Source organism: Phascolarctos cinereus, unplaced genomic scaffold (genome assembly GCF_003287225.1).
Source record: "Phascolarctos cinereus isolate Bilbo 61053 unplaced genomic scaffold, phaCin_HiC Scaffold_4;HRSCAF=312, whole genome shotgun sequence".
Classification (NCBI taxonomy): Eukaryota; Metazoa; Chordata; class Mammalia; order Diprotodontia; family Phascolarctidae; genus Phascolarctos; species Phascolarctos cinereus.
Genome location: NW_027555847.1, coordinates 328,251,932 through 328,383,548, shown reverse-complemented (window position 1 = coordinate 328,383,548; position 131,617 = coordinate 328,251,932). Strand labels below are relative to the sequence as shown.

The 131,617-nt window shown below is 36.9% G+C and overlaps 1 protein-coding gene and 1 pseudogene across 3 annotated transcripts; one reads left to right on the top strand and one right to left on the bottom strand.

Annotated features, from left to right (window-relative positions):
- Positions 1–11,392: 11,392 nt before the first annotated feature.
- Positions 11,393–88,080, bottom strand: LOC110222359 (snake venom 5'-nucleotidase-like). Its single transcript, XM_021007297.2, has 8 exons — positions 87,807–88,080; positions 77,662–77,813; positions 56,671–57,251; positions 46,930–47,077; positions 45,463–45,628; positions 22,147–22,294; positions 21,313–21,496; positions 11,393–11,844 (listed from the first exon to the last, which is right to left on the bottom strand). Exons 1-8 carry the CDS (start codon positions 87,989–87,991, stop codon positions 11,660–11,662), a joined length of 1,749 nt encoding a protein of 582 aa, XP_020862956.1. The 5' UTR covers positions 87,992–88,080; the 3' UTR covers positions 11,393–11,659.
- An 82-nt stretch (positions 88,081–88,162) lies between these two features.
- Positions 88,163–115,757, top strand: LOC110222358 (large ribosomal subunit protein P2 pseudogene; annotated as a pseudogene). 2 transcript variants are annotated; one of them, XR_013485689.1, is made up of 2 exons: positions 88,163–88,551; positions 115,066–115,757. The product of XR_013485689.1 is annotated as a large ribosomal subunit protein P2 pseudogene, transcript variant X1 (transcript). The 2 variants fall into 2 exon arrangements; XR_013485690.1 differs by lacking the exon at positions 115,066–115,757 and adding an exon at positions 93,898–94,234.
- The last annotated feature ends 15,860 nt before the right edge of the window (positions 115,758–131,617 follow it).

Below are 131,617 nucleotides of genomic sequence, written 5' to 3'. Positions count from 1 at the left end.
GTGCTTCCCCCTAAGATAAGCTGATCACCTGAAATCTCATGGCCAGGAAGAATGACTCAAGTTTTGATACTCTACACTTTCTGAACTCACCCGCTGAATGGAGGGCTGGAGAGTGACTAAACTGCTCCGAAAGCCTAGCTTTTTAGAGGGCTCACAACCTACCTACTAACTCCATTTTCTTTTTTTTTTCTTTTTAAAATTTATTTATTTTTAGTTTTCAACATTTACTTCCACAAGATTTTGAGTAACAAATTTTCACCCCAACTCGCTCCTCCCCCACCCCAAGATGGCATGCATTCTGAATATCCCTTCCCTTAGTCTGCCTTCCCTTCTATCTCTCCCCCTCCTTCTCTTATCCCCTTCCCCTTCTATTTTCCTGTAGGGCAGGATAAATTTCTGTACCCCATTTCCTGTATTTCTTATTTCCCAGTTGCATGTGAAAACTTTTTTTTTAATGAGTTTTTAAAACTTTGGGTTCCAAATTCTCTCTCCCTTCCTCCCTCCCCACCCACCCTCATTGAAAAGGCAAGCAACTCAATATAGGTTATACCTGTGCAGTTATGCAAAACACTTCAATAGTAGTCATATTGTGAAAAACCAACTCTATTTCCCTTAATCCTATCCAACCCCCCATTTATTCTGTTCTTTCTTTTGATCCTGTTCCTCCTCAGAAGTGTTTGCTTCTGATTACCCCCTTGCCCTGCTCTCTTGTTCCTTTCACCCCCTATTTTCCTGTAGGGTAAGAGAGATTTCCATACCCAATTGAGTGTGTATGTTATTGCCTCCTTAAGCCAAATCCTATGAGAATAAGATTCACTCATTCCTTCTCACCTTCCCCTGTTTCCCCTCCACTGTAAGAGCCTTTTCTTTTCTGTTTTTTTTGTAAGATAATTTACCCCATTCTACCTCTCCTTTCTCCTTCTCCCAGTATAATCCTCTCTCACTCCTTAATTTTATTCTCCAGATATGACCCCTTCATCTTCAACTCATCCTGTGCCCTCTATCTATATCTGTATCTATATCTATATCTATATCTACATCTATATCTATACCTATACCTATATCTACATACATACATATAATTTTTTCCCTCCAACTACCCTTATACTGACAAAGGTCTCATGAGTTATAAAGGTTATTTTTCCATGCAGGAATGTAAACAGTTCAACCTTAATAAGTCTCTTATGATTTCTCTTTCCTGTTTACTTCTTCATGTTCCACTTGAGTCTTGTATTTGAAAGTCAAATTTTCTATTCAGCTCTGATCTTTTCATCAAGAATTCTTGAAAGACCTCTATTTCACTGAATGACCATTTTTTCCCCTGAAGGATTATACTCAGTTTCCTGGGTAGGTAATTCTTGGTTGTAATCCTAACTCCTTTGCCCTCTGGAATATTATATTACATGCCCTCTGGTCCCTTAATGTGGAAGCTGCTGAATCTTGTGTTATCCTGATTGTGTTTCCATAATACTTGAATTGTTTTTTTTTCTGGCAGCTTGTAATATTTTCTCCTTGACCTGGGAACTCTGGAATTTGGCTACAATATTCCTAGGAGTTTTGCTTTGGGGATCTCTTTCAGGAGGTGATCGATGGAAATCTTTCAATTTCTATTTTGCCCTCTGGTTCTAAAATATCAGGGCAGTTTTCCTTGATAATTTCTTGAAAGATGATGTCTAGGCTCTTTTTTTGATCATGGCTTTCAGATAGCCCAATAATTTTTAAATTATCTCTCCTAGACCTAATTTCCAGGTCTGCTGTTTTTCCAATGAGATATTTCACATTGTTTTCTAATTTTTCATTCTTTTGGATTTATTTTACAGAGTCTCAATTTCTCATAAAGTCACTAGCTTTCAATTGCTCTATTCTAATTTTTAAGGAACTTGCTTCAGTATGCTTTTGGACTTCCTTTTCCATTTGGCCAATTTTGCTTTTTAGGGCATTCTTTTCCTCATTAGCTTTTTGGACCTCTTTTGTCACTTGGGTTAGGCTACTTTTTAAGGTGTTATTTTCTTCAGTATTTTTTTGGGTTTCCTTTAGCAAGCTGTTGACTTGTTTTTCATGATTTTCTTGCATCACTTTCATTTCTCTTCCCAGTTTTTCCTCTACTTCTCTTACTTGCTTCTCAAAATCCTTTTTGAGCTCTTCCAAGGCCTGGGACTGATTCATATTTTTCTTGGAGGCTTTGGATGTAGTACCTTTGACTTTGTTGTCTTCTGGTTGTATGTTTTGATCTTCTTTGTTACCAAAAAAAGATTCTATGGTCTGACACTTCTTTCGAGGTTTGCCCATGATCCCAGCCAATTACTTGAGTTATAAACTCTTTATTAAGGTAGGGGTCTGCTTCCAGTGTGGAGAATGTACTGTCTCAAGCTTTGGGGGGTTTGTATAGGTGTTTTCAGAGATACTTGTAGGGACCTGTAAATTTTCAGTTCTTCCAAGGTGGTATGATAAGGGGAGAGGTGTTTACTCCTTTCCTGGCCTGTTCTCTGGTCTATATGTGTCGACAAGCTGTCTTTTCTGTCTTGGAACTGTGAGGAGGATTTCCTCTCCACAGCCATTACAAGTTCCACCACACCAGTGCTCCTCCTCACCCAGGACCGCCTCTCGGAACTGTGACCCAGATCCAAGTACAGGCAAAGCCAGAGATTCCTGCCTCAGCACTAACAAAGACATCCCTGAAATCCCCCTCTGATCAGCCATTTGATTCCCCCTCAGTCTGTGGGCTGGAAGCTCAGGAGGCAGCCGCTGCCCTGGGGGCTGAGCTGTGCTCTGCTCTCAGGAACTAGGGCTGAGACCTAGCTCCTCTCTCACCACAGAAAGAGACTTTTCCCACTGACCTTCTAAGTAGTCTTTGGTGTCCGTGGGTTGAGAGGACTGGAAACCACCACAGCTGCCTTCGATTCAGTCCTCTGAGGGCTGTTCCAGGATCACTGCAGCCTGCACCCCCATGCCACACTGTGCTCCTCTCCCAGCTCAGTGAGATATACCTTTCTGATCAACCATACAGGTTGTCTTGGGCTGGAAATTTGTTTCACTCTGTCTTTTTGTGGGTTCTCCTGCTTTAGAATTTGTTTACAGCCATTTTCTGTAGGTATTTGTAGGGGTTTGGGAAACAGCTCAAGGAAGTCACTGCCTTCACTCCACTATCTTGGCTCTGCCACCTCCTAACTCCATTTTCCATTAGCAACTCTACTTGACTTTGACTCCAAGGAACAACATGCCCCTACATCAAGTATGTCAGGTACCCTTGGTGACGCATCTTTTCAGCTTCCTTCTATGTGGTCTTCCCCATTAGACTGTAAGCTCCTTGAGGACAGGAACTATCTCTTTTTCTTATTTGTTTCCCCAGTGCTTAGCACAGTGCCTGGCACATAGCAGACTCTTAATAAAATGTTTATTGAATTGAAATTGAAGCACAGAGTTCAAGTTGAAGAAGGATTCCCTAGAGATGGTGAGGTCCTAAAGATGATGTTTACATATGCTGATTGCCAACAGCCCTGGAATACTGAAGAGCTACCTGAGTGTGATCCTTATCCACTAGGAAGTTTGTAAGAAGATAGTAATTATAATGAAGAATTACAGGTAATTATCCATGCATTGAAAGTGAGGTCCTTAGATATTAATATCTTTTCATTTTTAAAAGCCTACATTCAGTTCAGTATCCACATCAGATCCAACCAATTTGGAATCTACCTAATTAAATATTACTATTCAGTCCATATCTTTCCATTTTATTCCCTTGGAATCCATATCCAGGTTTTTCTGATTCCAGGCTGGTTCTTCTACCACTGTGCAGCCTAGCTAAGTAATAGTTATTTCTCTTAAAATATGTTTAGCAAAAAAGAAATTATTATGGATTAAGAAGATACAAACTTTGTCATAAATTCATCTAAATATGTATTTTTCTGCCATTGATTCATACCTGTATATAGTATTCTTGAGAGCCCTATAAACACTGACACGTCAGCAACTGCAGAAAGTTCATGAAATTACTGCCATCTCATTTCAAGCAATGGTAACAGAATGGGGGGGGGCTGCCATAATTTTGTATAGCTATAATATAAAAATTATAACTTTAAACATGATTTGGTCAGTGTTCCCCAAAATAGCCCCCTAAATATCACATCAGGTTGCTATTAAAGTTCTTTCCCTCACCCTATTTTTATTGATAACTTTTAACATCACCTAGAATTCCTCTTTATCCCTTCCCCTGCTCCCTCCCAGAGAGCTATCCCATATAACAAAGAATATTTTTTTAAAAGGGGAACCAAAAATTCAACAAAACTGATTGATACATTGAAAAAACTCTGACATTTTATGCAATGTTTGTGGACCTCTCCATCCCCCTGCCTCTGCAAAGCGAAAAGAAGTGTCTTCTGATATCTCTTCTTTGGGGCTACACTATTTTAAATTTTGAAACATTTGCTTTTGATTGTTCTGTTATTTTTATCCTTTCCATTTACATTGCTGTAATCGTTGTGCATACTGTTTTCTTGTCTCTGCATACTTCACTTTGTATCATTTTATATCTCTATGTGCTTCATTAATCATATTTACCATTTCTACAGTATAGTAATATTCCATTATATTCATGAAGCACAATGTTTAACATTTTCCAATCATTGGGTATCTACTTTATTTCCAGTTGTTTGTTACCAAAAAAAAGTGCTGCTATAAATATTTTGATATATGAAGAGTTTTCTTTTTGTCAATGATTTTATTGGGGCATATACCTAATAGCTGAATCCTGGGTCAAAGTCTGTCAATCAATAAACATTTACTAAGCTCCTATTAAGTGCTAGTTACTTGTGCTAAACATATAGCATGGAGATATGAAGAAAGACAAAAAATAATCCCTGCTCTCAATGAATTTACAGTCTAATAAGGAAGGAAACATACAAACAACTATGTACAACTAAACTATAATTTGAAATAATCAACAGAGGGAAAGAACTGGAATTAAGGGGAGTTGGGATTCCTATAGAAGCTGGCATTTTAGCTGGGACTTGAGGGAAGCCAGGAGGGAGAGGTTTGGAGGGAGAGCATTTCAAGCAGGGGGGGACAGGCAGTAAAAATGCCAAGAGTTAGGAGATGGAGTTTCTTGTTCAAAGAGCAGCAAGAAGGTTAGTGTCACTAGATTGTAAAGCATGCAGGGGTAGCAGTGTAAGATGTAAGGAAACTGGAAAATGATGGAGGTCATAAAGGGCTTGGAATGCCGGAAGACTTCATATTTGATCCTGGAGGTGACAGGAGCCACTAGAGTTTATTAAGTATAAGGGAATATGATCAGACCTGTGCTTTAGAATGATCACCTTGACAGCTGAGTAGAGAATGGACTGGAATGGAGAGAGCCTTGTACCAATGAGATCAACCAACAGGGTATTTCAATAGTCCAGGCATCAGGTAAGGAGGGCCTGCATCAGGGTGATGGGATTGACTGAGAGAAGGGAATGTAAAAGATTTTACAAAGGTAAGATTGACAAGCCTCAGCAACAGATTGATCATAGGGGTTGATTGTGAGGAGTAGAGAATGACACCTAGATTGTGAGCTAGGTGATTGGGAAGATGATGGTACCCTTAACAGTAATAGGGAAATTAAAGAGACTAGAGGGTTTATGGGGAAAGAGTTCTGTTTTGGACATACTGAGTTTAAGATATCTATAGAACTTCTAATTCAAGATGTCTAATAGGCAGCTGGAGATGCAAGCCTGGACATAAGTAGAGAGGTTAAGGCTGGATAAGTAGATTTAGAATCATCAGGATAATTGAGTCCATGAATCCATGAGAGTTCATGAGATCACCAAGTGAAATTGGATAGAGGAGGAAAGGGGCCCAGGACAGACCATTGTGGGACACTTAGGATGTTAACCAGCATGACCTAATCCTAGATGAACATCTAGCAAAGGACATTAAGGAGTAGTAGAGGCAAGAAAGCCTAAAGAGAATGATCAACAGTGTTAAAGGCTGCATAGATTCAGATGGGGTTTGAGGAAAAGCCACGATATACGGCAATCAAAAGATCATTAACTTCGTTGAGAGCAATTTTGGTTGAATAATGAAACTGGAAGCCAGATTATGAAGAGTTAAAAAAGAGAGTAAAGGAAAGAGAATGGATTGTATATTTCTAAACTGCTTTTGAAAATGGTTATTCTAATTAACGGCTCCAGAAACAATGGTTTAATGTGCACATCTTTCTGCCACCCCTCCAAAGTCATTCCCATGTTTTATCATCTCTGCCCATTTGCTGGGCATGAGGTTAGTAACTTGTTAGTTCTCCACATCTTCCTAAAAAAAAAAAAAGGAATTTGTCTCCAACAGATGTTTATAAACACATTTAAATAAATTCTTAACCTTGGAAAATATTTTATATGCATCAATTTTCAAATAAATTTTTCTTCAAATGTAAATGTTTATTGGGTTTTTTTATATCACTGCCCCTAACAATGACACCCTCTCCCTCCACCCCAATAACGAAGAATTCTATTTAAACAAATCAACAAAATTGCTATGTCTGGCAGTGTTTGATTCATTTGCTACCTATAGTATAATACCTTTTTCTAGGAAGAGGGAGTGAGTGTCAAATTCAGTGCTGTGAAGATGCTGGTCTGGTTTCTGCCACTTTCTGCCACTTTCAAGGGGTTTTTTTGGCAATTATTGTTAAACATGAAGTTCTTATTGTAGTAATTTGTGTTCTTAGACTTACCAAACAAGAAGCTCCTAGGTTTAATTAGTTCTGGATATCAGATACCCAATATCTTCCACTAACCAAGCTCCTATTTTAAATCAAATACCAAATATTTTGATGATTATTTGTTGTTCTCAATAGTTTATTCCTCTGATTGAACTGAAATTTGTCAAGTTCTATGAAATAACTCTTTGGTAGTCAGATTGATATGACATTCAACCTCTAAATCAATTTAGGTAATAAAGTACTTTTTTATATTGGCACAATACAATTATGGGTTGTACCAATTATTTCTTTTATTTCTATAGCATTTTGTAGTTTTGTTCATATAAATCCTGAGTATGTTTTGGTAGGTAAACTCCCATGTGTTTTATGCATTTTGCAGTTATTTTGAATGGAATTTTTAAAAAATCTTCTCCCAAAGGTTTTTGTTAATGATATAATGGAAAAACTGGTATTTTATAAGTTTATTTCATAAGCTGAAACTTTACTGAGGTTAACATTTTTTTTTCATAGCTGTGATTCTCTCAATAAACTATCATATTGCCTCTAAATTGGTATAATTTTATCTCCTGCCTAAACTTAATCCCTCAATTGCTTTTTCTTGTATAATTACTACAATTAGCATTTTTAGAACTACATAAAAAATAGCAGTGACAACGGGCCTGATTTTATTCAAATATTCCTAGTGTTCCTCTACTATAAATATCACTAGTTCTTAGTTTCAGCTATATAAATTCAGTTTATCTTATTAAGAATTCATTTATTCCAATGACTTAGTGTTTTCAATAGAAATCAACATCATATTTTGTTAAGGGCATTTTCTGCATCTACTGACAGCTGATTGGTGGCCCTGGAACTTCCCTCAGTGTCCAGGGCCTTCTCATGTTGGAACGTTCCTCTACCACGTTGGCCTCCTCTTAGTGAATTTCTTCCAGGACCTCCACTAGACCTACCATGCTTCATTCCCCTCCTGGCTGTGCTTCTGACTCTCCAACCCTAGTCACTATGACTCAGCTAACTTCTCACCATGCAACTTCCCTCAGTGCTTGGGGCCTTGTCATTCTGGAAAGTATCTCCAACTATGTCAGCTCCATTTTCTCCCTTAATTCCTCTCCTGGGGCAGAATCTTCCTGCAACAGCTTAGCCCTATGGCATGCCCATATCCTGAAATATACTGCCAAACCCATTCCTCTCCCCCACTGGCGAGTTCCTTCTAGAACCTCCACTTTAAGGACAGTCCCAGGTTGGCATTCTTTCATTCTCTTCCTAACCCTATTCCAGATTTTCTGGGCTTCTACCTTCATCTCTCCCCTCTCCTGCCCCACCCCTTTTGAGTTGTTTTTCCCTGTTAGAAGGTAAGCACCTTGAAGAGAGAGATTGTCTTTCTTTTTGCTTATGTTTGGATCTCCAACGTCTAGCAGTGTCTGGCACATAATAAAGAGCTTAATAAATGTTTCATTCCTTGGCCTTTCCAGTGATATAATCATGTGATTATTGTTTTGTAATTATTACGAACTTTCATGTTTGTAATCTTTCTAACATCAAACCATCCCTGCATTCCTAGTACAAATTCAACCTGGTCATAGTAAATAATCTCTCGAATATATTGCTGTAGACTCTTTGTTCATATTTTATTAAATATTTTTGCATTAGTATTTATTAGTGATTTTGGTCTACTGGTTTCTTTTTCTTCTTTACTTCCCTGGCTTGGGTATATTTGTCTCATAGAAAGGTGCCTTCTAGCTCTATTTTGCAAACAATTTATGTATGGAAGTAGAAAACCAGTGGCATCCACACAAAACTCTGACTTGGTCTGTAGTAGGATAGGTGACAAGCCTAATTAATAGCAATTTCTAGCTGTCCCCTTTTAAACACTCCTGGATGGGACAAGTCATGGCTTCTGAGAGTCACCTCCCTAGTTAAAGCAGGTGCTTGGGCTGGGGTAGGTGTCAGGCTGGGAAAGCATGGATGCTCAGAAGTATTATCACAATGGAGTGAATGCTGAATCGAGTCAATGTAAACAACAATGGGCAGTCTAGAAAATATTTAGATCGAAGGAAATACTTAAATTAGATCTTAAATTGGAGACAACACACAGAGAAGTTGAAAGATAAAAAAAAACTTTGACAAAAAAAAAAGAAAATCAACACTTAGTAAACTATGAGCCTGCTGATTATGATTGCCAAGGGACCCCTCTCAGACTCAACTGGCATCAAACTTACCTTTTCCCTCAGAATTGGCTGTAAGAGGAGTTGAAGTGATAACAGACCAATAGCCTCGTCCTTTGTATTTTGTTTGTTCGTCTTTCCTTTTCAGTTTTTTTTTTAATTGTACTTGAGGTGGTTTTAGAGGGAGATGGAGCATTTCATATAACTATCTTTACTGGAAGTCCCCTCCCTGAAAACAATTTTCTTTACATCATCTCAAAAGATTTGACAGAAATGTGTTATCTTAACTCCTGGACTGATGTGTATAATATGTAGCCAAGAGAAAATCCATTCCAGTTTATTTGTTGCTAAGAGAAATTATTATGACATTATTATATTAAGAACCAATTATTAAATTGGAATCCAGGCTTTTCTTTTTATTATTTCCTCATTAAGGTCCAGTTCTTGTTGAAGTCACTCTCTGAAGGACTTGAATGATTGATGAGACTACTCTTATCCCTTGGTGCTCTTCAATCTTGGGCAGGACCCCACCCAACTAGGAGACCTGACTTCTATTTAAAGTATAAATAGAAGCCATTCTGAGCCAATTCTTACCCTGATGAAAAGAACCCCTGTCCTTGTATCCCTCCATTAAGAGTTTAGGGTGACCCAGCTCATGAAAGAGAAAACCAACCACAGAGGCCTGAATGAAGATGGACTCCTCTGTCCAAATTGCTAGAGGCTTCTGAGTCTCAAAATCAAGCCACATTTTCAGCAGAAGCTGAAGACTTCTAGCCCACCTCCTCATTAAATGTCTACCAATCAGGGTTGATTTTCACTTGTAGGTGGCATTCCCTTTCAGAAAGGTATTTAAGGCTCTCAGGGTCTACATTAGGGATCTTTGGTTACCAAGAGAAACCACTGACCATCAATTTATTTATTGCTGGTTAGGCTAATTAGTAAAATTATCATTAATTACCAAGAAACTCTGTCTCTCAGGTTTTTCATTTGTTTCATTACCTTGTTCCTGTTCCAAAATTTTTTTTTCTGTTGTCTTTAAACTTTGGGTGTTATCTCCAACCTAGATTTGATAGGATTTTCTGCATTCATTATAATTTCCAGGCAACCAGTACTTTGTTCTGCTCTTATCAAGGGCTCAACAAATCCTTAATTGACTCCCCCAACCTACCACAAATTTTGGTCACAATCCAAACCCCATTTAGGCTCCAGACTTTCATATGTCACATGTACTCAGGTCTTTATTATGAAGTCCTTTTAAAGACTTCTCCTCTAAGTTTAGAGGTGTTCAAATATTCTTATTTTAAGATGCGTCGAAGAAAGGTACTGGAATGAGACCTGAAACTTTCTCAGAAGTCAAGTTAACCACTTCTGTCTGCTTCCGATCATCATGGATTCATCAGAAGGCCTTGGCAAACTAGTATATCAGTTTCTACTTCAAGGTTCTATGACCATTACTGGTTTCAAAGTGGAGGGAAAATAAAGCCCAACTGTACCACTGGAGCTCTTCTCTCTATTAGATGAATCTCGACTTTTAATAATTCTGTTAAGAAAGTCTAATCATTGCTGCTGCTTATTAATTTCATGTAAAATGTGTATGGATCGGTCCATCTTCTGAGAACTAGGGGAATGCTTTCTGGGATAGAAAGTATTAATGGAATATATTACAATTAACTCCCTAGGTTAAAAGGGGCCCTTTCCCCTAATTAAGCTTCAATCTATGGAAAATGCTAACGTCTGGTTTTCTGACATCTACCTCAAATTTTTATTTTAACATTTATTCAAAATATTCTAAAACTAATGTCCTTTATCACTTCCCTATAGCCTCAAGGAAAACACCCAACCCCTATGCTTAGCTAGATGCTGGGAAGAAAGCAATCTGATTAAACTGATTCACATGTGTAGGTGATAAGCCCTTAACTCTACTAGAGTTATCTGTACTTAAAAACTTAAAAAGACATCTGTTTACTCAAGTGATTCTCAAAATCATGGAGTTTCTAGCAATGTAACAATGAAGTGAAAATTTTCACATATTACATGGAAAAACATTAGGGGCACACTCAGTACTGCTTGGGAGTATGCCAAGTCAGTTTCGTTATGTTCTTTCTGCTTTTCACATATTCTTTATCATCTGAACACACAGAATTTTTAAATTCACCCAAATTTTTCACAATAGCCCTCAGTTTTCATAGCAGTAGTGATGAGGGCTTTGATGAGAGGGAGTTAAAAAGAGTAATGGTTTGCAAGTAGGGGCATGTCTGTACTGGGACAATTAAGAGTGTTTATTAATGTCACAAACTTATTTTTCTCTATTTGTCATCACGGAGCTGATAAGCCTATGGCCCAGTCTGAAAAGTTAATGGTGCTTTTTGAAACCAGTGATAGCAGGAAAAGTACAATTACAAAGAAATAAAGCATAAGATGAAGATATATTAAAAGAAATACTTATAAGTAGGATAAAAACAAAATAATTAAGATAGGATTAGATATATAAATCGTTACATGAAATGTGGGCATAAGAATCATTTAATATGAAAAATAACAGTATGAAATTCATTCATTTAAATACAACAGAATAATATGCACAAGATATATACATTTCCCCCAAATAACACACCTAAGAAACAACGGTTTACATGTCTTGATAAGCTATAATATGAACAGAAACAAAAACTAAAAATCAAAATGCATTAAACATGCTATTATTAAACCTGAATATACAAATATTGCATATTAAATAAAATATATTCTGGCATTAATTGGCAAAATTTTCTGTAATCAGGCTCCAAATATTAACTACAGTATTTCAGTCAGAATCAGAATTTTCACATGTATTGTCATTAATTGTGGGATATGTTCTTAATCCTTCTTTTCTTGCAATTCTAAGTTGCCGTAAATGTTCTTTCATCTCCTGAGAAATATGGCAAATCCTTCCTTCTATACCAGGTACTGCCATTACTGTTGTTCTTTTATCTGATTTTTCTTCAAAGACTGTGATGAAGGTAAGTTTATTAAACTTAATATGCGGTATTGGTTCAACAAATACTTATTAAGCAGTTATGCACAATAATAGTGTCCATATAACTAGGATATTTTTTGTTACTTAAAAGTTTACTCATATATCAGAATTACATATATATTTTTTACTATAAATACATTTTCTGACTAGGATTTCTCTGATGATCCATCCTCCCTAAATCAAACTACAAGGCCATATATAAATTTTAACATGTAAACATTATGTGTCCTAATATATGTGTCCATTCACTTTTCTTAATTCAAACTACAATCTAGCATTCTTTCAAGAAACTTTAGAGCTTGGCTCTTTAATTTCAGAAATGAATAAGAGAATAGAGGAGGCTACCTTCATGTCTTCCACATGTTCACAAAAAAATAAATCTGAAGCCATGGTAAGTTAGTATTCAATAATATTTCATAAATTAATAGAATTTCAAAATCGTATTTAAAATATTTATTAAACACCTTTTCTTAAACATTTATAAGTTGCTATGCTAGGTTACTGTGGCATATTAAAAAGCATATGAAAGTATGAAATGAGGAAAACACTGTTCTCAAAACAGCAAATATATCCATTTCAAGACTCTGTACAACCTGTCCTAGTGTACTATATTAAAAAGAAATACTTATTCTACTTATAGGATATTACTACTATATTAAAAGAAATACTAATTATATTATAGAACTACTGGTGTAACTTTTTTCCCCTACTATTCCTCAATATTCTCTACAAAGTCCTATCCCAATGTCTCATCATGGCATGGAGGTGAACACTGTGTTGTCAAAGACAATGCCTGAGGAGCATAAGACCTTGTAGGTCTTACAATCGGAATAGTTTTCAGTACAGGTCTGGCAATAAACTGAATCAGCCTTCTGAGTACTAGTCCACCTATGTATGCAAAGGCTCATCACCAATGCCGCTGTGACGTATCTTTTGGCCAGGACAATCCATGAAACAAAGAAAAATATAAAAACCTCTAAATTCTTTGTGGCCCTATGTTACTTATGCAATGATGGTGGTACAGTGATGGGAAAGGGAATAGAGTATATTAAAAGTCACAGTTATTAGCGTGTCTCTATAAACTTCAGTTTTACTACTGATACACTAAATCAGAAATCCCTGTCCAATGATTAAAGAATGGAAAGGATTTAATATTAGAAGAGATGAATTATACCAATCTTAACATTCTATAAACAAAACCAAGAATAAGGACATTGCAGTTTAATGGAAAGATAAGTTCTTCCATTTATGTAAGTTTTACATAAAAAATATAAAATAAAAAGTTGTATTTTAGTAAATAGGAAAAGATGTGGGACTTGATTCTGAATCAGACCATCAAGTTTGCGAAATCTTACAAATAAAGATGAAAGACATTTATGAGCAGTATCATCTTGATAAAGCATAAAAAGTAGTGTAGGGTAAAACCAGTTTAAGAAAAGCATGGCAAAAGATCCAACTAAAGTCACCCCAAAGCCATTTATGAATGAAAATGAAAGGACAAGAAAGAGAAGGAAAATTAAAAAGACCTCCAAAGATAATTATAACTATTTTCACTATCAAGGGCAGTAGAACTACCACACCTGGACCCTACAGCACAGTTCCAAATGTGGTAACAGAGGAAGTATAAACGGCATAAAAGAGAACAAAGATGAGTAAAACCATTGGATTGGACCAAGTATCTATAGAAGAAATCAGTGCTGAAAGAGACAACTGAGGGGGTTTGAGGGACTAATAGTCAAGGTATCTGAAGGAAAAGTATATACCAAGTTTTTGGGGAAAAAACTTATTTTTATTAATATCAAAAAAGGCAACCAGGAAAACATCAATTACAAATACACACACACACACACACACACACACATATATTTATTCACCAATACAAAATCTTTGCAGGACTCATCTATTTACAAATTGAGGGCATTTCCAATAAGGGCACAGATAGAAAATAAACAGGTTTACACACGTGACATTTAACAACAGACCCCATCTTTACCATTTTACAACTGACTGAAAGATGTGTAGAGTACAAGATTTCATTGCGCTTGTTGTTGATTATGAAAAAGCATTTGATTCAGTAATGTAATATGCTACCTTAAAAGCTCTTTTTACAATAAGGAGTCTTACAAATACATAAAATTATTAAATATTCCTTGAAATACTTCACAACAGAGTCATATGAAATGGGATATACTATTTTGCTTGTGTCTTTAATTTTTTCTGTACCTCTTTCTACTAAAGGATTTCTTTGTTCTTATTCTCTTCCTTGTCTAAATTTTTATTATTTCATTCATGTTCATTACATTTATTTATTCCTTCTTTAGTGGCTTGGTGTTTCTCATGGAATTAAAGCATCTGAAGTAACAAGTTTGAGTTTCCTCTTCTAAACAATTTTCACATTGTTGTCTCAAAGATCTTGTCTCCTCAATCTCCCCTTCCTCTTCTCTTTTAGTTGTTGCTGTGCCTAATTCTTAAAAGTATCAGTTTCTATCATGAATAGTAGGAATGGAAGTATTGCCCCATGTAGAAATTTCCCTGTCCCTCTTCTTGATCATTATCTTTTCCATTTGCCATGGAACCTCGTCTCTGGGTCCATGTGCCCCCACCCTTCTCAAGACTAGTTGTGACCAGTAGCTCAGTTATGCCTTCTCCTGAGTCAATATTGTCAATAGAGGACCAACACGCATTCAGAGGAGAGGGTCTAAGTACCAAACCCCTGCAGACTGTGCATACTGCAAGGTTCCTCATTTCCCATTATAGAATCTCTCTCCCCTAATGGGACCTCCTCTCACTCCTGATTCAAGATCTCCCTCTTTCCCCCATTTCAATCATTCCCTTGCCACTTCACCCATTTTCCTATAACCCCTCTTCTTGATGAGATAATATGGGAGTTACTTTCCCTTCATTATTTGCCATTAATTTTATCAAGGTACATTATACATTCCCCTGTATCTCTTCTCTTCCTTTTAAGGCACCTTCAAATTCTGCAGTTTATTCCCACAAAATATACTGAATTACTTGTAAAAGAGGGGAGGGCATAAATTGCGAGGTTTAGTCTACAATATTTCAGGCCTCTTCCTCCACTGCTTCATCTCTTATCTCCTTAAATTTCACTTTTCTCTTTATTCCTTTGCATATTTTTTTAATAAAGAAAACTCTGAATGGTTCCTCTTTTTGCTCCCTTAACATAGGAGTCTCTTTCTAGGATTTTCCTTTTAATAGTGTCTTAAGATGAGGTGTTTTTTTGTTACTTTTTTCTTTCCTTGGTAGTTGTACTTATTTACCTTATTTTTTTATTTGAATGGTATTTGCAAGTCAAACAACCTATGTCTTTTTTTCCCCCAAAGGAATACTTCAAAAGTTTCTCTTCTATTTAATGGCCATCTTTTTTTCATTAATGATTAGGTTCAAATTAGTTGAATGTATCATTTTGGGCTGCATCTTGAACTACTTTGATTTTTGGAATATATTGTTCTATTCCTTTTTGCAGTTTCTGGTAGATAACAAAATATTTTCATACTATTTAAATTTTCCTTCCTTTATATTTGTAAGGTTTCTTCCTGGTCACATAAAGAACTTTGTGTCATTGGGATCATTAAATTTATCACAATGAGTCTTGCAGTTTGCAGCACAGGGTTTTCTTTTTTTTTTTCCTTGAGGACATCTGCAGATTTTTAAAAAAATCAGCCCTTTCTTTCTTTTTTGTATTCAGTTCTTAAAAGTTCTCTTGTATTACTTCTTGCATTATTGTGTCCATTTTTTTACCTATTACATTCTTTTGAGAGATTTATGATCCTTAAGATGTCTTCACATACCATCTTTGAGATTGATCTCAATTTTTTTGCTTATGTAAATATCAAAGTATTCTTTTATTATTACTTTTTGTTTCTTTTCTCTTTCATATTGTTCTTTGCTTCAGGATATTTGTATGTCCAATCAGTTGTTCTATTTTTCACATTTTTGGAGAGACTCACCACTGTGGAGTCGCTTTTCTATTTTACTAATATTTTTTTCTGTTACACAGGCCACAACTTCTACCATTTGTTATCTCTTAATTTATTTCAAGATTCTTATTTCTCTCTCGAACTATTTAGGAAGATTTTGCTGTGATTCTATGCTCTCTTGAGAATCCACAGGGTTCTTTTTCATCAGATGTTGCTTCAATTTCCCTGGTCTTGTAATGTTTGTTTAGAGACATTCACCACTGTTTTGATACCTTAGTAGTAGTGATCTTTCTTTCAAAACAGAAAGGAATAGGGGAAGCTAGGTGGCGCAGTGGAGAGAGCTCCGGACTTGGAGTCAGGAGGACCTGAGTTCAAATCTGGCCTCAAACACTTGACTAGCTGTGTGACCCTGGGCAAGTCACTTAACCCCATTGCCTAGCCAAAAAAAAGAAAAAAAGAAAGAAAGGAATATCTTCCAACATTGATTCATTTGCTTTGCTGTAGGTTTGTTTTGGTTTGGTTTTTTGGGCAACTGGGGTTAAGTGACTTGCCCGGGGTCACACAGCTAGTAAGTGTCAAGTGTTTGGTCTGAGGCCAACTCAGGTCCTCCTGATTTCAGGGCCAGTGCTCTATCCACTGCACCACCTAGATGCCTCCTGCTCTAGGTTTTTAACTGAGTTTTCTTCCACCTGAAATCACTGGTGGTTTCAGTCGTTTTTCCTTATGTTTATTCTCTATTTGTCACTTTCTGCCTCCTTCCCTTTTGAAGGCAGATCCCCTGAGCGATATACCTCAAATTCATTTCAGCTTCTTTTTACATTGGGGAATTCATTTTACATTGGCCTCAGTCCTTTTCTCAAGTGACTCCTTGGGGGACAGAACTGGTTTATGCTAGTTCCCTTTCCTCCAGGCCTGGTATAGACTCACATGTACATTGGTACCCTTCCCTAGTTCCCTCTGTTTTTTAGTCCTGTGTCAAAATACTCTCCCACCCTCCCTTACATCCTCTTCTGCATACAGGAAGACAGAGCTGAGGTATATTCTTGCTGTCATAAAATGATGAGGTGAGGGGAGAGGTAGTGTGTGTTAGCATAAACTGCAACACCAGCAAGAAATTGTGAATCCTGGAGCTGGTAGATAGGTTGTGCACCCTAACAGAGTGTGGAAGCTGGTAAGGATGGGAAGCAGCATGGGCAGGGAGCGGGGTAGAGTGTTAGGAATTTGTGTTGTCAACTGTTAATTCGTAAGGCTGTTACCTTGTTAGGTTTCTTGGCATCAGCCTGTGAAGAAAGCTGTAATTGCTCTATCTCTAACACATAATTGTTCTTTTGAGGAATTTTTGAGAGGTGGTGGGGACAGAAGGAAATAATCCTCTTTTTTTTTTGTCACATAAACTGGAAGGCCTGATTTTAAATTACTTCCCTCTCTTCTTCATATTAAAGTCATATCAGACCTTCAGGAAGCTTCGGCTCAAATCTTACCATTGGCATAATGTTTTCCCTGATCACCTAAGCCTAAAGTTCCTCTTAAATTTTAGAGTAAATTATTGTTTGTTTACTGACTCAACTTAGCAATTAATTTTCTATTGTCTTATGATGCATTCTATTATTGCCATAAACTGTTCTTTAAATATTTTACTGTTATTTAACTTTTCCCATATTTGTGACTTGATGCCCAAGTAAAAAGTTGCTTGAAGGCAAGGACCAAACTTCTTCAAATATCCCCTTAAAACAGAGGTTTTTCCATATAATAGGTGCTTGATAAATACCTAACAATTTAATTTCATTTAAAATTGAGGCAACAGGAATTTACTGAACATTTTTAAGCAAAAATATAAACTGATAAAAATAGTACATGGTACTCCAAGGCCTTAAGAGCCTTAACCAGAATGGCAATAATAATAATAATAATAATGATAATGATAATGGCATTTACATTATGCTTTAAGTACTTTACATATATTATTTTATTTGATCCTCACAACAACACTGTTAAATAGGTACTATTATTACCCCCATTTTACAGATGAGGAAACTGAGTTTAAGTGACTTGCCCAAGGTAACACAGAAAGTAAATATCTAAGGCAGAATTTGAAATCAGATCCTCCTGAATCCAAGTCCGACACCCTATATCCTCTGTGCCAATCAGCTACCCCCTGTAGGTGAAATGCAAAGGAAAGGGTTAAATCAATAAATTGTGGAAACAGAAGTGATAGGCTAATATATATGGGAGGAAAAAAAAACTAGAAAGGAGTTAAAGATTCCTCCAAGATTCCCAGGCTAGGTAACTAGCAGAATGACAGCACTGCTAAAAGACCAGACCTGAATCAGGCTTGGCCAGTGGTTCAAGTTCAGGACTATTAAAAAAAAGAGACACTTATAGTCCATCTGATACTTAACAAAAAGAATGTTACTGAACCATCGCATGGAAAGGATGTTCAGCAAGGATACAGCACTGATTCATTTGGGTACAGCTTTCCTGCCTCTACATTTGTCATGGTGGCATGCTGAGTGTCAAGCTTGAGGAAGGCACTTTTGACTCCTTGGGAACTGTTTTAAGTCTCAAGGACTGTTTCAATAATTTTTAAAGAAAACTATCTCTCTCCTGAAGTATAGTCACCCCTCTCCAAATGCTTCTTGAAAATACCAAGTTGAGGGGCAGCTAGGTGGCGCAGTGGAGAGAGCTCTGAACTTGGAGTCGGGAGGACCTGAGTTCAAATCCAACCTCAGACACATAACACTCACTAACTGTGTGGCCCTGGGCAAGTCACTTAATCCCACTGCCCCATTAAAAAAAATACAACAACAACAACAACAACAACAAAATACAACAAAAAGAAATATCAAGTTGGATATCTTGTAGGCATCTCAAACTCAACATATATAAAACAGAACTCATTATCTTTATCTTTCTGAACTTCTCTATTACTGTCAAGGTCACTTCCATCTTCTGGTTACCCTCACTCAGTATCACAACCTTAGCATCATCCTCAATTCTTCATTCTCACTAACTCTAATCCACTTAGAAATCTTGTCATTTCTATCTTCACGTCTCTCATCTCTGTCTCTTTCTGTCTCTCTCTCTATATATATAATATATATGTTACATATAATATATATGCACATACATATATACACACATACACACATATAGTTACAATCCTACTTCAGGCTCTCATCCCTTGCCTGGAGAGCTGCAGTAGCTTTCTAACATGTCTGTGTGTTTCAAGTTTCCCTCCATTGTAAATCTTCCTCCTCTCTTCTGCCAAGGTGATTTTTCTAAAAGGTATAAGTGATCATATCATCTCCCTGCTCAGTAAGCTCTAGTAACTCCTTCTTACCATCAAAATCAAATAAAGACTTTTGTTTTGAATCTCAAGCTCATTATAACCTGTGGACAAGTTGTTGATGACTATAGAGGTAAGCTTTTTGGATAGATTGAATGGTGTCAAATGCTACAGTGATCAAGAGGAATGAGAACTGAGGAAAGACCATTAGATTTGGGGAGTAGGAGATTAGAGTCCTTATAGGAGTGGAGAGGGTAGAAGCTAGATGTAGTGGGTTAGTAGGAAAATTCATGAGGTGAAGAAACAGAAGCAACACTTTATACATTATTAACTTATGATCAAATGTTGGCCAAAAAAGGAGAGAAACAGATAACTCTTTAAGGGGGCAAAAGGTTCAAGTGAGGTGTTTTTCTCCCCATTGTTAAAATAAGGTAGTCCTGACCACTGCTGTAGAATAAAAGACCCTAAAGAATTTAAGATTGATGGAATAAGGACCTAGAAGGAAAGGAGGTGGACAGATGGAATCACAGACACAAACTGAGGGACTAGCCATAAAAAGGAACTTCTTTTATTCTCATACAGAAAAAAAAAAACTTAGTGTGAGATTAGAGAGATTTTCCAGTTCAATTTAGAGGTGAATTCAGACCAACCAACTCCACAAAAAAATCTAAAGTCTCACTGTCAATTGCAAGTTATAAACAAACAAACAAACAAACAAATGTAATGGAAGCTTGCCCAGATCACTGAACATGGGCCCTCTCTACTTTTCTGTGTTCCCCTACCTTATGGGAGAGAGTAGCAAGCGTCCTTTGATTTGCTAGGTAGCCAGAAGAGGCTGCATTTTTAAAACTGGTAGACCAGAACAGTCTCACTCTCTTTCCTGCTCCAACCATAGGGTGAAGATCATACACAGTTCACCCACAGCATGGGTGTCATGAACTGAAGCAGAAAGGTGTTATACTTCTCTCTCCCCTCTCCTTTAGGTCCTGTGGCTTGAGATGTTTACATTTTCTTTCTATTTCATTTGTTTTTCTCAGGTTTGTATAATCCCGACAAGACCCAGGAGTTCCAGCCATAATGACCTTGGAGCCAGGATTCTAGGTGGGACTGTTGCAGCCAACTAACTCATCAGGGAACCCTTGAGAAGCAGGGTGCCTGGGACTCAAGCTCAAGAGGAATTATGAACTAGGAACTGGGACTGTGCTATACAGGTACCGAGCTAAACTATGAATCTAATCCCTTCCCCTCTCCAAAGAGAGAGGTGATGTGGGGAGAAGTCTGGGGGAGAGGGGAGGCGAGGGGAGCAGGGTAGGACTTATGCCTCCCATGTGTTATAGAGTGTTTGTATATTTGTTATTACACTTCTGAAGTCAATATTCCTTTGTAAAAACTAATCTGACTGTTAATGGTTAAATGGAACTGGGGTATGGGGAACCACCCTTACAATTAGAGAAATATCATCGATGGGGGTGGAGCCAATGGTAGAACCTAGACACTCCAAACCCTTTTATGAATACCAGAGAGCCCTTAGGTAATGGTGGCCTTCCTGGCCTTCAGGCAGTGGAGGTCAGGGTGGTCAAGTGTTTACATAAAGAAAATAAACAAGCTTCTAGAAAACAGAAATTCCAAAAATGACAGTTTAATATTGGCACTCTTGAAAACTTTATGCATTACTTTTTGTATGGAATAGAGCCTAAACCCATACTTCAACAGAAGTTATGGTGTTCATTTGGAAATTATACTTTCCATTTCTCTACTATATTCTCAAAAGATTGTACATTCCTAGATTTCCTTAAAGTAAATAATAATATGCAGAACCTTTCTTATGTAGAACCTTTCTATGATTTACATGACAATGAAAAACTCTGAAGAAGGCCAAAAGTGCACAATTCGTCTGGTTAAAAGGGATTCAGTAGATCCCATAGCAAGAAAAATGGATAACAAATGCATCACTTTTTCATAAATTGGAAGCCATAGGACCACAAATGGACAACAGGAGGTCCAAAACTAAGTAGCATGATTAAATGGCTCAGTTAGTTGACCAAAAATTGAAACAGCACAGATAAGTATCCATTTTTGACACGGGCATATCTCCAATCTTATTATATCAAGTGATGATCGATATAAAAATGAATGTGAATCAATACTGAGTGAATGCTACCTATTAAAATGTCATCAGTAAGTTATTTTCCGTAAAATAAAATTCCAATTACCTGTAAATGATGCCGTTTTAGACATAGTAATTAAGTTCATTCGATGGCCTGAAAGGCACTGTTTCCTACCCTGCACAATTTTGACTGATTCAAAGTGATTCAGAACCACTGTAGAAAGCGTCTGTGCAGTTTCTGTATCAAACATTCGAGGACAACTTTTAAGCATTATATAACCATCCTTCCCCTGAAAATCAAAAAAGATTTCAATTATCCATTTCAGGTAATACAACACAAAGGATAATTTAAAATTTTTATATTTGCCTTTGAAATAATGGTACACATTCACTAATATGTAATCAAAGATGGACATTTCTACACATGTGCACTAATAAACTCACAATCTCCCTTCCCACTCCCTGTGCTTAGTCCTGATCCCTCTGACTCTATTTTCAAGCAGCTTGGGGCCTGTCTGGGCAGGAAGTTCTTGCAAATGAGACACAGCAGGCCTAAGTTTGTGCATAATCAAAATCAAAAGTTACTATAATTAATAAAATGCGTTTAAACAAATTAGAAACATTTATAAAATAAAAATACAGAAACCCATTCTTTCTAGTAAACATAGCTAAGAATGTTGACAACTGATTTTTTAAAAATTTCAAAAATAAGACATACAAATGTGTTACTGTATTTTTAATATCTGGACATACAAAAAGTACAATGATTATAATGGGAGAGATCCAAATAATGAAAAAAAAGGAATTAAAAATGTAGGAAGCAACTTAAAATTTACTGATATTTACTGAAATCAATGATAAAATGAAACCATCAAAGAACAAAATCTTTACAAAAGACCTTCCAAGGTAATGATTTAATTTCAAAAGAACAAAATCTCACATTGGCAATGTACTCCTTAATAGCAAGAAGATAAACTTTTTTTTTCCTTAAGTACTGTCCTTGAATTTTTACAGTATCTCGTATAATTCTGTGTCCCGGCTCTTCATCTGGATCAAATCCAAATTCCATTCCTGCAACCTGAGGAAATCTGAAATTTAAAAAAGGAATGCTCTTACAGAATTGCTATCTCTATCAAAAGATATATAAATGTGAAAGAAAGATTTTTGAAAACTATAAATGAATTTTTATGTTATATAATCAGAACTAATTATCTTCAAGAATCACAAACCATAGGAAAAACTCTTTTAACTGGTAATACTCAAAAGGCCTTAGGAAGCATTGCTAACAATCCTAGTGGAGGAGTTGGAATTCCAGCTGAGCCATTTAAAACCCTAAAAGATGATGCTGTTAAACTGCTGCTCTCAATATGCCAGCAAATTTGGAAAACAACAGTGGCCACTGGTTTGGAAAAAATCAGTTTACATCCCAATCCTAAAGAAAGGCAAGGCCAAGGAGTGTTCAAATTACCAAACACTTGTGCTCATTTCACACACCAGCAACGTTATGCTTAAGACTTCTGCAAGCTAGGCTTTAACAGTATGTGTACTGAGAATTATCAGAAGAACAGACTAGTTTTCAAAGAGTCAGAGGAACTAGAGACCAAATTGCCAACAATCACTGGATTATGGAGAAAGCAAGGGAGTTCCAGAAAAACATCCACTTCTGCTTCATTGACTACATTAAAATCTCCGACTGTGTGGATCATAACAAAATGTGGCAAGTCCTCAAAGAGATGAGAATACCAGATCATCTTGTCTCTTGAAGGACCTGTATGCAGTGAAAGAAGCAAGTTAGAACTGAACATGTAACAACTGACTGGCTTCAGACTGGAAAAGGAGTACGACAAGGCTGAAAATTGTCACTTTATTTATTTAACTTGTGTATAGAGCACATCACGCGAAATGCTCAGCTGGATGAATCAAAAGCTAGAATTAAGGTTGCCAGGAGAAATAGCAACAATCTCAGATATGCAGACAATACCACTCTGAAGGCAGAAAGTACACAGGAATTAAGAAGCCTCTTGATGAAGAGTGAAAGAGGAGAGTAAAAGCTGACTTGAAGATTAACATTAAAAAAACTGAGATCTTGGCAACTGGTCTCATCACTTCCTGTCAAACAGAGGGAAAAGAAATGGAAGCAGTGTCAGATTTTAGATTCTTGGGGTCAAAGAGCACTGTAGATGGCAACTGAAGCCATGAAATTAAAAGACACTTGCTCTGTGTCTTTTAGGAAGGAAAGCAATGGCAAATCTGGACAGCATACTAAAAAAGCAGAGACATCATAAAGGTCCATACAGTCAAAGCCAGGGTTTTTCCAATAGCAATGTAGGTTGTGAGAGTTGGATTATAAGGAAAGATGAGTCCACAGAATCAACGTTTCTGAATTGTGGTACTGGAGAAGACTTCTGAGAGTCCCTTAGACAGCAAAGAAGTTAAATCAGTCAATACTTAAAGAAATTAACTAAGGCTATTCACTGGAAGGTCAAATACTAAAGCTGAAGCTTAAATATTTTGGCCACATAAGAGGATGGGACTCATTGGAAAAGACCTTGATGTTGGGAAAGACTGAAGGAAAAGGGGATAGCAGAGGATGAGATAGAAGCATAATATCATGGAAACAACAAACATAAACTTGAACAGACTTTGAGAGATAGTGGAAGATAAAAGGACTTGGTGTACTATGGTCCATGGGGTCATGAAGAGTTGGACTTGACTGACTGACTCAACAACAACAACACACACCCTCTCTCTCATACACACACACACATACACATACACACACACACATACATACATATGCATGTGTGCACAGGTATATTCCCTTTAAAGATATTCTAAAATATCAGAGGAAAAGAATCAGTGTTGGGAAATGCAAGACTGGAAATATATAAGAGCAACAGCAGTTTCCCAATACATAAGATAAAGAATATTAACAGGTAGTTTTCAAATGCAGAAATGCAAACTATCAACCACCATATGAAAAAGGGCTCCAAATCACTAATAAGAGAGATACAAATTAGAACAACTTTAAGGTTTCACCTCACTCCCACAAGACTACCAAAGGTAATATAATGAACAAAATGCTATCAGGGAGTTATGGGAGAACAAGAATCATCATGCCATGTTGGCAGAAGTACGAATTGGTATAACCACTTGGGAAAGTAGTTTGGAACTAAACCCAAAACCTGTGGCTTTCTAGACTATCAATATTACTACCAGATACATACCACAAAGAGATCAAAAATAGAGGGAAGGGATCTATATTGACCCAGCAATATCACTACTAGGTCTACTTCCAAGGATGATTATGGAAAAAGGAAAAGAATATGTTCTAAAATATTTATAGTGGCTCTCTTTGTGGTGGCAAAGAAGTGGAAATTGCAGGGATGCCCATCAATTGGGGAAGGGCTGAACAAGTTATAGTATATGATCATGATGGAATACTATTGTCCTATAAGAAATAATGAGCTCATTGATTTTAGAAAAACATAGATAGACTTGCATGAAATAATGAACAGTGAAATAAACAGAATCAAGAGAGCACTGTATACAGTAACAGCAATATTGTTTTTAGAAACAACTTTGAGCAACTAAGTCTTTTTGACTATTATAAATATCAAAATTAACTACAAGGAACATATGAAGGAAGATACTGTCTGCATCCAGAGAAAGAACTGATAAATAGATGTATAAAAAGATTTTTACATATGTGTGTGTGTGTATACACATATATACATACACACACACACACACACAAATTTGTGTCTAATGGTAGCCATCTCTAGGGTAAGGGAGTGGGGAAGGAAGGAAAAAGGGGGAAAAAAGAAAGTTACATGATAACTTTATTATGTATTTAAAAGGAATAGCAAATTGTACATATAATAGATTTGCAGTTTCATATGCAATCACCTTTTTTTTATTCAACTGTGTTATGGAAATGTTTGTTTTATTTCATAAATTTAAAATAAAATAAAAATTTAAACAAAAAATATTTATAGCAATACCTTTTGTTGTATCAAAGAACTAGAAACAAAGTAGGTGCTCATTAGCTGGGAAATGATCTGTATTTGGGAGGATGGAGAGCTGTTAGACCTCTTAGCCACAGAAGCTGGTCCCCAATATTATGGCTTTAGAGGAGCCAAAATGAAAAGCAAGATGGGTTGCCAAGTGATACTCTTTTAAGAGCTTTATGGTACAGGATACTTGGTTGTTTTCATCAGGGTGTCAGGGGAAGGGTGGCAGTGGTTTGGTCTGCCCGGCACATACAGCTTCCTGTTTCTCAGGATTTCTTGCAGTAGGCTTGCTTATTCCATTGGTAGCATTAGGTCAGGAACTGGTGGTGGAGATCGAGATGTTGAGTCACTTTTTCACAGGGGTTATTTTCTTGTATGATAGCTGTGGGGACCATGCTGGATGTAATGCTGTAGGGGGGTAAAGGGGGTTACTGCTGTTCCCAGGGTCCTGACAAACATGGATTTAGAGAACTGTGTGGAGATTTATATGAGCTAGTACAGAATAAAATGATTAGAATCAGGAAAACAATTTACACAATGAAAAGGAAAACAATTTTGAAAAACTACAAAATTCTGATCAATGAAGTAAACAATGAGGACTTAAAAAGTCTGAGGAGGAAGAATGCTACTGACTTCTTGGCAGAGAGGAAATGGAGTAGAGGTACAGAATAAGGCACACATTTTCAAAGATGACTGATATGTTGATTTGTTTCATGTGACCATACTTATATTAGAAATGAGTGTTAGCATATAGTGATAACTGATAAAAACAAGGAAGGAAGGAAGGGAGGGAAGGGGGAAGAAGGAAGAGAAGGATGGGTGGAGGGAAAGAAAAGGAAGGGAAGAAGGGAGAGAGGAAAGGAGGAAAAGAGGAGAAAAAAGAATAGAGAAAGAGGGGGAAGGAGAGAAGGAAGATAAATAAAACATTAAAAAATACACTAGAAAAAAAGAAGAGGTTCAAATCAAAAGTGGGTATAAACAGGAGATTTTGTTATTATTAAATAAATATATACTTAAAAAACTACATCATTTAAGTTCAGTTTCATATGCAGTCCTCTTTTTTGACCTTCTCTGTATACTAACTATTCATTTTTGTTGATAATTAAAGTGCATAATAAAAAATAAATTTTAAAAACTTACAAAAAAGAAAAATAAATAGAAATAGATAGCTTAAGCCTCCTACAAAATACTTGTATTTTAAAACTAAATAAGCAAAAAAAAATTAAACTAAAGCTATAAAAATAAAAATACATTTCTGATCAATATCACAACCACCAACAAAAAGTATAAAATATTTTAACAAGCACACATTTCCACATAGCTCTATGCAAGGTGATGTGCCAACTTTAAAAAAACTGATAATATGAGCACTGGATGGCAAATAAAAGGGAAGAAAATACAGATAAATTGTACATTGAGCAATTAAGACAATTTACATCATGTGTAAACTGTGTCAGAAAAACAGCATCTAAAATTGATTGAACAGTATGCTCAGACAGAAGAAATCACTTTTCTTTTAGTCACTTCATGAAGGATGTGGAAAGTGGGATTTCAAGAGTTCTTAAATAATGAAGGGAAGGAGCTTGATGACCTTGGTTTGAGAAAATGTTCTGAGCACAGTGTACCTCACAAAGAGGAGCAAGACTGGAACAAAGGGAGCAAAATAAAGAGATTTGCCTAGTGGAGAAGAATGTTTCCATAAGGATGAAACAAGAATAGTAAACAGAGTCCAAAACAGCTGTTGGAAAACCTTAACACTGAGGGTAAATTATACTCATCCTGATGAGTAAACAACTTTTGCTGCAGTATTCAGGATGGATTGTAGAAGGGTTGCATTAGAGGCAGGGAATGAAGTTACAATACAGTTACAGAATTTTAGAGATGGAAGAAACAATAACTATTTTTGTAACCTCCTCATCTTATAGTGAGGAAACTCAGACTTACAGAAGTTAAAGGCTTGCCCAATGTCACACAGCTTAGTAATAGCCATAATCACTGATTTCTAAACCACTACTCATAGTTTAGGTTCAAGATCACCTTTTGTCAATAATGTTAGAAATATATTAAATGGGAGTCACGCCACTATATGGCTTACATAGGACATACCCCTACAGTAAATATTCTTATCAAAGAGACTTTTTGGTTCAGTTTGGTCTTAAATAATATTTCTAAAAAGAAATTCATCAATAGTGTTTCCAAACACATCATGAAAATTATTTGTTATTATTCACAAATGCTCTGAAACTTTCTCATCTTGTAATTATTTTAAATATTGCTACACAGCTGCGCCTTACATTTGATGGGGCTTTTGAAAACATTTTCACATCTATTATTTATTTCATCATCAAAACAGCCTATTTTATCCTATGAGGCTAGTAGTAAAGGTATTATTATTCCTGTCAGAGATGAGGAAACTAAGGTACAGAGATGAAAGGATACAAATATTGACAAACAATGAGCAGTTACGCTGAGTCCACATCTCTTAACTCTCAGTCCCAGGCTTTTTTGACTAAACTTACAATATACAATTTTAAATTATTTTAAATTATAGAAACATAATTTTTAATTTAATAAACTCACCCCTGTTTATTAAAGTCAATTTCAAAATGGTTTTTAGTTCACTAACACAAGCTATGTTGTAGAACAGGATTAATCTTAACTGAGAATGAGTTCAACAGGAATTATTCATTTAGAACCTGAAGACATAATCATAAGGAAAACTCGCCTGTCAGTTTTGCTTCCTTTGACTGATATTCCTACATGTTTTTCCTCTACCATCTCCTTTATCTAGTACTATATTTGAATAAATGAGTACCATTCTTCCCTTGGATGTGTAATTTTGTGGTTAGGCCAAATATAATAACTCCAAGCTAAGGGAGTAGAATTTCTTAGAGAATATCAATACAAAATGTACCATAGTATCCATTCCATCATGACAAGCCAACCTAACAGAAAATTATATCTACTTTTTCCCAACTCTCATCAGGCCAACCTTATGTCCTTGCAAAGTTAGGCTGTTAGAGATATAGAGAAATATCGCTGCCCTTCCCTGTAGTCTTCACCTAATGCAGAGATAGAAAGTCTCTTGCTAAGTCCATTTGTTTATACTCCCATCACTACTAGAAGTTAGGAAGAGCAAGTAAATAAAGTGGATAAAATCTCTTTTCAGCTCTTCTGGTAATAGCAGATTACCTAAGATGTGCTACTGAGAAGATACACAAACACACACACACACACACACACACACACACACGTACACACATACAAATATACCATACATACATATACACACACACATACACTTTTTTTTTTAGCTAGGCAATGAGGTTAAGTGACTTGCCCAGGGTCACATAGTATTACGCGTCTGAGGACGGATTTGAACTCAGGTCCTCCTGAATCCAAGGCTGGTGCTCCATCCACTGCACCACGTAGCTGCCCCTATACATATACTCTCACAAAAGGAAAGGGACAGGCTTCACCTCTGATCCTTCTGACCTATTTCTTGCACTAACATGAAAGTTGAGCTATTTTAATTTTCACCATAATTTACCCATGAGAAATATCCTCTCCCTCTTGCACTGGAGGAAAAACTCATTCATTTATTAAATACACTAATATTTACTGAGTATCTATTCACAGTACTAGGTACTGCAGGTCATACAATAGTCCCTGAATGAAGATCACCCCCTGAAATCTACCTCTGTGGCTCCACAGTTTTTATTTTAATGTGCCTCTCATTTCCCAAGTACAGAAAAGATGAGAAATTGGTTTGGATTAGTAAATGGACTATATTTATCAGTTTAATCCAAGAAAATAAAACTGTGTACAATGAACTTATACATATATATATATGTATGTATATACACAGTATATATTTATGTGTATCCCTCTCTATGAACTTACCACGATGTAACCTCTCCAGTAAGAGATTTTCAATTTATGCAGTCTAAATGACACAGGTATACATAAAACAGGAAGAGAAGGAATTATGTACTAGATACACAAAGAAATGGAGAACATTCTTTTATCTATCTTACTCTCCTTTTCTCCTTCAATTTATATTCTGTAATCAATCAACCAATTAATAAGCATTTACTAAGGAATATGTATTCCAGGTTTTTTGAAATGGCCAGTATAAAGGCACAATGATAAGAGAAGGCTACTACAATAGTCTAGGCATGAGGTGATGGGGCCTGAATCATGGTGGTAGAAATTCCACAGGAGAGAAGGAGTAAAATATAACAGATACTGTAAAGGCAGAAATGACAAGCTTTGACAATATGCTAGGTATATGGAGTGAGTTCAAGTAAGAGTCCAACGTGATGCTGAGGTTGAGCCTGGGTGATTGGGAGAATGGTGGCATCTTGGACAGCACTTCCTGTAGGAAGTTGGAGATGGTAGACTGGAGGTTAGGGCAGGATAAACAGATCTGAGAATCCTCTGCCTAGAGATGATATGTGAACCATAAGAATATCAAGCAATATAAAAGAGAGGAAGAAGAGAACAGGGCCCAGACTGGTGCCTTAAGGGATATCCAGAGTTAGTGGCTATGACCTGGATGGAGAACCAGCAAAAGATACTCAGGAGCAGTTAGGCAGGTAGGTGAAGACTTAGAAAAAAATAGTGTCATGAAAATCTATATGCCAGGTACTGTGCGAAACACTTGATAATTATTATCCCATTTAATCCTTACAACAACCCTAGAAAGTAGGTACTATTAACACCCCATTTTTTACAGATGGGGAAACTGAAGAGAGTAGCAGGTAAGTGACTTGCTCAGGGTCACACAGCAAGTAAGTATCTGAGGTTGAACTCGAGTCTTCTTGCACTCAATCTACTGTGCCACCTAGCTGCCCCTAATAATTAGGCAGATGATGAAAAGGAAAAATTTTTCTATTAGCTGTTTTTAAACAATAAAAAATATATTAGCATGTGTCACATAGGAACAAGCTGGCCATTCAACAGGTAAACAAGTAGCAGGCTTCATTCAGCATGATGCCTCTCTCAAACAAAAGTTTGTCATAGAAAAGCAATGAGAAAGTACAAAAGGGTCAGGAAAATTTATGAATGGTAGTAGTAGCTGTAGAAGCATTTAACTGATACAGAAAGCTTTGAAAGGATTATTGAGGCAGGAAGAAAGTAGTAAGGAAGCCTAGATACTGGAGAGGCAGTGTGATGGTAAAAAGGCTGCTAACCTTGGTGGCGGGAGATAGTCAGATAAGCTTAACATAGGGTAACCTAGTCATAGAAGGAAACAAAACTAGGCCAGCATCCAGGCAGCCAATATACAACCCAGCATCCAGGGCTCCTGGGTTTGAACTACAACAGGAGACAAGGCCAGACAATTCCAACAAAAGACAAGGCCTAGTCTTCAACCACTTAAGTCAGGATGAAGTAGGGCCTATTCAAGAGTAATAGAGTTGAGTCTGACCCAAACATAAAGCTCCAATTCAGAAACTGTCATTGGAGACATAATTAAATAGAAGAAAATGCCAAACACAATGAAGAAATACTGTGGATAACAAAGAAGCCCAAAGAGTCAACTGAGATGGAGAGAACAACTCCACAAGTTCAGTTAGACTATCAGAGAAAATAATGTTCTGGCCACAAAGATAACAAGAGTGCATGAAAGAAACATAAGACACAGAATGGACTCATTATGAAGGAAAAATATGGTAAGGAGAATTAATTCCTTAGAACAGATGGTGATAAATCTTACTAAGAACTGAATTCCCTAAAAATTAGAATGAGACAAACAGAAAACAATGACTTTATGAGACAAAAAGAAATATTAAAACAAAACCAAAAGTTTTTTTAAACAAAAAATTTTAAATAATATTATCAAAAACAACTAACCTGGAAATCAGGTAAAGGAGAGATCACCTAACATCACCTGGCTATATAAAAAAATCCTAAACTTCCCAGTCAAAGAAAATATATTTCAAATATCCAGAAAGAATGACTTCAAATACCAAGGAACTGTAGTCAACTTTCAACTTCTACTAAAAACCACAGGACATCTTAGAATACAATATTCCAAAAGGCAAAAGAAACAGGCTTACAACTAGTAACAACTTACCTTGCAAAGTTTAGTATAATCTTTTTGAGGGGAAAATAGACCTTTAATGGAATAGAAAACTTTTGGATATTTGTGATGAAAAGATGAGATGAGCTGAAATATAATCAAAAAATACAGCCAGAGAAACCTAGAAAGGTATATTTAGTCTAGCAACTGAAAGAAGCCATGTAATAATGAAGTACTAACATTCTGGATAACAAGAAAAATATATATCTTCAGAACATTAATGTTTTCAGAGAGCACTGAAGGAGTTAAAAAAAAAATAAACAACCGGTTCCTAGGGAATGGATTGGTTCTATTCTGGGGCACGTCAGAGGATAAAGAAAGAGCAAGGTATGAGGAGGAATGTACTAGTGTAGAATCTGGCCAGATAACCTGTAATTTCATGTATCAAAGAGAAAACAGTGAATTCTGTCCTTATCTTCCCTTAGCAAAAAGGGTTTCAGGAATCCCTGTTTCACCTCCTACATTTTCAAGTGGCTCTAAGTTTTGAGAGATCCAATATCTGTGGTCCTGTCACTTCTCTATAATACCTTTGCCCTACTATAGTTATTCCTTCCCTTAAGCCTCTTTTAAACTCTGAGGCATAATCACCAAGTCTGCAGTGAAATTATAACAAAAGGAGATAAAAAAGCCATATACTATAAAAGGATGCATAATTTATTTAAACTGTATTGGCAGAGAACAGAAACAAGAAAGTTGTGAGTTCCCTGCTCATGCAATGGCTGCTGCTAAGCTTCCTAGATGTTTCCAGGATGTTAATTACTGTACTAAGTTGTAGTGGCCCCCAGCTTCTCTCAATTAAAATCAATAATTATTCTAAGGATTTTTAATCTGTTAAACTAGGTACAAAGCCAAAAGAAATATTCCTGAGGTCTACGTACTTACGTATAATTTTCTTTGTAAATGATAAAGCATCTACATTTGAAAAATAAATTCCTAATAGGTACTAATTCAAAACTGTTTCATACAGTGCCCAGCACAGTACCACACAAATAAGAATTTTTAGTATTTCTGGTACATGGCAATTATCAAAACTAATTATCCTAGAATATTTCCATATAAAAATAATAATTCCAGTTGCAAGATACTGATCAATGTGAATTTTGGATATGCAAAAATTATTCATATTTCCTTACTCAGTTGCAAATACCCTGACCTGACAGCTTTTAAAGTACAGAAATATGTCTAAGTGCCTGCAATCAGTTATTTTTGCATGTTAAAAATAAAGTTTTAGCAAGGAAAAAGGCTATAAATAATATATTCCACAGGACATTCAAGGTATATGATATAATATGCAAATTATTTATGCTATGTAAGTTTTTCCCTGTCATGCTGAAAAATCAATAACTATATCAGTAATTTTAATAGAATTTTAACTAAAGAAGAAGAAAAAGTATTGTCCCACCATTCCACCAACAACTGCAATTTCTCTTCAGTTGTGAAAATTAACTGACATGTTTTGACTTAGCAAGAGAAAGCAAAGTACTCCTTTAGACAGTTTCATTATCTACTATAACACAGAAATTCTCCCCTCTTTTTGTTGGTGTTGGTGTTGTTTTAATGCTTAAAGACTTCCTTGTTTTGATTTCTTATGCTAAACTTCCTGGGCAATAATAAATTCAGTACTACATGTAACACCCAATACTTTAATGGTATGTGAAAAATGTTAAATAATGACAATATGCTCATAATGTCAACACTTGATGCCATCAACCTCACCAGTTATTGCCTAGTTCCAAACACCCTTCCTGAAAACAGCAACAGGAATATTGGGTCAGGACAATTCCAGAATCACCTGGGATGATAGCATCCCAGATGTTTTTTCACAACTTCATTATACTTTGAGTTTAAAAGAACACTACACGATAGCGTGACCTCTTGAAAAAAGATGTTTGTTTCAAACTAAAGGATCGGTAAGTTCACATAATTTTAACTTTCCCTTCTCTACCCTTACCCTTTAATCACAGCTACAACAAATCAGTTCAAAATATAACCTGACCTTCATCTTCAAGAGCTTAAGTAGAAAAAGTCTGGTTCTTTTAGTAACCACCTCACTTCCTACTCACCTCCACCATGGAACCTTTTCATTGCAGCTGTTTGTTTTCATATTTAAGCTGGTTAGGCCTGGTGAAAGAGCATAGTTGTCCAGGACCACCTTTAAGAAGAGATGCAAGTCTCATTTCTTCGCCTAAGCCTTCTCGACATCCCCTAAACTTAGTACAAGAAACCTGGAAGTAACAATCCAGAAAGTTATCACTAACCCTTCACTATTACACCAAACATGATTCCAAAGGACAGAGAAATTTCTTGTTTTTGGTGGGTTTTATTTTCCAGCAATCTCTAGAATGCTGAAATAACAGAGCCATTAAATAATGTTTTGGAAATAAGAATCTAAATGAGAACCAGTCTTCTTTATCATTAATATTTATACTTACATAGCAAGCATTTCTAAATAACTCAAAGAACTTTGTGAACACATTTCATTAATCTTAACATCACTTAAGTAATGGAAAATAGTTATTAACTCAAATATACAGAAGGAGAAAAGCAGATTACCTAAGATCATCCTAAGATTGAAAATAGGTCTCATGCTTCTTCACAAAGTATTCCATCTTCTAAGCCACAATATCTATGGATGGATAAGTGCCAAGGCTAGATGTGTCAGACCAAAACAAAGATTTATTTTCAGGGACTTGACACAGAGAGTACTGTCAAAAAGCAGAACTTCATATTTTGTATACATAAGCAGTTCATTTATTAACTGACCACTCTCTCAAAACCCCCAGTCTTCTGCGATAGCATTAGTAGACTTGAAAGTAGACAAGGGAAGAACATTTTTGACACTAAAGAAGCAGCTCTTTACATCCAGCATCAATCACACAAGCAAGAGCCAAAACATGAGGATTACATCTGATGCACTGTGATTGACTGGGTCACCATATACCTTAAAAAGGCATGCTCTGATTGAATAATAACGTGCATAAAATAGTTAGCACTGAGCCAAAAAAAACCAAAGACGGAGAAAATACAGGAGATAGGAAATGCAAAGGGAAAAGAGAGTATCAGAGATCAGCAGCAGCAGTTAGAAGGAGCTACAAGAGATTATCAAGAACCAGACTCAAAAAGTGAAGAAGAGATTCAATTAGGTTTAAAAAGGGGGAGGGAGGAGCCAAGATGGCAGAGTAAAAGCTATGACTTGCTTGAGCTCTCCCCCAAACCCCTCCAAACACCTATAAAAAATTGCTCTAACAAATTCCAAAGCAGCCGAACCCACAAAAAGACAAAGTGAAAAAAAATTTACAGCACAAGACAGCCTGGATGGTTGATCAGAAAGGTTTATTGTGCCGGGCAGAAAGAGAAGCACAGTTTGTTATGGGCGCTTAGGCAAGGTAAGCCTCAGTGAACCTAGAGTAGGCCTCAGAGGACTGAATTGAGAGCAGCTGTGGTGGTTTCCAGACTTCTCAACCCAGGAACGCCAAAGACAACTTAGGTCAGTGGGAAAAGTCTGTGTCTGTGGTGAGAGAGAAGCATGGTCCCAGTCCCAGTCCCCGAGCTTGGCCCTGGGGTGGTGGCTGCTTCCTGAACTTCTGGCCCATAGACTGAGGGGAATCAGATGGCTGATGAGAGAGGGAATTACAGGAATCTCTCTCCTGGTGCAGGATTCTGTTGCTTTGCCTGTGCTTGGATCTGGGTCACAATTCTGGTGAGTGGTCCTGGGGTGAGGAGGAGCACTGGCATGGTAAAGCTTGTAGTGGCAATGAAGAGGAAACCCTCCTCACAATTCCAAGACAGAAAAGAGTGCTTGTGATCATTCAAAGACCAAAGCACAGGCCAGGAAAGGAGTATACACCTCACCCTTGATCATACCACCTTAGAAAAACTGAAAATTTATAGGTTCCCAAAAGCATCTCTGAAAACATTTCACAAAACCCCTGAAGCTAGGGACAGTACATTCTCCACACTGGAAGCAGACCCCTACCTTAACAAAGAGTTTATAATTCAAGTAATTGGCTGAGATCATAAGCAAGCAGAACAAAAAGAGTCAGACCATAGAATCTTACTTTGGTGACAAAGAAGATCAAAACATACAACCAGAAAAAGACAACAAAGTCAAGGCTCCTACATCCAAAACCTCCAAGAAAAATATGAATTGGTCCCAGGCCATGGAAGAGCTCAAAAGGGATTTTGAGAAGCAAATAAGAGAAGTAGAGGAAAAACTGGGAATAGAAATGAGAATGATGCAAGAAAATCATGAAAAACAAGTCAACAGCTTGCTAAGGGAGAGCCAAAAAAATACTGAAGAAAATAACACCTTAAAAAATAGACTAACCCAAATGACAAAAGAGGTCCAAAATGCCAATGAGGAGAAGAATGCCCCAAAAAGCAAAACTGGCCAAATGGAAAAGGAAGTTCAAAAGCTTACTGAAGAAAATACTTCCTTAAAAGTTAGAATGGAGCAATTGGAAGCTAGTGACTTTATGAGAAATCAAGACACTGTAAAAACAAATCCAAAAGAATGAAAAAATAGAAAGCAATGTGAAATACCTCACTGGAAAAACAACTGACTTGGAAAATAGATCCAGGAGACAGAATTTAAAAATTACTGGACTATCTGAAAACCATGATCAAAAAAAGAGCCTAGACATCATCTTTCAAGAAATTATCAAGGAAAATTGCCCTGATATTTTAGAACCAGAGAGCAAAATAGAAATTGACAGAAACTACCGGTCACCTCCTGAAAGAGATCCCCAAAGGAAAACTCCTAGGAATGTTGTAGCCAAATTCCAGAGTTCCCAGGTCAAGGAGAAAATATTACAAGCAGCCAGAAATAAGCAATTCAAGTATTGTGGAAACACAATCAGGATAACACAAGATTTAGCAGCTTCTACTTTAAGGGACCAGAAGGCATGGAATGTAATATTCCAAAGGGCAAAGGAGACAGGATTACAACCAAGAATCACTTACCCAGAAAAACTGAGTATAATCCTTCAGGTGAAAAAATGGTTATTCAATGAAATAGGGGACTTTCAAGCATTCTTGATGAAAAGACCAAAGCTGAATAGAAAATCTGACTTTCAAATACAAGCCTCAAGTGAAACATGAAGAGGTAAACAGGAAAGATAAATCATAAGAGACTTATTAAGGTTGAACTGCTTACATTCCTGCACGGAAAGATGATTTTTGTAACTCATGACACCTTTCTCAGTATTAGGGTAGTTGGAAGGTAAAAATTATATGGATAGATGGATAATGGATAGATAGATAGATAGATAGATAGATAGATAGATAGATAGATAGATAGATAGATAGAGGGCACAAGGTGAGTTGAAGAGAAAGGGGTGATATCTAGAGAATAAAATTAAGAAGTGAGAGAGGATTATACTGGGAGAAAGAGAAAGGGAGAGTTAGAATGGGGTAAATTATCTCACATAAAACAAACAAGAAAAGGCTTTTACAGTGGAGGGGAAACAGGGGAAGGTGAGAGGGAATGAGTGAATCTTATTCTCATAAGGATCTGGCTTAAGGAGGGAATAATATACACACTTAATTGCGTATGGAAATCTATCTTAGCCTACAGGAAAATAAGGGGGTAAGGGGACAAGTGAGCAGGGAGATGATAGAAGGGAGGGCAGATTGGAGAAGGGGCTAATTAGAAGCAAACACTTCTGAGGAGGGACAGGGTCAAAAGAGAGAATAGAATAAATAGGGGGAGGGATAGGATGAAGGGAAATATATTTAGTTTTTTACAACATGACTACTATGGAAGTGTTTGGCAGTACCACACATGTATAACCTGTATCAAGTTGCTTGCCTTTTCAATGAGGATGGGTGGGGAGGGAGGAAGGGAGAAAATTTGGAACCCAAAGTTTTAAAAACACATGTTTAAAAAATTGTTTTCACATGCAACTGGGAAATAAGAAATACAGGAAATGGGGTATAGAAATCTATCCTGCCCTACAGGAAAATGGAAGGGGAAGAGGATAAGAGAAGGGGGGGTGAGACAGAAGGGAGGGCAGATTAGAGGAAGGAGTATACAGAATGCATGCCATCTTGGGGTCAGGGACAGATGAGATGGGGAGAAAATTTTGAACTCAAAATCTTGTGGAGGTGAATGTTGAAAACTAAAAATAAATTTAAAAAAATAAAATTTTTAAAAAGTTTAAAAAGGAGGGGGGAGCAAACAGCCACCTACATTTTAATACTTCAGTCCTTGAAAGCATAAAATCTGTACATTAGGGTTGAGGATGTGGACAAAAATCACCTCAACAGCCTGGAATTCCCTCTGTACGACATAGTAAGAAACTTAGCCATGAAATACCTTTGCAATAAGATATATTCAAGCAATACAAAGAGCTAGTTATATTGTGGAAGCTATTGTACAATATGGATTCCAATATTGTTCTAGTGAAAGGAAAAAGAAGTTTCTGCTAGCCTTAAAAGAGAAGATACACCATTTTAAAAACGGATAAATAGAAGTCAACGAATCTGTATAATACTGCTTCATCTCTTTCATACAATACTAAAGTTGAAAAAGTATAGCCATTAAAAATTCTTGAAAATTCTGAGATATTGAAAAGTGGAGCATAAACAGCACTACATAATTCATCTCTGTTGAGTATGAGTGATTCTCAGTAAAAAGTTTTGAAGATAACCCTTTTTGGCTCACTTCTCACTAAGGTGGCAAAAGGTTTTTAAATGCCAAAGTGGTTGACTGGTCTTGGCGTTTTTGGAAATGTGGCTTTGGTATTTCAAATATACAAATTTAAAAGGACAGTTATAACTAGTCAAAAAAAAAAAACAGTGACTTAATCATGATGTGTCAAAAAATAATTAGGAAAATTTTTAAAGAACTTGTCTCGGACCATACCATATATAATTTGAACAGTTTTACAGTGCTGATGAATCACAGAAACCTGTCAACTCTGGCAATACTTGCTTTTATCCTGGCAGGTGCCAGTGATTCAAGTCCCCAGCAATTTAAGCAGAATGTCAGATTGACTGTTTTGTGTATGCTGATAATGTATGTTCTTATTAAATCTTTTTTGTAATTAAAAAAAATCACCTTAGCAGAGCTCTTGAAGGAGTTTATATTTCACCCATCTTTATATAGCACAATCTAATGGACAAACAAATGTTTTCTAATTGATTCTGTCATCTTCATGAGATCACAGAATTTAGAGCTGCAGGTAAAAATTGCATCAGAATCATAGGTTTACCTAAATACAGCAAAGTCATTCTATACCTAGTTAATTAGAGAATGCTGCCTAAGGAAGCAGGGTTATTGCCTAGTAGTATTTTTGCCACTTCTTACCACCTAATATTATGTTACTGATTAAGCCTATGGATAGGATGTTATTCAAAATACGTCATTACATGGGGGATTTCATGAGAATGTTAATTCATCATACATACATCATACATCAAACTTAAGAATCACAGAATCTTTTCATTGGAAGGGACCTCAGAGGTCTCTAACTTAACCCGTATCTAAGTAAGCATCCTCTCTACATAATGGCAGACAAGTGAAGCCTTTTACTGGAGACCTCCAGTGGGAAGAATCCACTACCAGGTCCTAAGACAAGTCACTGTCATTATGAATAGCTTTAACTGTTAGAATTACTCAAGGAAAGGTTGTAAAATATCTAGGAAAATAAATTTATTTATTTGTATCTAGAAATTTTTGGCTAGTTCTAAATGATTTTAAATGAGGTCTTCAAGTAAAGGCTTCATTTGTTGGGTATGAGTCAGGTGGAATTCTTATTCAAGTATGTATTAGACCAAATGACCTTCCAGATAGCTTCCAAGTAAAAGATTCTATGATTCTCTGAATTGTTAAAGTTAGAGCTATACAAAATGGGTAGGAGTTGCCTTAAGATCCTGCAGATGCAGGGGCTGGATAAGTGACCTCACAGTCAAGACCTCTTACGATCAAGCTCTGCCTCTTACAGTGAGTAACCACGTGATTCTGGGCCAGTCCCTTAACCTCCCTATGACCCAGGAAACTGAAGACTACAGGTTGTCTCTCTGCGCTAGTAGAGACGGTCTCCTCATTGGATGTTCCTTGTAATGATGAAATCACAGTTCTGGACCCTCAAAAAAAACTGTTTAGGAAGTTTTTCCTTACATCAAACCCAAATCTGTTTCTTTCAATTTCTGTGCATTATTTCTCATTCTGCTCCCTGGAGCCAAACAGAATAGTCTAATATTTCTACCACATAGTCAGTACTTTAAACACTTAAAGGGAATATGACAGCTCTCTTTAATCTGTTTGTCTAGGCTAACATTCCTAATTCATTCAACTGATTCTTAAACAACACAATTTCCATGCCTTTCAGCATGTTGATAGTCCTCTGAATGCTCTCCAGCAGATCAGTGTCTTTTCTAAAATGTGGCATCCCAAACTAGACACAAGAGTCCATATATGGTCTGACCATAATAGAAGACAGTCTAAGATAGTTAGCTTTTTTAGTTGTTATACAGAATTCTTAACTACTACTGAGCTTGCAAGCCACTAAAACGTCCAGATCTTTTTCTGATAAACTGCTGTCTAGTCATATCTCTCTCATACTTACGAATTTTGTTTAATCTCAGGTGTAAGGCTTTACATTTATTGCAATTAAATTTCATCTTTTTAGATCTGACCCAGTGTTCTAGTCTGTCAAAATCTTTTAGATCCTGATCTTGTCATCTAAATTTTAGTTATTCGTCCTAGCAAATCTGATACATATGTCATCTAATCTTTTAGTTAAAAAGGTTATACAACACTAGCTCAAATTCAAATCCCTGAGACATTCCACTGGAGAATCCCTTCAAATCTGACCTCAACTATTAACAATTACCTTTTGGGTCTAGCCATTCAACCATTTCCAAATCCCCTGTAAATGCATTTATCCTCTCACTTACATCTCTCTATCACATCAACTAGAGTTGCATAGGAGACTTTTAAAAAATGTTCCACTGAAATTTAGATAAGCTATATAAAGTATTCCTTTCATCTACAAATCTAGTTAACCATCAAAAAAGGAAACAAGTCTAGTCTGGCATGAACTGTTATGGATTAAGGCACAGTGACTCCATAATCATGCCTTATTTTTCTAGATATTCACTAATAATCTGTTTTAGAATTTTTGTCTAGAAATGAAAGTCAAGTTTAATGGCCTAGAGTTTATGTGATTCCATTTTCTTTTCTTTTAAACAAATCAGAAGATTTTCCCTTCTCCAAACCTGTGATATGTCTCCTGTTTTCCATCATCATCTTTCAAAGACCATTAGCAGGGGCTCAGCAATCAATCATATCTGTACATTCTGGTCCAGTGACAAACATATCAAGGGCAGCGAGGTTCTCTCTTATCTCCCTATTTACCCTGGTTATCAACTCCGTATTAGCCATTTGTGTTATATCCTATTCATTACAAAAATCATTTTCCTGAGCAAGAAAAAGTTGTCAAAGTACCAGGGACCTATGGTTTTGTAGGCTGACTAACCAATAATTATGCTTTATTAAGTGCTTATTATGTGCAGGATTTGAGGATACAGAAACAAAAATGAAACAGTCCCTACCCTCAAGGAGCTTACATTCTGTGAGGGGAAACAACATAAAAGCTGATACAAATATATATACAAAATAAATACAAAGTAATTTCAGTAGAAGGCATTAGTAGCTGGGGGAGCAAGAAATGCCTTCTCTAGAATATAATGTGAGAAGTGTGTTTTGAGGGAAACTATAGATGATCAAAGGTGGAAATGAGTAGGGAGGGCACTGTAGAAAACGGAAACAGCTTGTGCAAAGACAAAGAGACAAAAGATAGAATGTCAAGTGTGAGCAACAGAAGAAGGGCTAGTTTGACTAGACTGGTGTGTGTGTGTGTGTGTGTGTGTGTGTGCAGAATCATACATAATAAAGCTAGAAAGTAGGCTGCAGTCAGGTTATGACTTTAAATGCCAAGCAGAAGAATCCATATTTGATCCCAGAGGTAATAACAGAAAGTCACTGAAGTTTAAGGAGCAGGGAAATGAAATAATCCAACCTGTGCTTTAGGTCTATCACTTTGGTAGCTGTATGGAGGATAGATTGGAGAGGAGAGATTCTGCAGTCCTTCAAGAGACAAGAGAAGTGTAATAACAACTGAGGAGCTCTGTCTTCTCTCTATAATTTGTTATCATTCCATTCATTCCAAGTTACACTCATATCCCTTCCTTGATGCTCTTTTTCCCAAAATATCTTTACATTCATTCTCTCTCTCTCTCTCTGAACTTTGAAATTCCTCACTATCCCCATTTCATCCCAAGCTTTAGCACTCTCCCATATATTCATCTTCTATTACCTGTCCTTGCTTCTAGCTTCTTCATAGTCTTTTAAAATTCTGAATTAATGACTTCCCTGTGCTCTCTGGATCCCCTTTCTCCCCACCAAGAATTTGGGGTGTGTGTGTGTGTGTGTGTCTCCTTAGAAATTCTTTCCTGAGCATGGACTGATTTCCTCTGAAGAATCTTAGTCCATAAAATTCTAGCTATCATTTCTCTATAAACTCTGAAATCTTTTCTCCCCAAATCTAAACAGTATGTCAAATAAAGTCTGGCTTTCTTTTCTTTTTCTATCACAACTTTCAAGATGGACTAGTTGCATGCCTACAAGGTTCTCAACAATTGCACCCCAAGAACTCATTTCTCTTTGTTGGTAAAAATCAGATAAAGAAGTTCCTCTACCTTTTGAAGTATGAAATAATCATCAAAGCAACGCAAGTTAAAAAATTACTATTCTATTTTTGACAGAATAAAGAAAAACCTAGCAGAAATCAGGGTAAGTGAAGAAAATCTCTATGTACCATATCGTGTCTCTGTGCTCAGACCATGATCTGGTTCCTGAACTCATCTATTTCGTTTCTTTCCAGGTGGTCTATAACAGTGGTGTCAAACTGAAATAGAAACAGGAGCCACAAAACCTTACATAAGGATCCCTAGAGCTGCTTATTGACTTAGAAAACTACATATTAATATTATCTATGTCCTATTATATTTTTATTTATTTTATTAAATACTTCCCAATTACATTTCAGTCTGTTTTGAGCAGTACTCAGGAGTGGGTGCTGTAAGGGCAGCATGTTTCATACCTCTGGTCTATAATATGTTCTGATAATAGAACTGATTTTGTTTCTGTCTCTGTTCATCTTCATCTAATGGCTCTCCATCATATTCTACCTTCTTCCCCCCACCCATGTTCCTGGATTTCCTCATATGGATATCTTATTTAATATACAATTGAAACTTCTTTAATCTATTATTTGAATAATAATGCCCCTCCAGAGCCATAGTCTAGTTAGGTGTCCTCTTCTACCAAGTCTCAGTGATACATCTGATGTTGAATTTGCCTCCTTGAGTTAGAAGCTATAATTCGTTTTCCTTCTTACTCAGACTTTGTGTATTTGTACATTGACATCTGAGGCCATAGATGCATTATTTGGATTTTTGGCCCCTACACATTTCTGGGATTTTACTGTTATTCATGCCTGGAATTTTGTTTGAATTCAAATAATATGAAGAACTTAGAGAAAATTATAACCCGGTGTCACTGCTGCAAAGAAGCATCCTCTTCATATGTTAATATATTTTCAAACATGCTACACTGCAAATAGGCTAGCACAAATTCCTACAAGCATCAGGAAAATCAAACAGTGCAAATTAAAAGAGTGGATACAAGCTAACAAGTAGATACTTGTAGTTCACTAAGCTAGTTACACAGAAATGATAGTTATTTATTTGCAATAATGCAAATAAGTCAAAGGGTACCCATGTCAAGGGAAAATGGTGATTCTCTGGAATGTTGGAAAGTCAACTTGTTAAATCAACTTTATAGAAAGGCAACCAAGATTTACTGGTTTATATAAGTTTTATAGCTTTATTGTTTCATCTTAAAAGGAAAGAGGCAAATGACAACAAGGCAAATTTATGAGGGATTTCTTTAAAGTAAATTCAACAGCTATTTATTGTCTTTACTGTGTACACAGTATTATGTTAGATACTGGGAAATATAAAGGTATACTTTCTGAACCAATGGGATATACTTTCCATTAGGGAAAGATGACATATACAAATATCTATATGTCTAATAGAGGTGCCTGCAAAGCGCTGTAAGGACTCAGCAGGGAAAGGCTGGTACTAACTGTAAGATCACAGGTTTCATGAAGAAGATAAGATGGTACTGAAACTGAACTTTACAGAATGGATAGAAATTTAACAGGTAGGCAAAAGGGTGTGGAGTTGGGGAAAAAAATGGAGGAATGAAACTGGAAAACATGTACTGAGGATAGCGTGGTGGGGAGGATCAGCAAGTAGTTCAGTTTGTCCAAAGTGTGGGACACTTAAATATAGGAGAATGAAATATAAAGTTGGAAAGATAGTGTGGTGGAAGAATGTGGATACTTTGCATGCCAGGATAAGTAGGATGAACTTTATTTGGTAGTTGGTGAAGGGTTTTAAGCACAGGAATTGTATAAAACTATATATATTCATAAGGGGGAGCGGTGTCAATGATGTGAAAGATGGGCTAGAAGGGGAAAAGAATGAAGACAGCACTCAATGTCAGTATTCAAAACTGGAAAAGACATCAGAGGTCATCTTACCTAACCTATACTTGCAAAAGACTCTCCTCTATGTTAATGGTGAACAAGTCATTTAGCCTTTGCTTGAAGATCTATAGTGTTTCCAGCTTGATATGTAAAATGACCATAAAGAAATCTGTAGACCAGAGTATCTGGAAAGCCTCAGTGTCAACTGACAAAAAAAGTCTGGATTTGCCCAAGTTATCCTCCATGATATTGACAAATACTTTTAGTTAACATATATATTAGTATTTCACAGGGGCTGATATTTCACATATCTTTGAAGAAAGTTATCTTAATGGTCATATCTATTATGGAATATCATATTATTTTAACATATTCATGGAAAAGAACTTTTTTTAAAAATAGCTTTAAAAGGTACATTTTGCCCTATAAATCATTTTTTAAAAATCAACTAGCAAGAAAACTAGCATGCTCACCAGTCTCATTCTATAGTTTTAGATACAATGGTGTTTTCTATCTTCTGTATCTCTTAGTCAATTATATACCTGTAAGATGTTCTTACTTCAAAAACAAAAACAAACAACTCTGTGAAAATCTGTCTCCTCATATTTTCATCAAGAATATGCCTTGATACTTATATAGGACATTCACATACATATTTTAGAGAGATATGAAAATAAGTATATGGTTCAGTAGTTGCTTATACTTCCTAAACTGATGTTTTTTGGTAATAGTGCAAAATAGATCGATGGTCTTTTTTATTCTTGTGTAATCTTCCCCTTTAAGTCTTCTTAAAAATCAAGCTCTTAGTGAATTTAAAATTGTGTTATTGCCGAACCAAAACAAATATATATATGTATGTATGTATGTATATATGTATATATATATATATATATATATATATATGCATATATGTATATATTATATATTATATATATGTATATATGGAAGATTCTGGAGTTGTTTCTTGTCTTCATCTTTTTAAATGACCCTGACATTTTCTCAGATAGTTCAACAGGTACTCATGTGATGAAGTCCAAAAGCAGTGGTTCTACTGTCTTTCATGGTAAAAACAAATCACCACAGAAATAGTGGAAGACCTGTTCCATTTCACACATATCCATTATCCTCTGTTTCATCTACAAATGTTCTCAGAATGATCTGGCTTTGCTGGGTCTCATTCCAAGCTTTCTAGCATCTTTTCCAAATGCTTTTTTGTTATTTTATGATGTGTTATTATCCATAATCTTTCATTACACTCTGTTATGTCTTGCAAATGATCTTGTACTCTAAACAAATGTTACCCTTGGCTACCATCTCTCTTCATTTGGCAAGAAGATCAAGTATTTTGCTCACTGAGAGAGTATTTTAGACCTTCTGGTCTCTGGCTTTCAATAGTCACAGCTAAATTTAAACAAGCATCTCTTTCAAAGACTAATATGTATTTAATTTTACATATATTTAATTTCATACTCTAACTAAAAATAATTAAATGGAAAATAAAACCACTTTTTTAAAAGCATCCTAAAATTTACAACATTTTTCCATGTACATTATTCCAAATATAAGGACAGCTGGCAGAAATATATTATACATACCTCCCATCAAGATCTGGGTATTTGTAAACCCCATTTTCAAGTGCTTCAAGCAGCTGTGCACCTGTTACTCTGACAACTAGAACTGGGTCCACTATGGGAAGAATAGCCAAAAGATCATGCAAAGTGAAATCCCCTGCTGGATGTATTCGATCAGAACGAAGAGTACCTATAATAGTTACAGTAAAAAACAATATACTTCTTGATTTGATTCTTAACAGAAAAAGACTCGACTCAATGATTCCATAAAGTTCAACATTTCAGATTTCTCTGCACCACACTGTCAGGAATGTGCTTTCCCACTATTTCTCCACTATTTTCCCCAAATTTGTCAGTTTGAGAACTACATCACAATTATTTTAAAAGAAAGTTATACTTAAAAACTATCTAATAATCTTTATGTCTGATTATCATTGACTGCTAGGGATAAAAGGGACTTAAATCTCCAGTTTTCCCCTACTACACATAAAGCTTCCCAAACTGGTAAGAAGTTAACTTTTTAAATACCTCTACAGGAAGAGATTCCACAACCTTTCCAAGTAAGTCATTCTAATATGCAAATAATTATTGAAAATAGGGTATTTTTCTCTATCTCAAGCCTAAATTTCTTGTGTGGGTGCTTAAAATCATTGCTTCTTCTGTCCTTAGAGGAAAAGGGCTTTTAAAGAGGTTGACGTAAGGCAAATGCTAAATGATATCATCAGGAAATTACAGCATTTTTCAACTCAGAAGTAACTCAGAACAGCCAAGCCATTATCTAGGTTTCTGGATTATATAATATATTGTTAACAGTCCTCATCAAAACCAGGTTGGTTCTCATTTTCTTCTAAGGTAAAAATCATGCAGAGATCCCAGCTTCAACTTAGGGCCCCCAGTGACTACACAAAGAAAAATTTACAGGACAAGCCACTTTTAGGGTACAGAGTAGAAGCAAAGATTCACTATTCAGCTTAAAGAAACCAATCTAGCTTTCTAATTCCCTATTATCACATGATTAAGTAAAGATAATGGGACAGAAGAGTAGTTGTACTGAGATTTCTCAGTTAAATTAAGTTTCTCAAGTTATCCAAAAGCACCTCAAATCTAATGATTCTCAAACAAGACTTCTGTACACCAAGTTCAAAATCTACAACTTTTAGGAGAATCATAATAATCTTTATGGAAAATATAATATATTAAATACAAAATTCTTATTATTAGCAAAAGTCAAATCAAAGAGAAAGTGAAGTTTAAGTTTACAAATACAATAAATTACTTATTAATTCTAAATCGATATAGTTTAGCATAGCAAAAGTATACCAAATTAAAATCTGATCCCACAGAAGTGACAGAAGGTATTTCTGAACAGCAATTTTACATTTATTAATAATAGTCCAAATAACAGTATGAAGCTTGACCAACACATGTATTCAATTTAAAATCAGTTTGAAATTTGATCAACATTTTTAAAAAGTTAAATAATAGAACCACCTGAATTAAGTAGTGCTACATCAGCATGAGTAGCTTCCAACATTGCATTAGTTATTAGATTTCCCAGGTTGCTCTCTGATCTTCTTACAGTAATTGCACGTCCATCTAATTCCATGTCAATTGGACAGAGAACTTCTTTTAACATATACTAAAAGAAAAAGAAAGAGCTATCTAAAATTCACTTATTTCTTCTATTTTTCTATCAGTCTTTTTTCCTTTTAAAATAAACCTCTCTCAAGTTCAAAACAGAATAGTTTATGTCCTTTTTACTCTCTAGATCCCAGTGCTTCCTAAACATTGTAACATATTCCAGAAAATTCCTAGGTTGAGAGTTTGCATAGGGTTAGAAACTAAGTAGATTAGTATGCTAGTTTACTAGACCTGTCTAATAAACACTCAGGTTTTAGAAATTCCCATTAGATACCAGTTTTGTTCCAGATCCAGGAAAAATTGACAGGAGATCCATTTCCTAATAAGTAAATCAAAACCAAGGGTGGTCCTATGAACACCTACGACAAAATTAGAGTCATCGTTCTGAGAAGTTTTCCAAGAAACCAACTTGAGTTCCAAAGAACCAGGACAGAGGTGCCAAAAGTCTAGGCAAACACTAAGATGGCAAAATACTAGACAAAAGCATATTTTCTGGGCTTTCATCCTGGAATCTGCCCCTGGAATAGCAGAGGTATTACATTTAACGATACTAAGATGTTGACTTATCTTCCTTTCTCAGTTTTCTGATGCCAATCCATGAACATTTTCATTCCTCCAATTTTATCTTTATTGCAATCTTATATGTATGCAATGACCTTCCCACAAATACTCTTCAAGATTTTTATAGCCTAAAATCTTGCCTAAGTTTTACTGCTGCCTAGCCAGGATCTCAGCAATGTCACCTAACTTTTTTCCTGTCAAATACATTATATTTCTTGTTAAATTCACTAAACATATTATTATTCCATCTCTATTATTGACAGAAAGTTTTAGGTAGAATAGACACCAAATTTCTGATTATCATAAAAGTAGATAAATCACTAGATTTACAGGACAAACAAAGGGCTTTATTTTCAGGCCAGAATAGGAAGAGCCTTACTGACCAGGATCATTTAGCTTATCAAATTTCTTAACAAAGGACAATTATTACTCAGCCTTCCGGCATTTAAGGTTATATTTTAATAATCCTTACTCCAAAACACTCAAAGGGAGCACAGTAATGAATATATAGAGCATTAGAATACCAACATAATTGTGAAACAAGGGCCAATGTAGTATTTTTTCTTATGCTATATAAAATGTTCAGAAATGTGGACAGTAAGACAGGAAAAGAGAAACTATTAACATAGACATATATTTAAGAATCCCAACAATGCTTTTCTTCAGTACATATTACAAGAAATTATATATTGTTCATACCTCAGTTATCAAAAATGGCTAAAGAATGAACAAAATTTCTAGATAACTAAAGGTTAATTCTGTAAATTCTAAAACCTTTTTAACTACTAAAGATGGAAATTTTTCTTAACCAAATTATACACTTTCTTGCCTTATTAAACATTGCACATTAAATATAATGAAATCTTTTCTTGACTCAGGGGCATTATATTATACCCAATTTTTGTGACATGTAGTAATACCACTGAGGGCTATTGTGTTTTGGAGGCATCTTAATTCTATATTTATCATTCTTAGGCTGTTATGCTATTCTTTCTCCCACCTTGGGACACTCTCTGTTTTCTCTGTTTTCCCTGTTACTTCCTGCCTTTGGTGCTTCTCCTCATCTCTAGCCCTGGTACCATGTCTGTTATTCGCTGACCCTGTCTGTCACTGCTCTCTCTCCCCTCAACTTTTCTTTTCTCTTCACTGTCGTGTACCTGCCATTTCCCAGCAGGCTGGGGCACCACTGAGCTTGGGCAGAGGTGGAACTTCCCTTTATGCTGTCCACTAACCAGACTCACTTCGCTTCTGTTTTTTTAACCACTCGATGACACTCTGACCATCCATCATTTTCCTGTCTTTGGTTCTTTAACTTCTCTTGTCACTTCTTATGTTTAGAGGCTTTAAAAATTACTTTCAGGTTGATAGCTATCCTGAACAGCTAAGTATGCTGGACATCTCTGCCTATTAAGTGGAATCTTACTAAATCTGATTTATAAAAATGAAGGATCCACATATCTATGGGCTGAAAGAAATCAGGTTGAATTTAAACTGTCAATCTGTGCACACACATTTCTAACTATTAAAATACTACAGCATTAGCATGTTATTTCCTTAGGAGCCTGATGCTATTAAATGCGATATTATATAGGAAATATCTTTCCAAAGCTAATAAAAAATGTGCAGGCCTACAAATTTGGGTTAAATACTTTCTATATATGGGAAGATAAGCTTTTTTTTAAAGTATGTTAATCACTAAAGCCAATGTGTTTCTTCCTTAAAGAGTTATTAGTTTATTTTGACCTATACCAGAAATACCTTATTAGAAATGTTATTTCTAAAAGTACTTTTTTATTGGCAGATGAATTATGTCAATGACAGACTTTCAGTAGATCAAGTAAAAGTTACGATTATACTTTCATTTCTTTCTATTTTGTATGACATTTTGTGAAAAGAAATAAAATAAAACAGACATTGAAGTGTAAGACACTTTGTAACAGTAAGTGCTCAATAAGTATTTGTTTAGTAAACTGATGATGAATTTACAGATTAAGAGTTAAATCCTCATTAAACGATGACTGAGAAACCAAAAAATTACTGAAGGTAATGTAGGAACAATACTATAAATCTTGAGTCCTAAAAACCAGAAAAGTAAACACACCGAACTGGGGATGAAATTGCTCCATGTGTGATTAACACCGTCTAAACCTCTTTCTTTATATCCTCTGATTTTTCTTTATATCCTCTGATTTTTCTATCATTTAATATTTGTAAAAACTGTAGGTATTAAAATAAATGATATTTTCTATAACTATTTTATGTATGATAATCAATACTGCTCAAGCCCTTTTATATGACACCATTAAGACTTTTGAGAAAAACTATTTTTATAACATGACAGAAAGTTTTTATATTTATACAAAATATTAAAATAACGTGAGTTTTTCTTCAAGTAAAAAAACCATATACTTTTAGAACTGAAAGTAATCTGAGATATGCAAATCCATTGCCTTACATATGAAGAAACTGAGTCATTAAAAGGTTAAGTGACTTCTCTAAAGGACACATAGCTAGCAGAGTCTAAACTAGAACCAATGTCTCTAGGCTAGTATTCTTTCCATTACACCATGGTGACCACATATTAAATTAAAGTAGAAATTATTTTATTTATAGTTACTAATGTCATCTACTCAAAGTTTTCTAAATTTCTCCTTAAGAGTACCCATGAAAATAGAATTCTAATCTTATCTTACGGAAACCTGTAATGGCTGATAAAAATGAGTTTACCTTCATTCTTTAGGACCGTAGATAAATCATAAAACAACTTCATCTTTTGACCCAAAAGGAGGTCCTAAGATCCAACTAACAGGACAAGGAACAAGGATGGATTTAGCACTTCCAATATTTATTTTGGAAAGTAAAATTTTTCATACAATTGCTTCACGTTGTCCCATAGCCCAGAAAAGTTCAAGCTGGGACCATGATGAGTTTGGGAGCTCCCACACTCTGTATCCACATTCAGTGTTCATACTCTGAAGGGGAAGATGAATTTTCAGGTCCTCTGACAATTCCAAGTGATTCAGGAAGATACTCAGGAAGAGTTGTTGATCAAATCAAACCTGAGACGATCCAGGGTAAAGGGGAACTTGATTAACAGAGGTCTAAAAAACTGAAAGGTTTTATATACTTTCTGAACCCGCTTGGGTTGAAAATAACCTTACAGATAAAATATCCATGTCTTAGGCTCACTTTTACAGCGCCCAGAATATCTGAGACAATTCTAGTGACTCTGAAGACACTACAGGATTTCAGCTCCAGATATTAAGTACAAAGCAGGCAAAAACAGTTTTCTCCTATAGTGAATCATCAAGGGAACCTTTTGAATAATCATTAAACAAAAACTAGCAGAGATTTGAGGGACCAGAGATAAAGAGAAAAGAAAATATCTTCTTTCCTATTATTGGCTCCCTGAAATGTGGAATATGTAGAGGAAAACATGTGACATAGGCTCTAATGATTGGAAAGGGCTTTGGATGACAAAGGAATTTAAACTTTACTCAGGAAGCAATAGAGAACCACTAATGATTTCTGAATAACAAAATGATCTGAGCACCCCTACATATAAGGTTATTTTGGGAGTGATATGAAAGACAAATTGGAGGGAAGGGAGAGGGAGTCCAACATACCCACCAGAATGTTATGACAACCAACTGGTTGGTAATGAAGGCCTCTTCTGGGATGGTAATATTGAATAGAGAAGAAAGATTTAAGAGATGTGGAGGTAGAATCAATAGTACTTGGTAACTAGCTAGATATTAACAGTGAGGGGCAGGGCTCAAATTTACAAAAATGGAAGACAGGATAGTGGTAATAGTTAGAAATGGTAAAGTTACTTAGTTTTAGACATAGTTTAAGACCCTGCTACAGCATACAGATAAGAGATGCTTTAGAGGAAGGTAGAGATACAGGTAAAAGAAAAGAAAGGAATGAAGGTGAAAGGGATTTACCCTATGCTTGGTTTAGACTCCAGGAAACAGCATGCCCCACCAAGGAGAGCTGATCACCTAAAATCTCATCATCTCGACATTAATTTTTAATATTCAACATTTCTCAACTCGTTCAGCCTCTTGTCCCTGCTGATTAGGAGAGTAGAGGGTAAAGCACTACATTCCCAAAGCTTTCCTTTATAGAGGGCTAGATCTAGACTTTACAGATAACTCTCCTTTATCCATCTGTAGCTCTTCTTGGTCTGGATGCCACGAAACATGATGCCCCTGTGCTGGGTACCCCTGGTACTCCACTCCCCCCTACACTTTTTAGTTTCCTTTTGTGCAAAGGACTGCCTTTTTAAAATTTGGGTAACCCCATCCCAAAGCCCACTGGACTGGCACTCTCTCCTTATTGGTGGAAATGAAGGCCCTGTCCACTGTGAGGGGCAAGGTGGAGTTGGTGAGAGACAGACAGCTTCAGTTCTCAGCCTGAATCTCAGTCAAGAATCTGGGAAGATATGAGAGCAGTTGGCAATCTCCATCATGTTCCTATTCCTAAGTTGCTGCTCTAAAACTTCTGGAGTTTTTCCCTTGGGCAAGATCCAGGACCCTCTCTCTTGGTTGAGCTGAGTTATCTCATACCCAAAGGGAGAGTTTCTTCACGTTGTGTTGTCTACTATACATTCTCCTATATATATCTTCCCTGATTTCTGTTTTGCTACGATTTGGATGAATGGACTACTTCACTATTTTCTATGTGTATTCATTGTAGAACTGGTATTAGGTAGGGAAGTGATCAAGCCTTGGATATAGAGCTTGGGGTCCCCTTTCCTGCTCCAAATAACAAAGCAATCAAAAGTTAGATGGAACCCAATCACATCCCCCAGACGAACAATATTTAAAGGAGCAGAGAGATATACTTCTAGCTTGGTACCCCCTCTCTATGAGGAGAGCAGGGTGACTGACCTCTTGCCCCAATTTCCTGCCTCCTCTCTTGGGAGAATGAAAGTCTCCTTTGGAGAAGGATGAGAGGAAGAAGAGGCCAGAGATGTCTATTTAGTCTCCCTTTGAGGTCCTGGCCAGAGATGGGCTTCTCAACACATGACACTGCTGCGCTCACACTCGCTCGCTCTCGCGCTCTCGCTCTTCTCTCTCTCTCTCTCTCTCTCTCTCTCTCTCTCTCTCTCTCTCTCTCTCTCTCTCTCTCTCTCTTTTCATCCTTACATGTGTAACCCTAATGTACAGCACAGTGCCTGGCACATAGTAGGCATTTCATATATATTCACTGAATTTATTGAATTGAACCTAGCAAAGTTATCTGGCCCAACTTTGAGAGAAAGAAAACTTCTTAACCGATAGAAATAGAAAAACACATGTTCAATTCAGTTAAATAAATATTTATTAGGAATCTACTTATCATCTACAAGACAGTATGATAAGTACTGCTGACATAAAAATAATTATGAGGCCCTCTCTCTAAGAATGCACATTCTAATTGGGGGAATTGGAGACCCCAGAAAATTTTCAATACTTTAACAGACCTATGATCTCAATGATATGTTTATTCTAGCTAATGGTCCTAATCACAAACCACTTGGGTCTACTATCTCTAAGTAATTCTTGTTTATTTATTCCACAATTTATTTATTCTTGTTTATTTTATCCCACACAGATCTTCCTCCAAGTTTTTTTTCCATTTTTTTTATACTCTGAGGGAATCAGTACAGCACTCAGGCTGTCAAATCTGTTATCTCTCATTTATGACTAACCCAAAATACTTTTAAGATAATATATTTCCTAAATGACACACACCTTAGATCATTTATTACACACATCTAGGTGACTAGCAGAAACAGGGGGATAGTGAAGGTCCTTCCTCCTTCCCCTACCCCAAGCATCCAAACTTTAACCAGAGTTCCAGCAGGAACTCAATGGACTGGCCATAAAATTGTATGTCATATCTAAAACACAGGCATTTTTAGTCCTTTTAGTTTTTTCTATATTGATCATTAGGTAGATTTCTTTAATAATCATAAATCTAATTAAGGGTACTCTATAATGTTCTGTGGCTTGAGGCAATTGATAGAACATTATCTATAAAAAAGAAGCATCTGAAGAACCTTACCACTTACAAAGCATCTCTTCCATTTCAAAATTAAAACATCCTCCATGACAACAGTGAATACCTTTGGTGAAACTATATCTCTTGTTCTATACCTTGCTTTAATAATTAATTAATTGATTGATACCTAGTATGTGCCAGGCACTGTGCTAGGAATAGGATTTATAAAGGCAAAATAGTCTCTGCTCTTGAAGAGCTCACTTTCTATTGGGAAAGACAACTTGTATACATGTGTACATTCACATATATACATATATAAACACTGTAAACAGAAATAATATAAAATAAATATAAGGTAGGTTAGGGAGGAAGGGCACTTCCAGTTGAGGGAATTAGAAAAGGTCTCATGCAGAAGATAGTGCTTGAGCTAAAACTTGAATAAAGTAAGGAATTCTATAAGGTAAAAGTGAGGCAGGACAGCATTGTAAGAACGGGGGAAAATCCATGTAAAGGTAAAGAGATCTGAGATGGAGTACCATGTGTAAGAAACGGCAAGAAGCCTAGGTTAGCAAGGCAGTATGGTGCAGGAAGGGAAGTAATGTATAATGATTGGAAAGATAGGCTAGGGCCAGGTTGTTAAAGGATTTGAAAGTCAAAAAAAGGAGAGTTTTTATCTTATCCTGGAAGCACTAGGTATCTACTAGAATTACATGAAAAGGAAAATGTGACAGTCAGACTTGCACTTGAGGAAAATCACTTTAGTAGCTATACTGGAGTGCAGAGGGACTTGAAGGAGAAAGATCAGGAAGCCACTGCAACAGTCCAAGTAAGAGTTAATATAAGGTTTGTGGTTACACAAGTAGTAGAAAGGAGACAGCTATGAGCGATGTAAAGACAGGAATAGCAAGATTTAGTAATTGATTCAATAAACAAAGTAAGAGAGAATGAGGAGTCAAGGATAATGGCAGGGTTGCAAATCTGTGACACTGGAAGGATGATAGCACCCTCAACAGAAATAGAGAAGTTCAGAAGAAGGATGGGCCTGCAGGAAATATAACGGATTCTATTTCTAACATGTTTAACTTGAGATATCTATAAAACATCTACTTTGAATACTGCCAATAGGCAGTTAATGATACAGGACTTCAATAATTACTGAACCATATGCCTTCTTTCTTATCTTTATAAGAATGTTTTATACATATTTTAAGGATATTCTTGATGAAAATATGGATAGGTAGGCTTTTGCAAAATATTACTGAAGCACACCTACAATGAAAAGAATTATCACTATAGTTGTATTTGTCAAGTATTCTTCTAAGATCTTAATAGATGCATGATAGACTCCTTGTTGAAGGATAGTTAGAGTTGTGCTTTTCACTATCAAGTAAAAATACATTTCAAAAACTAATCATAGTACAATATTCTATTCTCTGTAACTTTCTACAAAGATTTAACTTATGGTAAAGAATCATTTGCAAAAGCCTGCTTGTTTCCCTCTTCATATTTTGATCAAGAAAAATAACTTCAATACATGTGTAGAACATTCTCAAAAATTTTTATAAAAATAAGAAGGCAAGCATATGATTGACTAGTTGATATTCTCTCAGTCCCATTTGAGGAATATCAATATCATCCATGATTTTCCCCCATTCTTAGGTTATTAGCTCCTCACTGACATTTCTTGTGAAGCTATCCCTTGAAGCTTTCAACACTGTATCACCTCCAACATGAATATATAGAGCATGAAAAATGAGAGAACTCATCAATTAATGAATCAATTTATTAAGTGACTACTATTTGCCAGGTATGTAAGCACTTGAAATACAAATAAAAAAACAAGCTAGTACCTGCCTTCAAGAAGCTTACATTCTCCTCATGACAGACAGCCTCAGTTTTCTCAATAAAGTAGAAGGTGAGATCATCTGCTCAGAGGTGGCAGGAGTGACCTAGATGACTTGAGAGTAGAAAAGGTTTGGAACACCCAAGACTTATGAGCTAGAAGATCTCCAGAGTTAGAGATTCAAAATCTCTGGTAGCAGCCCATTTGTATGTATTTTCCTCTTAAATTCCATTTTCTTTTGCTTGTTCTTCTGGATTTATGGAACTGACAAACATTGCTACCATTAAGAATCTAAACAGCAAACTCAAATTTACCTTCTCTTCTCTAAATCAATAAAGTAATTCCTTTAACCTTTGTTTGGAAAATCTATTTTCCATCTTTTAGTCTTTTCTTGTCTTTTAATCTTTTCTGAAGTCTACAATTTGTTCACATTATCTTTAAACCATTTAGATCAAAACTGAACATAATTCTCTAAAAAGAAGACTAAAGAGGAAGGGCTACTTTCCCAGTTCTTGTAATGTACAAGATCATTTTGATTTTTTTCATTTAATTTCATGACTTCAAATATCATTTTGATTTTTCCACACACATAAAATAATCAATTTTGTTCAGTACTTTGTCTAGCTAGTTCTTTCCAACCCTATAGCTAATGTTGGTTATCTTCTGTTTCTTGCTCTATTACTTTGCCTTTTATCCTCATTTCATCCTATTTTAGGTAGAGCCATTTTTTCTATCAAATGACCCAGATTAGGATCATTTTTAATTTCACAGAATTCTTCTAGAGTATTAATAACTATGTCTAATTCAGCATCATTTGTAACTGTGACAGGAATAGACTTAATTCCCTTCATCTAGTACATCAGAAAAGTTAATGAATAGAATATGTATCATGACCAATTCCTGTCACACAGCATGAAAAATGACACCTAAAGCTTACATTGATTAATTGGTAACTATTGCTTAAGAATATCCTTTAAACCCATTGGTTCATAATCTAACTATAATACAATCAAGACCATGCTCTTCCAGCTTCATAGAATTAAATTGGTATGACACGATTATCTCCTCATAGAGCTATGTTAATTGTTAGGAATTTTATGTTCTTTGAAGTGACTGTGTGATAACATTTACCTTTGAGGCTTTGTTAAACTGATCTATGATTTCCAAGACAATGTCCATGATAAAATAATATTTACCTGTAGGTTTTGGGTATAATCTTTTACTATTGCTTTAATATGCGGATCTTCTTCCAAATGATTCAAAATGTCCAATTTTTCAAATATATATTGAAAAGATGCCCCAAAGCGTCTTATATTTATCTTTGTCAAGTTCCTAAAATCAGATCCACTTTTCACAATCCATGTGTCATTAACTTTCTTGATTCCATATTCATGGTCATGGCCCCCTAGAATAAGATCTATTCCTTGAGCTTTTTGGGCAAGTCGGGTATCATTTATCCATTTCATGTGTGTAATTGCAATGATAAGATCTGCTCCCTCTTCTTTAAGTTCAACAGATATTTGATTAGCAACTTCAACATAATCTTTATAGTTTAGATTTGATTTGCTAACTGTGGCTAATGTATCTAGCCAGTCTTCTTCCACTAGTCCCATTAAGCCAATTGTTATATTGTTCCAATTAACTATTTTTTTAACTGTGCCATGTCCAAGAGGTTCTGAAGTAAATTTGTCATATACATTGCTGAGAAGCCATGGGAAATGCATTTGTCTCTTATATTCTTCCAAAATATCCACACCAAAATCAAATTCATGGTTTCCTAATAAAAAATCAACAACAAAAAAGTTTAGTAACTACTTTAATAAAATAGGAGTATTCTACTTTCATCTGTTAAGAAACTGCAGGTCTACAAATAATAAATTAACTAATAAAACTGAATCATGAATTTTAACACACAACATATACGTTTTATGTTAAAGTAAACTTACAAATCATAAAACTTCAGAAATGTGCCAAAGAAGCCACAAAGTTTCCAGGTAAAGGATGAAAAAGCTGTATTATTCAAAATGAAGGATTTAAAAATATCATTTTTAAGGGCACTATTGGCTGAATAATGCTACTTTAATAAAGTGTTCATTTAGGTTGTATTAAGTCAATATCAATGTTCTTAACAACTGATTTTTTTGCTGATTTTTTCTCTTTCCTGAAAATCAATAACATGTTTTCAGTCACAATATGAGAATAAAAAAGATCCCAATGCTGCTATACCATATTGATTAAATCTTTTAATATTATATATACAGCAAATATTTATGTTGTCTGTGGAATTACATTCAAAACATATGCTTAACAGAAATAGGCACTAGAACTAAGAGGGGTTAGAGAAGATTTCCTGTAGAAAGCAGGATTTTAGTTTGGACTTAAAGGAAGCCAGAGAAGTCAGTAGTTGGAATGAAGGAAGGAGAGCATTCCACGCATGGGAGAAAGTCAGAGAAAGTGCCTAAAGCCAAGATATGGGAGTGTCTTCTTCATGGAACAGCCAGGAAGCCAGTGTCACTGAATGAAAGAGTACATCTTGGGGGATAAGGTGTACGAAGACTGGAAAGGGCTTTGAATGCTAAATAGCATTTTTTTTATTATGGAAGTGTAGGGAATCACTGAAGTTTACTGAGTAGGATGGTTAGATGCTTAGACCTTCACTTTTAAAAAAAATCAATGGTTGAATGGAGGATGGATTGGAGTGGGGACAGACTTGAGGCAGGCAGACCCACCAGAGAATTACTGTAAAAGTCCAAGCATGAGGTGATGAGGACCTGCACTAAAGTGTTAGAGTAGACAAGGTGGTGAATTTGAGGCATATTGCAAAAATGAAATGCACAGGCCTTGAGTGTATCTATGTAACATAATTCTGAATAGCATATGCATACATATATATATATGCATATATATGTGCATGTGTGTATTTTATATATATGCATACATATATACATATATGTATATACAGATAGATGCACACACTCAGTAAAAAAGGTGAAAACAACTAATGAGAAGAAAAATATCAAGTGAAAAATGGTCTCATTTATTTTCAAACTAGTTGACAGAAAACAACACTGCTGTGTTTCTCTATCACTTCACAATTTACAAAGTACTTCCAGTGCAATACCTATGTAGAGAACGTGGTGTGAACATTATTTATTATTCCTTATTTTAAAGATGAGAAAATGGAGGTTCAGAGAAACAAAATTATTTGCCCAAGGTATAAATAGTAAAACTGGAACTCAGACCAAATCCAGCTATAATGCTCTTTTCGCTATATCACTTTGGCTCTAAATGAACATAAACACAAATCTGTAAACACTGGGAAGAAAAAAGGAAAATAATATTATTAATCATATCTGCTTGTGGCTTTTAGGGATGCCATGATTACTAAATAAGTTGAAGAGTTTTAACACAGAGTACCCTGAAACATACCTCACTTCCAAGGTTACTTCTTCCACGAACTTCTCTATGTTTATTTTTAGGGTGACAAGGCAGTAATTGAGGACATCCTCACATTTTCCTACAGTATCTAAATAACCTAATCTTGTACACAAACATATCAATAGCAATGCAGCTCTAAGAAGGTACATTTAAAATAAAACTGCTTTAGGGAAGAACCTAGCATTTGAGGATACAATACCATTTGGCCTAACATAATTTAAAAGACCTCTATCATCCCAGCCCATTTCACATTCCAAGAGTTATGAGAGCTCACAAGAATCTAAAATCTCCAAAAGCAGTAGGAGCCATATGATTCCTCCTTCAGGAAGAAAGCTTACATTTGCCCCAGATGACCATAACCTAATCCCACAGTTGGCAAGTACCTTAAAGGTCATCTTTTCTGGCGGTGTCAAATCTAAACTGAAAAGGATCCCTGTGGGACACATAATGACTTTCAAAACCACAAACATTATCTATGTTATGTTACATTTTTATTTATTTTGTTAAACATTTTCCAATTACATTTTAATCTAATCGGTTCAGGTATACTTGGAAGATTTGTAGGCCATTTATAGCTGATAGGCCAGAAGTCTGACACCTCTGATTTGGTCCAACCTGAACCTATCCTCCTTACAAGAATGTCCCAAAGTAACTATCTACACTTTATTTAATGATTACTAGTGAGGAGGAAATCCACTATCATCTATGAAAACCCATTCTAATTTTGGATACTTCTGTGATTAAAAAATAAAAAAGTTTTATCAATATAATTTGCTTTTTCATTCCATTTTTTAAAAATATATATCTTTTTCACCAACCAGCAAGGCTTTTTCTTATAACAAAGATGACATGAAAAAAAAATTCGGCAAAACCAACTAACACTCTGAACATGTGCGACAACATAACATTCTACACACATCTTTCCTCACCTCTAATGAACAAAAGAAGAGTTATCATTACACCATGTTTCATTTCATCATTCCATCTATTTAGTTTTATCATTGTACATATGTTTCTTTGTTCTTACTTTGCTCCTCATTAGTTCACATAAGTATTCCTATGTTTACATCAATTTCTCATATTCATCATTTCCTATACCACAATTATGCCATTCCCTAATGAATAGGCACCCACTTTTTTTCTTTCTGTCACCAAAAAAAACCTTCTATTAATATTGATTTATTCACATCTTTTCTTTCAAAAATAAAAATTTTTTTTAGTCAGCCAAGATCCACCTTCTCATACTCTCATGCCAAAATCTCTCCCTCCCACTCCCCAAATTAAAAATTCAAAGAAAATAAAATTTACGAAAAACATGTCTAGATAATCAAAACAAATGTCTGTGACCAAAAAAATATTGTTCCATTCTTCACCCTGAGTCCTTCAGGAGATGGGTAACATGTTTCATCATCAATCTGCTGGAAATCTAGTTTGTCATTATGCTGATATGCATTCAGCACAATAGTATTCCATAATATTTATGTACCATAACTTGTTCATGCATATGTAAATATATATTGATATGTATGTATGCGTGTATACCTTTAGGGTTTGTTTTGCTTGCATTTTTTTTCTTTTGACCAGTTCAGATTAGAGTGAAAATCAAGTGTCAGGGTGGAGCCAAGATGGTGGAGTGAAAGCAGTGACTTGCTTAAGCTCTCCCCCAAACCTCTCCAAATACTCATAAAAAATGGCTCTAAACAAATTCTGAAGCAGCAGAACCCACAAAAAGACAGAGCGAAACAAATCTCCAGCCCAAGACAACCTGGATGATTGATCAGAAAGGTGTATTGCGCCGGGCTGGGAGTACAGCGTGGGAGTGCAGGCCGCAGTGAACCTGGAGCAGGCCTCAGAGCAGTGAGTCACGGGCAGCTGTGGAGGTTTCCAGACTCCTCAACCTACTAATGCCAAAGACAACTTAGAAGGTCAGTGGGAAAAGTCTGTTTCTGTCAGTGCTGAGAAAGGAAGGCAGGGTCTCAGATTCATTCCCCAAGAGCGTGGTCCTGGGGGGGGCAGCTGCTTCACAAACTTCCAGCCCACAGACTGAGGGGGAATCCAGTGGCTGATCAGAGAGGGATTTCAGGGATCTCTTTGCCAGTGCTGAGGCAGGAATCTCTTGCTTTGCCCTTGTTTGGATCTGGGTCACAGTTCTGAGTGCTGGGGTGAGGAGGAATGCTGGCGTGGTGGAGCTTGTAGTGGCTGTGGAGAGGAACCCCTCCTCACAGTTACAGGACAGAAAGGAATACTTGTGGTCACAGGCCAGGAAAGGAGTATACACCTCACCCTTGATCATACCACCTTGAAGAACTGAAAATTTACAGGTCCCTACAAGTATCTCTGAAAACATTACAAACCCCTGAAGCTTGGGACAGTACATTCTCCACATCGGAAGCACACTCTTACCTTAACAAAGAGTTTAAAACTCAAATAATTGGCCGGGATCATGAGCAAGCAGAACAAAAAGAGTCAGACTATATTATCTTACTTTGGTGACAAAGAAGATCAAAATATACAACCAGAAGACAACAAAGTCAAAGCTCCTACATCCAAAGACTCCAAGAAAAATATTAACCAGTCCCAGGCCTTGGAAGAGCTCAAAAGGGATTTTGAGAAGCAAGTAAGGGAAGTAGAGGAAAAACTGGGAAGAGAAATGAGAGTGATGCAAGAAAATCATGAAAAACAAGTCAACAGCTTGCTAAAGGAGACCCAAAAAAATACTGAAGAAATAACACCTTAAAAAATAGCCTAACCCAAATGGCAAAAGAGGTCCAAAAAGCCAATGAGGAGAAAAATGCCCTAAAAAGAAAAATTGGCCAAATGGAAAAGGAAGTCCAAAAGGCTACTGAAGAAAATACTTCCTTAAAAATTAGAATAGAGCAATTGGAAGCTAGTGACTTTATGAGAAATCAAGACACTGTAAAACAAATCCAAAAGAATGAAAAATTAGAAAACAATGTGAAATATCTCATTGGAAAAACAACTGACCTGGAAAATAGATCCAGGAGAAGAATTTAAAAATTATTGGACTATCTGAAAGCCATGATCAAAAAAAGAGCCTAGACATCATCTTTCAAGAAATTATCAAGGAAAACTGCCCTGATATTTAGAACCAGAGGGCAAAATAGAAATTGAAAGAATCCACAGATCTCCTCCTGAAAGAGATCCCCAAAGGAAAACTCCTAGGAATATATAGCCAAATTCCAGAGTTCCCAGGTCAAGGAGGAAATATTACAAGCTGCCAGAAGGAAACAATTCAAGTACTGTGGAAACACAATCAGGATAACACAAGATTTAGCAGCTTCTACATTAAAGGACCACAGGGCATGGAATATAATATTCTGGAGGGCAAAGGAGATAGGATTACAACCAAGAATCACCTACCCAGCAAAACTGAGTATAATCCTTCAGGGGAAAAAATGGTCATTCAGTGAAATAGAGGACTTTCAAGCATTTGATGAAAAGACCAGAGCTGAATAGAAAATTTGACTTTCAAATACAGGACTCAAGTGGAACATGAAGAGGTAAACAGGAAAGAGAAATCATAAGAGACTTATTAAGATTGAACTGTTTACATTCCTGCATGGAAAGATGATATTTATAACTCATGAGACCTTTGTCAGCATTAGGGTAGTTGGAGGAAAAATTATATGAATGTATATGTAGATAGATAGATAGATAGATAGATAGATAGATAGATAGATAGATAGATAGTAGAGATGATAGATAGATAAGAGGGTCATATCTGGAGAATAAAATTAAGGGATGAGGAGGATTATACTCAGAGAAGAAGAAAGGGAGAGGTAGAATGGGGTAAATTATCTCACAAAGAAAAACAGAAAAGTCTCTTACAGTGGAGGGGAAGCAGGGGAAGGTGAGAGGGAATGAGTGAATCTTATTCTCATAGGATTTGGCTTAAGGAGGGAATAACATACACATTCAATTGGGTATGGAAATTGTCTTACCCTACAAGAAAATAGGGGAGAAGGGACAAGAGAGCAGGGGGATGATAGAGAGGAGGGCAGATTGGAAAAGGGTGTAATCAGAAGTAAATACTTCTGAGGAAGAGCAGGGTCAAAAGAAAGAATAGAATGAGAGGGCAGAATAGGATTAAGGGAAATAGAGTTAGTTTTTCACAACACGTCTACTATGGAAGTGTTTTGCATAACTGCACATGTACAACCTATATTGAGTTGCTTGCCTTTTCAATGAGGGTGGGTGGGCAGGGAGGAAGGAGAGAAATTTGAACCAAAGTTTTAAAAACATATTAAAAAAAAGTTTTCACATGCTATCGGGAAGTAAGAAATACAGGAAATGGGGTACAGAAGTCTATCCTGCCCTACAGGAAAATAGAAGGGGAAAGGGATAAGAGAAGGGGCGAGAGAAAGAAAAGAGGGCAGACTAAGGGAAGGGATATTCAGAATGCATGCCATTTTGGGGTGGGGGGAGGGTGAGACAGGGTGAAAATTTGGAACTCAAAAGCTTGTGGAAATGAATGTTTAAAACTACAAATAAATAAATTTATATTAAAAAATGAAAATTTTTTTAAAAGAGTGTAAAAATATAAAAAATTTTTAAAAATTAAAGAAAAACAGGTGTCAGCTGTCACCCCTACCCTTCATTTGTGCAGATGTCTACTTTCGCATCCTGATTATAAGATAATTTTCTCTAACATTCCTTCCTCCCTCCTTCCCCCAATGTACTCCTCTTCCCCTTTTTTTCCATTCTTTTCTTAACATCAAGATATAACAGAACCACTCCCAGGCTTCATATAACTGGACTGCCTCTATGAACCCTATTGATAATAGGTATTATCTATCTGTATTTGACAAGTATTATCTACCCACATTTGAATGTAAGTACTTTATCCTCGTTTAAAGGATAAACATAATTGTAAATAATCACTGTTAATTCATATTTATCTGTTTATGTTTCTCTTCACTCCTATGTTTGAACATCAAAGTTTCTCTGAAACTTTGGTCTTTTCATCAAGAACGCTCAAAAGTCTTTTATTTCATTAAAGATCCATTTTCTCCCTCTGTAGCATTTTACTCATTTTTTTTGGTTAAGTAATTCTCAGTTTTAAGCCCATGTCCCTTGCCTTCGGGAATATCATATTCCAAGTTCTCTCCTTCATTAGAGCAATGGCTGCTAAATCACGTGTGATCATGTTTGTAGCTCCTCTATACCTTTTTCTCCCCTGCCTGATCACAGTATTTTTTTTTTCCCTTTGACCTGGAAGCTCTGGATTTTGGTTATGATGTTCCTAAGAGTTTTCATTTGTTTTTGTTTTCAAGGAGGTGACTGGTGGATTCTTTCTACTTCCATTTTGCCTTACTTTTCTAAGAGATCTGGGTAGTTTTCTTTTAAAATTTCTTGAAATGTGACATCTAGGTTCTTTTTTCAGTCATGGTGTTCAGATAGCCTAATGGCTCATTTTTTCCCTCCCCAACTTCTTTTCCAGGTTAGTTGTTTTTGCTATGAAATAATTTACATTTTCCTCTATTTATATTTTCAGCTTTTTGACTCTGTTTTAATATTTCTTGCTGCTTCTTGGACTCATTAGCTTCTTTTTCGTCCATTCTAATTTTCAGCAAATTTGTTTCATGGGCCAGGCTTTTCTTTAACTTTTTGTGCCAAGCTATTAATGCCTCAATTCTTTCTTCCACAGCTCTCATTTATTTCCCAATTTTTTCAATTTCTTTCATTCCTTTTATAAAAACATTTTTAAACTCTTTTTAAAAACTTTTTTCTTTATCTCTTCCAGGAATTCTAGTTGAGTCTTGCCCAAGCCATGTTATTCTCTGAGGCTTTGCTTATAGTTGTTTCAGTCATTCTCTTCTCTACCCTTTCAGCCAACTTTCTGAAAGCACTATTGGCTCAGAGTGGCATAACTGCAGACTCCCCTTTAGTCTGGGATTCCTGACTTGGTTATTCCTCTGCAGGCTGGAATAGATGTGTGACACTGTCCAGTGCCTGGAATCTGAGCCATATCACTGCTACTACTGGCTTCTGAACTTCATCCTTTTTCCATATGGGAGAGATGATCTCTCAGAGGTGAAGCCTCCTCAAACGGTCATTAGTTTTTGTTAATGGTTCTGGTATTGTTGCTTTTGAGTGGTACATGTATACCAACATGTGAAGACCCCTCAGAATACAAGACCCCCTCCCCTAGCCTTCTCCCTCCCCTACTCTTAGATAGTGTTAGCCATAAGAGCATCCTGCTTATCTCATCCTCTAGCTAGTTATATGACCTTGGTTTTTGTAAAAGGCTGCTGAAACTGTGAGACCCTGAAAAGCGGAACATGCTGACATAATTTCTATACCTCTTTGTTCTCTCTGTTACTGGGTAGTTTTTACATGAATATATTTGTATACCTGAAGCCAATGAGCCGATGGGAAGGGGGTTAGGGTGGGCTGTTCCGTTAGGGTCTATATAATCTTGCCTTAAACAAAGAGCACTCGCACTCTTGGGGTAGCTTAGGCAGCACGGGGGTGCCCTTTCTCGAGGAAGTCAATAAAGAGATTTCTCCTTTTTGCAAACTTTTGTCAAGACTCTGGTTTTTAATTTGGTTAGGTGGTCTCTGTCCCACATAGTTTTTGGGGAAATCGTCCGGCATTTAACCCTTTCCTTAGGGGCTTCTCTTGACCCCCTCCTGGGGCAGGCACCTCGCCAGAACTTTCTGGTGGTCCCTAGGTTGGTGTCCTGAGATCCCCTTTGGTGAAGGAAAGACCCAAAGAGAGTCTTGACTAGGCAAAAACGAGGAGTTCCACTGCACTAGTGGAGAAATCAAAGCCACCTGTTAGACTGAAGCAGCCATGTAAGTTTGTGTGCACAGACCCAGGTAAGCAAGACCCATGAGTCCTTGGTGCACCTAAGTGGTTCAAGTCCATAAGGCAGCCAAGGGCAAGATCGGTGAGCCCCTGGGTGGTTGGTCCCAACTCTATTAACCTAAGCAGTTCGAGTCCATAAGGCTAGGGGAGGGGTGAAAAAGGGAAGCTTTAAGCAGTTTGAGTCTGTAAGAGAATTCCCGTGTTTTCCAGGCTGCCTAAGCAGTTCGAGTCTGTAAGGCATGGGGAAAAACGAAAGCTCAGGGTGACAAGGACCAGGACTCTTTACCAAATATTCCAGATAACAGCCCTTTAGGATCTAAGCTTAGTGACTGGGATGAACTTTCAAAGTATAAAGGGAAAGATAAAAAGAAAATGATTAAATATGATTTGAGGATTTGAGGATTCTACAGCAATTTTGTGTTCCTGTTTGTGTCTGTGGTGTGAATGGGTGTTGACAGTGTTTGACAGTAAAAGATTTGGAAACTTTTGGGAAAAAATTTTTTTTTCTCTCTCTATGCATTCTAATTCTGGCCAAACTTGAATGTGGAGAGAAAGAAAGAAAAAAGGAACATTCCCCCCCTCCCCAATGAAAAAAGAAAGGCAGATTGAACAGCACCTAATCTTTTCTGCTTCCATAAAGAGGAAAGTTTTTTTTGTTTTGTTTTACCAGAACACAAACAAAAGGTAATTTATGGGCAGCCAGGGGCTGCAGTCCTGAGGGCTGCAGCTTGTTGGGGATGACTGGGTTTGGCTGCTGCTGAGACCATGATATTTCCCCATAAGCCCCAACTCATTCAAATTGGTTAAAATGTGATGTTTTTAAGTTCAGAACTTGTTACACTGTTTGGCAGTAAGGTAAAGTGGGAAAATGTAAGGATCTGAAATTTGTTACCTCAGTTTATTTCATATGATTGGAAGGTGCCTAACACAGTGCCTAGCAGAGGGCAGATACTAAAAATGTTAACAACTATTGCTTAATTAGACATGACCATTTGGGAACACATCCAATTAAAGTAAAGCCACCAGAGTAGTAATTGATTGGCTTTGGTTTTAAAGTTTAAATAGATGATAGTTGTTTTATGGTATTGTTGTATTTCTGAAATTTTCGTGTATTGCATAATTTGGTAAGCAACTGTATCATCTGTGTTGTCATAAAAAGCAATTTCTCTTATAATCTAAATGTTGTTAGGTTAACAATTGTACTATAAAAGGGAGAAAAAAATTTTAACCCAGGCCTTCTCAAGGCTAACAACCAGGTTTGTTGGGGGATGGGCAGTATAAGCCAGGCTCTTAAGGCAGGGACAAGTGGTCGTGGGGAAGTCTAGGCCTTGAAGAACCTCGACTGGGAGTGGCCCTAGGAGACTGTTGGACCTGGTAAAGGTAATTTAAGAAATCATAAAATTTCCAAATTTTGTCTTTATTTAAAGGGAATTTTCAGTTAAAATTGTTTTGCTATCATTTATGAAATTTGTGAGATTGTTAACTAAGTTATTGGGGGTTACTGTTTTCATGCTAAAACCTAAAAGGGTCAATTAATTACTGTACATGGAAAGAAGGAGATAGCGTAAAGCTTTATCAGATTGGTTCTGCCCATTCAAGGGCACCAGTATCAGCCCTCTCCGAGGGCCATGTCAATTCTCCTTATTTTGTAAACTTGCCAAGGTCCCTGGAAACCATAAGAAAAGAACTTTAGGATTATACAGTTCCTAGACAAGGAACTTAGCTTGCTGAGAATTTGCAAGTGTATAGAAATGATTTCTAATAATTGGCTTTTATACCAGAACAAGTTTAAATTTGAGAAAGAAAGGTGTTAAGTGAAATCTCTTATACATGCAAGTCCTACTAAATCTTTATTCCTTATTGCAACTCCATGAGAGTAAAATTAACTGTATCTGGCTTTAAGCTGTGATTAGTGAGACTTGAGGTTTGAGGTAAAAGACTCTTGGGACTACAACTAATTTTGTTTTGAGTCTGAATTTGGGTATAGTTGTCTACTTAAATCAGTATCTGAGAGAAATACCACAAGCCACCCAGAACAGGTGGAGGTCTGCATCTGGGAAAAAGCAGAGGGGACAATCTTAGCCTCAATCTAGGATGGGATTCTCCTTGCTCAGTTTCCCCATTATGTTCCTTTGGAAAGGAATGTTTCCCAACTGACTATTCCTGAGTCTGGCTATGAGAAGAAAAAGATACTGCATGATTGCAGAACTGTGACTCTATCTGAATTTAAACAAAGTTTAAGGATATTTTATCCTGTTATATTTGATACATCACATATCCCTGCTTTTTCCTTCTACAGTAAGTTTCTATGATTACAGCAAGTAGTCAGTATAAGATATGAGCTCTTTTGTGTTATCTTACTGGGAAATCTAATGATATTTTTATCTAGAACTACAACCTGTGCAGAAATTTATGCAAACTGCTTAAGACTCACCTTAAGATGTTCTGTCTGTTTAAAAGAATTCTAAGAGCAGTAATATTTTTCATGTAATCAGTCTCTTACTGTTACCAATGTGAGATTCTATTATAACACCTTTTCACCAAGGAACTCTGTGATATACAGGGATTCTGTGATAACTAGGAATTTAGTTTCTTGATAATACTCTACAATTTGTGTTACTTAAGGACTTTTGCACCAATTTAATAAGATTTAATGAACAAGAGTGGAAATGCATGCAAGCTATTTAGGGCTCACTTTGGAGATGTTTCTTAGGCAATGTGAGATTACAGTCATATCTTAAACTGACTGTTGGAACTTGCTGGGACTAATGACTGACTGTTTCTGAGTCTAACTCCAGGTATAAATATCAAGGAAGGCTGTCTGAGCCACTGATCCATGATGCCAGCAGCCCTGTGAGGGGCGAGTATGAATTGCAGATATGATTTCATGGGAAGGTTGAGAGGGCAACTGTTCCGCATGTGCTGAGGTGGGACCCTCTTGACTCCATTCCTTAACTGAAACCTGGTAGACTTTAAGTCTGGCTCAATGCAGTTTGCAGTTTGACATAACACTCTGCCTGGAGTCAGGAAGTTGGGGGAAATATTGTTCCCTTATTCTAATCTCTTAGTGGCAAGTTTCTATAATCAGAAGATTTTGTAAGTATAGTAACAAATTTACCAAAATAATTGATTATGGAACATCTCAGATTACTATAGAACTGGGACTAGTGTTCCTGTGTGTGTGTTCCCATATGAGTTAGGGTCCTTTAATTCTTGGTAATGGTATGGAGACAATTAGGTCAGGGGCTTATGGGAAGGCTTCAAATTGTAAGAAAAGAAAGGGGGAATTTTGAGAGATGATCTCTCAGAAGTGAAGCCTCCTCAAACAGTCATTAGTTTTTGTTAATGGTTCTGGTATTGTTGCTTTTGAGTGGTACATGCATACCAACATGTGAAGACCCCTCAGAATACAAGACCCCCTCCCCTAGCCTTCTCCCTCCCCTACTCTTAGATAGTGTTAGCAGAAATTCCTGAGCCATAAGAGCATCCTGCCTATCTCATCCTCTAGCTAGTTATATGACCTTGGGTAAAAGGCTGCTGAAACTGTGAGACCCTGAAAAGCGGAACATGCTGACATAATTTCTATACCTCTTTGTTCTCTCTGTTACTGGGGTAGTTTTTATATGAATAGATTTGTATACCTGAAGCCAATGAGCCGACGGGAAGGGGGTTAGGGTGGGCTGCTGCGTTAGGGTCTATATAATCTTGCCTTAAACAAAGAACACTCACACTCTTGGGGCAGCTTAGGCAGTACGGGGGTGCCCTTTCTCGAGAAAGTCAATAAAGAGATTTCTCCTTTTTGCAAACTTTTGTCAAGACTCTGGTTTTTAATTTGGGTAGGTGGTCTCTGCCCCACACACATATATAGCCAGTGTCTCTCTACCAAGGAATGTCACTCCCCTATGAATGTCTCTTTCCTACTCTGCCCTGGATCTGTGACCTAGAATGTATTTGCAGTGCCCTGGTATGGGTCTAGTGGAGTCCTTGATGTGGGTCTAAGACTTTTTCCTGTCCTGATACCCAGCCTCTCACTAGATATTGTAGCACCCTCCTTGGTATACTCCTAGCCCAGGGATGGGGAACCTGAGGCCTCAAGGCCACATGTAGCCTTCTAGGTCCTTGGGTATGGCTTTTTGACTGAGTCCAAGTTTTACAGAACAAATTCTTTTATTAAGTGGATTTGTTCTGTGAAGTTTAGAGTAATTTAATTAACTAATTAATTAAGTCTAATCTTTCTTCCAAGGTGTCAGCTCTTCAAATACTTAACAGCTATCGCTGAAGAAGTTTCGGGTGCTTACACAGTTTAGAGGTGCTGGAATCCCAAGAATGCCAAGGCAGAGTTGCCTAGAACAAATTCACACCTTCAAGCCTTTTTTTTAGAGTCAAGTGTAATGCCAACAGTAGCAGGGGAAGTTCCTTTGGGGAACCTGCAACTTAATGGGGGTGAATCTAAAGCTTATATAGAAAAGGGGCAGGGAAAGGAATGTTAAAGATGCTAATTAGGTAGTTCGAGGGGTCCGGGTATCTTTGGGATCAGGCATCAGTGATCTATGGATGGGAAAACTCAGGAAGTCAGTAGCAACAACTTTGTTGATACCAGACATTTAGGGAGAAGATATAGCTTTTTTGTTTAGGTGTCAGAGGCATGCCTTGGGGACCTGGCACCAAGGGTCAGAAACCCTGTATCTGCTCTGATAAGGGAATTACAGATCAACTCTGTCTGTGCCTTTAACAAGGAGAGAATTTTCTCACGGGGGTGCCAGGGAGAGGCACTGGGCTACTTAGACATGGTCTTAGGGCTTTTGGGGGTCCAGGTCCTAAAACCCATCAATATCAAGCCTAAGTCTTCTCTATATTTACTGTCCCCCATTTTTCCAACCCATCCTAGTATATCATCATCTTCGTCCTAACTTTCCTCTACTGATATTCTCTAGTTTGTTAAACCATCCATTTTTTTTTTCTTAACAGAACCACATCAGCTGTAAATGTACAGGCACGAATGAGTGGCATATGTATGGAGAGCCAGAAAAGAGTATCAGGTAATGTGGAGCCATGTTGAAAAACCATTTGGCTTGCCTCCATGTCTAGGGGGATACATATCTAATTCCAACCCCATATTCTCCTGATGTTCAGCCTAAATTAATAATCTTTGAAAGTCCATTAATTTTTTTCCAGTAATTTACTAAGTATTACCCCAGTGACCTAAAACAGTTAATGAGGCTTTCCAAAATAGTAGCATAGGTTCTTGGAATATTTGGCTATCATATATTCTTACAACATTCCTAAAAGTAGGCAGAGAGAAAGAACAAGGATATAATTATTATGCAAAGAATAAAGGCAAATTAACAAAATGTCTTCCTACTCATATCATGAGAAAGATAAAATTCTCAGTTGAATTTTAAAGTCATAGAATCTTAAAGATGGGAGATAACTCAGAAATCAAGCTCCTTCATTTTACAAATAAGGAAACTGAGGTCCAGAAAGCTCAAACGTCTTGCTTAAGGTCATACAATCTTCAAATTTAATTCTTAGTAATTAATAACAACAAAGTTGGTGATTAAAGACAATTAAAATGAACAAAAACATATTAAACCTAAAGTAAAATAATTAACTTGCACCATAGTAATTTGGAATTTGTATTGATTCAAACTTGGGACTAGAAAGGACTATAGAGAGTAACTGAAATAGAATTAAAAGTAAAACAAACAAATCAAAACAAAAAACAATCCCTGGAGCTTACATTTTAACTGAGGGGAGGAGGGGAATAACAGGTTAATAACTAGGCAGATACAAAATATATACAGATTAGATGGAAGGCACCCTAAGAGAGCAAAACATTAGCAGCTAGGGGAACCAGAGAAAGGCTTCCAGGAGGAGAAGAAATTTGAGCTGAATTTTGAAGAAAGTAAAAGGGAAAAAAAGAGGCATAGATGAAAAGAGAGCATTCCAGGTGTGTGGGACATCTTCTATAAAGGCACAGAGAAAATGGAGGGTCATATGTGAGAAACTACAAGGAAGCCAGTGTTACTAGAATATAGAGTAAAGTAGGAATATAGAAAAAAGTAAGATTTAAGAAGACTGAAATGGTAGGAAAGATACAGGTTATGGAGAATTCTTAATTACAAACAAAAACATTTCTTTGATCTAGGGATTAATAAGGAATCACTAGAATACACTAAACTTGGCCAAACTTATGTTTTAGAAAAATCATTTCAGGGGGCAAAATCAAAATGGCAAAATTGGACAGAAAAAACTCCCTCCTACCCTCAACACCTCCAAATAGAAAAAAATTCATTAGACCAAAATCTAATCAGGAGAAAAAAAAATCATGAGTCATTTTTTTCCAGCTTCCCAATAAGATCAGAGCTCAAGCAAGGATGTCCATTATCATCATTATTATTCAATACTGCACTAGAAATGCTAGCTATAGCAATAAGACATGAAAAAGAAGCTGAAGGAATAAAAATACCACCAAGAAAACAAAACTATCCCTCTTTGCAGATGATATTGTTATAAACGAGCCCACCAAGCCCCCTCCCTAACTAGAGCAAGGCTCAGTTCCATGCCCAATAATGAAACCATGGTCCAGAGTGAAAGAAGAATCATTTATTACGTTTCTTGCAAGAAGTGGGAGCGTTCCCTATGACAAGAGAAGTGCATCGATACAAAAGCAAAAGCAAGTTTTACACTGTTAGTCCAATGCATCCCCTCCCTTCAGAGCTCAGATTGGTCCAAACTCTTCCGGGTTACAATCTTCCTGAACCACCCATCCCATGTTCCTCTTTGACGTGTTCTCCTCCCTCATCATGTGTCCCATGTTATGTAAATGAGCAAAGTTCCCTTCTTGGGGCATGTCAGATAATATGGAAGAGGCTAATTAAGCATGCATATTAGTAAAAAGTTGGTGACCATCCCTTCACCCTGACCAGTTTGAGCTGGTTTCAGCCTGGGCCCCCTCTATCAGGAAGTTTGCAGTTAGACTGGTGTCCTCTTCTAAAAGCTGACTGGTTGGTGGTGCTCACACCACCCCAACACTCCAACATCCTGTGAAAACCTAACTTCTTAGTATTATTATTTCTCACAATGTGATGATACACTTAGAGAACCCTAGAGAATCAACTGAAAAAAATCAATTGTGACAAGGAACATCTTTTAAATCAGTTTATATTGATTGCTTTGATTTCTTTTTAGTTTGATTGTAGGATTAAGTTCCCCCCCTTTTTTCTTTTTCTTTTTTTTAAAGGAAAAGCTGGCCCCAACAGCTAAGCCAAACCAACACAGATATTCTCTTAAGTCTAGGTTACCTAAAGATTTAGTGAATAGACAGGCTGATAAGACTTCATCATTTAGTAGCAGATAATTTAGAGTAAGATACATATCTTTGTAGGAATAAAATAATTATAGGAGTACAAGACTCTTTTTAAAGGCTAAATTCTCCTTTCTGGAAGCTGGAAAAAGGGGAGTAGACTAAAGGTGAAGTTTCTCTTTCCAGTCTTAGAGGATAAGCTTCCTTTTTTCTTGATCTAGATGTTACCAGTGTAATGTTCTAATGTTGAGTTTCCCTTTCTGGCAGCTGGAGGATGGGAGCGGTGATTGCTAACTACAAACCACAAGTTCTTCTTTCCCAGTCTTAGTTCAAACTACCAGGTCCCTTTAAAGCAAGCCTTGTGATTACAAAATGTTACAGTTGCAGGGCAGGGACTTCTCAGGTAATCTCACCTTGATAGCTAAATATTGCCAACAGTACAAATTTGGGTTAAAAAAAACCTAGAAGAAATGAACTAGTCAGATGATATGCCTTGTCCAATTGAATTAGGTTCAAAACAAGTTTACTAATACTGCTGTAATTTTTTTCCTCCTCTTTTCTGTTACAAAAATAAGCTTTGTAAGTCACTTCTTTGTCACTACTTACTCAGGAATTAGTTGACCTGATTTTATGGTAACTTGCTGGCATTAGTATTAAATCATTTTCACTTGGAAGTAAGAAGTCTCAGATTTTTTTCTTATTTCAGATAATTAATTCTAACAGTTGAAACAACTAACAACTTTAGCAAAGTTTCAGTATGTAAAATAAACCCACATAAAGCACCAGCATTTCTACACACCAGCAACAAAACTCAGCAGAAATAGATAGGTTAAAAAGGGCTAGTGGGAGTGGACGGAATAATAATAGGAGATGAAAGAGCTGCTCAACTCTCTATTTTGCTTGATTTGTCAGTGAAGAAAACTCCTATACCAGGTGTTCCCACACTGACAAAAATCACCAAGTTTTTGGTGTGCTGGCACATTTTTGCAAAAGACAACGATCTTTTGACTGGGAAAGTCTGGGAAAGTCACTCCTCTTTCTATCTGCTGCCCTGCCTGGTTTCAACTCAGTGAAACAAGATCCCGCTTCTAGTATAAATCACTTCTAATCTCATCACTATGAGCTAACTCAAGTCTTGACACCACCTCTCTCAACCTTCTCTCCTCTCTGATTAAGGGCTATATGATGGAATACCAAACTCCTTCCAATGCCTTCCTTTACAGAAGGCAGAGAATGGACTCAACTCACTCCACTTGGCATCTGCTGCTCTGCCTAGTTTCAACTCCATAGAACAAGATACGTCCTGGTCTCCCCAAACACTTTCCTGCCTCCTCTAGTGTGTTATTTCCCAATTTGGACTGTAAACTCCTTGAAGGCAAGGACTATCTTTCATTAATTAAATCCCCAGGATATAAGGTAGGTGCTCAGTAAATGTTTATTAGATTGAATTGGACTAGAAAAGAGCTCAACAAAAATAGCTAATAAGAAGTTGAAACTGAAGGGACAAGGGCCAGTCAACTCGCCCAAACAAACTATACAACAGAAATGAAAGATGTGACTGCTGAACCACTGAGCTTCAAAAAATGAAGGAGATGAACAGGAAGTTCTCAGATGAAGAAATTAAAGCCATCTATAGTCATATGAAAAAATGCTCTAAATCACTATTGATTAGAGAAATGCAAATCAAAACAACTCTGAGGTACCATATCACACCTATCAGACTGGCCAACATGACAAAACAGGACAATGATAAATGCTGCAGAAGATTCGGGAAAATTGGAACACTAATGCATTGTTGGTGGAGTCATGAAATGATCTAACCATTTTGGAGAATAATTTGGAACTATGCCCAAAGGGCTATAAAAATGTGCATAACCTTTGACCCACCTGTATCCCAGAGATCAAAAAATGGGAAAAGGACCCACATGTACTGAAATATTTACAGCAGCTCTTTCTGTGGTGGCAAAGAATCGGAAATTGAGGGAATACCCATCAATTGGTGAATGGCTAAACAAGTTGTGATATATGAATGTAATGGAATACTATTGTGCTATAAGAAATGATGAGCAAGCAGACTTCAGAAAAACCTGGAAAGACTTGAATGGACTGATGCCAAGTGAAGTGAACAGAACCAGGAGGATGTTGTACACAGTAACAGCCACATTATTCGAGGACTAACATTGATTGACTTAGCCCTTCTCGACAATGTAAGGATCTAAGACATCTCCAAAGGTCTCATAATGGAAAATGCTATCCACATTCAAAGAAAGAACTATGGAGTTTGAATGCAGATTGAAGCATACTATTCTCTATTTTTTTCTTCTGTTATGTTTTGTTTCCTCTTTCTGTCTGGTAGGTTCCTGCTATTGGTTCTAATTCTTCCTTACAACATCACTAATGCAAATATGTTTAATAGGAATGTATAGCCTATAACAGATTGCACATCATCTTGGGGAAGGAGGAGGGGAAGGAAGAGAAGAAACAATCAAAACTCAAAAGCTTATGGAAGTGATTGCTGATAAATCAAAATAAATTAATAAAAAATAATAATAAATGAGGGAGAACAGAAGCACTATAGGATTTTAAAAGGAGAAATATTACCTAAATTTTCAGGAAATGAAAAAGAATGGAGTAAAAAATAACATACTAGTATGCCAAACATAGATTCCTAGCAAAAGTACTTAACGGATGGTTAGGGGAACACCTAGAAAAGAAAGTAGTGACTAAAAAAAAAAAAACATGATGGCTTCCACAAAAATAAATCACAGCAAACTACATCTTGCTCAGCATTAGTGCAATCAGTGCAAGTTACTAGACTGGAAAATCAGTAAAATGTACATAGGATTTACCTAGATTATTTTTATTATTTTTTCAATTTAATTTTATTTTCAGTTCTTAATTCTCTCCTTCCCCCACTGAGAAAAAAAAAACTAAAAAAAAAAGTCCATTACAAATATGTACAGTCAAGCAAAATAAATTCCCACATTAGCCATATATACATATATGGATATGTATACACACACACACAACCTCAATTTACACTCTGAGTCCATCATTTCTCCATCTGGAGGTGGAAAGAATGTTTTATCATGAATCTTCCAGAATTGCAGTTGGTCATTGTATTAATCAGCATTCCTAAGTCTTCTAACGTGTCTCTACAATAGTGTTATCATTGTATTCTCCTAGTTCTTCCCGCATCATTTTGCATCACTTCATACAAGCCTTCCTGTGTTTTTCTGAAATCATTCCCTTCATCATTTCTTACAGCAATATAGCATTCCATCATATTCATATACCACATAGCCATTCCTCAACTGATGGGTTCCTCAGTTTCTAATTCTTCACCACCACAAAAAGAGCTGCTGCAAGCATTTTTCCTCTTTCTTTGATCTCTTTGGAGATCTTAATAGTGATACTGCACTTATTAGTGATATTTCTGGGTCAAAGGATACATACGGTTTAATTTGGGGGTATAGTTCTAAATTGCTTTCCATTTGCCTAAATTTTATCAAAGTATTTAACAGTCAACTAGCACCTACCATGTATTGGGCATTATGCTAAGCTATCCTAACAGGGGGAAAAATGGAAAAAATTAAGTTAAGCAGTAGTATAAAGAGATGAACTTAAACGTGGTTATAAGGCCAGACCCAAAGAGTAGTCTAATGGCTTAATGTCAATCTAAAAGGCAGTCTCTAGTAAAATTAACTCAGGGATCCTATATACTTGGACCTGTGCTTTTAAACATTTTTATCACTGACTTGGATAAAAGCATAAATGGTATGCTTATCAAAGTTGCAACTGACAAAAAAGTGGAATCTAGGTGGACTCTAAGTGGACTCTAGGTGACACAAAACAAATGTTACAAAGAAAAGGTGATGTGGGACAAGAGCTGTAATATACAGAAATGACTATAATGTGAAAACAAAAAGAATCCATAAAACATATTGTTGGATTTTTTTAAAAGACTGTAAGAAAAATCTTAAATGCAGGTTATGTTGACAAAATTTTCTGATCTATGTATTTAGAAATCCTGTTAAAAAAAAAAAGAAATGAGAATGCTTTGGCATCATCCAAAGGGTCTTCAAATATTTGAAAGGTTGTCACACGAAGCCTCTTTTAACTGCTTGGTCAACCCCAGAAAATAACAGTATCACTGGGTAAAAGTGACAGGAAAGGAGATTTCAGGTCAATATATTAAAAAACATCCAAACAATTAAAACCTTCCTGTCACAAAATGGGATGACATGGGTGATAGGGAGGTCTTCAAAAAACAGCTGGCTGATCACTTGTTGGGGATGCTTCAGATGGGATTCACATGTCAGGTATAGTTTGGTTCAAATTCTTTCCAAGAGCCCTTCCCACTCTAAACCTCTCTAATTCTATAATAAATGATAGTTGCCCCCTAATTCTACATGATTAGGTTACACAACATCTTTGTTCCAATAATTTGACAATGTAGGAAGAACAGCGTAATATTTAAATTAAAAAAATAGGATACCACCTATTACCATTCATATGGGATTGATCATGCTTTTGCCTTAAAATAGAAACAACCTAAGATACTGCTATATAAAGTATTTTATGAATTTCAATGAAAATTATATTTACTTACCAAAGACTGCAAACTGTACTCCTAATTCATTTAAAACAGGAATCATGTGTTTTCCTTTTGTTATAGTACTTAATACTGAAGGATTTAAGCAGTCTCCACTAAAAATCAGAAGTGGATTCAGGAAACTGAACTTTTTCACAGCTGTTGCAAATCTAAGAGAAATATAATTTTTCATATGATCAGATAGAGAAAAATAAATTAACATGAAAGAAAATATTTACCAGTATAATATAATAAAGTTTAAATAAAATATTTTTCTTTGAATTATGACAACTAAGAGCATTAGAAAATCTCTAAATAATTTTTTTCCAGAAACTGATTACATTATTGTGTGGAACAGAGGAAATTCCAGTACCTTCCAACTTTGAGTTTATTTCCTAGAGGTTGCATTTGTTTCTTTAAGGACAAACCAATATATACCAATACTCAATAATCTGAAAGGCTGGCTAAAAAGTAAACTTCTATTAAGTCAATAACATTTTCCCAATGACTTTCATGATTTAAACTGAAAGACATTGTTTTGAAAAATGATTTAAAACAATCTAAAATAAAAATACTTTGGATAAAGCAGTAATACTCAAAATATATTTGTATGTGTTCACTTTATATTTGTTATTTATACATATAATATGTAAAATATATATGTATATGTGTATATGTGTATACGTGTGTTTGTGTGCTTGTGATCTCCTCCATTAGAATGTACTTCCTACTCTTTTTACCAGTAGTGATTATTTCGTTCTTTGTACTTATATCCCCAGTGCCTAGACGCTATGCATAGTGTCTGGCACATAATAAGTGCTTAGTAAATGCTTACTGATTAACATTAAGTACAAATAACATACTAAAACTTAAAATACATTAAAAATGAATGCTCCCCTGGGTATAGGGAAATGCATTTTATATTCTGCTTGTCTATTTAATCTATTACTTGTCACTGGGTATAGAATCCAGCTATTTATACAGTCTGTCCCTTCTCTTAATAGCAAAAGGCCTTAAGCATTTTGTGTCATGGAATTCTTTGGCAGTTAGGTGAAACTTATGGATTCCTTCTCAGAATAATGTTTTTAATAAAATGAAATACACAAGAATATAGAGGAAACCAATTACAGTGAAATTTAACTATCAAATTGTTAAAATAGTAAATCCATGAACTCCAGGGTAAGAACTCCTGCTTTAGGGCTTATCTAAACACATAAATGGGTCTTCACTACTTTTCTATTTATAAGCATTCTTTTGGATAGCTAAACTAATCATAGAATTCGGTGATCTTAGAGATCACATAGTCCAACCCCCTCATTTTACAGATAAGGAAATGGACCAAAGAACTTGTGTCCCTTGCTATAATTGTCATCCTCATCTTCAACGAAAGAATTCTCAATGATGTGAATATTTCCTCTGTCAGTACTGAATACAACCCATCCACACCTTCCTATTCTATGCAATTCTTGTTCATGTTCTCCCAAGAAGCCTGTTAAAGGATTAACTTGATGTACTGGGGGGCCTCCTTCTAGTTCTTTTTAAATTTCATGAATATCAGTACTGCACTGAGGGCCAATCATATATTAAGAGATCTCCTTTTCCAATCACATATATCCTCAGTGATGTTCCTTACACCACTTCTTGAGCATGGATCATTGATGGATATATACCTCAGCCTATTTAAAACAACCATGTGTGTGTCTCCATTACCCTTTGAGTTACCAGCAACCTCACAGACTGTCTAGCTTCCTTGCTAAGCTGCCTACATTCTGAAAGGACTCTACCCTGAGGATTGAATAGGTAAACTGATAAAACCACTTTAACTCATTCCTCAATGATTAACAAACTCTCACCCTCTAATACCCTCCCTAGTAATCCAGAATACCCAGCTGTCATTATTCAATCACTTCCTTTTATTAGTATCTCCCCAAACCAATTCCCAAGCTATCCATCCCTTCCAATGTGCTCTCTGAAATGCTTTCTCTATAGGCAACAAACTTGCTCTCATCTGAAATCTTTTCCTTTCCCACTCCTTCCATCTTCTGGATCTCATACAGACCCAGCTCCCTTCTGAAGTGACAGCATTCCTGGCCACCCTTTCCAGCAGTGCTTGGACTGTCACTTATTTCCCTCAATTCAGTGGTTGAGGTGGGGAAGATAGAATATTCTCTGCTCCACTATGCCCCTGCCAAGCTCATCCTTTACCACCATCACTCAATAACCTCTCCTTCTTTGAGGTTTATACAATCCATATCTACCATTCAATTAGAATTCTAGTAGCTATTGTCTACCAGCCTCCAGGTCTTTTTTTCCTCAATGACTTCAGTACCTAGATCATAACCTTTCTCACCTCTCCAACTTCTATCTTCATATTAGAGGGACTTCAACATACATATTGATAATTCCTAAAACACTCTAACCTCATAGCTCCTCAACATACTCATTTCACATGACTTATTCCACTCTATCTCAGCTATACACAAACATGGTCATAGCCTTGATTTTGCCATCACCCACAAATGCAACCCCCTTCCATGTTTACGAACTCTGAAATTCCCTTATCTAATCAAAATCTGTTTTAATTTCATCTCTCCATCTCCTTCACAATCCCAAATTCTGCTGCTTCCCTATCTTGACCCCTTGTCGAACCAGCTCTATTTTATACTGTAGAGCTCTCTTAAGTCCCTTGACCCTTTATCTGATCACCAATCTTGCCCTGCCAAAATGAGGCAAGCCAGGTGATGCAGCAAATAAAGTAGCAGGCCTAGAGTCAGGAAGACCTAAGTTCAAATCCAGACTCAGACACATACTACCTGTGTGACCCTGGGCAAATGTCTTAATCTCTGTTTGTCTCAGTTTCTTCAACTATAAAATGGGGATAATAACAATTCCTACTTTGAAGGGTTGTGTTAAGGATCAAATGAGATATTATTTTTAATGTACTTAGCACAGTCCCTAGCACATAGTAGGCTGTACATAAATGCTTATTCCCTTCCCAAAGCATCAGCCTTCATCTCATCTCAGAAGAGAACTGAAAAAAACTGAGGCCATTTAGCTCTTAGCTAGAGCTCCCTCTTCTTCCATTCTCCTCACCTCAAATCACTCAGTTGCCTGCTGTAATTATCTTCTTCACCACTGTCTCACATGAAGGGGTAGTCCTTTTCCTTTCCAAGGCAAACCCCTCTACATGCACAAGTTGTCTTATTCCACGTCTTTGTCCTTTCTATCATCCCCATGGTCTCGCCATTTATCATCTATCTCATTTATCTTACATCTCCCTGTCTCAAATGGTCTTCTCTCTCTGTGTGTCTCTCTCTCTTTCTCTCCCTCCCTCCCTCTCTCTGTATATATGTGTGTGTATACACATACACACACACACACATAGCCATGTCTCCCCATCCTCAAAATTTTTCACTTGATCCATCCATCTCTGCTCACTACTATTTCATATTCTCCTCCCTTTTGTGGCTAAAATTCTTGAGAAGGCTATCTATAATCAATGCTTCCACATCTTTTCCTCTCACTCTCTTCTTAACTTTCTACATCTGGCTCCTAATCTCATCACTCAATTGAGAATTAACTAATTAATTAATTAATTCCATTTTGGTTTTTAACATGAATTTCTGTGCTGGAAAACAACTCATGACCATGCAATTTAAAAATGAAATTTACTCTACTCTTTTTCCTATTCAATTTTTAATCCAATTAATTGTCCTTTCTACACTTGTCCCAGATATATACACGCTAGCTCAGTGAACTGGCTGTTGAAAATTTTATTACAATCTCAATAATACATACTTTTATCCAATTATTTTTTCCATTTTGATTGTTAATTTTATGTCTTTTGAGGATTATGGATTGTGCTGAAGTAATCTCTTGCTGTAGTCATCTATTATGTAACAAGAAATTGTATTGGGTGCCAAGTATGGATACAAGGAAGTATAGACAACCTCTATCTTCACAGTATAGTTAGAAACTATAACAATATAAAGCAACAGATAGCATATTATAATAAATGACAATGACAGTAAACATAAGAAGTTAAAAAAAGTTAAGTCAGTTCCAGTTAGTATTATTAGGAAAGTGTTAATCAAGGAAGATGTGAGCTGTACTTTTAAGAATGTGTAGGATTTGGATAAACAAAAAGAAAGGACGCCATGAGCAAAAGCATGGAGGCAGGAAAGGGCTAAGTATATTCAGATGGCAATGAGTTGATGTGTTTGGAAAATAATATTCATATGGAATAGTAAGAAAGAAATCTGAAAAGGTAGGTTGAAGCCAAACTGTGGAAGGCCTCGAATGGGCAAATAACTAAGAGAATCATAATACCTTAGAAGGAACTGTTTTGGGATGGATGATCTTTAGTCATAAAATGTTGACTTTTCGGTGATACAGGATAGCAATGCAGAAATGTTCAGCAAGCAGGTGAAAATGTAGAATCAATCAATCAGCAAACAGCTACTATGTGCTGGGCACTACCATGTTATAAACTGAGGGTACAAATACAAAAGTGAGGCAGCCCCCACCCTCAAGCAGTTTATATTCTAAAGAGGGGACAGAACATATACTCCTCCCCCATATATTTTAATCTAGGCAATTGTAAGGATTATGAGAGAAGTCATAGGGCAAAAGATTGCTATAGCCGTACTAGTCTGAGAATACGAGCATGAGGTAGAAAATGTAGGGCTGGGAAGAAAGTAGGGCATGTGGCAAGACTCCTGGCAGAACCTGGTGTCCTGGTGGATAGCTAGATGAGATATGAAGCAAGATTAGGTGCCAGGCAAATGTACTAAGTTAGGTGACTTTTCATACATTAGGACAGTTTAGCTTCAGAGTAGATTCTTAAAGTTGAGAGGATTACTCTTCTGTGGGGGAGCATGGTCTCTGGAAATCTAGACCTAATGGACATTGATGCCTTAGAACCTGCCAAGGAACTGAAGTAAGCTCAGGGATAGATTTAGATTTAGGAATCATCAGTATAGTTGTGACAGTTAAAGTCATGGAAGTGAAAAAGAGGTCACTCAGAATATGTAGAGACAAAACAACAGGGGACTGAGGACTGAACATTAGGTAATATAAACATTTAAGGGAAAGGGGAGTCAATATGAGCAATGAGATGGAGTACTAAACATTTTCTCTGATCTCCACAACATCTTAAACCTCTCCAAATTGGAAATTATGCACCAAAGATAAAACAACTTCATCTGCCTCCATGGTGGGACATTTCAAATGTCACCCAACCACCAGACACACTTAGGTTTTATGATGCGTGCGGAATTCTTTAAGGACAAATTGATGACCTATGTATTCTTCATGACCTAAAAAAACCAAACAAACCATATTATCAATGAACTACCTCCTAAATCCCAAATCCACTGCCTTTTCAATCCTCATTTTCTTTGTCATCTCTATAGCAATTAACAATAAGCTACTCGCTTCATTCTTGAAACTTTCTTTTGTTTTCCTGACTCTATACTAATCTGTTATTTCCTTCTGTTCCTCTACCTAAATCTTTTTTTATCTCCTTCATTGGCTCCTCTTCCCTATTCTATCCCCTGAGTTTGTCTTTGACCATCTGTTTTTCTCTTTATTTACTCTCTCTCGACTCACTGACTCCTTTTGTTTTAACTCACATTTATTCTATGATAATCATCTCTAGTTAAGACTTCCCTCTCAAGCTTGTTCTGTAAGTCTACTTGTCTGATGGAAATTTCTACCTAAATATCTCAGCTGTATATCAAATTCAAAATAAATAGGCTGGACTAGGTGAGTCAATTAATAAACATTTATTAAGTGTCTACCATGTGCCAGGCACTGTGCTACGCACTGAAGACACTTTAAAGAGGCAAAAGACAGTCCATGCACTCAAGGAGCTCACATTCTAACAGGGAAGACAACAAGTAAACAAATATAACAAACAAGCTATTTACAGGATAAATAGGAAATAATTAAAAGAGGTAAGGCACTATAATTAAAAGGGTTGGAAAAGGCTTTCTGTAGATGATGTCATGTTAGTTGGAACTTGAAGGTAAGGGAAGTTAGTAGGTGGAGATGAGGAGGGAAAGCATTCTAGGCATGGAAGACAACTAGAAACAATGACCAAAGATGGAATGTCTTGTTCATGCAAAAGCAAGGAAGCCAGTGTCACTGGATAAAAGAGTACATAGCAGGGAGTAAGGTTTAAGAAAGGTGTAAGGTGTGAGTAAACTGGAACAGTTGGTTATAAAGGGCTTTGGAAAGCCAAATGGTAAGTAGTAATAATTGTACCTGGAGGCAACAGGGCAAGCCTGCACAACATTATTTCCACTTAATAGTATTTTATTTTTTTTCCAATTACATGTAAAGATATTTTCAACATTCACTTTTATAAGATTTTGAGTTACAATTTTTTTCTCCCTTCCTTCCTTCTCTTCCCCCCTCCCCAAGACAGCACGCAATCTCATATAAGCTATACAATGTATAATCTAATATGATTATACATGTATAATAATATATAATATATAATAATATATAATCATAATATATATTTCCACATTAGTCATGTTGTGAAAAAAGAATCAGAACAAAAGGAGAAAACCACAAGAAAGAAAAAAACAAAAAAAATGAAAATAGTATGTTTTGATTTGCATTCAGATTGCATAGTTCTTTCCCTGGAAGTGGATAGCATTTTCCATCATGAGTACTAGAATTGTCTAAGATCATTGTATTGCTGAGAAGAGCAAAGCCTATCAAAGTTGATCATCGCACAATGTTGCTATTACTTTGTACAATGTTCTCTTACTTATGTTCACTTCACTCTGCATCAGTTCATGTAAGTCTTTCCAGGTTTTTGAGATCCTTCTGCTCATCATTTCTTATAGCACAATAGTATTCCATTACATTCATATACCACAACTTATTCCGCCATTCCCCAATTGATGGGCATCCCCTCAATTTCCAATTCTTTACCACCACAAAAAGAGTTGCTATAAATATTTTTTGTACATGTGGGTTCTTTTCCCTTTTTGTGATCTCTTTGGGACACAGACCTACTAACGGTATTGCTGGATCAAAGGGTATGCACAATTTTTAGCCTGTTGGGCATAGTTCCAAATTGTTCTCCAGAAGAGTTGGATCAGTCAATTTAAAAATTAACTGAACTAATTAATAACCTGAACAAAGTTGTAGGACATAAGATAAATTGACATAAATCATCAGCATCTCTACATATAATAACAAAACAACAGGAAGAGCTTGAAAGAGAAATCCCATTCAAAATCTATAAGATATTTGGGAGTACATCTAACAAGTTCACCTGGGGGTCTACATGAACCTAACCAACCTAAATGACTAGAGAAATATTAATTGCTCATAAGTAAGTTTAGCCAATATGATAAAAATGACAATACAATATAAGTGAATTTACATATTTAGAGTTGTGCTAATCAAATTGCCAAAGTGATATCTTCTAGAACCGGAAAAAATAATAATAAAATTCATATGGAAGAAACGAAAGATGAAGAATCTCAAGAGTCACGATGAAAAAAAAAAGTGTGAAGTGGAAGGGTGATAGCTATCAGCACCAAATCTCAAACTGCATTGTAAATCAGTTATCATGAAACCAATTTGGTACTGGCCAGAAAAAAAGAGAGAGAACTCTATTGGTGGATCAAATTAAGCATACAATAGACAGAAGCAAACAAATATAGTAGCATAGTATTTGACAAACCCAAAGACTCCAAAACTGCTTGGAAAACTGAACATGGATCTGGCAGCAACTAGCTTTAGACCAACACCTCATACCTTAAAAGATAAGCTCCAAAATGGAGTGCCTAACTGGTCTCCCTGAGAGACAGAGTAAAGAAAGACAACTAAAGAACACTGTAGGTCTGTAATGAACACCATGTAATGGCATCTGTAATGATGCCATCTATCTACAGATAGATCAAAGGATTTTATCTATCTGTGTATATTTTACCATTAGCTACTAATATGCAAAACTCAAGGTTATCTAGGCAGTTTTTCACCATCTACCAATGGGAAGTTGCTGTTACCCAAATAATTGGAGCCATAGGTAACCTCCATCACTACTCCTGAGAAACTTCCTGAAAAAATCTCTGTTTACCTCAGAGGCTAGGCAGCTAGATGGTATAGTTTATAGCACCTACACTTGGAATTAAGCTAGGTGGACAGTGGATGGACAGGACTAAATAACAACAAACTTGATATCAGATTTGAGTTTAAATCCTACCTTAGACAGTTATGGCTATATGATTTAAATTTAGTTTCGATTTCCTCACTTATAAAATGGGTACAATAGCACCAACCAAGAAGAGAGGGGTTTAAATATCTCCTTTAATCCTTATTTTTTTATGTGACCATGGACAAGTTAGCTGCTTGCTCTCTCTTAGAATTCATTTCCTCCTCTGGAAAACATGGATAATAATAATGGAAGCACTCCCCAAAGAGTTTGTAAGGATCAAATAAGAAAGTTAACAAGCATTTATTAAGCACTTTCTATGCGTCAGGCACTATGCTAAGTACTGGGGATACCAAAAAAAGGAAAGAAAAAAAAACAGCGCCTGCTCCAAAAGAGCTCACTAAAGAGAACAGTAAAGAAAATGTGCCAACAAATATGTACAAACAAGACATATAAATTAGAGGCAGTCTCAGAGATGGGGACATATACAAGAAATATTACTAATACAGAAACAATTAGATTTGGCAACTGATTAGACATGGGGTGAGGGGAAAGGGAGGGGGAAAAGGGGAGAAGGGGGGAGACAGAGAGAGAGAGAGACTGAGATTGAGACTGAAATTGAGACTCAAGAATATTATTAACATACGGAACTAAGAAGATGGTGATACCCTCGATAGTAATAGGGAAGTTAGGAAAAGGGGAAGTTTTGGTGGTGAACAGTTTTGGACATGTTGAGTTTAGAATGTCTAGGGGACATCCAGTTGAAGATGCTCATTCAGTTGTTGGAGATAGGAGACTAAAGGTGAGGAGACAGGTTAAGACAAGTAGATCTGAGAGTGCACTGCATAAAAGTACACAGAGGTGGTATGGGATGCATTGAGACAGAAGCTGAAGAGATTACCAAGTGAAATAGTATAGAAGGAAAAGAGTGCGAGCCCAGACAGAGCCTTAAGGGACCCACAGGAGCAAAGGAATCTAGACTTCTAGAGAAGTGGTCAGCCAAGTGGAAGAACTAGGATATAATATTGTCACAGAAACCTAAAGAGGAGAATATCAAGAACAGAAGGTGATCAACAATGTCAAAGAGAGTAAAAGAACCAGGATTAAGAAAAAACTATTAGATTCAGACAGGTAAGAGATTGCTGGTAATTTCAGAGGAAGCTGTTTCAGTTGAATGAAGTTGGAAGTCAGACTGCAAGGAAATGTGAAAACCAAAACAAAACAAACAAAAACTGTGACAAGAAAGGAAGTGGAAGCACCTATTATTAAGATTGTTGTTGTTTCTGCTGTTGTGCATTGCAAAGGATTTTAAAAGCTTCCTGGAATATTAAGTGACTTTTACGTACGTAGAGCCTTGAAGTTTGCAAAGTGTTTTGCTTATATTCACATTTTTGACCCTCAGAACTGTGTTGGAGTGGATACTTCTCTTCTTTTTATCTCCATTTTTTGTTTAATGAGGAGAAAACTGAGGCTAAAGCAAGCATATCAATTTATTATCAATTTATCAGTCATGCTGTTTTCTCCCTTCCTCTTTTTTTTTTGTCTTTAAAAATACAACTTGTTACTTAAGATGGATCTCTGGGAAGGGGAGAAATAATGTTACGAAGATACTAGGGGAAATTAGAGTGATATCAAAAATAGAACCTTATTTTTTAAAAAAGAGAGGGCAATCCAGACCGATTTGTCTTAATTCCTGAAGCTGCCCTCCAGTCATGGCACCACCTGGTGATGTGGCCTGGCGATGTGGCGGAAGTGGCCTGAAGGGTTGTGGGGCGCTTTGGTGGCCAGCAGACGGTCAGCGCGCCGCACCTGTGCTCGCCGCCCAGCTGCAGCGGCATGTCCATTCCGGCAGGGGTCAGGCCCGCAGTGCTCGGCTGGCCCAGGTGTCGTTCGTGAGAGGCCCCAGCATCTGGAACAGCCTCAAGGCCTTCGAGACTCCCTTTCGGGAGCCAGGCTGTGGGCAGGGAAGAGGATTAGGGCGTACCTGGCGGCCCCTCCCACGGGCTCCTCGACCCTCGGGTCCACGTCGTAAACATCGTTAAAATGGAGGATGGTGAGGTCGCAGGGGCCGTTCTCCATGCACAGGACCCCCGAGGCTAATGGTGAGAGGTCCACCTCCGGCTCCGGGGGAGGAGGGCCAGACGCAGGGGCCGAGTCAGCCGCCTCCATTTACCCAAGGGGATCAAAGGTGCCTTCTGTCGCTCCCGCTTTCCCGCTGGGGGCTGCTGGAGGGGGGAAGGTACCTCAAGACCGCTGAGCAGTGGCGCAGGCGCAGGAAGTCCACGGTCTCGTGACCTGCACGTGCCTGGGCCTTCCTATCTCCTCCTTCCTACTGCGCAGGTGTGGGGGTCGGAATGACTGCTGAGAGTGGGCGGGAGAGGGAACCGTTGCTGAGGTAATAACGGAAATTTAGGGAGCTGGCGGTGGTGGCCTCGGTGCAGGACGAGAGAAGAGCTCGGTCCTCAATGGCTAGAGAGTTTTAAAATACCAGTTTTTTGTTTTGCCCAAACTGTTGGCCAGACAACTATGGCATTAATGCTTCCAGACCACGGAGAGGAGCCGTGGCAGTGCCTTTTACAATTTTTAATAAGTGCAAAATGCTTTTACAAACTTAGCTGCTTCCAGCAATGTGTCAGAAAACTGCACATGGATCCTAGATGGAGCGCTGGAAGGGGTCCAGAGTGCTTTGGTGTCAAACAGAAATGGGGGCCGCTAACCCCTACAACAGGGTATGCATGCAGCACAATGACTTTGAAAACTACATGTTAATGATATATGTTCTAATGTATTTTTTATTTATTTTGTTAAATATTTCCCAATTACTGAGAAGGGGAGAGGAGGAGCAGGGTGTTTGACACCTATCTAAGCCAAGCCCCTCCTTTTACACATGAGAAAACTGAGGTCCAGGGAGATTGTAACTGCCCAGAATCATGCATTAAGCCCTAGCTACAGAAGTCAAAACCAGTTCTTCCTGTATTTTCCACCATACTGCTCAAATGAACCTGAAAAGCCTTGCTGTTTTTTAAGTATGCCCATCTGAAGCTGTAAAATGACTGAAACACAAACAGTTTTAGGAAAAGGGTAGAGAGGCAGAGGGCCTGAAATAATCCAAAATAATTATGACCTGAATAATTAAATTTATTGTAGTGTAAATCTAATTAAGAGGGTTGTTTTCATGGCTACCAGCATAATCTAGTATATTTTATTTTGCACATTTAAAAACGTTATTCCCAGAAGAGCTCGTAAAAACACAAAAAATTAGAAGAACCTCTGTCTAAGAGAGTTGCTAGAGACACTGGAAGTTTACGGAACTCACATTTTCTGTCAAGGACAGCACTTTAACCCAGGTTTTCCTACTCCCAGCCCTAACAAGAAAATAATTATATTAGCTTTCTAGTAACTACCCTGTAACAACAAATATTTATTTAGCACTTCCTGTGTCCCCAGCACTTCAACTAGGTACTCTAAAAAGATAGATTTTGGAGAATGATTACCTAAATTAGAATAGTCCCTCATTCCCTCCCAATTAATAACTGATTGGTTAGTTTTACAAAGAAATAGAACTTTATGTTTTGACCAAGCCCTATAACAACAAACCACTTCCCTTGTATAGTGATAGATAACATGTCCCTGAGGTTAAACGTGGCTGCTTCAAAAAAACTAACACTGAACCTGTTCATGGAAAATCAGAAGTATAGTTACATTTAGGAAAACTGAATTCCTAGGATAAGTTTACACAGTTAATTCAGACTATACCAGAAATAAATTTGCCTAAATAATTCTTAGTAATAAAATGAGTAGTACAGTAAAAGAAATGTCCTGATAATTATATCAGATCTTCTACATTTCACTTTGACTAGTCCTGAACAATTTACCTATTATATTTTTTAAAAACTTTTCATCTGCAATCTGCTTTTTCTCCATTTTAAAATTCTGTGGTGTTTTTACTTTTTGTTATCTGTCAATCAACAGGCATTTATTAAGTGCCAGGTATTGGGGATGCCTCCCTGCTCTCAAGGAGCTCACCTTGTTGTTGTTGTTTCAGTCCTAACCAACTCCCAGTAACCTCATTTGGGGTTTTCTAAAAAGTACTAGAGTAGTTTGCCATTTCCTTCTCTACATCATTTTACAAATTAGGAAATTGAGGCAAACAGTGTAAAGTGACTTGCCCAAGGTCACACAATTAGTAAGTGTCTGAGGTCAGATTTGAACTCAGGAAGAAGAGTCTTCCTGATTCCAGGCGAAACTCTATCCATTGTGCCACTTATGTTTACAGCATAGGATATGTACAAATATGGGGATGTAGGGAAACATGAACAACCTGGGGAACTAGATCTCTTGAAAGAAGTGATGCTTGAGCCCTCAAGGGAACTATAAGTTCTAAGAGGCAGATGTTAGGAAGGACAATGTTCAGGCATGAATAGTAACTAGAATGGGAATGTGACCTATGACTTCACAGATAAATGTAAACTATCTTGAGTAAATATAAATAGCAAAAGAAGCTCCAGCTATTCCATGGGAAAACTTGCATGTGACCCTGAGCCATGCTGGCACTGTGCTATCTTTGTTATGTTTCTATATAATACCCAAGTTGGCCTGGGGTTGGTTTGAGGATCAATGATGTTTCTTTGTCCTGCTGCCATCCAGAAGAACAGGCCTCTTTTGAGTAAACTCTCCCCAATTAACCTAATTAACCCCAATAAAAACCTATTAGTAACCAAGCTGGTATGGATCCCTCTTCAGTGTCTAATTATTTTCTTGGAGGTTACACCACCCTATAATTGGCATAATTAGGGCAGAACAGATTCTGCCACCTTACACCATCTGCAAAAGTGAAAAGGCATGGATAGAGAAGATATGTCATGGTCAGGGTCATTAACAGGTAGGCCAATTTGTATTGTAGAGTGGAGGAAGGGAATTTTGTGGAATCAGCTTGGAAAGGTCAGCTAGAGATAAATTGTGAAAGGCTTTAAATGCCAAACAGAGGAGTTTATGTTTTATTCAAAAAATCAAGAAAGTGGGAGTCACTGAAGATGCAATGACATGGTCAGAATTGCGCTTTAGGAATATCAACTTGGTAACAATGTGGAGGATGGATTTGAGTTGGGAAAGACCCAATTGAGAAGCCTGGACTAGAGTGTTTATGCTGTGAAGCAGGTGCTGTGGAGTGCTTAGAGTTTGGTCAAATATCAAAGACACCAAGGGTTTTTGTTTTTTTGATTTTTTGAAAATTCTTTTTAATCTCTCACACATTCACACTCCAGCTTCCTACCCTCAAGCCCCCCCCACCCCCAGACTTTTATTTGACAGTATAGACAGATAAAGTAGAGTTTTGCCCTAGGTTTAAAAAAAATAAGATCACTTCTTTTTGTTAAAAAAAAATTAAATAAAAGAGCAGCAAATGGATCAGCATATCATTTCAAGTATACAGGAACATTTCAACTGCTGGACTTCCAGGAACCCAAAACCTGCTTGTCCAGTGTTTCTATTCATCTACTCAGTGCCACCATGTTCTAAACAAGTTCCTGGTGGTCACCAGCAACCTAGGAATAGATGGTCATCACCTCCTGACCTCCACTTCTCACCTAAAGCATGCAATTTAGTCTTTCTGTCAAAACTTCTAGGAATCCCATGTAGTTTTCACTTCCTTGTCTATTTTTAGGGGGACCAGGCATATTCAACAAGATCATCTAGGCATCCTGTGATTTGTTGAGCACACTTCTGCATGCATCCTCCTGACATTGAACTGGTTTCAAAGTGAAAATGTCTCAGAATCTAGCTACATTTGTGTCTGTTTTTGTGTTTTTCAGTGACTAGTTTTTCTGAACCTTCTCCTCTGCTTTCATCCTGGCCACCACTGCAGAATGGGATGTGGTGCTTCTGTCATGGATTAATTGACGCTTCCTTTCTCTTTCGTTCTTAGAAAGCTGCATCTGTTTCAGTATCTGGGATCTCTGCTCCATCAGTAATGTTTTTTCATAGGTAAAAGCTAAAATGTCATTTTCAACCATTTCAGTAACCTCAACCTCAGCACTCATTCACAGATGGTGCAAAAACATTTAAAAATCTTTCTTCTTTTGAATGCTGTTGTCATCCATCCATTTGAGCTGCTGTGAAGATGTGCATCTGCACTTTCTCCATACCTTGTTCTGGTAAAGCAGGAATGGCAGCAGCATTAGCATGACCCTGTCATGGATGATCTACCACACTTCTATGTTCCCCTAGCTTTTCAAAATGAAGGATAAACAGAGGAAGAGGATGAATGCGAGAGATGTTAAGGTGGAGTCACTTGATGATCTGTTTTTCCAGGTTTTACACATTAATCCCTTTCATTCTCTGGTAGCCAAACTACCTTCTTGCTATTTCTCCCACACTGCATTCCGTCTCCTCTTTTGGTGGCATACTCTGTTCCCCATACTGCAGCTTTACCACTGAGAATCACAAATCCTTCAAAACTCAGCTCAAATACCATCCCTATTTGAAGTTATTTCTTATCCCCCCTAGATCCTCTTTTCTACCCCTCCATAATTACCAATTTACTTTGATTATACTTTGTATATACTTCTCTGTGCATGTTGTTTCTTCTGGTAAAATAGTAAGCTTCTTGATGTCAGGGGTGTTTCATTTCTTTCTTTGTATTCCCAGCACCTAGCATAATGTCTGACATATGATTGGTTGGTTGGTTGTTGTCCTTCATCCTTTTTTTTTTTTTTTACTTTTTGATGAGGCAATCGGGGTTAAATGACCTGCCCAGGGTCACACATGTTGTCCTTCATTCTTGAAGAGGACCAGAATAACATCATTACATTGAGTCAAGATACAGTGTGACTGACTGAGGCTAATCAGATCAATGTGAGCTAGGAAGGCTCTACAACAAATCAGGCACAAATAGTCTATATGAACATTTGGATTGTCTGTGTATCTGAATTTGTGCATCTCACATTTCTTTTGGGTCACTGCAGTTCTGCTTCACTCATAAAACATAGTGCCTCCTTTGATGTGGGCACACCATTCTGGATGGCCCTTTGCCAGTGTCTCCCATGTCACACAATTGATTCCAGAATTTGTCTGAGAGACCTTAAGAATGCCTTGTATCATTTCTTTTGACCTCCATGTGAGCACTTGCCTTGTGTGAATTCTCCTTAAAAGTCTTTTAGGCAAACATGTGTTTAGCATTTGAACAGTGTGTCCAGCCCATCTTAGTTGTACTTTCTGCAGTAGAGTTTGATTGCTTGGCAGTTTAGCTCAGAAAAGGACCTCAATGTCTGGTTCCTTATCTTGCCAGGTGATCTTTGTAATCTTCTGAAGATAATTAAAACCGAAGCCATTCCATTTCCTGGCATAGGGCTAATATACCATCCAAGTTTCACAGGCATACAGCAATGAGATCAACACAATGGCTCTGTAGACCTTAAGTTTGGTAGGCAATCTATTAGCTCTTCTCTCCCACACTTTCCTTCAGAGTCTCCCAAACATTGAGCTAACTCTGGCACTATGTGCATCAACCTCATCATCTGCATGCACATCCTCAGAAAGTATTCTGCCAAGGTAAGTGAACTTATGCACAGCATTCAAAATTTCTCAATTTGCTGTAATGTGTGGTTCCATGTGTGGATAGCGTAGTGCTGCCTGGTGGAGAACTTGTTCTTTCTTGGTGTTAATTGTTAGGCCAAAATTCATACAAGAGATAGAAAATCAATCTATACTCTGCATCTCAGCCTCAGAGACTTTGTTGAGTGCATTATTAATGTGAACAAAAAAATCATGTACCTGCTCTCTCTCTTTTTTAAGTTAAATAATTAAATAATAATAATTTTTAAGTTAAATAATTTACCATCAGTGCACTAGATAACCTTGGTGCCATTTTTGTCCTTGTTACTAAGGGTCTTGTCTTGTTGCTATGGCTGCTGACTGATCAGGGTGGTGATTTCTGAAGGGTGGGGGAGTTGTGGCAATTTCTTAAAATAAGACAACAATAAAGTCTGCCTCATTGATTGACTCTTCTTTTTGCTTAAAAACATAGAGGCCACTGAAGAGTTATTAATTTCCTTAATTTCAATATTGATGTGTCTCAGGAAATAAGGAGGCCTGAGGTGAGGGAGAGAGATGGAGAACAACCTATTGTTGGAGCAGTCAGAACACACACAACATTTATCAGTTAAGTTCCCTGGTTTATATGGACATGGTTTTTGCTCCTCTTTCAAACACTTACAATAACAACATCAAAGAGCATGACCATAGATCATCATAACAGATATAATAATAATGAAAAAATTTGAAATATTGTGAGAATTACCAAAATGTGACACAGAGATACAATGTGAGCACATGTTGTTGGAAAAATGGTGCCACAAAACTTTAGTTTGTAAAAACAGAACAAAACCCACAATCTCTGCAAATCACAATAAAGCAAAGTGCAATAAAATGAGGCATGCCTGTACTTTCATCTGTAGGGAATATGTCAGTATTGATATTGGGACTAAGAACCCTAGGAAGAGGCAGGTGGCTCTGTACAGAAGATGTAGTTTTAGCATAGCTATCTCTAGCTGTTAATTCCCCCCTCCCTGTGCTTTAAAAAATAATCAGGATGTTCTCTTGACCCTGGAATAAGCATGGCTTAAAAACAACAACACAGCCTTTAGAAATTTATGACAGATATGGAGAATGGTAGTAGAATAGTGGTGTGACAATGTGGGTGCTAGTGGACAATATATACTAATTGGTGATGATCCTCTCTGTACATAACTAGACTACTGTAGGGCAAGAGTTCACATGCAGTCTATTGTTATATCCTTACTTGTAGCCTTTCCATATTGTAGGACAGCTAGTACTTGCATTGCATTGGTATAACCTTCAAGAACCCAGGGTACACAGAAGTTATTTAGGGCTTCCACAATAAGGCATCAGAGCAAGAATTTTGTGGAGGATAAAAATGCCATTAACATTCTTGTTTAATTAAATTTAGAGGGAAATTACTTTATAAAATTACTTAAAATGATTAGTGGGCTTTTTCTTTTTTGGGTTTCACCTAATATGACTATTAGGTTGTTCTATTTGTTCTGTCAGTCATAATGTAAAAATTTTGTTGACAAGTAGATGTGTCTTGATTTGCAGTGGAGATACTTTTCCTGAATAGTTGCACGTAAATCAAGTTTTTGTAAACCATATTAAATTTTAAATGTGCTATGGGAGTTTGATTACTTCTAGGAACCACTAGTGAATCCTTTTGGCATGAAGGAAAATAATTAAATGATAATTTATCTGTTTTGAAAGTTTAAATCATAGTAAATTAGGTTTTCCTAAAGTAGGGCATACCCATTTTCTTTTGTTCTCCTTTTTTATTATATAAACTTGGCAAATATCAATTAATACGAACATTTTCCTGTATAAAGAAAAAAGGAACTGCATGTGGAACCACAAATCTCCACTACATCTCCACTAGTTTGGTGGTTTTTAAAAACTGTATCTCAAATTTAGCGTGATAGTTCTAACATCACCTTGCTTAAATATGTCCCTGTCTGAAATTCCTTCTGCTTTCTTCTGTGTAATTTAATGATTCATTGATTATTTTTTTTCTATCTTTTAAAGTATTATGATCACCACTCCCTCACACTCCTAACTCTTCCCTTCCCAGAAAGAAAAAAAAAAGGAAGGGAAGGAGAGAGGGAAGAAAGAAGGAAGGGAGGGAAAGAAAAAGAAAGAAAAAAGCCTTCCTTTGTACCAAATAAACAGAGTCCTGATAAACATGTCATAAACAGTAGGTGCTTAATATGTTAGCCATGTCTGAAAATTTATGGCTTATTCTGTACCCTCTAGTCTATCCTCTTTTTGCTAAGAGATGGAAAGCATAATTCGTCATCCATCTTAGGGAGTTGTGGTTAGTAATTGTATTGATCATAGTTCTTAAATATTCATAATTGTTTTCCTTTGTAGTGCTGAATGAGAGCCCTAGGGAGGGGTAAGATGTAACATACAGAACTTCCAGGTAGCAGGGTTTTTGCTACACACAGATTGTTTGCGAAAATAGGGAAAGAAGGTTTCCAAGCTCTCTGCCGCTGGCTCCAGCCTCCACTGTAGGTGCTCCGCAGAATTGTAAGAGGTCCCTTTGTTGTACTGTAGGTCCATTTAACAGGTGATGAACTTTTACAAAAGAATATTTACTTCAAAGGTATACCATTCCCTCTAACATCTGGGGGGGGCATAATCCCCCTACCCCCACTGCCTCCTGCTCCGAGGAGGGGGAAGGTATTAATTTTACTACTTAGCTCAGGTACTAAATAGAACAGTCCCAAATCCAGAACCCACCTTGGGCACAAGTCTTAGACACCCTGGCTTCTGAGGCCTTCCCTGCTGGGCTGGCTGGCTTCAATTTGGCCTGGGTGCAGTGGGGTTCTACCACCTGCTCCTGGAACCAAACACAATACAAGATATTGTAAAGGACCACAGGTGAGTAGACTCTGACCCTGATGGCTGTATAAGCCCTCTCAGGTGAGGAGCTTGTTCCTTGGCCTGGATCGTTTCTCAGCTCCCCCAGAAGGAAGGGCGGCTAGGTAAGCTCAACCATAAACAATGTTGCTAGCTCAAGCACAGCTAGCTCTAGTGCAAACATGTATCAAATATTGCTAGCTCATGTATCAAGTATTGGGACAGTCTGGGAACAAGAAGTACGTGGTGTTTTCACAGGAACAGCACGGGAGAAGGACACAGCCAGGATAATGTTGTAAAGACATGTGGTTGTTGATACTTTGATTGGTATTCGCATAAGAAAAATTCTCGGTGTTGCCTATTGGTAAAGATATGTAAACTCTGTTGCTTTGTCCGCTGTTACATTGGGGTATGTTCCCATGAGTCAAAGATATAAAACTGCCTGCTGTGCTCTAATAAAGTTGACTCAGTTTTCCATCACGCTTGTCTACAGATATAAACCAAAACACAACTCCTAGTCTGATTCTCAGAGCCACAGGGTAAAGAGGGAGGCGGGGAAGGAAGCCCTGCCCTCCTCTTTCACTGGTTTATTTCATTGTACCCCCAATATGGTAAACTGTGACCTTCAACCTGTTTGGATACAGCAAGAAAGTGACTGTCCCAGTTTGGCAGTTTTACAGAGGCAGATTGTTCTAGCAATACAACCAATTAAAGGAGTCTGTACCTATCTACTTTGTAGGAGAAACACAGGATGTCTTTTCTCAGAAAACTTCCTCTACCAGTCCAAGCTGATACCTTTTCTGTAATTTGTAGCATTACAGAGTTGCCTAGAGCAGGTCTTCTTCAACTTTTTCTACTTGCGACCCCTTCAGCTTTTCTTTTCTTTTTTCTTTTCTTTTCTTTTCTTTTCTTTTCTTTTCTTTTCTTTTTTTCTTTTCTTTTCTTTTCTTTTCTTTTCCTTTCTTTTCTGGTGAGGGCAATTGGTGTTAAGTGACTTGCCCTGAATCACACAGTTAATTAGTGTTATGTCTTTGAGGCCACATTTGAACTCAGGTCCTCATGACCCATGCTCTATCCCTTGTGCCACCCAGCTGCCCTTTCCTTCAATGTTTCTTAAACTAGGGTTCGTGACCTCATATGGGTCAGAGCACTGAGAAATTAAATGACTTGCTCACTGTGTATCAGAGATGGTACTATTTGAGCCCAGGCTTTCTTGCTTTCAAGGCCAATTCTCTGTCCATTACACCATCCTGCATACGAGATAAACTCCAGTTCACCAAGTCACTTGCCCTTATAAATCGCTTTACACAATTATGGTGAAAATGTCACGATTAATATCAGTTACTTCTAGTAATATGTAATACTCTCATTGGCAAATATCTCATTAACAGTTTTAGATAGTCTGAAAACTGATTCATAGAATTTGAGAGTTGGAAGGAACTTCAGAAGCCATCTTCTCCAATTCATACACAAAAAGAATTCTTACTGTGACATACCCATAGCCCCTTTTGTCCCCCTTTCCATTACTCTGCCACCATCACGGCAGAATAAATGGACCACATAGAACTAACTTTATTTCATGGTTTGCCTTGCCCAAGAGACTTATTACTGTGATGTATTTGGCACATAATAGGTGCTTAAATGATAATTGAATGCTTCTTTTAGGTGGTCCCTATGTTTTCTACAGAACAGAGTTTGACAAACACTGAAATGAATAATCTAGTTGAATGCAGATTTGTTGAGATGACTCTTCCTCTAGGAAATTCATCTTCACTGAGATATACATGACATTTTTAGTTTCGCACCTTTTTAGTGTTCAGGCAGGTTTTGTTAACTTGAAAGTGGGTGAAATTTGTTACATTTTAGAATTTTCCATAAAGGGATAGCATTTAAACTCAGTTCTTATAATTGAAACTTAACCTGTATTTGGATATCTCATGTTCTCTTCTCGTGATTAAATCCTTCATAGTATTTTTGTTCCTGGAAGCCATTATTAACTTTTAATAGTTGGTTGTTGTTGTTTTTCATGAATTTCTTCTTAGATTTTAGAACAGGAGTTAAAATGATGCCCACTAAAAAAATGTGAACTTATATTTGTGTCTGTATGTTTGATTTTTACTTGTAAGTTTTTTTATTCATTACAAAACAAATTTTTGATATTTTCAAATGGTTTAAAATGACATTAATTCTTTTTCAGGTGTTCTACAACCTAGCAGTGTTATTTTATAAATGAAAAATGACATTTAAATGTCTTATGTTTGGACAAATATAAGAGAGCAAGTGAAAAAGAAATACCTGGGACTAAAAGAGAATGAGAATTTGAAGGACAAAATTTTGATCTGTGATCAATGTAACAGAACACTTCTGTTTGTTCTGATTACTAAAGCAGGTGTAGATTCATATCTACTAAAACTAGTTCTTCGAATCCTTAGTCCCTTAGAATTTCCCATAACAAGCCAGGAATTAATCACATGACATCACATTGTAGTGGCATAAACAGACATTTTACTTGAACTAGAAAAGCAAAGTGAATAGAAGGAAGATAACATTAACAGTCAGCACTCTCAAGTCCCGTTTAACAAGGCAACACATCTAACAACCTCAGGGGTGGAAGGTCCAACCCAGTACTTTGTCACTGTTGTCAACTTAGCCCTTAATCTAGAGCAGGTATTCTTAACCAGACTGTCATCCAAGGGTTGATGGATAGATTTCAGAGGGTCAAACAAACTTGGATGGGGAAAAAAAATTACGTCTTTATTTTCAATAACCTCTAAATGAAATTTAATATTTCCTTCAATTATTTTAAAATATCATTACAAGCAGGAGTTCACAGGCCTCTGCAGAATGCCAAAGGGGTCCATGGCATTAAAAAGGTTACAAACCCCTGGTCTAGAGCAGAAGTGTCAAACATGCAGCACATGGGGCCCACAACACTCAAATGTGGTGCATACCAGATTGAAATGTACTTCTGATCTAATGTTAATGTGTTGGTGTATTAATGAAAATGTAATATATAAATATGTGGTTTTCTGAGTCAATATGTGGCCTGCAAAGGTCTTATGTATAGGTATAGTCCCCTGTTTCTATTTGAGTTTGGTATTACTGGTCTAGAGGATGGGAAATGGTGTTAGAGGTATACCTAATACCACAGGAATGCCCCAGACTCAATATCTGGAAACCATTGCTGTTTGATAAGGAATACTGAATTTTCAGGAACCTATAGATATTACACAAAAGGACAAGATGTGTCTGGGCAGGGATGATATGACCCACAATGAGCCCCAAATCAAGAATCAGGGGAAACAGTGCAGCATCCCTAAGATGTAACAATGCTGTAACAGCAATGCCTTGAAATCTGCTTTGGCCAGAGAAAAAGAGAAATCTCAATGTCTAGAAAGCTTTGTGGTATGATGTGCAGCCTAAGAGGAATCCCCCAATTTAATAGCACTTTTCTTTCTCTATTTCCTCGTTATACTTCCTCCAGCTCCCAAGGCTCTCTTCAAATATCTGAGACTTCTCTATGCTATGTGCTCACACGAAAACTACTGGCAGAATCTTTCTGGTCTCAAAGACCTATGGCCATGTGCTCTGGCACTAGAGAATCTCCCTGGGTTCTCCCTTCATGCTATGTTCTCTACTAGAATTGTTGATATAGCTATTCTCCCAATTTTGCAACAGGATTAGTCTTTTATACCCAGGGATCTTTTGACAGTTGGCAATAGAACATTTTGGCAAATTGCACCTCAGTTAATGAGTCACATACTCACAGATGTCTTCTTAAGAACAGACTATATCAGCAGGTTTCCAGATGCCAGACTTTTAGAACCCTCAGGATCCAGTATGATTCTGAGTCCAGGCACGGTCCCCAGAATTAATCCTTAATCCTCCATAAAAAAGTCAATTCAAAAGATCCAGAAACCAGAGGTCTGCATCCAGTATGCAGATTAACAAATTTGCCTCCAATCTTAGCCTCTCCGTCACTCTCATGTCCAAAGCCAAGAAGTATGGATAAAATCACAGGGGGCGATTGAGACAAGAAAGAAGAAAAATGGAGAATAGAACATAGAAAACAACAGATAACCACATTTATGGAGATTAGAAGTGATTCTAAAAAAAAACAGAAGTAGTGATGGCAAATGTCAACCCCCAACACTGCAGATATATTTCCATATATGAGTTACAGCTTTCCACTTCCTTTGAGACATCTCCACCTGAATGGCCAGTCACAACCTCAAACTCAACATATTTTTCTTTCGTGTAAGCCTGTTTCTCCTTCTGCCTGCACCATCTGTCTTTGTCACCATGACCACCTTTCTTCCACTGTTCTTCTCCCTTTGAAAACAATGTTATATTTCTTATTTTCCTCTTATACTCAATTAGAATGCAAGCTTGCTAAGAGCAGAGATTGTTTCATTCTTTGAATGTATGTCCTCAGGGCCTAGGACAATGTCTGGAACATAGTAGATGCTTAATAAATGCTGGTTGGTTGATTGCTATGGTCTGTTAGTATTTCCAGAACATTTCTTGAATCTGCCCCCTTTTTTTCCCCACTGATATCACTCTTGTTCAGGCCTTTCTTACCACCTGCTTGGACAATTGCAATAACTTACTAACAGGGTTTCCTACCTCTATTTTCTTTTGAAGCTGTCCATATCACTGTCAGGAAAAATCTTATTCGCAGTACTAGTCAGGTCATTCCTATGCTTAAAAACTTCAGTTGCTCCCCATTTCCTATTAAGTCTTTACCCAGCATATAAGGTCCTCTTCATGCTCCTTTTCCCCCCTACCAAAAATAAAAGCAATTTAGAAAGATTTTTATTTCATTAAATATTTCCCAATTAGAAGGAAAAAATTGCTGACATTGATTTTCAAAAATTTTAATTTCCAAATTCTCTCCTTCCTTCCCGCCCCTCCCCACTGCTTGAGAAGGCAAGCAATTTGGTATCAACTATACATGTGAAGTCATGCAAAACGTATTTCTATGTTAGCCATTTTGCAAAAGAAAACATTAAAAGAGAAAAATTTTATAAGTAAATATATATATATATATATATACCAATCTGTATTCAGATTTTATCAATTCTTTCTCTGGAGGTGGCTAACATTTTTCATCATGTGTCCTTTGGAATTGTCTTAGATTGTTGTATTGCTGAGAAAAGCTAAGTCATTCACAACTGATCATTATACAATGATCAATTATACAATGTTTCTGTTACTATGTACAGTGTTCTCCTAGTTCTGCTCATTTCACTTTGCATGTCTTCCCAAGTTTTTCTGAAACTATCCTGCCTTTCATTTCTTATAGTACAATAGTATTTCATCACAATCACATACCACAATTTGTTTAACCATTATCCCTTCTCCAAACGAACAGTGTTCCTTTCATTCAGACACAATATACGCAGTCTTTTAAAAATATATATATTTTATTTTTAATTTATGGAATAAAACAAGCATTTCCACAATATAGTATAATAAAATGATGATTACACATGGAAATGGAAATGTACTATAAAAAAAAACCTTGCTATTCCTTTCAAATATACAAGGAAGTTATCATGTAAATTTCTTTTTTTTCCTTTTTTTTTCCTTCTCCCTACCTCAGACACAAATACGTATATGTGTATATGTGTAAAATTGTTCTATGTATACTTCTATTTGTCAGTTCTTTCTCTGGATATGCAGATTATACATAGATATAGACAAACAGCTATATCTGTATCTATATCTGTGTGTGTGTGTGTATGTAGTCTTGTCTCTACCTTTGTTTCAGTGAATTCAGCTTCCTGGAATTCTGCCCATATATTCCTTTGAGGCATATCTTCTCCCTTTTGTTTTCCAGGTGTACTCCTTTCAGAACTCTAGCAGTGTGGTCATTCGGCATTTACTATATGGTACTTGTACTATTATTTACCTCACTTACATATATGTCTTGCTTCCCCAACCATATTGTAAAGACCTTGGGGACAGTAACTGCCTTCTACAGAACTCTTCCAACCAAAGTGCTCTGAACATAGTAGGTGCTCTGTAAAAAACTGCTTATAATGGTCCATAACCACAGCACCATGAAGGAAAGCAAGATCCCAGCTAGAGGAGAGGAGCAAGGTCCTGCGAGATAGGAACTTGCTGATGTCAAGAGGTTGTCTAGTTCAGTTCCCTACCAGCAGGTAGGATTTTATAATTTTTATTTTATGTATGAAATAATTGACCTGGAAATGTTAAGTGACTCACAGAAGAACATGCCAGCTAGTAAGTACTGGAGGGAAAATTTGAACTCTTGGCTTAAGTCTCCTACGTCTATGCCTTTTCTACTTTGTCAGTGCCTCTCCTTGATTGATTCATTGCATAAACTTCAGTGTCAGAGTTCACTATGTTTCTCCAACCAGTAATTTGCCTTTTAGGTCTTCTAGTTACAGGATGGAAGTTTCAGCTATGCCACTAGCACCTGTATATATTTGGATAAGTCATTTCCCTCATCTGGACCTCAGCTTCCTCAGCTGCAAAATTGGGGAGGGGTGTAGATTAGGTCTGACTTCCCTTCCTTATCTAACCCTCTATGATCTACACTGTTAGGCCTACTATACCATCTTTACACCTGATAAAATTTCTCATAATGAAGTGAATCTGGAATGCATTAACTTCATTAATACAGGTGCCATTGTGCTATCTTTGAGATATCAATTAATATGTCCCTCAGAAGAAGTAGGTTGTTCCTCCAAAGAGATAAGTCAGTAATTCAGTAAATACTTATTAAAGCCTTCTCTCTGAGAAATAATACGGATTAACTACACCTGGAAGGCTGTTCAAAAGCCAAGCAATTTCCATTTTAAAGGATCTTAAATTTAAAACTCCACTTGCCTCTTCCTGTAGTTGATTTCCTTTTTCAATACAATGATTCCATGGTCCATAACCATATTTTAAAATCCTATTCCTAATTTAGAAATTTATTTCTATGACATATTCCAGCATCTAAGTCTTAGCACAATGAGGCAACAATTCAAAAACATTTTTTTAAAATCCATCCAAATTAGTTTTATAGAAGGATTATCTTTATGCAAGGTAAGTAGGGCAATCAAATCCAATTTCCTGGTTGAAATGAAACTATACAAAACAATATAAGTTAATAGACCCTTCTCCCGTTTCCTGCTGCTCATAAATATTTACAGACAGGTTCACCCTTAGCACAAGTGGTTTAAGCAGTTGCCTAAACTTTAGGGGCAAGAAATGTCTGCCACAATGACTAAAATAATACCTTTCTCAATAGTGCATCATAGAATAGAATCATAGAATTTCATAGTTAGAAGAGACCATAGAGGGCATCTAGCCCACCCTCTTTCCCAATGTAGGAGTAATTTCTATGTCATCTCCAATTGATTACCCATTCTCTGCTTGAACATTTCCAGCCACTGGAAATTCACAACCTCAGGAAGTGAACTATCCCTTTGCAGAAAGCTCTAATTGTTAAGAAGTTCTTGACTGTAATTCATAGCCTTTAGTCTGGTTCTACTTTTTAGAGCTGAGTACATCTAATTCCTTGTTTACATGGCAGCTTACTAGATGGTTAAAGATAATGATCATAGTCTTTTCTCCAACCTAAATCTTTCCAGTTCTTTCCACTGATCCTCATGATGCAGATTTAAATCCTTTCCTATCCTAGTAACCCGTTCTAATTCATCAATATCCCCCCTAAAAGGTGCCTTCCCAAATTAAACAAGATACTTTGGGCATAGTCTGACTTGCTTTGAGTACATTGGTGTTGTCCTGCCCCATGTTCTGAGCATTGCCTGACATCTCATCTCTTCTAGCAATCACATTATGCTGTTAAGTCATTCTAAGCATATAAATTGTAGTCTTGCTATAGGCCAGCTTTGTCCTTAACTAACTATGTGACCTTGCGTAAATGATTTCACCTCTTTAGAACTTAATTTCATTATGTGTATAATAAACGCTACTAGATCATTTCCAATATCCTTTCCAGCTTTAAAGTGCTCTGATCTATGAATTACATTGCTCACCATGCTAGTCCATCCTATACATTATGCCTTAAGCACAGATGTGACAATGTGACTCCCCTGCTCAATGGCTTCCTGTTGCCTATAGGATAAGTATAACCTCTTTGTTTAGCTTTTAAAGCACTATAGCCTGGCCCTAATCAATCTTTCCAGCTTCATTGGATATTACTCACCCTCACACAGTCTTTGATCCAACCAAGATGACTTTATCTCTGTTCCTCAGACATACCATACTATCTCCCATATTCTAGCCTTCACACTGGCTGTCCACCATGTCTGGAATGCACTCCCTCCTTAACTGTGCCTCACAGAGACCTTTTCTGCCTTGGAAATGAAACTCAAGCACCATATTCTATGTAAAATCTTTCTTGATCCCAACTGCTAGTATTGTCTCTCTCTAAAACTAACTTATACTTTTCACTACTTTGTATATATTTGTACTTATTAATTTCATGTTTATGCTATATATATTTTTGTATGTACTTCTTGTCTTCCCCATTAGAACATAAACTTATTTCATTCTTTGTACTTGTATCCTAAGGACCTAACACAGATCCTAGCACATAGTAGGCACTTAATACTTGTTGATTGATTCTGTCTTCTTTATCCCTGCACTTGTGAGGTTATTTTTTTTTTGAACTTAAGTATGGGCCTTTATATTTATCTTTTTTAAGTGTCCCATCTCCATGCTTTCATACAGATCATTCAACTATTCCTTGTGCTGGAATGCACTCCTTTCTCATCACCACCTGCTGCATGATACAGTGTAAAGAGCACTAGTTCTGGAGTCAGAAGACCTGGGTTCAAATCCTATCTTTGATGTTTTTTACCTGTGTGACTGTAAGCAAGGCACTTAAACTACATGGGCCTTGGTTTTATAAATGAGGGAGTTAGACCTGATGGCTTTCAAATCCCTTCTAACTTTAGCTAAATGATCCTATGACTCAGCTTAAGAGCCACCTTCTCCATAAAGTTTTCCCTGATATCTCCAACTGAAAATGTCCTTACCCTACTCAAGTTTTCCCAGAGCACGTTATCTGTGTTTCTAAACTTCCTTGAATTATGCTTACTCTTGTCCTCCTTCCCCAATAAATAGTAAGCTTTTTGAGCATAATAATTATTTTCTTTTCTTTCTTTTCTTCTTTTTATCTTCCTTCCTTCCTTCCTTTCTTTCTTTGTAGCCAGAACTCAACATAATGTCTTGGCCATGGGGATGCCCTTCCCCTGCCTCTCTCATCTTTCTTCTTTGCCTTTTCCCTTAGCCCCAGGTCTCCCAGGACCCATCTGGCATGATTGGAACTAGCAACACTAGGAAAACCCTTCTCTATTGGCTTCCCTTCACCCATCTTCTCAGGCTGTAGGCTAGCCAGAAGTCAAATCATGTCAGCAAGCACTTATTAAACTCTTACTATGAGCTAGGCACCAGATTAAGTGCTGGGAATACAAAGAAAAGCAAAAGTTCCTGCCCTTAAGGAGGTCATGTTATAATAGGAGAGGGAACATGCAAACAACTATGTATATACAAAGATATTCACAGGAAAAATTGGAGGTAATTTTAGAGGGGAAGCACTTAGAAGTGAGGCTTATCAAGCAGGACTAGGAAAGGGCTCTTACTGAAGATGGGATTTTAGCTGAGAACTGAAGGAAGCCCAGAAGCTGAAAGGAGAGAGAGCATTCCAGGCATGGGGAATATCCGAAAATGCTTAGAGTTGAGAGATGGAGTGTCACTGGATCACCAAGTACATGAGGAGAGAGGATTAATGTGTAAGAAATCTTGAAAGATAGGAATGAGCTGAACTGTGAAGGAATTTAAAAGCTAAACAGAAGATTTTATATTTGATTTTAGAAATAATAGTAACTGAAGTTTACTGAGTGTGGGGGGAGGGAGAGTTACCATAGTTAGACCTCTGCTTTAGGTAGATCACTTTGGAAGTTCAGTAGAAAATGTACTGTATTAGAGAGAGAGATTTGAGGCACAGGAACCAACCAGAAGTCATCATGAGATGATGTACTGAGGTGATGGCAGTGGAAGAGTAGAAAAATGAAACCTTTGAAATGCTGTGAAGGTAGACTTGATAGAACTTGGCAACAAATTGGATATGGGTGATGAAAGCAAGTGGGGAGTCAATGATGATACCTAGTTTGCAAGCCTGAGTGACTGAGAAGATGGTGATGTCTTAAGGAGTAAAAGGGAGCTTCAGAAGAGGGGAGGGTTTTGGGGAGAGAAATAATGAGTTCACTTTCAGACATGATGATCTTAAGATGTCTATGAGATGTTGAAGTTTGAGATGTTGAGCCAGTCTATAGATCAAGAGACAGGTTAAGCCTGAATAAATAGATCTGAGATCATCTGCATAGATGTAATGATAGAATCCATGGAAACTGATGAGATCACCAAGCAAGATAGTATAGAGGGAGGAAAGAAGATGACCTAGGGGATGGGATGTCTTAGGGGACATTCATGACTAGCTGATGTGATCTGCACAAAGATCCAGCAAAAGAGACTGAGAAAGATTGGTCAGATAGATAGGAGGATGGCCTTAACAAAGAATTTAGCCAAGAAAGAAAGAAGGGGTATAGAATGATGGGGAAGATTAGATTGAGGGTTGTTGTGGTGGCTGTAGTTGTGGTTGTAGTTGTTGTTTAAGGACAGTGGAAACATTCGTGAGTTTGTAGACAGTAGGCAGGGAGATATTGATGATTAATAAGAGAATAAAAATAATGGAATAATTTGCTGGAGAAGAGGGAATGGAAAGGGATGACTTGTGAATGTAGAGGCATCAATCTTGACAAGGAGGGGGGGCTACATTTTCATATGAAATGCAGGTAAAGGAGGAGATACTAGGGGAAAGCATCTAAGTGTGCTGAGAAGAGAAGAGAGATCTCTTGATAAATGGCCTTGAATTTTTTTAGTAGAGTGAGAGAAGATTCTCAGCTGAGAGAGTAGGGAGAGTGAATGACATTGGAAGTTTGAGGAAAGATAAAAGGTTTGGAAAAACCACTATGATGAGTGTAATAGTGAATTAAGGATATATTAAAGGATTGTCTTGCTGCAGTGAGGCTCCAGTTGAGATTATGAAATATAAATTTGTAATGGACAAAGTTTTGTGGTTTTCTCTAGTTCTATTCAGCAGTACATGAACAGTAGCAAAGGCAGGGTATAGTGGGAGTAATCCAAGGTTGGGTCTTGGCAAAGAATGAACAATAATAGAATAAGGGGTAAGGGACTGAAATATAGAGGATACTAAACTGGTGAGCCCAGAGAGGAATGAATATTCAATTTCTGTTTAATCAGAATTGCATATCAAGCATTGAGACACCATTGTCAATGCTGGGCACACAGGGACTGGGACAGTTATCTCTTTTTGTCCTTTACCCAACCATGCTATGAAGACCAAAGGCAATGCTGGGAAGCCTGCCTCCAATGAGATGGAGCTCCTTTTTTTCCATAGTAATTAGTGTAAGTCCCCTACTCCCTTATTCCAGGGACAGATTTTACAGTAAATGAGATTATGGTTCACAAGTCTTTGGGTTCCCTAAAAGTGGAGGAAGTTAAAAAAAAAAGTTAATTGGTACCTAAAATTAATCAGGGCATCCTAATGAGAATTCTTGAGAGATTTTGGTTGCCATCCTGAGAGAGCTGTATTTCTAGTACTTGGGAAAAGTTAGTAATTGTAGTTGATAGTTAAAGGCAATTATTGCTGTCTTTCTCACTGTAATATATTGTTGAAATATGTGTGTATACATGTAATATATTTACATGTCTTTGTAATATTTATTGCACTGTTAAATTGCTTAATTAATAGCACTGTTAACTAATATTAAAAAAAATAGTCCAGGTGTGAGGTAATGAAGGTTTGCACTAGGGTGGTGACATTGTCAGAAGACAGTAGTGGGTGAACATAAGAGATGTTGCAAAAGTAGACTTGATAAGCAACAGACTGGATATGGGGAATGAAAAAGAGTGAGGAGGCAAATATTATACCTAAGTTGCAATCCTGGGAGATTAGGAGGAGGGTGGTGGTACCCTTGACAATGATAGGGAAGTTTGGAATGGGGGATATTGGGGGGGATTAATGAGTTGAGTTCTGGACATGTTGAGTTTAAGATGCTTACAGGATATGCAATTCAAGATGTCCAACTGGCAGCTGAAGATGTAAGTTTAGATATTAGCAGAGAGGATAGGGCTTCATAAGTAGATCTGAGAATCATTAGCCTAGAAGTGATAATTGAATCCTTGAGAGTTGATGATGGCTAACAAAATAGTATACAAGGAAAAGAGAAGTCCCAAGACAGAGCCCTAGGGGACATGTCTCATTAGTAGACATCATGTGGATCAAAAGTCAGCAGAGGAGGCTGAGAATGAGTAGTCAGGCAGAAGGAAAACTAGGCTAGTTTGGAAACCTAGAGAAAAAAAGGTTATGGAGGAGAAGAGGATGATTGACAGCATCAAAGACTGCTAAGAGAACAAGAAGAATAAAGATAGAGAAAAGGCCATTAGATTTTGCAATTAAGAGATCATTAGTAACTTTGGAGAGAGGTAGTTTCGGTTGAATTTGGTTTGAGGTCAGAAGCCAAACTGTACAGAGTTAAGAGAGTGAGAGGAAAGAAAGTAAAGGCATTGATTGTAGACAGCCTTCCCAAGGAATTTAGCCACAAAACAGAGGAGAGGTATGGATGATAGCTAGTGAGGCTGGAAGTATCAAATGAGGGTTTTTTTAAGATGAAAAGATATGGGCATATTTATAGGTAGTAGGGAAGAATTAAATTTAAAAAGATTAGAGATAAGTGATAGAGTAGGAATGATATAAACAACAGCAACCACAACCACAACCACAGCCACCACAACAACTCTCCTTTCAGAAGAAGAAATGGAATGGGATCACTTGTACATCTAGAAACATTTATCTTGGCAAGGAGAAAGGCTATTTCTTCACGTGAGACTGATAAAAGAGGAGATAGTAGGGAAAGACATCTGAGTGAGATAAAATGAGGAAGAATGGAGATAAGGGAGCTTTTGGCAAATGGTCTCAATTTTTTAAGTGAAATATGAGGCAACATTCTCAGCTGAGAATGTAAGGGGAGGAAGTGACATTGTGGGTTTGGGAAAAATAAAAAGGTTAGGGAAAGCTGACATGATAATTGGGATAGTAAATGATTGAGGAGATATAAATTAGTAGTGGACTCAGGAAGCATGATTTAGTGATTTTCTTCAGCAACATGTGAGTATGAGCGAAGGCAGCAGAAGATAGGAGTAATCCAAGGTTAAGGCTTGCTGTGGCAAGATTGGTGATAGGTTAAAGGGGCAAGGGAGAATTAAGCTGGTTCACCAAGGGGGTCAGTAAGGGAAAGGAGGAGAGTGTAACCTGTGTAGAAGTGATCGCATGAGCTAGAACTGAGGAGCTGAGGGATTGGAAATCATGGGAAGATGAAGAACAGGTTTGGATATTGCAAGGCAGAAGGAGAGGTAGAATGAAAACAGTGTGATCAAATAAGTAAATTTCAGAGTTCATGAACATGGAAGTGGTGCATTTGTGAGTGATGGCAGGATCAAGGTGTAGTGATCAGTTGTGGAATGGCAGTTGGTGCATTGATCAAGTAAAATAAGTAAGCTGAGGAACTGTGAAGTTAGAGTTTTTTAGAGATTAACAATATGTATTTTGAAGTCCTCTGGTATGAGGGCAGGAATTGGGGAAGAAAGAAAGACTGTGAGCTAGGCACTGACCACTGAGGGAAGAAGAGAAGTGTTCTTAAAGGCAAGTAGACAACAGCCACCAGAATTTTGATTGGATGGTATATAAGGTTTGAGTGAACTTCGAAGAAGGAGAGATTGCATAGTGGTGATAGAGGGAGAGCCTGAAGATGACAAAAGGGAGCATTCCTACTCCCCCAAAGTGACCAATGAGTTGGGGAGAAGGGAGAATGAATAAAAGTTCATCCTGTACTGGAAAGAGTGGTCAGAGAAACTGTTATCAGGAAAGAGCCAGATGTTAATAAAAGCCAGGATATGGATGGAGTAAGAAAGAAAAAGATTTTTTTAAAAAGTTTGTTATGTATGAAGCAGGCATTTCACACAGCAGAGTGGAAAGGGTGAGTAACTTTAAAATAGGATATGGTAGGAAATGGATTGAGGGGGGATAAAACTACAGGAGTGGCAATGGGAAGGGAGAAAGAAATTTAAATAACGACAGTTGGGGAGATCAGAATCATTGGAATAAGGAGGATATGTCTGGAGGGAGTTTGTTAATCCCTAAAGGCTTAGATTTAGGGCGGGATTCTCTTAGGGGAAGCTGATGGAATGATGTTTCTCTCCTTCCCTGGTATGTAGGCCAGGCCAAGCCAGGGGGCAGGCAGAATATGATAGAATGCATTTCTCTTTTTCCCAGGAAGGCAGGAATAATCCAGACCAATAAATAGGAGGTTCACAATGGGACAACATTTTTTTTTTAACTGAAGTTAGCAAGAAGCCATATGAAGAAACCAGTGTAGACAGAATGGCATTCCCACCCCCACCCTCCTACCCCCATTCTCTTAAGGCAGAAGGCGTGCCTAGTGTCGAATGGTGTATCTCCCTTTATCACTAAGGCAGGAGAATGTTGAATGATGAAATGGATTGAATGATAAAAATGGAATGATCACGGGAGCCAAGATGGCAGAGGAGATGCAGAAACCTAGCAAAACTCTCTCAACATTCCCCGCCAAACAAAAATAACACCTTAAATCAAATTTTAGAGCACCAGAGCCAACAAAAGGTCAGGGTGAGAAATTTTCTAGCCAAAGGCAATTTAGGAGGTCAAAAAGAAAGGTCTATGACAGCAGGATGGGGGCTGGCCCAGAATGCATGTGGTGGTAGCATCAACAGCAGGCCTTGGAAGTAGCTCAGTAGTGGCACTAGCAGCAGCAGCAGCTTCAGGAGCTCTCAGCCCAGACAGGGTAAGGGGGTCAAACAACTGGTCAGAAAGAGATTAGAGAGTACTTTTTGCTGGCACTGGGTACAGCTGGTGCTGATTGGCTCACACGCAGTTCTGGGTCACAGTTCCAGCATAGAGAAGAGTACTTGTGGTCCATTACAAGGGAACAGGTAGCAGGTGCCCTGGTCAAAGTTCCAAGATAGAGAGGAGAAGTAACACTTGCAGCTGCAGGGTAGCAGGGCTCTTCCTGGGTAAAGACCAGAGGTCAGACCAACATAGCAATAACCATACCTCTCCCCAGATCACACCACCTTGGAAGCATTAAAAACTTGTAGACCACCCCCCTTCCCCCAAAGAACTAGTTCTGAAAACAGTGGCATGAACAAGCCTGAAACTTGGGACAACTTCACTCCCAGGTTAGCAACACCCAACTTTAATTTAAAGTTCAAAATCGAGAAATAGGCTGGGAAGATGAGCAAATAACAAAAAAGAACTTGACTGCAAAAAGATACTCTGGTGGAAGGGCAGACCAAGACATGAACTCAGAAGACAACAATGTAAAAACAACTACAAGCAAAGCTTCAAAGAAAAATGGTAATTGGACATGCACCCAACAACAATTCCTGGAAGAGTTAAAGAAATAAAAGTGGTAGAGGAAAAAAATGGGAAAAGAAATGAGAGTGATGCACGAAAATTGTAAAAGAGAATTAACAGCTTAATTAAAAAGGCATTAAAAAAATACTGAAGAAAATAGCATCTTAAAAAACAAAACCGACCTAATGATTTTTTTAAAAAGTGGGGCACAAAAATCCACTGAAGAAAATAACTCCTTAAAAAGTAGAATTGGCCAAATGGAAAAAAGAGGTACAAGAGCTCACGGAGGAAAATAATTCTTTAAAAATTAGAACTGGACAAGTGGAAATTGATGATTCCATGAGACACCAAGAAACAATAATTTTAAAATTTAAAATTTTAAATTTTAAAAAGAAGAAAATAGAATAAAATGTGAAATATCTCATTGGAAATATGACTGACCTAGAAAATAGGTTGAGGAGAGATAATTTAATTATTGGACTACCAGAAAGACATGAAAAAAAATAACCTAGACATCATATTTCAAGAAATTATCAAGGAAAATTGCCCTGACATGTTGGATCCAGAGGATAAAATATAATTTCAAAGTACCCACTAATCACCTCCTGAAAGAGAAACCATAATGAAAATTCCCAGGAATATTATAGTCAAATTCCAGAGCTCCCAGGTCAAAAAGAAAATATTTCAAGCAGCTATAAAGGAACAACTTAAACATCATGGTGCCACAATCAAGATCATGCAAGATTTAGCAGCTTCCAGGTTAAGGGAGCAGAGGGTTGGGAATATGATATGCCAGAAAGCAAAGGAGCTCAGGTTACAACCAAGAATAACCTTACCCAGCAAAACTGAGTATAATCCTTCAAGGGAGGGGAAATAGATGTTTAATGAAATAGAGGACTTTCAAAAATTCTTGATGAAAAGAATAGAGCTGAATATAAAAGTAAACTTTCAAACACAAAACTCAAGAGAAACATAAAGAGAAAGAACTCATAAAGTCTGAATGCAGATCAAAGCATACCTTTTTTTTTACTTTATATTTCTTGGGGTGTTTTTTGGTCTGTGTTTTCTTTTACAACATGACTAATATGACTACACATGTCTAACCTGTGTCAAACTGCTTGCCTTCTCAATGAGGGGTGTAGGGAGAGAGAGAGAGAATTTGGAACTCAAAATTTCAAAAATGAATGTTAAAAATTGTTTTTATGTTATTGGCAAAAAATAAAATAATAAATAATTTAAAAGCAAAGAAAGAAGCATAAAAATGTAAACATAAAAGAAATCATACAGGACTTGATAAGGTGCATTCCTATATGGGAAGATGATACATATAACTCCTAAGATCTTTATCATTATTAGGGCAATTAGAAGGAGTCTACATTGACAGAGGCCATGGATATGAGTCAATTATATTGGGATCTAAAAAAATGTAGAGATGAAAAAGAAGAATGCACTGGGAGGATGTACTTTAGGTATCTGGATGCACTGGATGCACTTTAGGCTTTTTACATAGTAATAATAAAACCCATTAGGAAGAAAGAAGGATAAAAATTCTTTTGGAAATAACTACTTCAACTATAAAATACTTAGGAGTCCACATAGTATTTATCTGACTGCAAGTACAAAATACTATTTTTTTAAAAATTCATTTTGAACTTAGATACAAAAATATAAAACCCCACGTTTCCATGTGCATAGCACAACACACACACACACACACACACACACACACACACACACACACACACAAGGATTCATTATGAAACCATGACTCTCCATTTCACATTTTACTTTTAAAAAAACCTAATAAATACTACATGTCATTTTCTTTTTTTAATTTTTGAAAAAGCATTTAATAGAAAAAATGTTGTCTTACAAGTAATATTGCCTCCTTATTTCTAGAATGTCTACCCTCTCTTTCAGACATCCAAGATTTTGCCTCCTCCATAAAAGCTTGTCTATTCCCTTAGTCAATAACAATTCTTTTCTCTGTGCTATCCTTGGATATCACACAGTATTTTGGGGGAACTCTTCGTAATTCACTTAAGTATTTTTTAAAAATAATATTTATTTTCCCCTAATTACATGTTGACATAATTTTTAACATTTGCTTTTTTTTTTCCAAGTTTCGAGTGCCAAATTTTGTCCACTCCTCCCTTCTTCTACTCTCCCACTCCCTGAAACAATAAGCAATCCAGTATAGGTTATACATATGCAATCATGTAAAACATTTCCATATTATTCATTTTGTACAAGACTTGAACAAAAAATAAAAGAAAGTAAAAAATAGTATGCTTCGATCTGTATTCAGACAACATCAGTTCTTTTTCTGGAAGTGGATAGCATGTTTCATCATGAGTCCTTTGAGATTGTCTTAGATCATTGCATTGCTGAGGATAGCTGAGTCATTCACAGTTCATCATACAATACTGCTGTTACTATGTACAACATTCTCCTGGTTCTGCTCACTTCTCTTTGCATCATTTCATGTAAGTCTTTCTAGGCTGTTCTGAAATCTTCCTGCTTGTCATTTCTTATAGCACAATAATATTCCACCATAATCATATACCACAACTTGTTCAACCATTCCCCAATTGATAGGCATCACCTTGATTTCCAATTCTTAGTCACCACATAAAGAGCTACTATAAATATTTTTGTACATGTGAGTCCTTTTCCCTTTTTTGGATCTTTTTGGGATATAGACCTAGTAGTGATATTGCTGAATCAAAGGAAATGCACAGTTGTATAGTCTTTTGGGGCTGCAAAAAAGAGATAGTTTTATTTCCTCATTTCCCGTTCTGATTCCTTCAATTTCTTTTTCTTCTCTTATTGCTATTGCTAATATTTCAAATAAAATATTGAATAATATTGGTGATAATGGGAATTTTTATTTCACTCCTGATATTATTGGGAAGGCTCCTACCTTACCCCTGTTACAAATAATGCTTGCTGATGGTTTTAGGTAGATACTTCTTATCGTACTAAGGAAAAATCCATTTATACCTATACTTTCAAGTGTTTTTGATAGGAATGAGTGTTGTATTTTATCAACAACTTTTTCTGCACCTATTGATGTAATCATATGATTGTTGTTATATTTGTTATTGACATAATCAGTTATGCATATAGTTTTCTTAATATTGAACTAGCCCTGCATTTTTGGTATAAATCTCACTTGGTCACAATGTATAATCTTTGTAATATATTGTTGTAGGTATTTTATTCAGGATTTTTACGTCCATATTCATTAATGAAATTGGTCTATAATTTTCTTTTTCTGTTTTTTCTCTTCCTGTTTTAGGTATCAGCACCATACTTCTTTCATAAAAAGAGTTAGGTAGAACTCCTTCTTTGTCTATTATTCCACATAATTTATTTAATATTAGAATTAATTGATCTTTAAATGTTTGGTAGAAGTCACCTGTAAATCCATTTGATCCTGATGCTTTTTTCTCAGGAAGATCATTTATGGCCTGTTCAATTAATTTTTCTAAAGTAGGTTTATTTAGAATCCCCATCCCTGCGGTCACCTCTTCCTTTCTTGGCCTTCATGCCACCAAGTTGGACTTGCTGTGCCCACTGGACCAAGTAGAGCCTAGGCCGCCAAGATGCTCTGCATAGCTGCCTACCTCTTGGCTGTCCTCGACAGCAATTATTCCTCCAACTTCAAGGACCTGAAAAAGATCTTGGACAGCGTGGGCATCGAGACCTACGACAAGCAGCTGAAGAATGTCATCAGTGAGCTGAGTGGAAAGAATACAGAAGATGTGATTGCTCAGGAGAGCAGTAATCTGGCCTCCATGCCCACTAATGGTGCCATTGCGATTGCTCCCAGTGCTGGCTCTGCTGCCCCTGCTGCTGCAGAGGAGAAGAAGGAGAAGAAAGAGGAGTCTGAGGTGTCTGATAATGACATGGGCTTTGGTCTCTTTGACTGAGCACCCACCCTGATTCTAGAGCAAATAAACCTTTTATATAAGAAAAAAAAATTTTAAATAAAATAGGTCTACTTAGCTATTCTATTTCATCTTCTGTTATTTTGTAGGTATTCTTGTTAAATTTTTTGGCACATAATTGGACAAAATAACTCCTTATAATTGCTTTGATTTCATCTTCATTAGTAGTCTATTCCCCCTTTTCATTTTTGTTACTAGTGATTTGGTTTTATTTTCTCTCTTTTTAAATCTGTATTATTGTTTGTTTTTTCATAAAACCAACTCCTAGTTTTATTTATTAATTCAATGATTTTCTTTACAATTAATTTTTATTACTTTCACCTTTAATTTTTTAGAATTTCCAACTTGGTTTTTAATTGGGGATTTTTAATTTGTTCTTTTTCTAGCTTTTTTTTAATTGATACCCAGTTCATTGGTCTGTTCTTTGTTTTATTGACATAAGTATTTAGAGATAAACATTTTCCTCTGATTACTGCTTTTGCAGCATCCCATAGATTTTGGTATATTGTCTCATTATTATCATTGTCTTTACTCAAAGTATTGGTTGTTACTATGATTTGTTCTTTAACTCACTCATTGTTTAAGATTAGATTGTTTTGTCTCCAATTAATTTTTAATCTGTGTTTCCATGGTCTCTTATTGAATATTATTTTTATTGCATTGTGATCTGAAAAGGATTATTTAATATTTCTGCATTTAACTATAAAGTTTTTATGCCCTAATACATGGTCTGCCACTGAGAAAAAGGTATATTCCTTTTAATTCTCTTATATTCCCATTTAATTCTCTCCAGATATCTATCATATCTAGCTTATCTAAGATTCTATTAATGTCCTTGACTTCTTATTTATTTTTATTAGATTTCTCTAGTTCTGAAAGGGGAAAGTTGAAATGTCCCTACTAGTTTTGCTGTCTTTTTCCACCTGAATTCATTTCCTTTTCCTTTAAAAATTTAGATGCTATAGCATTTGCTGCATATGGGTTTAGTATTGATATCACTTCACTCAGTTTGATTTTATTAAATCCCTTATAATTGGTTTTTATGTTTATCTTCTTATGTTTCTCCTAAATCTTATGTTAAATTTTATGTTCAGTTCTAGTCTTTATATCACAAAAAACTGAAAGTCTTTTAATTTATTAAATATCTATTTTTTTCTATTCAGGACTACACTAAGCTTTGCTGGGTAAGTTATTCTTAGCTGCTTTGTTCTTTGGAATGTAGTGTTCTATGCCCTTCAAGTCTATTAATGTAGAAGCTGCTAGATCTTGAATCTTGACTGTACATCCATAGTATTTAAATTGCATTTTCCCCCCTAGTTGTTATTAATATTTTCTTCTTGACCTAGGAGCTTTAAAACTTGACTGTAATGTTCCTGTGAATTTTCATTTTGGGATCTCTTTCAGGTGGTGATTGGTGGATTTTTTCTATTTCTCTTTTGCCCTCTCATTCTATAACTTCAAAGCAATTTTCCTTAATAATTTCTTGAAGTATAGTGCCTAGATTCTTTTTTGATCATAATTAGTCCAACAATTCTTATATTGTCTTTCCTCAATCTGTTCTCTAGATCAGTTGTTTTTCTAATGAGTTGTTTCATATTTTCCTCTATTTTTTCATTCTTTTGATTTTGTTTTATTATTTGTTGGTATCTTACAGTGCCCAATTCTAATTTTTAAGGAGTTATCTTCCCTAAGTTTTTGGATCTCTTTTTCCAATTGGTTGACCTTCTTTTCATAATTTTCTTGATTTATTTGGAATGTTCTTATTTTTTTCCTAATTTTTCCTCAACCTCTCTTATTTATTTTTAAAGTCCTTTTTAAGCTCTTCCAAGAGCATTCTTTGGGCCTATGACCATTTGACATTTTTCTTTAAAGTAGAAGTAGCATTTTTTACTTCACTGTCTTCTGAGCATGAACCCTGATCTTTCTATCACCATAGTAGCTATCTATGGTTGGGTTCTTGCTCTTTTACTTTAATCATTTTTTAAGAGTCTTATTTCTTGGCTGTTAACTTTGTATTATAGTTAGGCTCCAATCATGAGGTATGGAAGATAATATCTTATACTTCAGGTTTTTCATACTGTTGTGGTTTTTTTTAGTTTTCTGGGGGTCTGACCTGAGTTAGTCCTTTCTGACCCTGAGCTGTGGCCAGGGCCCCCACCAGTGCTGTCACTGCAAAGGCTCTTGCTTTCTGTCTTCCCTGTCAGGGCTGCAAGCTTCATCTTACCCCTCTGTCCTGGATTCAACTCCATTTTCCTATTAGTGACCACAGCCAGCAGGGTCCCTGCCCCTCTGCTACCACCATGTACTTACTCCAACTCACCCACAACTGACTGCTTCAGGTAGGCACACCTGGGCCCAGCATCCAACACCAGTGAAGGGCCCTTCCATCTTCCCCTGATCAGCTGTCTGACCCCCACACTGTAGGTAATGCAAAAGTTCCTGAAGCTGAGGCTATCAACCCACACTGCTTGTCCTAGGGCTTATTGTTTGTTGATTCAGCAGTATTTGCCTGGAGTATCTGCACTTAAATCCAGTTGGGCCAAGCCTTCACTCCAGGAAGTCAGGCCTTTCCTAAAGTCCTCCCAAGTTGTCTTAGGCAAACAACTGCTTTACCCCAACTTTTAATTATTTCTGCCAGTCAAAGTTCTCTTTGATTTGTTGTTTCAGTTTGTTTGTGGGAGAATTTGGGAGAGCCAGGTAATTTCCTATCTTATTTCACCATCTTCTTCCAAAATACTCTTCACAGAAATAAATATAGATTTAAATAATTAGAGATAGATTAATAGTTTGTTAGGTTGGCAATAGAATAAAAATGACAGTGCTGCCTAAATCAATGTATTTATTCAGTGTCATGACAATCAAACTACCAAATAATTATTTTATAGAACTAGAAAAAATGAGGAAATTCATCTGGAAGAATAAAAAGTTAAGAATCTTAAGAGAAATAATGGAAAAAAGTACAAAGGAAAGGGCCTAGTTAATACCAGACACTTACTAGCTGTGTGACCCTGGGCAAGTCACTTGACCCTGTTTGCTTCAGTTCTTCATCTGTAAAATAAGCTAGAGAAGGAAATGGCAAACCACTTCAGTATCTCTGATAGAAGACTTCAAATGGGATCATGAAGACTTGGACACCATGGAAAATAACTAAATAACAACAAAGCAGTAATCATTAAAAACAATTTGGTACTCCTTAAAAAAATTGAGAGAGTGCTTACTAGGACAGATTTGGCACACATGATCCAAAAGCATCTGAATATTGTAACATAGTATTTGATTGACCCAGAGACACCATATACTAGGGCAATGATTCACTAGCCAACAAAAACTTCTTGGAAAACTAAAGGGCATTCTGGCAGAAATTAAGTTTAGATCAACATCTCATACAACACACCAAGACAAGGTCCAAACCTAGCATGTGACTAAACTATAAAAGTTTACATAATAGTCTCAATCTCCTAACTGGATGAAATAGTAGCTAGCACTGCCACTTGTAACTTTCTCTTGTCAATCCATCTTTTTTTCCCTGAGAGGCTTATGTTTTAGTATTTCTTCTGTGTGTAGGCAAAAAAAAAAATACTTGTCCCATACCTGATTCATATTCTACACTGAGTGAATTTCCAATCTCCCTTTTGGGGAAACCCTAGATGTGAGCCTAAACATAACCTTTAAATAATTTGTCTCAGAGTTGTAGTCAGTTTTAAGGGTTGAAGTGTGAGAGAAAAGATAAGCACCCATATCATTAAAGGCCAAGTTCCCCATGATTTAACCAGACCATATGCCTAGGACTGCAACACAGAGGCCCCTCTGGGAGAGGAAGTGGGTGTAATGCAGGGGTATGCTGGAGCAACCTCAAACGGACTCTTGACAGCCAGTTGTTAAATTTTCAGTGTGAGTATTTACACCTCAGAAATCGGGAAATGCTATAAATCATGTGATGATTTGTTGCTTTGTGGATTAGGTCTAGATTTAAGAAAGTCCTGGAGAAAACATTAATGACGCAAATTAAACTTTGAAAATGTGCCATATGCTTTCAGAGAGCCAATGGTTAATCATTTAGCAGCACACTCCTGGGACAGTGCCCCAGCCTTTGGGCCCAACAATGGTTCAGTATTGTTAGGATAGCATGAAGGTACTAAGGTATTTGGTCATGGGAAGAGGTTGGAAAGGAGCACTAAAAGGGACAAAGGAAGGTACTAAAGACAAACTAGCCCCTTTAAAATGTTCTCCTGGCTGGCTTTGCTTACAGGAAAACAAAAGTTTGATTTATTATCCACTTTACAATGAAATATTCCCCTTAATTTAGTAACACCTGATTTTCTTCTGAGAATTACAGACTATCCAGTCCAGGGATGGGGAAACTTCAGCCATTGAGGCCACATGTGGCCCTCTAGGTCCTCAAGTGTGGCCCTTTGACTGAATATCAGTCAAATCCCATAATAAATTAAATCCCTTAATAAAAGGATTTGTTCTGTAAAACTTGGACTTAGTCAAAAGACTGCATCTAAAGACCTAGAAGGCCACATGTGGCCTGGAGGCTACAGGTTCCCCACCCCTGGACTGTAGAGCAGGATAGATTTCTATACTCCATTGTCTGTATATCTTATTTCCCAGTTGCATGTGAAAACAATTTTTTTAACATGTATTTTTAAAACTTTGGGTTCCAAATGTTCTGCCTTCCTCCCTCCCCACCCACCCTCTCTGGGAAGGCAAGCAACTCTATATAGGTAATACATGTGTAGTCATGCAAAACACTTCCATAGTAGTCATGTTGTGAAAAACTAACTATATTTCCCTTCATCCTATCCCAACCCCTCCCTGTCAATTCCATCCTCTCTTTTGACCCTGTCCCTCCTCAGAAGTGTTTGCTTCTGATTACCCCTCCCACAATCTGCCTTCCCTGCTATCATCCCGACACTTTCTTATCCCCTTCTCCCCTATTTTCCTGTAGGGTAAAATATATTTCTACACACACAGCTGAGTGTTTATGTTATTCCTTCCTTAAGCCAAATCCTATAAGAATAAGATTCACTCATTCTCCCTCACCTTTCCCACTTTCCCTCCACTATAAAAGCTTTTTCTTGTCTGTTTTATGTGAGATAATTTAACCCATTCTACCTTTCCCTTTCTCCTTCTCCCAGTATAATCCTCTCTCATTCCTTAATTTTATTCTCCAGATATCACCCATTCATCTTCAATTCACCTGTGCCCTCTATCTATCTGTCTATCTATATATACATATGTATTCCCCTCCAACTATCCTAATACTGACAGAGATCTCATGAGTTACAAATATCATCTTTCCATGTAGGAATGTAAACAGTTCAACTTTAATAAGTCCCTTATGGTTTCTCTTTCCTGTTTACCTTTTCATGCTTCTCTTGAGTCTTGTATTTAAAAGTCTTTTCATCAAGAATACTTGAAAGTCCTCTATTTCACTGAATGTCCATTTTTTCCCCCTGAAGGATTATACTCAATTTTGCTGGGTAGGTGATTCTTGGTTGTAATCCTAGCTCCTTTGACCTCTGAATATCATATTCCAAACCCTCTGATCCCTTAATGTAGAAGCTGCCAAATCGTGTGTTATCCTGATTGTGTTTCCACAATACTTGACTTGTTTCTTTCTGGCTGCTTGCAATGTTTTATCCTTGACCTGGGAACTCTGGAATTTGGCTATAATATTTCTAGAAGTTTTCCTTTGGGGAATCTCTTTCTTTTATTTATTTTTATTTTGAGAGGCAATTGGGGTTAAGTGACTTGCCCAGGATCACACAGCTAGTACATGTCAAGTGTTTGGTCTGAGGCCTTATTTGAACTCAGGTCCTCCTGACTTCAGGGCCAGTGCTCTGTCCATTGTGACACCTAGCTGCCCTGGGGATCTCTTTCAGGAGGTGATTGGTGGATTCTTTCAATTTGTACTTTACCCTCTGGTTCTAGAACGTTAGGAGAATTTTCCTTGATAATTTCTTGAAAGATGATGTCTAGGTTCTTTTTTTGAGCATATTGCTTTCAGAGAGTCCAATAATTTTTAAATTATCTCTCTTGGATCTGTTCTCCAGGTCAGTTGTTTTTTCTAGTGAGATATTTCATATTGTTTTCTATTTTTTCATTCTTTTGGTTTTGTTTTACAATTTCTTGATTTCTCATAAAGTCACTAGCTTTCATTTGCTCCATTCTAATTTTTAAGAAAGTATTTTCTTCAGTGAGCTTTTGGACTTCCTTTTCCATTTGGCCAATCCTACTTTTTAAGGCATTCTTCTCCTCATTGGTTTTTTGGACCTCTTTTGTCATTTGGGTTAGTCTATTTTTTAAGGTGTTATTTTCTTCAGTATTTTTTTGAGTCTCCTTTAGCAAGCTGTTGACTTGTTTTTCATGATTTTCTTGCATCACTCTCATTTCTCTTCCCAGTTTTTCCTCTACTTCTCTTACTTGCTTCTCAAAATCCTTTTTGAGCTCTTTCATGGCCTGGAACCAATTTATATTTTTCTTGGAGGCTTTGATATAGGAGCTTTGACTTTGTTGTCTTCTTCTGGTTGTATGTTTTGATCTTCTTTGTCACTGAAGTAAGATTCTATGGTCTGACTCTTTTTGCACTGTTTGCTCATGATCTCGGCTAATTACTTGAGTTATAAACTCTTTGTTAAGGTAGGGGTCTACTTCCAGTGGGGAGAATGTACTGTCCCAAACTTCGGGGGGCTTGTGCAGCTGTTTGTAGAGATACTTCTAGGGACCAGTAAATTTTCAGTTCTTCCAAGGTGGTATGATCAAGAATGAGGTGTTTACTCTTTTCCTAGCCTGTGCTCTGGTCCATGAGTGACCACAAGCACTCTTTTCTACCTTGGAACTATGACAAGGATTCCATCTTTACCACCACTACAAACTCCACCACACCAGAGCTCCTCCTCACCCCAAGATCACCACCTAGCACTGTGACCCAAATCCAAACACAGGCAAAGCAAGAGAATCCTGCCTCAGCACCAGCAAAGATATCCCTGCATCCCCCTCTGATCTGCCACTCAATTCCCCCTCAATCCGTGGGCTGAGAGCTCCAGAAGCAGCCACCACCCTGGGGCTGCACCAGGACTGGGGCTGAGACCTAGCTTCTCTCTCACTGTGGTCTGACAGACCTTTCCTACTGACTTTCTAAGTTGTCTTTGGTGTTTGTGGGTTGAAAAGTCTGGAAACCACCATACCTGTCCATGATTCAGTCCCCTGAGGCCTGTTCCAGGTTCACTGAGGCCTGGTCTTTCACTGTGCACCCATGTTGAACTGTGCTCCTCTCCCAGCCTTGCATGATAGACCTTTCCAATCAACCATCCAGGTTGTCTTGGGCTGTAAATTTGTTTCACCCTGTCTTTTTGTGGGTTCTGCTGCTCTAGAATTTGTTTAGAGACATTTTTACAGGTATTTGGAGGGATTTAGGGGACAGCTCAAGCAAGTCACTGCTTTTACTCCACCATTTTGGCTCCACTGTGGATAGTATCTTAAAACTGAAATTATTTCAGTCTTCATAATTCATTTTATGAATTCATAATTCAATTATGAAACTCATACTTTTCAAAAGCAAAAAGAAGTGACTGAAGGCCCTCAAATAGCTTTTCAACATCAAGATATTTGTTATAAAATATTTTAACAACCTTTCAAAATGTTTATTAGAGAGTAGTAAAATTAAGTACTTTAGGCTCAACAATTCTTTCCCAATAATTTATCCTCGGTGGGAAAAAAAGTGTGAGACAAACCCAATGACTAAATATAGTCACCAGGAGTTTACAGTTTTATCTTAGCACCTATTTTTCTAAAATTTTAGAGACACTTTTCTTAAAAGCAGCTCTTATTTTAATATTTACTATCAGTAACTTAAATGTCTAAGATTATTACCCCCCCTAAAGAACCTAAAAGGTAGAAATTGCTGAAATTTCAGATCCGTATATGGCTACTTCTTCTATATTTGGTTCAAATAGAAGAGTTACAGAGTAGAACACCAAGCTGACAAGGTGATGCTAATCCTGTTCAACTCTGGGCTCACCTGACTCACCTGTGCTCAATGGATAGAGTGCTGGGACTGGAGTCAGGAAGTCTCAGCCTTAGCTGTATGACCCTGAGCAAGTCTACTTCAGTTTCCTCAGCTATAAAATGAGAAAAACATCTACTTCCCAGGCTGGTTGTAGGGATCAAGTGAGATAATAATTGCAAAACACTCAGCACAGAGCCTCTATAAAATTGTTAGTTGTTATCATTGGTATTATTATTATTTACATGAACCCCTTAATGTGGAAAAGTTGAGGAAGTCTCAAGTTCTATACAGTTTCCAGAGAGCAGGCAACCTTCTACCCCCCAACTCTACCACTCTCCTAAAGACAGTGACAACTTGTTATCAGAAAGCAGGTCTTGAGAAACCAACCACTGGTGAACCCCATCTCCTATTTGAACTTCCTGTACTTCATGGAACCCTTGTCACGTGACCTTAACATCATGGAGTCAGCTCTCCATAAAAGCAGACAAATATGCTTAATTTTTGCCACAGAATTGAAAACTAAACAAACAGTATATAAAATAAGGATGTATAGCCTGGCAAAGAAAAGACTTAAAATTGATACGCTATCTATATTTAGGTATATCCTGAGTCCTTAAGCCCATTGGTATAAGATTCTCCTTGCTGCTGGAAATCAGTGCCTTGCACTTATATGAGTGGTGGGATGGAGTTGGTGAGAGCAAGAGAGGGGCCAATCTCTTTAAGTTTGAGAATTTCTTTAGTTCTCTTCAGTCTCTGCAGTTCCTTCAGGCTTCCAGCTTTGAGAGAGAAGATAAATGCCAACCAAATCCCAGGTTGCTGAAGGAAACGATTCTGGGAAGAAGACAACATGAGAGGTTCTGGCAGTCTCCATCATGTCCCTATTCCCAACTTGCTACCCTAGAGACTTTGAGGAACCTCCCCTTGGCTGAGATCTAGGACTCTCTCACCCTTGGTTCAGCTGAGTTACCTCATTCCCATTCAGAGAGCTCCTTCACTCTGCATTGTCTGGTATATATTCTCCTACGCATACCTTCTCAGCTTTCTGTTTTGCTACAACTTGGATAAATGGGTTTCTTTGCTACTTCCTATGTGTGTTCATTGTGAAACTAGTACTTAGGGGGAAGGGAGTCAAACTTTGGATATGAAGCTTACTGTCTGCTTCCTGTCAGTTAAGAAAAAGTAATCAGAAGTTAGCCTGAACTTAGATCAATAATATTTAAGGGAAAAGAAAGATATAATTCTTACCCAGTACCCCTTCTCTCTGAGCAGAACAGAGTAATAAAGCTAATGACCTCAATTTCCTACTTCACCTCCTGGAAGGAATTAAAGGCTCCCTTGGAGAAAGGTGAGGGGGAAAATAGGCTAAAGATGTCTATTCTTCCTCCCTTTGAGCTACACAGTGACACCCCGCAAGCTACATGTGGGGGACACCCCCTGCTACATAAATATTCGATGGACTGTCACAAATAAAAAGCATTCGACTTGTTCTATTTGACCCCAGAGGACATAGATAGGAACAATAGGTGGAAACCACAAAGTGGAAAATTTAGTCTTGATGCCACAAAAATAAAAACTTTTTAACAGTGTGAATTGTTGAAAAGTGCAATGAACTGTCACTAGAGGTGATGAGTTTTCCTTCATTAGAAGTCTTCAAGCACAGGCTAGATGACCACTCATGAAGTATTTTATAGTAGAGATTCATTTGGGGTATGGATTGGAATATATGCATTATGGGTTCCTTCTGACTCTTAAATTCTGTGATTCTGTGAAAATAAGAAAACAATAAAATAGCTACCAAGCAGTTCAAGATAGTACATTGCCCATAAACTGGCAGACAGTATACTGGTTTGAGTGAAGACTAGGAGTTCCAGGAAAGGTATAATTCAGTTCCCCTTGAAGCATGCAAAAGAGTAAAGGCCACACTACGTGATTTAAAATTTGATGTTTGATTCATTTGACCAGCAAGTACAAATGTAGAAATTTTGGACCTGAGACTTACAGCACAAGGGATGGACTTGGGATCTAATTAGACCCAGGAGAAGACAAAAACTCCCATAATCAGTTTCTTTATTGGCCACAGTGTCCTGTCACTGGTAAAGACATCTGATCTCCTTTGACCATAGTCAATCATCACAGAGCAAGGGGGGGCACATTCAGCAGCATGCCCTGGCAAGGAGAAGCCTGCCCCTTCCATACTGCCTTAGAATCCCTCTTTTTACCATCTTCATTCCTTGACCCTTCTGTGGTACCTGCTCATGTCATTTCTCACTTGCTGCCTAGCATTGCCCAATACACCACACGTCGGTAGAGGAAGGGAAGACAGAGTGAGAGAGGGGCACTACAAAAAATATTCTGAAATATTTTTTCTCTTAAAGACTAAAGAGAGTTATTCCAAAAATCATAATTCGTGAAATGAAGGTGAATGTGGGTTCTTGAAAGCCCTACTCATGTAGTCCAAGCCCAGAATAAACTTTCCAATAAACTTACTTTCCAAGTAATAAAAGCTTCAAGTATAGTTTCAGAAGCAGATTATATCTATTTCCAAGGGCCAGTCTTACTAAATATGAAGAGCTTCATCACCAGGAGACTGGGTGCTTGGTAATGAGTTATTTGGCCATGCTAACACATGAGACAAAGGGGAAAAAAAAGTTATTATAACATGGTTTTCTTCTACATCTGCAGTCATGCCAGCCAAGTGGCAGGAATAAGGGTACTAAAAATCATGGAGTATGTAGTCCAGAAACTATTATTTAACTGTTTATCTCTAATTGGGAGATTCTTGTCCAAACACCAATCTGCTGACACACTGCTTGAGGAATTAAACTATACAAATACTGACATTTATACATAAGCTAAATCAGTAGACAGAAGGAAGTTGAAGATAAATGGAAGCATGTCTCATGGGCTCTCTTTGGAAAGATACATAGAAGAACAGGTAGAGTTGGTTTCATCATAAGTGAAAAGATAATAAGGAATGTGCCTAGATGGAACAGATGGTCATCTTGTCATGCAGCCCTCATGATAAATGTAAGCAAAAAGACTGACATGGAGGTGATTGTGGCTTATATACCTGTAACTATCACAAAGGATGAAGAAATGGAGAACTTTTAGGGTGAACTAAAACCAGTCAACATCTGCTTTTTTATTTTAAGACAAAGGTGGGTGTAAGGGAGGGTAGTGACAAATGTGTTGGAATGTATGGTTTAGAAACAAGAAACAAAAGAGACCAAAGACTTGCAGATAACTCAGATGCTTCACATCTGCAAATCAAGAATACTTTCTTCCAGATGAGAATTGGGCAGTTCAGAACAGGGTAAGGATTTAATACCCTCATAAGAAATGAAATTAACTCTATCTTAACAGATTGGAAACAATTGGTTAAAAATGTGGGCATTATTTCTGAACCAACTGTTGGTGTACAGTCAGACCACTAACTAGTTAGAACAAAGGTCAAAATTGACACCAAAATAAAATAAAGGATAAAGATGAGAAGATACTGCATTCCATCAGAGCAGTTCCAATTTGACCTGCTCAAACATGTTACTGGCTTAGAAAAATAGTAAATGGAAACCTTTTTCCTAATTGTTGTTGCCAGTTTGAATATTTGGGAGTACCAAGGGAGATTTATATCCACAGGGAAGCAGACCCAGGAGTATTACCAAAAGTAAACATACTCCCAGTAACACCCACAGTTTGTAGAATTTTACTTATCAAGCAAGAAACTTTGTTTTTCTCCTCTAAAAGCATCAAAAGCAATAGAAAATGATAATTAGAGCATGGTAAACTCTTAACTGTCTACACTGACTGAGGAAAGCCAAAAGACATAGATTATCCCTACAGTAATATTTGACTAGGCAAAATTTATCTATACTTAAAATTCAGATATGCTTCTTTCTGATGCTGTTGGAAGTCATAATATAAGTAGTCTCCAGCCTTTGTTCCCATGTGAATAGCCAATTGAAATGGGTATCTAAGTTGGGTTACCTAGCAACTATATGAGTGTCTCCTCTCTTCATTAGGCCATTTTGGCCTTTACCATTGCCTCTTTTCCTCCTTTCCCTAATCCACTGTTACTGAGATAAATAAAACTTTGTGTGTTGTCCTGAGAACCCAATGACCATTTATGAGATGGTTGAATACTATATCTCATCTCCTTACATCTTCAGTTTACAGTTCTTTAAATCAACCAGTATCCAAATATTTTCTTCCAGTTGCCCTTAGATGCACTCCATCCTTAGCCAAGAGGCTTCGATTCTTGTATCTTATGCCACATTCTAGGAGCCAAATAACAAACTCCAGCATTATCTCCTTAGCCAACTGTTCACTTTTCATATCCTTTCTCTCCTATTACAGTAGTCCTATTAATTAGTCTCCCTGCATCCTGTTTCATCTCTCCCTTCTCCAAGCCACTTTTCTCATGACTACCACATCAATATTACTAAATCAAAGGATGCTCCAACAAGCTCATCCCTTGCTCATGATGCATCAGTGATCTCCTACTGTATTATTTAAAATTTTAATTTAATTTCATTTTCAATCCCAAGTACTCTCCCACCCTTTCCTTATGCTTCCCAGTTACTGAGAAAACAAGAAAACTAAAACCCATTACAAATATATAAAGACATGGAAAACAAATTTTCAAATTAGTCACATTCCAGAAAAAAGCAAGGAAAAGAAAGAAATAGAAGAAAATATGCTTCAGTCTGCACTTTTAAGTCCATCAGCTCTTTTTCTAGAAGTGGATAGCATGTTATATCATGAGTCCTTCAGAATTGTGGTTGGCTGTTGTGTTGATTAGAGTTACTGAATATTTCAAAGTTGACTATCTTTACAATATTTATATTGCTGTATCAATTATTCTTCTGGTTCTACTGACTTTGCATTAGTTCATACAAGTCTTCCCAGGTCTTTTCTGAAACCATCCCCTTCATCATCTCTTACAGCACAATAGTATTCTATCATATTCATATTCTGTAAGTTGTTTAGCCATTCCTAAATCAATGTGTATCCCTTAAGTTTCTAATTCTTTACTACTACAAAAAGCTGATACACACACCCCCTTTTTTTTTCTTTGATCACTGAGGGATATAGATTTAGTATTAATGTCTCTGGGTCAAAAGGCATACACAGTTTAATAGTTTTGAGGCATGGTTCCAAACTGCTTTCCAGAATGATTGAACTAGTTCACAGCTCCACCATAGCATGCATTAGCATACTCATTTTCCCATATCCCTCCAGCATTTGTCATTTTTCTTTTTTGTCACCTTAGCCAATCTGATGGATATAACAAAGTACCTTAGAGTTGTTTTAATTTGCATTTCTATAATTATTAGTGATTTAGGTAATCATATGGCTATTGATAGCTTCGATTTCTTATTCTGAAAATTCCCTATTAGAATCCCTTGACCATTTATCAATTGGGGAATTATTCTTATTCTTGTAAATATAACTCAATTCTTTATATATTTTAGAAATGAGACCTTTATCAGAGAAACTTTCTACAGTTTTCTCAATTTCCCGATTTTTTCTAATTTTAGCTGCATTGGTTATGTTTGTATAAAAACTTTTTAATTTTATATAATAAAAATTATCCATTTTACCTCTTGTGTATCACTGTCTCTGAAGTCTTCCCTTAACCACCGAACTGTCAAGTACACATTTTGAGTTTATCTTGTTATATGGTAAGATGTTTCATCTATTCCTAGTTTTTGCCAAACTACTTTCCAGTTTTCCTAACCGTTCTTTTCAGATAGTGAGTTCTTGCTCCAGTATTTGGGTTTATTAAACACTGAGTTACTGTGCTCATTTGCTTCTGCATATGGTGTGTCTAATCTGTTTCACTGACAAAGCTCTCTATTTCTAACCAGTATTAAATTGCTTTGATGATTATATTTTGTAGTATAGTTTGAGATCTGGTATTGCACGAGGTCTGCTTCCTTCACCTTTTTTTCATTAATTTCTTTAATATTCTTGACCTTTTCTTTCTCCAGATAAATTTTGTTAATATTTTTTCTAGCTCTATATAGTAATTCTTTTACTAGTTTGATTGGTATGGTGCTAAGTAAATTAATTTAGGTATCATTGTACTTTTTAAAAATATTGGCTCCATTACCTAGGAACAATTAATATTTCTCCAATTATTTAGATATTTATTTGTGTAAAGAATGTTTTATAATTGTGCTCACATAATTGTGTATATCTTAGCAGGTAGACTCAAGTTTTTTATGGTATATGTGGTTATTTTAAATAGAATTTCTCTCTTTATCTCTTCCTGCTGAGTTTTGTTGGTAATACACAGAAATGCTAACGATTTGTGTGGGTTTATTTTATATCCTGCAACTTTGGTGAAGTTGTTTCATTTATTTTTAAAATTGACCCTCTAGGGTTTTCTAGGTAAACTATCATATCATTCGCAAAGAGTGGTCATTTTGTTTCCTCTTCTCCTATTCTTATTCCTTCAATATAATTTTCTTGTCTTATTGTTATAAATAGCGTTTTAGTACAATATTGAATAGTATTGGTGATAATGGACCTTCTTACTTCACTTCTTGTCTTGTTAGAAAGGCTTATACTTTATCCTCATTACAGATAATGATTGATCTTGGTTTTAGATAGCTGCTTACCATTTTAAAGAAAACATTTATTCCTGTGCTTTCTGCTGTTTTAAGAGGAATTTAAGAGGAATTTTATCGAATGCTTTTTCTGTAGCTATAGAGATAATTAGATGATTTTTGTTGTTAATATAGTCAATTATGCATATAGTTTTCTAAAATTGAACCAGCACTGCATTCCTGGTATAAATGCAGGTGGATCATAGTGTATAATCTTTGTGATATATGCTATAATCTTCTTGCTACTATTTTATATAAAATATTTACATCAATATCTATTAAAGAAATTGGTCTATAGTTTTCTTTTTTTGTTTTGACATTCCTTGGATTAGGTATCATGTGTCATAGAAGGAATTTGATAGGATTCCTTCTTTTCTTAATTTTTCGGTTTATTTTGTATTGAAATTAATTGTTCTTTAAATGTTTGCTAGAATTCCCTCATAAATCCATCTATCCCTGGGTATTTTTCCTTAAGGAGTTTTTTTATGACTTACTCAATTTTTCTTTCTAAAATAGGGTTACTTTAAGTATTTTATTTCTTCTGTTAATCTCAGCAATTTATATTTTTAAAAATACTCATCCATTTTATTAAAATTGTAAGTTTTATTGTCATATAGTTGGGCAAAATACCTTTCATTTTTTTCATTTTTGATACTAGCAATTTATTTTTCTTTAAAAAAAAACATCAAATTAGCCAATGGTTTGCCTATTTTGTTGGTTTAAAAATAAAATAGCTCCTAGTTTTGCTTATTAGCTTAATGAGTTTTTCTTTTCTTTTCTTTTCTTTTTTTTGTGTGAGGCAATTGAGGTTAAGTGACTTGCCCAGAGTCACACAGCTAGTGAGTGTTATGTGTCTGAGGCCAGATTTAAAGTCAGGTCTTCCTGACTTCAAGGCTGGTGCTCTATTCACTGCGCCACCTAGTTGCCTCAGTGGGTTTTTCTTAATGTTCAATGTTACTAATTCCTCCTTTGATTTTTCAGGATTCTTGTTTTGATGTTTAATTGCAGATTTTTAATTTGTTGGTTTTCAAATGTTTTTAGTTGCACGCCCAATTCTTGGATAGGCTTTTTCTCTCTTTTACTAATGTAAGCATTTGCAGATATAAAAATGCTCACCTAAGTTCTCCTCTGACTGTGTCCTCAGATTTTTTTTGTATGTTCTCTGTGAGATTTTGATGGCCTAACATATTGACAATTTTTGTGAAGGTGTCAGACACAGCTAAAAATATGCATATTCCTATCTATTCTCATTCAGAATTCTCCTGTGGTCTATCA

Excerpts from the sequence above, each read along its gene's own strand:
- LOC110222359 (XM_021007297.2), bottom strand. The coding sequence starts at position 87,991 with ATGGAGGCGGCTGACTCGGCCCCTGCGTCTGGCCCTCCTCCCCCGGAG. Across the intron at positions 45,629-46,929 it reads TGTAGCACTACTTAATTCAG|GTACTCTTCGTTCTGATCGA; the intron begins GTGGTTCTATTA and ends TAACTATTATAG. Across the intron at positions 11,845-21,312 it reads TAAAACGGCATCATTTACAG|TCTTTGAAGAAAAATCAGAT; the intron begins GTAATTGGAATT and ends CCTTCATCACAG.